Source organism: Rosa chinensis, chromosome 4 (genome assembly GCF_002994745.2).
Source record: "Rosa chinensis cultivar Old Blush chromosome 4, RchiOBHm-V2, whole genome shotgun sequence".
In the NCBI taxonomy this organism is placed as follows: Eukaryota; Viridiplantae; Streptophyta; class Magnoliopsida; order Rosales; family Rosaceae; genus Rosa; species Rosa chinensis.
Window position 1 is genome coordinate 47,888,912 of NC_037091.1, and position 123,472 is coordinate 48,012,383.

The 123,472-nt window shown below is 38.4% G+C and overlaps 15 protein-coding genes, 3 long non-coding RNA genes, 5 other non-coding genes and 2 pseudogenes across 34 annotated transcripts; 10 read left to right on the plus strand and 15 right to left on the minus strand.

The window, feature by feature from the left end:
• Positions 1-575: 575 nt before the first annotated feature.
• On the plus strand, positions 576-1,101 carry LOC112197304. The gene is made up of 2 exons (XR_002935616.2): positions 576-652; positions 904-1,101. It is a non-coding gene; the product is annotated as an uncharacterized LOC112197304 (long non-coding RNA).
• Positions 1,102-6,082: 4,981 nt separating this feature from the next.
• LOC112197303 (40S ribosomal protein S21-2) lies at positions 6,083-7,726 on the minus strand. Its single transcript, XM_024337923.2, has 4 exons — positions 7,673-7,726; positions 7,110-7,200; positions 6,880-7,012; positions 6,083-6,336 (listed from the first exon to the last, which is right to left on the minus strand). Exons 2-4 carry the CDS (start codon positions 7,157-7,159, stop codon positions 6,271-6,273), a joined length of 249 nt encoding a protein of 82 aa, XP_024193691.1. The 5' UTR covers positions 7,160-7,200; positions 7,673-7,726; the 3' UTR covers positions 6,083-6,270.
• Positions 7,727-13,883: 6,157 nt separating this feature from the next.
• LOC112198271 (peroxidase 5) lies at positions 13,884-15,528 on the minus strand. Its single transcript, XM_024339364.2, has 2 exons — positions 15,160-15,528; positions 13,884-14,769 (listed from the first exon to the last, which is right to left on the minus strand). Exons 1-2 carry the CDS (start codon positions 15,376-15,378, stop codon positions 14,002-14,004), a joined length of 987 nt encoding a protein of 328 aa, XP_024195132.1. The 5' UTR covers positions 15,379-15,528; the 3' UTR covers positions 13,884-14,001.
• A 10,947-nt stretch (positions 15,529-26,475) lies between these two features.
• Positions 26,476-27,069, plus strand: LOC112197940 (rapid alkalinization factor). Its single transcript, XM_024338918.2, has one exon. The coding sequence runs from the start codon at positions 26,514-26,516 to the stop codon at positions 26,853-26,855; it is 342 nt and encodes a 113-aa protein (XP_024194686.1). The 5' UTR covers positions 26,476-26,513; the 3' UTR covers positions 26,856-27,069.
• A 2,537-nt stretch (positions 27,070-29,606) lies between these two features.
• Positions 29,607-32,816, minus strand: LOC112196136 (heat shock factor-binding protein). Its single transcript, XM_024336440.2, has 5 exons — positions 32,676-32,816; positions 31,223-31,276; positions 30,638-30,661; positions 30,503-30,545; positions 29,607-29,983 (listed from the first exon to the last, which is right to left on the minus strand). Exons 1-5 carry the CDS (start codon positions 32,676-32,678, stop codon positions 29,838-29,840), a joined length of 270 nt encoding a protein of 89 aa, XP_024192208.1. The 5' UTR covers positions 32,679-32,816; the 3' UTR covers positions 29,607-29,837.
• A 4,766-nt stretch (positions 32,817-37,582) lies between these two features.
• On the plus strand, positions 37,583-39,459 carry LOC112197937 (annotated as a pseudogene).
• A 1,218-nt stretch (positions 39,460-40,677) lies between these two features.
• LOC112200530 (probable histone-arginine methyltransferase 1.3) lies at positions 40,678-45,911 on the plus strand. 3 transcript variants are annotated; one of them, XM_024341568.2, is made up of 15 exons: positions 40,678-41,031; positions 41,438-41,500; positions 41,707-41,824; positions 41,984-42,127; positions 42,354-42,457; positions 42,578-42,676; positions 42,764-42,833; positions 43,001-43,097; positions 43,552-43,606; positions 43,730-43,813; positions 44,662-44,843; positions 44,927-45,099; positions 45,180-45,331; positions 45,432-45,476; positions 45,558-45,911. In XM_024341568.2, the coding sequence occupies exons 1-14, from the start codon at positions 40,852-40,854 to the stop codon at positions 45,438-45,440; spliced, it is 1,530 nt and encodes a 509-aa protein (XP_024197336.1). In that variant the 5' UTR covers positions 40,678-40,851; the 3' UTR covers positions 45,441-45,476; positions 45,558-45,911. The 3 variants fall into 3 exon arrangements, with proteins under 3 accessions (XP_024197336.1, XP_024197334.1, XP_024197335.1); XM_024341566.2 differs by lacking the exon at positions 45,432-45,476; XM_024341567.2 differs by lacking the exon at positions 45,432-45,476 and having other exon boundaries at positions 40,680-41,031; positions 41,707-41,809.
• A 776-nt stretch (positions 45,912-46,687) lies between these two features.
• Positions 46,688-59,758, plus strand: LOC112198494 (isoleucine--tRNA ligase, chloroplastic/mitochondrial). The gene is made up of 22 exons (XM_024339627.2): positions 46,688-46,852; positions 47,258-47,456; positions 47,558-47,712; positions 47,787-47,888; positions 48,631-48,700; positions 48,994-49,106; positions 49,333-49,401; positions 49,764-49,871; positions 50,265-50,412; positions 51,348-51,579; positions 52,144-52,430; positions 52,530-52,666; positions 53,035-53,182; positions 53,538-53,669; positions 54,023-54,151; positions 55,478-55,605; positions 55,711-55,869; positions 56,061-56,186; positions 56,867-56,940; positions 57,790-58,039; positions 58,652-58,831; positions 59,330-59,758. Exons 1-22 carry the CDS (start codon positions 46,775-46,777, stop codon positions 59,570-59,572), a joined length of 3,267 nt encoding a protein of 1,088 aa, XP_024195395.1. The 5' UTR covers positions 46,688-46,774; the 3' UTR covers positions 59,573-59,758.
• A 2,446-nt stretch (positions 59,759-62,204) lies between these two features.
• LOC121052541 lies at positions 62,205-63,329 on the minus strand. Its single transcript, XR_005809398.1, has 2 exons — positions 62,915-63,329; positions 62,205-62,749 (listed from the first exon to the last, which is right to left on the minus strand). It is a non-coding gene; the product is annotated as an uncharacterized LOC121052541 (long non-coding RNA).
• On the minus strand, positions 63,122-63,316 carry LOC112201240. Its single transcript, XR_002936692.1, has one exon. It is a non-coding gene; the product is annotated as a U2 spliceosomal RNA (small nuclear RNA).
• Positions 63,330-66,486: 3,157 nt separating the features above from the next.
• On the minus strand, positions 66,487-66,603 carry LOC112201261. Its single transcript, XR_002936704.1, has one exon. It is a non-coding gene; the product is annotated as a U5 spliceosomal RNA (small nuclear RNA).
• Positions 66,604-70,354: 3,751 nt separating this feature from the next.
• LOC112201241 lies at positions 70,355-70,549 on the minus strand. The gene has a single exon (XR_002936693.1). It is a non-coding gene; the product is annotated as a U2 spliceosomal RNA (small nuclear RNA).
• A 1,250-nt stretch (positions 70,550-71,799) lies between these two features.
• On the minus strand, positions 71,800-71,908 carry LOC112201259 (annotated as a pseudogene).
• A 751-nt stretch (positions 71,909-72,659) lies between these two features.
• LOC112196624 (phosphopantothenoylcysteine decarboxylase subunit SIS2) lies at positions 72,660-77,095 on the minus strand. 4 transcript variants are annotated; one of them, XR_002935301.2, is made up of 2 exons: positions 76,228-77,095; positions 72,660-72,884 (listed from the first exon to the last, which is right to left on the minus strand). XR_002935301.2 is itself a non-coding variant. In XM_024337024.2 (1 exon), the coding sequence occupies exon 1, from the start codon at positions 76,878-76,880 to the stop codon at positions 76,284-76,286; it is 597 nt and encodes a 198-aa protein (XP_024192792.1). In that variant the 5' UTR covers positions 76,881-77,094; the 3' UTR covers positions 76,038-76,283. The 4 variants fall into 4 exon arrangements, 1 of the variants encoding a protein (XP_024192792.1); XR_002935302.2 differs by lacking the exon at positions 72,660-72,884 and adding an exon at positions 75,216-75,234; XR_002935300.2 differs by lacking the exon at positions 72,660-72,884 and adding an exon at positions 75,268-75,800.
• A 105-nt stretch (positions 77,096-77,200) lies between these two features.
• On the plus strand, positions 77,201-77,952 carry LOC121052477. Its single transcript, XR_005809204.1, has 3 exons — positions 77,201-77,335; positions 77,519-77,611; positions 77,721-77,952. It is a non-coding gene; the product is annotated as an uncharacterized LOC121052477 (long non-coding RNA).
• Positions 77,953-78,115: 163 nt separating this feature from the next.
• LOC112201016 lies at positions 78,116-79,922 on the minus strand. Its single transcript, XM_040517622.1, has 4 exons — positions 79,468-79,922; positions 79,239-79,313; positions 78,589-78,844; positions 78,116-78,221 (listed from the first exon to the last, which is right to left on the minus strand). The coding sequence occupies exons 1-4, from the start codon at positions 79,642-79,644 to the stop codon at positions 78,157-78,159; spliced, it is 573 nt and encodes a 190-aa protein (XP_040373556.1). The 5' UTR covers positions 79,645-79,922; the 3' UTR covers positions 78,116-78,156.
• A 74-nt stretch (positions 79,923-79,996) lies between these two features.
• Positions 79,997-83,628, plus strand: LOC112201015. 2 transcript variants are annotated; one of them, XM_024342024.2, is made up of 5 exons: positions 79,997-80,147; positions 80,278-80,705; positions 81,447-81,714; positions 82,878-82,995; positions 83,322-83,628. In XM_024342024.2, exons 2-4 carry the CDS (start codon positions 80,280-80,282, stop codon positions 82,976-82,978), a joined length of 795 nt encoding a protein of 264 aa, XP_024197792.1. In that variant the 5' UTR covers positions 79,997-80,147; positions 80,278-80,279; the 3' UTR covers positions 82,979-82,995; positions 83,322-83,628. The 2 variants fall into 2 exon arrangements, with proteins under 2 accessions (XP_024197792.1, XP_024197793.1); XM_024342025.2 differs by having other exon boundaries at positions 80,004-80,180.
• Positions 83,629-91,357: 7,729 nt separating this feature from the next.
• Positions 91,358-94,132, plus strand: LOC112198343. Of its 2 annotated transcripts, none has more exons than XM_040518575.1 (4): positions 91,358-92,549; positions 92,625-92,890; positions 93,152-93,355; positions 93,449-94,132. In XM_040518575.1, the coding sequence occupies exons 1-4, from the start codon at positions 91,427-91,429 to the stop codon at positions 93,587-93,589; spliced, it is 1,734 nt and encodes a 577-aa protein (XP_040374509.1). In that variant the 5' UTR covers positions 91,358-91,426; the 3' UTR covers positions 93,590-94,132. The 2 variants fall into 2 exon arrangements, with proteins under 2 accessions (XP_040374509.1, XP_024195214.1); XM_024339446.2 differs by having other exon boundaries at positions 93,458-94,132.
• Positions 94,133-94,206: 74 nt separating this feature from the next.
• Positions 94,207-95,775, minus strand: LOC112198344 (TOG array regulator of axonemal microtubules protein 1). Its single transcript, XM_024339447.2, has 5 exons — positions 95,422-95,775; positions 95,205-95,311; positions 94,972-95,119; positions 94,681-94,875; positions 94,207-94,592 (listed from the first exon to the last, which is right to left on the minus strand). The coding sequence occupies exons 1-5, from the start codon at positions 95,638-95,640 to the stop codon at positions 94,359-94,361; spliced, it is 903 nt and encodes a 300-aa protein (XP_024195215.1). The 5' UTR covers positions 95,641-95,775; the 3' UTR covers positions 94,207-94,358.
• Positions 95,776-96,149: 374 nt separating this feature from the next.
• LOC112200550 (pentatricopeptide repeat-containing protein At3g06920) lies at positions 96,150-100,644 on the minus strand. 2 transcript variants are annotated; one of them, XM_024341591.2, is made up of 4 exons: positions 100,557-100,644; positions 100,020-100,089; positions 97,036-99,881; positions 96,150-96,675 (listed from the first exon to the last, which is right to left on the minus strand). In XM_024341591.2, the coding sequence occupies exons 2-3, from the start codon at positions 100,036-100,038 to the stop codon at positions 97,210-97,212; spliced, it is 2,691 nt and encodes an 896-aa protein (XP_024197359.1). In that variant the 5' UTR covers positions 100,039-100,089; positions 100,557-100,644; the 3' UTR covers positions 96,150-96,675; positions 97,036-97,209. The 2 variants fall into 2 exon arrangements, with proteins under 2 accessions (XP_024197359.1, XP_024197360.1); XM_024341592.2 differs by having other exon boundaries at positions 96,150-96,940.
• Positions 100,645-100,802: 158 nt separating this feature from the next.
• Positions 100,803-106,035, plus strand: LOC112197576. Its single transcript, XM_024338310.2, has 13 exons — positions 100,803-101,199; positions 101,317-101,500; positions 101,596-101,664; positions 101,753-101,851; positions 102,162-102,241; positions 102,333-103,164; positions 103,592-104,271; positions 104,625-104,709; positions 104,829-104,880; positions 104,996-105,045; positions 105,360-105,407; positions 105,522-105,709; positions 105,807-106,035. Exons 1-12 carry the CDS (start codon positions 100,910-100,912, stop codon positions 105,696-105,698), a joined length of 2,646 nt encoding a protein of 881 aa, XP_024194078.1. The 5' UTR covers positions 100,803-100,909; the 3' UTR covers positions 105,699-105,709; positions 105,807-106,035.
• Positions 106,036-106,669: 634 nt separating this feature from the next.
• Positions 106,670-110,684, plus strand: LOC112198465 (ubiquitin-like-specific protease ESD4). 2 transcript variants are annotated; one of them, XM_040518516.1, is made up of 9 exons: positions 106,670-107,755; positions 107,905-107,981; positions 108,062-108,155; positions 108,308-108,406; positions 108,573-108,665; positions 108,749-108,868; positions 109,564-109,667; positions 109,807-109,879; positions 110,239-110,684. In XM_040518516.1, the coding sequence occupies exons 1-9, from the start codon at positions 106,979-106,981 to the stop codon at positions 110,299-110,301; spliced, it is 1,500 nt and encodes a 499-aa protein (XP_040374450.1). In that variant the 5' UTR covers positions 106,670-106,978; the 3' UTR covers positions 110,302-110,684. The 2 variants fall into 2 exon arrangements, with proteins under 2 accessions (XP_040374450.1, XP_024195364.1); XM_024339596.2 differs by having other exon boundaries at positions 106,674-107,755; positions 107,902-107,981.
• Positions 110,685-110,905: 221 nt separating this feature from the next.
• Positions 110,906-111,119, minus strand: LOC112201235. The gene has a single exon (XR_002936689.1). It is a non-coding gene; the product is annotated as a small nucleolar RNA U3 (small nucleolar RNA).
• A 1,080-nt stretch (positions 111,120-112,199) lies between these two features.
• Positions 112,200-112,302, minus strand: LOC112201268. Its single transcript, XR_002936710.1, has one exon. It is a non-coding gene; the product is annotated as a U6 spliceosomal RNA (small nuclear RNA).
• A 1,740-nt stretch (positions 112,303-114,042) lies between these two features.
• LOC112197264 (kinesin-like protein KIN-13A) lies at positions 114,043-120,170 on the minus strand. 3 transcript variants are annotated; one of them, XM_024337882.2, is made up of 14 exons: positions 119,889-120,170; positions 119,731-119,808; positions 119,373-119,630; positions 119,063-119,281; positions 118,092-118,280; positions 117,768-117,872; positions 117,604-117,681; positions 117,340-117,421; positions 116,922-117,084; positions 116,432-116,767; positions 115,910-116,128; positions 115,147-115,813; positions 114,981-115,046; positions 114,043-114,568 (listed from the first exon to the last, which is right to left on the minus strand). In XM_024337882.2, the coding sequence occupies exons 3-14, from the start codon at positions 119,571-119,573 to the stop codon at positions 114,386-114,388; spliced, it is 2,508 nt and encodes an 835-aa protein (XP_024193650.1). In that variant the 5' UTR covers positions 119,574-119,630; positions 119,731-119,808; positions 119,889-120,170; the 3' UTR covers positions 114,043-114,385. The 3 variants fall into 3 exon arrangements, with proteins under 3 accessions (XP_024193650.1, XP_024193652.1, XP_040374089.1); XM_024337884.2 differs by lacking the exon at positions 119,731-119,808 and having other exon boundaries at positions 119,857-120,170; XM_040518155.1 differs by having other exon boundaries at positions 119,731-120,170.
• Positions 120,171-123,472: the final 3,302 nt, after the last annotated feature.

The window sequence follows — 123,472 nt, forward strand, 5'->3', positions numbered from 1 at the left end:
GATAGTCATAAAAGAGCTTCATAGAGTAACCGAGTTATTTCTTTTTTGTGTTTGTTTGTTTGTTTGCTTTATATATCCTCTTATCCTCATATATACAATGATGCTTGCAGATAGCATTTAGGACCAAGGCAAAGGAACTTCACCCAGATCAAAACCAAGATAATAAAGGTTTGCATCACTAGCTGTTACCCAATTTGTTCATTGTTATTTATTTTGTCTTCGAATGATTGCTATCTAGTGGTTTTTTTATTGGATAGTAAACTTTAATTTTAGAAATACTAAAAGCCTATGGTATACAGATATACTACTCTGCAGATTAATAGATGGACTGACTGTAACCTCACTGGAGCTCTTGGTCTGCTCAGAGTTCTAATTTTACAAGGTTGAAGCTTGTACCTTCTGATGGTTTATTCTTGTTTAAATATGTTATTCTTGTTTAAATCTATTTTTCAGCTGTTATTCTTGAAGTCAGAGTTATACATTCACACTTTGCTCATTTAAGCAGGGTGCTCTGTAAAATGGGATTGACTTTCATGGTATTACACCCACAAGAACTAGTAAGGAACATGGAGGGAGGAATATGCCACTGAATCATATTGAGAATGCCTCAGAACTTGAAAATAAGAGAAGTGATAGGGTAAACTTATCAGAGGTAATATTTTTTTTTTGGGGTAATCGTTTTACTTCTTAAAAGTAGATAAGTTTAGTACTACCTAAAGTCAAGTACTTTACCACAGCTCGTTCAAACTTGTTATATGGAAAAGACATTTTGAAAAGAGAAACGATAAAGGAAAGAAAAGAACTGTAAAAGAGGATAGGAAGATATTGATAATATTGCGTCTGTTGTTTACTTTGCAAAAGACCAAATTTCATCAAATCACTAAACAAGTTTACATCTTGCAGGCCAATTGCGAGAGATTGTGCAAAGGTTCAAACTTGCCTCATGTTGGAGTTTTATGAAGTTTGACGTCGAACTTTTTCATTGTAAACATTGTACTCATGTGTAGCTAGCTAGGAATGCTTTCTTGTTTGGTACATTATCTAGTTACTTGAATGTATGGATGTTTGAGAAATGGTAATTGAATGATATAGATTAGAGTACTGTTTATGTGGTAATTATTGTCCAATACTAAGTCATACAACACAATACAAAATAATGTGTTGTATGACTGTAAACGAGTTCAAAATTAAGGCTTCTCCTACAACAGTAATTGGTTATTAGCCAATCTGATTACAATATTCACACCACAGCTAACCAAATATAGTTGTTGTGTGAACTAACAACCAACAACAAAATAAAACAGAATTTTGTTGTGTGAGATTCATAACACACAACAGAAAAGAAATCATCTTTGTTGTCTAAGTAATCAACAGACAAGGGAGATAATTTCACTTCAGTTGTGAGTTATTAATCTCAGACAACAAAGAATAAGTAATATCTGTTGTGTGTTACATATCTAAGACAACAAGGAATGAGTTATATCTGTTGTGTGTTATGAATCTCAGACAACGGCGAATTCCTTCTTCTGTTGTCTGAATGTGTCGACACATCCCAGCGCATGCCATGCCAGGCACATGCCTGCGCAGAATTCACACAACGGAAACAAGTATTCTGTTGAGCAAAGTATTGTCACACAACAGTGAAATCACCGTTGTGTGATTTTTCAATCACACAACACTCGTTTAGACCACAGTGAGGCTGGTCATCACACAACTCCAAATATCTGGCGTCTGATTAACTTATTGTAGTAGTGTGTGTTGAGTTATTGCGATGCACAACATTTGAGGTCTTAGGCATCAAGATACTGAAGACAGTGGTTCCATTCTTTGATGGTGTAGGGTTAGGAAAGTTTATTTTTTCCTTGTAGTTCCTTTAGGTTTGTAGTCTTTCGGTTAGGAGTATTTTGGCTACTTTGTGCAGTCTGTATTGTGCTTGGACTTGTACTATGAGTGGTTTCCTAAAACTCTCTAGCTTGATGTAGTGACATCGTTATTTAATCGAACATGATTCTAATCTCCTCAAAAAATAAAAATTTAAAAAATAAAAAATAAAAATAATAAAAAACCCAAATAGATACAACTAAACAAGAGAAATTGCAATTAATGAAATTTTTTATTGATGCAGTTTTAAATTCCGTCATTTATAAATTCAAACGGATTTCTCAATTTTCTTATCCAAACACACCATATAAGAATTTAGGTTTTACCGAAGAATTAAGAATATTCTTCTTTTTCTTTTTTTTTCAATTTTGGAAAAGCATGAGAAGGATTTAAATTTTCTTCTTTTTTTTTTCAAAGGAAACGTTCTCAAGAAGAAAAAGGGTTCTGTGAATTATGCTGCTAATGTTTCTTTTTCTTTTCTTTTAATGTTTGGAAATATTGGTTTCTATCACCACTGTGGTCAAAATTTTCTTACACCGAACAGAATGATACTTAGCTTTCAAAAGTGATTAAAGAGGTACCTAGATTAATAAAAATTGATCAATTTCATATCTCTGTTCATTTTTCATCACATCTCCGATAATACTAAGGGTATATACGACATTTCATTCAATTTTTAGTTAGAAATGACAATGTTATCCTCTCATTCTTTCTCTCTCTCTTTTTTTTCTCCTTCTTCCTCGTTCTTCTGCAATCTGCATATTGTATAATCTAGTCATCTACAATCTAACAACCCAAGCTTAATTCTACTTTACTTGTGATTGGCCGACTTTAGCTCAATCCTCTTCCTTTTGCATATTGCATCTATGATCCAAGCTTTTTTGTTTGTTTATGTAAAAGCAGTTGGATCAATGGTCATTAAGCAATGGAACTGTGTCAAAATACAATGGTCTCGCTACCAGCCTTTTCCTCTGCCGCGCCGCCAATGGTACCACAAAATTGTAATTGGAGTTCGAAACTTTGCATAATTGGAATCCGAAACTGAATACAAAGATACATAGATGCAAAATCAAACCTAGAAATTGAAGTGATTTTTGGTCAAAGAGTCCATCAGTGATCTACAACCCAGTCTTCTTCTTCTACAGAATTAATATCTTCCATTCAATTTCAACTTCACCATCTTAGAAAATAAACAAATAAAAAGGGAGAGAGAGAGAGAGAGACGATAGAAAAGAAGAGAATCTACAAAGTAAAACAAAAAATAATTAAAAAATAATTTTTGTGTGAAAACACTATTATAACCCCACAAAACACCTCACCTGCACCAGACATGATCGGCTTCAAATCTTCTGTCCCCATTTCCCTATCCCCTTCCCTGTCTCCCTATCAAATTTTGAGACGTGGCATTTATGTCTCCTCAGCCTAACCATCTCTTACCAGCCTACTAACCCCGTGTGTATCTCTAACCCAACTCTAACTCCTCACCCTAGTTTCTTAAAACCCACCCACGGCTTCAAATTTTCCATTCCCAGCTACCTCTCTCTGGTTTTTAGCCTGGGGTTTCTGGGTTTTCAGAAATTTTGTCTGGGTTTTCTGACAAAATTTCTTTGATTTGGGTCCTCATTTAAAGTTGTGGGTTACTCTGATTTTGGAGCTTTTTCCTTTGAGAAAGAATGTTTCTTTGAGAAAGAATGTTTCACCGGAAACAATACTTGAAGTTCTGCTTTACCTTCCATTTTGTTTAGTTATGGTTTTCATGTCTTTAAAAGACACCATGAAAGGTGACGTGAAAGTTCAGCATCAATAGATAAGTTGATGCTGTTGAATGGTTAATTGGTATATTTGGAGCTTCCTCTTCTCCCACATATATATTGATGGTGATGGACACAGTTGCTATTTACAATTTGACATTTCCAATGTCCAAAGCAGTATTCCAAACCAACCAATCTCAGCCATAAATTTCCATGAACACCAAATCACAGAACAAGATTTGAACCCACTTGTTCTTGATTTCCCCAAGTTTAACAAAGAACCCAGTTCAGATAAGCCAATTTCCGATCAAGCAAAAGTTTTGAAGTTAGCCATAACAGGTCCGGTAGTGCAGTGAACCCTGCTGCCTTTCTCCTTGACCCCTTTACTCCATAAAGTCCAAAGCTTTCAAGCTTCAGATTCAAGAAGCTTAGCTTGGCAACACTGACAGAGGTGGAGCATAGCTGTAACAGCTGGTTTTGGGTTTAGATACGAGAGATGATGAAGAAGAAAAAGATTGTGGGGAAGCTGAAGCCACGACCCAGACAAAAAGCGCGACAGCCGAAGAAGAAAAAGAAGAAGATTCCAAAATTTCTGAAAACCCAGAAACCCCAGGCTAAAAACCAAAGAGAGGTAGCTGGGGACGGAAGATTTGAAGCCGTGGGTGGGTTTTACGAAACTAGGGTGAGTTAGAGTTGGGTTAGAGATACACACGGGGTTAGCAGGCTGGTAAGAGATGGTTAGGCTGAGGAGACACAAATGCCACGTGTCAAAATTTGATAGGGAGACAGGGAAGGGGATAGGGAAATGGGGACAGAAGATTTGAAGCCGACATGATCAATTTTAATAGAGAAGTGACGGAAATAAACCGAGGTATCAAGTTGATTTGTTTTTAAAAATTCAAGTATCATTTTGATCACTTTTCAAAGTTAGGTGCCATTATGTCTAGTGTAAAAAAAATTAGCCAATGTTTGTGATAAAAACTCTTGCTTTTATTACAAACCCTAGCGTTGATCCGAAGTGATGTTGAGAATGGTAGGGCAATTTCCTTTAAAAAAAGTTACTAGAAAGAAAACAAGTGGAAGCTTTTCTGTATACGAATTCCATCGAATTGAAATGTAGGGAGGAAATGAGAGTAACTCTTTCCAATACGTCTAGGGCTTCAGCTGCAATGGACAGAGCGTGAAGAGAGAACCATCTACCCATTCATTGACAGATGAGTTTCGTGAAGCACCGCAATACCACAACTGAGGATAGTAGATCGCCAGGCTGCGTCTGTGTTTATCTCCGATGTGACGGGTGGTGGTGACTTCCAACGAAGTGAGTCCTAAGGTTGGGCGTGAAGTCACAGTGATTTGATCATCAAGTTCTGAAGGACGAGTGTGGAGGACAAGAGATGGGTTTTAGTTGTACGATCCTTAACACAAGAGCATGTGTGCTTCCAAATGTGCCACAAAACTGAACACTAGATAAGTAAGAAAAACCTTCTGATCCATGGCAAGAGCCGCATAGAGAGGATCCGGTCAAATGAAGCCAGAGGGACTCACTGTTAAGGGTAACCAAACCAAACGCATCTTGTCCGAGTATAAGTTGCAGCTTCTCTCCATACCCCTGCGGTGAAGGCCAGCTTTAGTAGCTAGAGAACCTGATATGCAATGCCAAAGAAACTGCTTCATCTTGGTCAAGTACACTCCAAATTAACTTCCACAGCAACTTGGTAAGAAGAGTGAGGATGGGGAAATGAATGGGGATGGGCGACAGACCGGCTCAGTAAGTAACCAGAATGAAGAAAGCAGCAGCCATGCTTTTCAGGAGGTCACACTAGTCTATGTGGATGAGGTGGGGTGAGTGGTATGGCATTTATGGCAGCGACTTCGTCAGGTTGGAGGAGGTCCGAAGATCATAAGTTTGGTTGTTCCAATTGATGAGACCAGCCACAAAAAACAGCAGATTTAGAAGATGAGGGAACCGTACCTGATGGTGATTTCTAATGGTAAAGAACCAGTTGTCTGGCCAAAGTGGGCACTATTTGCCATCACCGAGCAAACCATCCCGTTGCGAGGATCAAGCAACTGCACGGCTGCACCTATCCAGGAAGGAAATCCACCTCAAGTGGCCCCAAAATACAAAAAGGAAGTCTCGAGATTGTGGTGGATGACCAATCCCTATTCCCTGCCTTCGTCAAAAGAGGGAAACCAAGACCTCCATCTAATTGGACACGCAGAGGCCATTCCAGTTCTGCCAGCGTAAAGAATGGAGGAGATCCCAAAAAATATTTCAAAGCGCCAAGTTATTTGAAAACATATAGCAGGACATTGGGTAGGCGAGAAGGCTGAAGCAACAGCCATGATGAAAACTCCAAAGTCCAAACGGCTAGAGAGTGATCTACAGCCGAATCGAACTATTTGCAACGTTTACTTTAAAAGCTTTGGCAAATTATCAAAACCACAGAAACAATAAAATCTGGGAAACTTAAGCTTGCATAACTAGATACTTCGGAAGTCAATAGCAAAATGATGCCAACTAGTTGCAACCGTCATCAAAAACACATACAAAACACCATATATTGGTTCACTTCCATACTCTAAAACATAAACTCAAAATACTAGAAAAAATCAGCTCAAGTTCAGCTTGCTTCTTCTACTGTTGTTTCACTTCTGCTTTCTTCTTCTGCCAGAGTCGGTCAAGACCACTGTCAGCGTCTCCCTGAGAACAAATAGCATCATATCAGAAGCAGAAATGAATTATGTGAGAATAAAAATAGAGACAGAGAAGACCAGGAAAATCAATTCTTAAGATAAGATATGAGAACACAGACACATTGCCTTCAACAGACTAAAAGATCCAATATCAATATACCAAAAAACCAGAGAAAATATGATAATCCAGTAGTCTGACAAACTAACTCAATGACACCAAAACACCATGCAGTAGAACACTGCACAAACAGCAATCTGTGATTTATACTCATTACCTACCTTCCTCGTGTTGCCTTCTTGTTAGGTTAACAACTTTACATTGCTACTGTAGTATAACTTGGATATTAGAGGTGGTGTTTAACTTTTCTATTTATATTCCTCGTGTGTTAGGTTCAATAGTTCTGTGAATTGATGTACCATAACTTAAACATAAGAGGGTACCAAGGTACATATCAAAAGCAATTGAAACTAGACCAATGAAAACCCAAATCGAACTGATTCCCACGATTACAGCAATATACAGTACTGAAATGAGTGAAAGAAGGATAACCTGAGCACGGACGTAACCACAAAGAGCAAAAGTGGAGAACTGGCCAGTATAGATGCCATTCTCATCAAGATGCCCGATGTTGATCTGAACAGATGCATGATCCTTCGAGGTGATCAGCCTGTTAGTTGCTGAGCTGCATCCACATACCACAAAAGTTCAGCTAAAACCCTCCATCAAAATCACAAAACAGGCAACGCTAGAACATTTTCTAGTCAAGTTAGATTGCATACCATTTCCTGGGAATGTAGAGCTCAGTGATTTGACCCTCTTCGTTCTGCATCTTGATGATTGAGTTGTTTACTTCCGCAAAGGCAACAAATCCTGACCCAACAGAAACACAAACAAACCTGAGCTTCTCAAAGCTAGATAAATTTTAACAAAGCAAGCAAAACCCAAGTGCAGATGCGCAAAGCACAGACAAGTACATATAATCGTATCTCCAAGCAACACCATTAAGGCTTTTCAAAGCGCAATACATCTAAAGTAGTAATAGTAATCAATTTCTCTCTTTTTCAATACAAAATTCTACTGTGGTACACAAAACTGCTCAAATCCCAACGACAATCTCCATGTTTAAGCACAGGTTTACTAAATCATGCAAAAATTTAGAAGCGATTACGCAAATTCAGAACCAAATCAAATCCATGACCCTAAATCAACCAAATAGGAAACGAAACTAGAAGTAGATTCCTTCTAAGAAATCACAGATTGATTCATGAACGAACGAGTATCAAACAGATGATGAGCACGAGAGAGAGAGAGAGAGAGAGAGAGAGAGAGGGAGAGAGAGTACCTGGAGGCGGCTGCGAAAATGTGGAGAGCGAATAGAGGGAGATGTAGGTTTATAAAAGATCACTTGGGCCTAGGGTTTGGATTTCTTCAAGTAAAGCCCACTTGGAATGGACTACAAGTCTACAACACTGCATTTTCAAATTTATTAATTTATACTATATTGCTACAAAATAAAAATATTTGTACTAGGGATCCTGAATTAAGCAAATATTTGATTGAAACAAAAAATAATGATTCGATCTGTCAAAAAACAAAAATGACTCGATTGTTTTTGTGCTCATTATCCTTTACACTTTCTGAGTATCATACTTGAGATTTTTTATTTTTTTTTTTTAACGGAATCAAACTTTTGATCTCAATATAATTCCTAACTTAATTCTCAATTACATTTCACCACTTGCGCTAATTCCGAAAGCTATCATTGTTGTGATTTTTAGGCACTTGATTAAGGATGCATTCGGTATCACGTTTTCATGAATAAAACAGCAGCCTAATTTTAAATTTTTGGGTCTTAAACCTATTTGGTAAAATAAAAAAAGTCTACTTTTTTCATACCGCGATGGTCTAATAAAAGGCTAAAAGCTGATTTCCTAAAGCAACTGAAGGGTTGCTTATTAAAAACCATGTTTACGGGACGTGAAAATAGGCGCTCCTTGGTATGTTGTCCTTAATTGTTTTGTAATTTACATCAAATATCCTTGTCTTGTACGTTGTCTGGGTCTTCTTTTTCCTTCACCTTCTTCAATCATCGCTGCAGTTCCCTTGCATTGCACTCTGTTTCCTGTTCATAACTCAGCCCTCGCAAGTCACTCTTAATCTTAACCTTAATCTTAAATTAAATGAGGGTCATTAGACTTCTCTGGTTCCTTTAGTAGTTGAATGAGTTTGAAGAATTGGGTATGATTGGTGTTGACTGATGATGGGTCCAACGGATTAGTCATGAACAGGGCCGGTCCTGACCTTTTAGAGACCTGAGGCAAATATTCATACCAAATTAAATCCAAAAACACTAGTAGAAATTTAAAAAAAAAAAAATATATATTGTATTCTTAAATAGTTAACTTTAAAATGACATTAGTAGCAATGAAAAAACAAAAAGAAAAAAAGAAAGTTGTTTAATACGAGAAGATATCACAAAAAGAAAAGAAGAATATAAAACGAAACCGAGAACTTGGGTGGTTAAAAGGCCATAAAACAAACTTGCCACTATGCTAAAGCAACATCATGTGGTAAGAATGGCAAAGAATATTATAATTAGTTGGACTACAAATATATATGGACAAAATACTGTTTACTCCCTGTACTTATAGGGGTTCGACGTTTCAGTCCCTCACGTTTCAATTTCACTTGAAAGCTCCTTAAACTCTCCAATTTCACCCGATTAGTCATTGCCGTCAATTCTCTGTTAAATTCTCCGTCAAATTGCTGACGTGGCACCATTTTCTCACCGAAATGTCTATTTTACCCTCACTAACTCTTTTTTATTTTTTTTATTTTTTTCCTCTCTTTTCTTTTCTTTTTCTTTTTTTTCTTTTTCTTTTTACCTATTCTTCTTCCAGCTCTCTCTCCTCCTCTCCTCTGTTCTCCGTCTTCTTCTTCCACCATGCCCCTTCTCTCTCTCCAAGAACAAACCCAGTAGGTGAACTAACAATCATCTCAAATCTGCAATCGAAAATCCAATACCACACAAGAACAACAAAGCCAAACTCAACAAATCATACGGCCCAACCAGATTTTCTATTAATTAAATCGAAGATTGAAGTTGCAACAATGAATCACATTTTAAACTCGATTTAGCAATTCTAATGAGTATACCAGATGCCTCAGATCACAAATTGCCAAAGCAAAACCAATCCGACACTATAAAGAACAAAGCTTTAACGAATTTAGATTCAAGAAATTGACCAGAGAACCGGTTTCAAAAAGCTCTCAAAAATCCAATAGAAGAGTATCATCAACATCGAAATCCACACAGAGCTTAAGCTACACTGTACCACTCAATTCAACACTCTTGGTATAAACCCCAGCATCGTTAGAAACCCTCTCCAAATCAATACCATAATCCCAGCCGGTAAAGTAGTCCTTCACATACTCTACACATTCCTCGGGGATTTCTTCCATGGTGGTACACTATAGCCTAAGCTCTTCCTCAAGCTCCTTGAAATGGGGCTCGGCATGCTTATGATCAACGGCCGCAGTAAGAGGTAGGAATGGAAGAAGACGGGGAAGAAAGCTAGGGCTAGTAGCGGAAATAGAAGGAGAAATTTCCAGAAAATCATGGCTAATTATTGTGAAATTAGGGGAAATTGAATTTCTGTTTTTTAGAGATTAAGTGAATCTGAGTAAAAGGTAGATGGAGAAGAACCGGTTCAAGTCCAAATCGTCTCAATCGGAAGAGGAATTTGGAGTGAGCTCCGACATGGGTTCGAAGCTGGAGTGAAGAATGGGGTGTCCAAATCAGATCTTGGTACCGCCGGCGTCAGCGCGTGGGTCACTTGCAGACGTCGCCGGTCAACGTGAAAGCTGGTTTCTACTCGCCGGAGACCTGTGAGTGTGCTGGTGGTGGAGGTAAGCTGCGGTGGTTACTAGAAGTAAGTGGTGGAGGAGAGAGAGAAACTCAGATCGACTTTCTCTCTCCTCAAACTCTCTGTAATTGAAATCCAGAAGCTTGGTTTTGATGTTGAGCCGAGAGGGAGATGTGGGAGAGATGATAAATCTCAGTTTGATTAATAATGAAGGCCAATTTCGATGAATTGTGCGATGAAGATGAGAATTTTGTGTTCTTCACTTCTTCTAGAGACTGTCGAGGAAGAATAAGACAGAGAACAGAGGAGAGGAGGAGAGAGAGCTGGAAAAAGAATAGGTAAAAAGAAAAAGAAAGAAAAAATAAAAAGAAAAGAAAAGAGAGGAAAAAATAATAAAAATAAAAAAGAGTTAGTGAGGGTAAAATAGACATTTTGGTGAGAAAATGGTGCCACGTCAGCAATTTGACGGAGAATTTAACAGAGAATTGGCGGCAAGGACTAATCGGGTGAAATTGGAGAGTTTAAGGAGCTTTCAAGTGAAATTGAAACGTGAGGGACTGAAACGTCGAACCCCTATAAGTACAGGGAGTAAACAGTATTTCGTCCAATATATATATATATATATATATATATATATAATTTTGGAGGCCCGCCGGAGACCCGTGGCCTGAGACGGCTGCCTCAGGTGGTAGCCCTCAGGGCCGACCCTGGTCATGAAATTGGTATTTCTCTTGGTATGAATCACTATTTTTCAAAAATCATAAGCTTGAGCTTTGGAGAACTTGAGAAAATTCCATAAGAACTTTATCTTTGTTTTGGAACAAAACGGGGTCAAGTGCTTATCGCAGTTGAGTATTCATTTTGGTAATTACAGATGGCTATAACACCTCTACTCAAAGTATTGCCAAATGATTTGATCTGCTTTTTTCTTTCGAATTTTTTTTTAAAGCACGATTTACCAAACTATTGCTTGGAGACGTAGGAATTTAAAATGAATACAGTTATCTATCCTATACTTCTTCCACTACCTATGTCTCTCTTCCATAATTATCTCTTTATTTATTTATTTTTGTTTATCTATTTTGCTTATTACTATGATAACTCTTCTATTTATTTGTTTCAATTAACTCAATAAGGGTAATTAAGATAGTTTAAAAATTGATGAACCTTTTGAGGGTTGCGCTATATAGTAGTAGAGGTTAATTTCTTAGAAGAAGAATTGTAATCTAGGTCATTTGGTATTACTCTAATGGGACTATATTTAGGGTAAACAATTTATTATAATTTATAGTTTTATTTTTTTAAATGATAATTTATAGTGTTACTAATCCTCCCCTAAGATAGTAGTCTTTAGTTTTCATCATTGGCCAACTACATTGATATTGCATTTTTTTTTTTTTTTGAATAAAGGGCTGATGCGGCTGCCCCTAAGCCTTTTCTAATGAAACTGTCGAATATAAAGGAGGGACATGGAGCCTAAACCCCTTATTACAATAGGCACCTAGAAAACATCCTGAAATAATATCATGACTCTCTACTAAACAATTGTATTTAATTACGCACTAACTAGCAAAGAGCGCTCTACATGCGACTCTATTTGTTTTACAGCGGTGACACAACAGAAAGATAACTCGATCTACGACTCGATTACAGCATAGCATAACTTCCATACTCATAGCTTTCCCATCATGTTGCCACTAGAAAATACATCCAGTGACACTAAGTTTCACTCTGCCACTAGGAGGCAGCGACCATTTGACCAAACAAGGAACTCGCCGCCTACCTAGAGCAGACAAAGCACTTTGAGTGCACACACGGGCACACAACCCGATTATTACTCGCGATAATCGCAAACCAACTACGCAACATAAGCAAATAACAATTATAAAGAAAAGAAAATTTGACGCAGAGCCCATTAAGTGAACCCAGCCCCAAACTGCAGCCCAGAACTAGCCCATAGGCAGAGTCCCAGCCCAGGAATCCAAACCAGTAGATGGGTCGTAACCCACCAACCCGGCCCAAATGTGTTGCTGCATCGCACAGCCCCCAATCCTTCCTCCCCTCCACCGGCGCTGGGCCACCGTTGCCTCACCTTCGTCGTCCGTCCATCGGAGGGCCGCTCCAACCACTGCAAACCCCACCTACCCCTAACCGGAGAAGGGAAGGTCCGCATCTGGTGTTGAAACCACAGACAAACAGACCACCAAGCCACCGATCCCGACCAACCAACCTACGATCTACATCAGCCAGCCACCGAGCCCAGCTTGCCGGCCACCGACAACCACCAAACTCCGCTCCGACCCACTTCCACTCCGATCCCAAGTTGATCTTAGCCCACCGCCACGACACAGCCACGCCATTCGATCGAAGAAAAAAGAGAAAACCACCATCTCCCGATCCTAGATCTCGAGCTTGAGCCACGCCCATGAAACAGATCACCCATCCGGCCGTATCCGTCGTGCAGTGGCTAGGCCAGAGGCCATCACCAGCACAGAGGTGCAGCCGGACAGGAACAAAGGCTGACGACAGCATTCTCTCTATGCCAGCACGTGGGGCGCATTCTCCTTTTTATGGACTTGGTTCTTCTCTTTTTTATGTACTTTGATATTGCATGTTTTATCTAGTTACAGATTGAAAACTAAAGAATGTTATGGTAAAAAGTGAAATAACAAAATAAAAAATAAATTAAAAAAAAAAAAAACTACTACCTACAGTCTTCCATAAAATTTGAAAAACCTAGTTCATCGTGAATATTCAAAAATGAAATGCTTCAATTTAGTAATTTCCCAATATAAATATTAATTCTGCTGAAGATTGTCGGTTGGCCAACCTAAACTTTGTAATTTCCCATGGCGTCACCCGAAGTGGGTGATAGAGATGGATGACTTTGTTGAAGTGAATGGTATGGAGGAGGCCGGGGAAGAAGAAATTAAAGGGAGGGGTAACAAAAGAATTCCAAAGACTAAATTTGGCAACAAAATTAATACACCATTCTAATTTAAATATTTAAGGTGCCTTAGCTAGTCAGGCTTTGTGCATGTATGTGCACTTAAAGTGTCTTGTCTGTTTTAGGTAGGCGACGAGTTTTTTGCTTCGTCAAATGGTCGTTATCTCCTAGTGGCAGGGTGAAACTAAGTGTTGCCGGATTTATTCTCCTGCAGCAACATAGTAGGAAAGCTGTGCTTTTGGTAATTATGTTTCGTCTATATCAAGTTATATTTCTGTTATATCAAAGCAAATAGAGTCGCCAGTAGAGTGTTATTTGCTAGTTGGTGCCTAGTTGAATATAGTTATTTGGTAGACACTCATGATAGTATTTCAGAATGTGTTCTAGATGCTTATTGTAATCAGGGGTTCATGCTCAATGCCTCCCCTTGTATTCAACATTTTCATTAATTAAGGCTTGAGAATAACCGCACCACCAGTCCTTTATTCAAAAAAAATAAAAATAATATGTAATACATTGTTAATGCCTTTTTGAACAAGTCATATATAAACTTGAACTTAAAACTCAAATTATTTTAGTAAACATGCTCTCCAAATACAAAGTTTGCTGAAATTACTATAAGAACACTATTCCTATTAAACCTTACAAAGCTAAAAAAAAAACCTTACAAAGTTACAAACATGGTACAATCACAACAAATGCTAACTATAGCAAACACATGAACAATTCAAATCAAAATAAAATTCCCAAAATAAGGGCCAGAAGTATGCCCAAACTAGCAAAACTTAAACCAAATTATGACACGAATCCAAAAATACATAATGAGACTTCCACAGATAAGCCATATATCTGAAATTCTTAATTCACGGCCCTGCAGTTCTTCCTGATCTCTCCTTGTTTCCCAACCAACACATCAATGGAACCCATCTTCACCATCGCAGCAGCAAACTCCAAACCCCATTTCCTCGGATGGTTCCTGCGGTACTTCACCATCTTCCTAGTTAAGTCACTGCTCCAAAGCTCCTGGTCCGAAGCCAACAGCCCCTTGTGACTCACCAAATTCTTATAGTAGTTGTTATCAAGCAAAGTTGGGGTCAAAGGATCAAAAGCCACAACCGGGTCAACACCATTTTTCACATTAGGGCATTTGGATTTCAAGTACCCCCCATAAGCCTTATTTATCTCAGGGTCTTGTGCATGCGTTTTGTTAAAGGAGTATAGTCGTTTTGAGAAGGAAGAGCAGTGTGAGTCCCCAATTGAGTGAGCTCCGGAGAGTGTCACCATATCCTCTAGAGACAACCCTTTTCTTGCAAAGTTGGTCTTCAGTTGTGTTGCGTTGAAGAATGCATCAGGGAGGTTTTTGATCACTTCCGAAGCCAACGAGACCGTTCCGTCACGGCGGCCTCCGGGGGCTGAATAGTAAGTTCCCCCGGTGGTGAAAACACTGTCTCGGGCAGCGAAGGTGATTATGTCTGCACAGGAGACAGTGTTGGGGCACTGAGCTTCTATCCTGGCCTTGGCTTCGTCTATGACCTCAAAGCCTTGGACGCCTTTGTTTCCCATGCTTTCTTTTTCTGCAGCTGGCTTCCCCGGTTTAGAATCCAGCAAAATTGATGCATCGCAACCCTAATTAAGTAAAATAAAAAAAGGTTCCGAGTTTATATATATTACATGGGACTAGTATTTCCTTCAAATATTTAGCTTCATATACATGCATACACACCAAACGTTTATAGACTTTATACGATCGAACATCTTATATACAATAATGTCATCGATCATAAACCCACCTGCAGCTGATTAATTGTATGAGATCAAAGTTGTATACGTACACTATGGCTGCAATATGCCAGAATATATATTCATTTTCTTTTACACAGTGGCTATTTGTAGCTCTTTACACCTTATTTCATAAAAAAAAAATAGTGTAGTTATTCCAACTCTGATTGTAAATGAAGGAATAATCTCAGAGAATAAACTCAGAATAAGTAAAAGAATATTGTTAAACATACGTACCCTCACAAAGCAATCGTGGAAATGGAGTCTGATGAGGGCAGCAGCTATGGCAGGATCGGTTGCAGCTGCCTTCTTCAATGTATCTCTCACAATCGTCTCGGCCGAGGGGCATGATTTCCGGTAGAAACCAACCTCCAAAGGCACAGAGGCTACCGGTGACGAGACCAAAACCACCAAGAGCAGCAAACTGAAGCAGGTGATGATGAACAAGTTTGCCATTGGATCGATATATCAAACCCCAAAAACTAATAAGCAACTCGAGCTTAAATGACAGAAAGAAAGGAGTAGAGCACATATGGAAAGCCTTTGCTATAGCTACTGCAAATTTATAGCAAAGTGACCATGAGCAAAGCCACAGGAATGCCAAACCAGGCAATTGCAGTGACGCTTCGGAAATTATTAAACAAATTACAACATGCAGATTAAAAATGGAAGGCGTGTGCCCCCCACACGATTCACTCATTCCACTGTGTTATTATATCACTGAAATAGATCAACAAGTGTGAAAATGAGAATCTAATGACCTAGCATGCTGTGTCTTTTACCCACTTTTATAGATACAATGTATTTGGGATCATAAGAGGTCATTTATTCACCCCAAAAAAAATCAATGTTTAAATGTATAAAACTATATATAACAATGGCCCATATAACAACGAATTAGAATCAAACTAATGACTACAAGCCATTCGACTGAGTTTGGTAGCGTGTTACGATTTGTTATTGTATCGAGAAGTTGATTATAATCTTGCATGATTATCTAACATTTAATCATCTTAATTGTTTTGAACATCGAATGCCAATATAATCTTTTAAATGTTATACAGTGGAAATTGTCGAAAATAAAATTTCGTATCGGAACTTCACGTACGTGTAATATTTCAGACTATCTCTAGAAGTTGATATCTTTGCTTGCATTGAATTCACTACTTGATTGTTGAGAAGTTTGGAATCTAAAATCGTATCTTTGACCTATTTTAGCATTAGTTTTCCCATCAATTTAAGCCAAATTTTCTATGAAGTATGGTTACTATAAGTCTAAAACTCACATCTAAACCTAAGTTTGGGACATGAACTTGAGTAGCAAGCTATATGTGTGCATGTGGGTCTTCTATCTGGTGCGGTCACTGCGGTGTAATATAGTTTGACAGTATAACCAGTTGAATGTAGAACCACCCATTATTATCGATTTTGAGCAGAATTACTATAATTCAGCCATTGAGGTAATATTCACCGAGTTGCTAGATAGAAACATAGAATGATGAAATCTTTTCCTGTCAAAAAAAAACTGATCAAGTCTTTTAGTCTTGCATCCCAAGTAGTAAAGTCTGAGTACGTACATCACAAATAATTCAACCCCATGCATCAAGTCCATCATTTAAAAATATTATATGAATCCCAATTCAACAATTTGAAAACCATGAACACGGAAACTATCTAGAACAGACATCAAGTCGCAAGTGACAATAAATTAAGATCAAGTGGCAAGTGTTCTTGATAACTCTCTTCTTTTACATTTCGCCTTCATTAAAGTAAAGGAAACTTCATTACTTTGGTCCAGTGCCCACAGGAAATAAGCTTTGTTCAAAGTTGGCAACTATAAAAGCTTAGACGATGTTGCTTCATTTTGTTTATCTATTTTAATGAGAAAACATATAAAGCAATATAAATTTGTATATACTAGACTCCAAACACACCTTATGAGTGTGGATAATTACGTGAGAAGTTATTCCACAGAATATGGAGAAAATTGCTACACATAGTTTGTTTTTTATTTTTGATTTTTTTGTTTCTTAAATTTCATTTATTTTTCTTTTATTTATGAATTGACCATTTTGTCTTTCTCATTTGTTTTAGGGAATCAGAAATTGAGAGATAATCGATGTGTATTCTCATTGATAATAGGGGCCTCTTTATATAGAGGATTACAATGCATAGAGTTAGAATCATACAAGGAAAGATATCTCTAGATTCTTCTAATTAAACCCTATTACCACTAGGTCAAGTAACCTAGAGTTTGGGCCAAACACAAATAGAGATATTCTTAAACACTCCCCCTTGTGTTGTCCAAACGCGGTGCTTCTCTCGTTGCCTCGTTAAAAACCTTGCCGAGTAACAAAAACCCAGTGGGACAAAAATAACCTCGGTCGAAGGGGAAAAAGAGCACAACACACCCTTCACGATTCGAGGTGAACATGTAGACATCTCCCCCTGATGTCTGCGCCTCCCCCTGATGACTACGATCATGAGAGTTCAGATAATTTCCACAAGTCAATTCTTGCCACATGTTTCTCGAACGTGGATTTGGGCAATGACTTAGTAAACAAGTCTGTCTCACTATCCTCAGATTGAATCTAATTCACTTTGATCTCGAGGAGAGTCTATTGTTGCTGATTATGCTTGGTGTTATCGCTTTTGATGTAGCCTTGCCTCATTTGTTCAAAACAAGCAGCATTATCCTAAATGCTCGTAGGCTCATCTGTGGTAGACTTCAAACCACAATTGTTCGAACATGCGTAATTATGGATCTAATCCATATTCATTCACGAACCACTTCATGAAGAGCAATGATCTCTGCATTGTTCGAAGATATAGCGGCGGTCTATTCTGTAGACCTCTAAGATATCATGGTCTTTTCCCATGGTGAACACTTAACCAGTTTGGGAGTGACCTTTGTGTGGGCCAGAGAGATACCCAACGTCAGCAAAACCTTCCAAAACACATGTCGTTTTGGGATGAGGATAGTGGACGCAGGCTAGTGTTGGCGGCGTACCTGGTGTGTGATGGGTCCGAATCCATCATCTCTTTGTAGGGATAAAACATGCTCATATCAATCGTACATCTCAAATATCGAAAGATATCTTTTACACCAATCCAATGGCGTCGCGTTGGCGCAGAGCTATATCTAGCTAACAAGTTCACAACATATGAGATGTCTGGTCTTGTGCATTGGGATAAGTACAATAATGCACCTATTGTACTAAGTAAGACATTTATGCCTCTAGCACATCTTCGTCATCATCCTTTCGACGAAGAGGATCATTTTCAGGATCAAGACTATGGACGATCATGGGGGTGCTTGAAGCCTTGACCTTGTCAAAATGCCTAAGCATCTATCGACACGATGCTCAAGTTCTAAACCGAGACCTAATCGTGTTCTCCCAAAATCCTTCATCTCAAACTAGGATTTCAAGTGTTCAGCGGTTTCCCTTAACTCTTTAAGGGCTTCTAATGAAGATCATGTCCAACATGAACCGCGATAGAATCCGAAACTTGTCATAGAAATGCGTGGGCATATCCCTTTCCAATCAAGTAGTCACTTTAGTGAGCGTTTCAATCTTATTGTAAACCCGCTCCGTGGTCTAGAGCCTCTTGACTTGGGTAAATGAAGTTCACCATGAACCTTCATGTATATTCCGTATCTAGATCCCCATAGAGATATGTAGTGACCACATTTGTAAGTTGCATGTTCAGTTATTCGGAAACTACCAAACTGACAAGGTAGTGGAGTGCAATGACATCCATTACGAGAGAATATGTCTCATCGTAGTTGATTCCAGGGCGTTTTGTGAGAAGCCTTGCGCCATAAGGCGAGATTACCATCTCTTTTTCTCACTACACTTTCTAACGAAGACCCATTAGTCAACAGGTTTTATGTTATGAGGTGTTGACATCTCTAGATCGAAGACCTTCCTCTTCGTTAGAGAATCCATCTTAACCTGGATCGCATCTTTCCATTTAGGCCAAAACTCTCTACGTTGGCATTCATTCATCAACGGAGCGTGGTTCGATATCATTGGACTCAACAAACTCATGAGCAATGAAATACGCAGCTACATCATCAATTATTATGGAGTTTCTATCCCACGTCTCATGTACACTAGTGTAAGTTTCATAGAGCTCTATATTCTCAGGAATAGGTTCTGACGTTGAGGCGTCCCCCAATGATAACTATAACCCGGAAGATACTCATGAGACGGATTTTAAGTCTTGATAATTAAAGGATTGGAATGTACCAAAGTATCCTTCGAACCCACGGGCCTCTCCACGCATCCTAGCTGGGGCCATGGCCTGTAACGCCATAGTGCCACTCTCTTTGGCGTTGACATCATGCCTACCTCCGTGTAAGGTGACGTTACGTCCTCTCGTAGGGACGTCATTCCTTGCAGGCATGTTTGCAGCATATTTGTGTGATCTCGTCACTGTAATAGGGATCGAGATGAGACATAGTGGGGACAGACCACGATAATTCCTGTCGTTCCTGTTGAACATCTGTGTTCTTATCTCCCCCGAACGACGGGAAGACTGTCTCATCAAAGTGACAACCCGCAAATCTAGCGGTAAGGAGATCACCTTGCAAGGGCATTAAGTGGCGGACGATTGCTGGAGTCTCAAATCCAACGTAGTTGCCAATTTGTCTATAAGGACCCATCATGGAGCGCTGTGGTATCGCAATCGGGCACATAAATGGCTCACTCAAATGTGCGTAAGTACAAAATACGTGTACCCAGTCACTAGCTGTAACGCAGAGGTACATTGAGTGGCGGTGGGTCGTAGACGAATTAGCATAGCTTTATGCGATATTGCATTACCCCAAGCGGATGTAAGAAGATTGGTGCGCATTACCAATGTTCGGACTACCATCATAGTCATTTCCGTGAGACCAATTGGGTGTGTACATGGGAATGTGATGTCCAACATCAAGCCTATTGCAATACCCATCGAAAGTGTTTCGATGTAAACTCTCTAGCATAGTCAAATCCAATTGACTGAATAAGATGATCTGGGGAGTGAGCCCATTGTCATATGAGATGTGCTAGGAGTGTAGCATAAGCAGCATTTACAAGTGGACAATGGCACAACACGTGACCAGCGTGTTTGCGTGTCAACCAACATCAGGAGATATTTAAGCGTCCGCAAGTTGGTTGAATCAATCCACAAAATCCCCATGGACTCTATGTAAGAACATAATGAGTATTGTCATATCCTTTGCATAGGACGGTCTCAGTCCTAATTTCCCTAAGGAACGGGCTTTGTAAAACGAGCGAGAGGCTTTAGAAGCAACCAATGTGAATTTTGGTTGGGCCTGAGTGCCTTAAACGTTATTCGAAGCAAGTTGGTGATTGCAGCATCACCTAGGGCGCCATCACAATGATGGACGACATCCATGGCGTCATGGATACGGACTGCGCCAGCCCTAGGTTAGTGGTGGACGGAGGCAGTGCCCTAGGCAGCAGCGTCGATCACACTTAGTCCAGGAATCAACTTTTGATTCATGCTTCATTTCGCTCGAGAGAAAGGATGTCCATGTGAAGTCTTTGTAGACGGATCATCATATCATGACTAGGATGATCTATCCTGTCGTGACAAAGCCAATATGTGTCTAAATCCAAGAGATCTTCTCTCATAACTTTTATTGGATTAATAGCTCGAATAGTGACATAAAGTCCACTAGAGAGATACATAAACTTCTCTAAGATGCGTCTTTGTTCGCAATCATTAAAGGTATTGCAAAGGAACTCATTTCCGTTCTCTACATGCATTTTCGCATGGAATGCGTTGGCTATTCATAGGATACGATTTGCCCTAAGAGCATAGAGAGTTTCTGTGATAGCTGTAATCAAGGTGCCATTTGGCAAGTGGAACTTGGGCTATTCCATGTCCTTGAATTAATACTTATGGCCCAGCCATCGTAGTCACAAAGTCAAATGCTCAGAATCAAAATTGAGTCATAATGAAAAGAACTCGAAATTTTATTCATAAGCCAACGAAGTACATCATTGTTTCTTTGATCTAATCCAATAAAAGTAATATGGCAATCGCCTACATCTCTTGGAAAATAAAGACTTAAACAGAATTGGCGATCTATTGATCCCAGCCAGATTTGTAGTCTTCAACCCTTCACTCTAGATCATCTTCTTGATCTTCTTGTTCCACATAGTGAGCTTCTCTTGCTTCACAATATGCTTTGTAGGCGGTGACAAGTTCTTCACGAGCTCTACAAATGTGTGCCCAATGCTCAGACACTCCACATCGAGAACATACATCTCTTTGCTCGAACTCCATTGATTAAGGCGCTTTGAAAGCGTCATTTAGATGGCTTTTAGTGTTGGTGGCGCCACCAACATGGCCAGAGGCATTGCCTCCCTCTCTCTTTTCACATTTACCTCTTCGGTTCCGTGTTCGCCTATTTTGGCATTTACCTTCCCAAGTAGAGCGATTATATGGATCAGAATGTCCAGAAGTATACCTAAGATTAGGGTTTCGCTCTTGGCGCCCTCTCTTAGAGGTGCGACTACAATTGGATTCCGGAATATACTCTGTTTCCACGGATCTCGAACTATAGTTCTTCACAAAGATATTGTCACGCTTTTCAGCGACATTCATAGCTCCAATGAGCTCATGAAACCTTGTGATCCGTCTTGCATTTACATCGATTCGATAGTTCTTAGCAACCATTAATGCAGAGACGGGGAAGGTAGAGAGAGTCTTCTCAATCAACATCGCATCTGTGATCTCTTTACTACAGAATTCCATTAAGGATTTAATGCGAAGTGCTTCCGAGTTATAGTCAAGAACTGACTTGAAATCATAGAAGCGGAGGCTATGCCATCTCACTTCTAGGTCAGGAAGCAAGGAGTCACGGAGGTTGCCAAATCTTTCTTCGAGTGAGACCCACAGCCTTCTGGGGTCTTCTTCATTCATACACTCACACTGGAGCGAATCATCCATATGACGAGTTATTATGATGATGGTTTTCACCTTATTTGCCTCTAAGGCTGCTCTATTTGCTTCTAAAGATTGAGCTTGCTCAACAGTTAGCACGTCCTGGCTAGGCTCGAGAATCATATCATGGATTCCATCGGCCTTGAGATGCTGGCGGACATCACGAACCCACCTGTAATATCCAGAGCCAATTGTTCCCAATGAAGCAAAGTCCAATTTGTTCAGGTTACTCATCCTGAAAGGTAACAAGAAATTAGGGTTAGTTTCGCAGCGTAAAAGGCTACCACGAAAATATATAAAATTTCTGAGCATAGTAGCTCCCAAGAAATTAGGAATTTCCGAGCGTAGTCGCTTCCAAGAAATTCGATTCCAAGAGATATTGGATTAGATCGAAACAATGATGTAAGTGGTCGATCATAAATTCTCTACAAACTCTAAGTTTGGAGATCTCAACAAGCTCTAAGCTTGGAGTGAGCACGAACCCCCACAATTCGGCTTAATTTGGTCTCCCCTATAATGAAGAAAGGGGGGTAGAAGAAGGGAGGTTACAAGTCCCCGAAAAAGAAGAGAAATTGAATTTAAAAACTCTAAAAAACGGGAACGTTTAGTAAAAAATACCTCGAAATAGGTCGCCGGAAAAAGTTACCGGAAAATGGCACGAAAAGTCGCCTGAAATGGCCGAAAAAGTTGCCGGAAAATAGTTGACCGGAGTTGACCATTGACCGCTGATGTGGCAGTGGGTCCCTGTTTGCTGACATGGCAGTGGGCCAGGGTGCTGACGTGGCAGTGGGGTCTGCGTCAGTGGGCTTGGGTTCTGGGCCTTCTTTTCTTCTCTCTTTCTTTTCTTCTTCTGCCGGTTTTCTGCCGGATGATTTAGACTGCCGGTTCAATGGGTTTTAGACCAGTATTCAGCGTTTTTCTTCCGGTTCTTGAAACTTCAGATGAAGAGGCTTCTGCTATCAAAATTTGGTGGAAATTGGAGGTCCGGAAGATGGTGAACCGATGGAATATTTGCTGCTAGTTGTATAGAGCTTCCGGTGGCCGGTTCGGTGGTTTTCCGGCCGGTTCTTGAGGTGGGGCTGCCGGTTCCGGACTCCTGGGATTGAGTTCTTCAAGGTGTGAGGTGGAGGCAGAAAAGGCTTCAAAGTTTTGTATTCGGATTCAAGGTTTTTAGCTTCTTGAATCAGGGTTTAGCTATTTGTTTCAGGATTAGGGATTCGTGCTGATAACGTGTTTTAGGGAATCAGAAATTAAGAGATAATCGCTGTGTATTCTCATTGATAATAGGGGCCTCTTTATATAGAGGATTACAATGCATAGAGTTAGAATCATACAAGGAAAGATAATCTCTAGATTCTTCTAATTAAATCCTATTACCACTAGGTCAAGTAACCTAGAGTTTGGGCCAAACATAAATAGAGATATCCTTAAACACAGTTCAATTTTTTTTTTAATATTTGAGGAATATTTTGGTAAAAATTTTCTATTTTGGTTGAAAACTCTATTCTCTTAGTAATAGTATAGATAGTACTAATTTATCTAATACTTGTTTTTAAATAGTTTTAATATTTTTGATAATAGTTGTAAGTCACGTATGTTAGAACCAAAATACAATTTGAGTACATTGGCTTTCCTTTCAGATATGTGGAGGTTTTTGCACATCAACAAGTTGGAGAAGTCGGAAAACTTGTCTCGTAATTAATGTGGTGGCAATAGTGATGGAGTTCGTTTTTGGGTACTCTAAATTAGTGCTAGTAGGCTTTGATGATGGCATTGAAGCCTGAAGACCACCTCATAGAAACGCAAGCCCACCTGTTGTATATTTTGGATTTCTGGCAGAAACCAAACCAACTTCCAATGTGAATTGGGCCGAAGATCATATTTATAAGTAGTTGATACAATCAAGAAAATTTTTAAACCCTTTGTTCACCAGTAGTGGATGTTCAAGAAGGAGCACACCGGAAGTTAATAACTTAATATCATCAAGGAGCACATTTGTTTTTCTTCCGAAATTTACTTTACTATAATTTGTAAATTTTGATCTAAGTATTTGATAGTTAACTATTGAAAAAACTTCAATAAATGCTTTTTGAACAATGCGAAGGGCCGAATGCTACGGAGAGTATTCTGTGATTACCCCAAACACTACAAAGACAATTGAAATGAGCCTTTAATAATCAACCACCTAACACTTCGTTAAGCTCTTTTAACCAATTACCATATATTGTAAGTGTTTCTATGACAATCACCAAACAAATTTATGAACTTCATAATGAAATATAAGATCAAAATTTTGAAGCAATGTAACTGGGCAAGTAGATGACCCATTTAGAACTTCTATATCATCAAACCGGAATACGTTTATGGTTTATAAGAACTTGTAGTTCTAAGTTCTAACAAATAAGACTAAGATCATTCATCTTTACATCTAAATTTCAAGTTCGAATGTTCTCTTAGCCACTCGAGACTTCATTTTTGAAATCAAGTAGAGCCTATCAGCTGCGTATGAACATTTGATGAGTTAACATTTACAAATATTTTTATTTCTTTTTCACATTATCAAATTATCAATGCATAAGTAGGTCATTAGGTGTCAACATAATTGAGCTATATTCATATTCCAACGGTCTAACTTCTCAATCTAATTATTTTCAATGCACTCATAATCTATAGGCCGCAAAATCAATTAACAATATTCAATGCTCCAATAGAATGTTTCATTTCAAGTTTTTATTTGTTTGAAGAAAATTATTTAGTTAGTGCGCAGGCTTCACCCAACACACTGACTCATCAACAACCTCCGGGCCGGCCGGTCGAATCTAAATCTTTGTTTGCTAAATCGACCTAATTGTCTCCTATATGCTGTGTATCTCCTTTTTATAATTCCCAACTTCAATCTTTTTTTGGTGAATCTTGGATTCCCAACTTCAATCTTGGATTGCAAAAGAGTTGAGAAAAGCCACTAACTTGGTTTTCATATCAATTTAAACCAACATTTTTTTTCGGAATAAATTTTAAACTAACTTATTTACATGATTTATCATCGTTTAATTTTCTATATCACTCATTATTGATATGAATATGTAATGAATTAGATTGCATGACATTAAAAGGGTTGGCACAATGTTGTGGCAGTAATTATTAGGTGCTTCTTTAGATTGTGTGCTGGAGATTTCAGATTATTAAAGTTCGGGCTGCAAGTTAGGTGAGTCACTTTGTTTCATATTATTGAATGTGTGTATACAGTATTATTGTGGGGAATAAAGAGGAGCAGTACTGTTTTGCACTTCCTGAGCAACCATACGTACTTTTTATGCAGAAAACAGTGACACATAATGCAGCACTATTAACGGGGTAATGTGATAAGAGAATGTTTAATTGTGCTTCTCTTATATGTCACTTCATTCATCTAGACATGTCGAAATTAACTTGGTGGTGAGACTCCCCCAACTAACCCAATGCACTAACTAAAGTGGATTAGAGAAGTTTGACTAAAAATGACTAGTTTTAGAGATAATGTGCTATCATTTCTGAGGCTGAGACAAAATTACCGATTAATATCAAATTATATATTTAGACATAAGTGATTCATTTTATAAAGAATGTGTTTCAGTGGTTAAACATATTTTTAAAATCACATTCAAGTTCATTCATTTTACATAATTATTCTGAAATTTAGAGACTCAAAACGATTACTTACTATAATTATACTAAAAAATAATCTTGAATTAAGATAAAAACTTCCGTTTTATTTTTATAGCAAGTTTCATTCCGTGTTTATGCATATGTTTGTAAGAGCAACTCCAACAGCTTCCCTATAATTTCTGTATAATAGAGAAGCAAAAGTCAAAGCTTTAGCATCTTTTTCTTCTCCAACTCCAACAGATTCTCTATTCTACATCAATCTCTAAAATCTCCATATTCTTCCTTAAATTTTAGAGATTGCTGTAAATATAGGGAATTTGGTTTTCTCTTTCATCATTTTCTCTAAAATAGAGATAATTATAGGGAATCTGTTGGAGCAAAAGAGCCTTATTTTTCCCTAAAGTAGAGAAAAATCTAAATATGGGGAAGCTGTTGGAGTTGCTCTAAGAGATTACTCATCAAAGATTTTTTTTTTTTTTTTGGATTAAATTACTCATCAAAGATTGAGTTCCTTCATTTTGAAGAATGCAAAGCTTGGGAACTTTGGGGCATTATCAAAAGTCACTTCCTTCTTCATACCCATCTTCATTGTCACATTGGTTGTCCACTAACTGGATTATTCTCAAAACACATCAATCATGATGCTCTTCTTCTTCTTTCTTTAACCTCTTTCCTTTTAAATCTCTAAAAAAAGAAAAGTAATAAAACTCTTTTTTGTTTTTTAAATGAAATTAAGAAAGACAAAAAAAAAACTCCAAAAAGAATAAAAATGCACAAATAAGGTCAAAAAGCGTGATTAGTGGATGTCCATAAAGTCATTGACATTCTTACATTTCAAGCAAGGACGGTCGCATTGAGGTCAAGTGGCATCCCCCCGTAAATAAACCCCAAATCCAATGGCATTTCCACTCCAACGGTCACATATATTCCCAGACCTGCCCTCACTTCTTCCTCTCTCTCTCTCTCAGATTAGAAACCCAAACATGGCAAGCACCTCACTGCTACTCTTCGGCTTCATCTTCCTCTGTTCAATCCTGGCCGCCCATTCCACTCTCGCCGCCGCTTCCACTTCCGCCGTCGATTTCAGCTGGGGCTCCTCCGGCGGAGGGCTGATAGGTGATTTGGATGAGGAGCTGGAGCTGCAGATGGACTCCGAGATCAACCGGCGCATCTTAGCCACCTCCAGGTACATTAGCTACGGTGCGCTGAGGAGGAACACTGTCCCCTGCTCGCGACGCGGCGCCTCGTACTACAATTGCCGTCCCGGAGCTCAGGCCAACCCCTACTCGCGCGGCTGTAGCCGCATCACTCGCTGCAGGCACTAATTTTTATTGTTTTAATTTGTTTTTAATCCTTTTCTTTTTTTTTTTCAAATTGTTGCTGAAAATTTATATATTTATGGGTCTTGATGGGAAATTTGTGTGTTATATACTTGAAGAGATTTGAATAAGGATAGAAATTGTTGATGGTATATTGTAATGTTTGTCATACCAGTTCATCACTCTTATTATTATTATTATTATTATTATTATTTTTTAATTCTTGGTTTGTGGTTGTAATTTTAATATTGTTGTTTGCCGTATTTGTACTTTTGTGATTCTGATTTATTTTCCCAGATGAGTATTGTTTATGAAAATTGAGTCAGTGGTAAAACTCAGCAAAATTATTATTATTTTTTTTTTAAATGTGTAAATTCCAGAACCATGTATTTGTATTATTGGGTTGTAAAGCTTTCTCTGATATTTGAGGTAGCTGTAGCCTTGCAGGCTACAACTGTCTTGAGGTACTATTTAAAATCATAGAGAAAGTGATTGAATGATGTATTGATGTAGATGTATGATTTAAATTTTGAGAAAATGTTACGAATGGTTCCCAAACTTTAAGCTATTCTAAACTTTCATTCCTCATGTTTATAAACTATCATTAGACCAAAAATCACATCTTCTGATTCGCATTAGTACCGAACCGTTCATAATGACGTTAAATAAAATCACATGGGCTACCATGTGCCAATTTTTCAAGCGTATTATGGAAAGGATGAGGTTCCTCTTCTCCAAAGCTTCGGCTCCTTCTCAATCTCAGAATATCATGGCTTTCTCTCTTCCTGTAATCTCTTAACCTCCCTCATCCATGGGTTGATTGAGCCGCTGACCCAGACCCCAATTTTATTACCAGAGTCTTCGTGAGCAGCCATTTGCAACTCAATCATTCAATAAGTGTTCCAATATAATTTTCAGCCCTGATTGGCTAAAAATTCAAAACCTAAAACATAAAGATTTTACTAAGCTTTGATTTGGTATCTCACTAAAAAATGAAGATCAACCTAGATGCTAACTCCATCAAAGCCATAATCCCATAATAGCTCAAAGATAAATCAACAACATAAAAGAACAAAGGACCAAATCCAACTTTGGCGTTTCAATTAAAGCATATAAAAGATTGATGAAGAAGAGCAAAACCCATTGCTGGAAAACGATAGAGGAGGAACAATAATCCTGCTGCTAAATACAAGATATCTTGTATGGGGGAAGCTAGCTTTGTGTGGAAAATATCTCATCTTTCTGAGGGGAGGAATCCGATTACAAGGAGCATGCTTTTCTTTTTCTTCTTTTTCCTCTTTTTTTTTTCTTCCTTCAATCACTAAATTGTTTTTCACATCTTTGCAGCTAAGGATGATATGCCACTAATGAAGGTAGTTTATTGGATTTACAATAGGTGGACACTCATGGAAGTGATGGAACCCATTAGCTTTAGTTTATGCAAAGTTTGAATACTTTCATAACAAGCAAGAGAGTAAAGAGAACGAGGGAGAGAGAGTAAGACCAAAATACCCTTAAAAAAAAAGTACATGTGATCACATTTTACTTAACAGTGTTAAAGAATTGTAGTTAAAAATAAGAAATTGAGGTACTAAAATGATAGTTTATGAAGTTAAGGTACCATTATGATGAATGACTTAAAATTCGGGTATTGTTTATGACTTTCTCTCTTAAATTTTTGGCCTGTCATTAATTAGAAGGTAAAAGCGTTAGGCGTCCTGTCAGGGAGGTATTTAGGAGTCGTCATGTTCATAGCTTCTGCTCTCCATGGTGCTTCACACCAAGCTAGCTTTCTTTCAGAACCTTAGTGTTCTTCACACTGAGCCCTCAAACAAAGCAATGGCTGGAAACCGGACAACAAGATATTTGCAAGGTGTTCTTGTGAGAGAATAGTGCTTCCTATCACTAGTTTGAATTAATTTGGATACGCGTATTCAAATTCTCTCTTATTTGCGTAAATTTTGTATGCTAGTTTTATAATTAAATGTTTTTAAAAAACTTTTTAGAAATTATCATTACAAACAATCAATCATGTTGGAGATTGTTTACTCATCTGATTAGAGAGCGTTTATAACAATTACAATTTTATTTGTTTGTCGTGTATCAGCGTATGAATGACTAAACGATCTCCAATCTGAACGGTTTAGCAGACCAACAGTTTCGGATGTGGAAAATAACATCATCTTCGTTATTCCAAAAGCATTATGCATATGGTGGATGTCCATTCCCCTGAAAACAACAAGGCAAATAGAGGAAACCCCATGCTAACGGTCAATTCCAACGCGTTCTCATATGCTTTATCATGTATATATACAGAAGGTAATGTGAATATGGGAATCTTATTATTGCCAACTGCAATTAAAACTTTACGAGCAAGCAAACCCCCACATGCAGTAAAGGCTTAAAGCATTCTGAAAGTCGAAATCACTGATTGTGATTTGGATTTTATCCCTTTCTTTAGGGTTTTCTGTGAGTGAGCGAGAGCCAATCTATTGCATTAAGCACCTCATATGTCCTTGTCGCATTAGAATTAGCATCCATCCATAAGCTATATAAATCCACATTAAGAATTAGGACCACAGTAGTGGAATGCCACCTCAGTTTTCAAGTCATGCCCATAAATAAAATAAACTAGCTGAACTTGGGTGAAGGAAAACCCACCTAACACTAATTGATTTTGGATTGGGAGGGGTTGAAATCCCCTTCAAACCGAAATCAAAGTGAGATCCAATCCACAGTCCAGGCGTGCACTATCAATGTCAGTCATGGAAATCCGATCAATAGTAATACTGAAATATCCTAAATTTTCCCAGAAAATGAGTATCAAATTCGGCTTGTGTACAAATCCATCGAGCACTGATCTGCTTCGAGATACAGTATGTATCATATGATTTGAATTTCAAATGAAAAAGCAAAAGAAACACGGAATCAGGCACTCAACAGATAACTCTAGTGATTAAAGCAACACAGCAAGGTCCCATGGCAAAGCTACTTGGCTGAATCATCAGCTGACTTCGTATCTACCTTGGGCTTTGAAGGGGCTGAAGGGGATGGTGTGCCCTCCACTCCCATTTCGGCTCTGAGATCATTGATGCTCTGCTCTAACTCCTCGATCCTGTTGCCCATCTCATCAAGTGCATCATGGTCAAGGATACAAAGCAAACTTAAGCTGTTTCATAAGTTTATGAAGTACTTGTGTTCAAGCAACACTTCAAACACTCGCATCATATAATAAAAATAATAATAATACTAATAGTTCCAGAAAAAATTCATGTTTACAGGGGCAGCATATAGAGAAGTCAAAAGTGATAAACAAATAGATAAAGGTCAAATGAAAGTTTAATCATGCTCTCCACACCAACTGAAAGAGCAAATCTAAAAGTAAGTCTAGACATGGCAAGCACCACCAATCCCATGGCAATTCTATTAACCATGACACTCCTCAAGATTCTAAACCAAAACTCACAGACAATGATTGTAGAAAGTCAGACAATCCGGAACAAAAAATCAAGGACTATCATATGGACCATATTCAAATGACAGCAAGGACAAACTGAAAATTATTTTTCCTAATATGATGCTCATAAAATTAGCTTAATATATAAATGAAAACATATATTTGTGATTAACAAACACAATCTATGAAAGGATATTCTTCGAGACGATGGAGTCAGACATTGTCTGGAACCTGGTTTGCTGCAAAATGCAAAAAATAAGCGACACAATCCATTAAGCACACAAGTCCATTATTACAATTACAAAACCTGAAAGATGTATGACAAACTCACCATCTGCTGGAGAAGATTTTGTACCTACAAAAAGTAAAAGAAAGACTAAGCAAAGGCGGAAGCTTCAATTGTTTCAACTCTAAACGTCTGCTATCATAGATATTAGATAGGAATACACAATTTGAATAACAAAGATTACATGCATCTGTGGGTCAAACTACCTAGCATATTGCTTAATCTAATACATACTGTTAGAATAAAGAGAAATAAGTCTAGTTTTACTTGTACATTAAGGCCCGTTCAGTTGGAGTCTCAAATCTTTACGAATTTTATGAAAATTGGTATCAAACTGGTATAGGGAGAGGTCCACATATGAGGGAAGTGTTGGAATATAAAACAACAGCTCTAGCAAACAACAAAATTGATCAATACTAATCAACGGACAAGCTCTTCTTTGGCTTCTAACTTTCCTTTTTCGTCATTGATAATCAAGGCCAACATGCTTATGAACAAAATCATTTGCTACCGGTAGAATGAAATATCCTTAGATCTACATAATTATGAACCTTAACATGCTTAATAATCAATAAAACGTCAACATACAGAAACCCTAAAATTAAAAAAGAAGGTAGGACCGGAACTCACAAAAGCTGTCATATCAGCAGTGCTTTGTTTCAGGTCATCTGTATCATGTCCATCCTGCCAAAAAGAAATGGATGAGCTACTTCACTAAAATGTCATGAATGACATCACTAGTTCAGTAACAATACATACTAACATGTTGAATTGACACTAAATACATAGTTACTTCGCAGGAAAGAAAGGTTAACATGAAGAAAATACCCTCAGTTCATAAATGTGAAACGTGGTTTAACCGACTGCATTTCTTAATATCAAAAGGCAACAAAGAGTTGCAAAATCAATGGGCGGTTACTTATAGCCCACCATTGTCCCACAACGGCATAGCATACATTAAAGAAGACATCTATGTAGGAATCTCTGGAAATCTCACTGGCATACTAGCAGGCACATTCAAACATTACTAATAATTCTGAACACACAAAAAGACCTAGATCTTGTGCCCAAGCAGTCTCATTATGTAGATGTACTTTCATCTTATCTTTTATCCAACAATTTGATGAGGTTAATTCTAACTGTGTATAAAGATATCCAAATTCACGAGATTCAGGCATGTTTCAGACCATCAACCACCAGCTATTGCTTTATGTACACATCAATGCAATTGCTTTAACCACACTATAGTAAAAGTACTAGTTAAGGGTTCTCCATTTCTTAAATGACAAAGCTTCCACATGTTTTTGCACTAGACATCGATTCGAAATGCTTAACTTGACTAGAAAACTCGAAATAAACCCTACAGACTTGACAGGATATGCAGGAAAATCGACACATTCACCATGATAAGCTAATCTCACACCACCGACCCACAACATTGTGAGTCGTCCAGCTTTAACCAGATTCTCCTGAATACAGTTATTGAAGACCCGAGCTAAAGTAACTTACCAAGTTTCCCTCATGACTATTATCCCCCATTTTCTAAGTGTTCCTCTATTTTCAATCCAACAAGTCGGTGCATAGTACTCAAAAACCCAAATACTCCAGCAAGAACATCATTGAAAATCACGTTCCTAAACTAACCGCCGCAAGATTGTTTTAATTCGACACTGGAATTTTGCACCATCAATGACTCCCAACCTCGTGAGCTCATAGGGGACAACTCAAAGTACTCCAATCCCATTACAAAAAGTACAAACAGAGTAGCACAATATGATAGATTGACATGATGAACTCATAGACTGATTGAAATCTCTCAAACTCTGTAAAACTATTCTATCAAACTTCCCCTCAAGAACCAAACAGAAAAGTAAACCCTGCGCAATAAACATATGCTTATGAAAATGAAAACACACGCCATCAAATAACAGATCGGAGGCCATTTCAGTGCACTTCCAGAAGGAAAAAAAAAAAAAAAAGAGTAAAAAATTTCAAACCCTAAGGGGATCCATGTATCCAGGATCAGCATCGATGAAAATTCACAATGGGCGGGAAGTAATATCATGATTAGAGAAGAAATTACCATGATCGAAGGCTCTGCGTTGCCAAGGTTTTGGAGACTCGCGGCTGTTGAGTGCCGAGAGGAGGAGAAAGGCGTGTGGTGGTTTAGTAAATTTGGAAGCGGAGAGGGGAATGGTGAAGAGCTTTGTGTAGCAACAAAATGACCATTCTGGCCCTAATTGCTTATTGGCGCGCCTTACTTTTTTCCTTTCATGCCAAATTGCATAGATGGTCCTCTCCTCGAAAGAAATTTCATACATAGCCCCTATGGTCTGGCCATTCAAATTCATGGTGATTTTTTGACGGCCTCAATAGAGTTTCTCAAGCTAATGAAAAATAACTTTTCACTTCGTACATGATGAATATTGTATGACAAGTCAATTTGCAAATCAGCTTTAGTATAAGTAAGTACTCGCATTATTGAAGATATTATTTGGGGAGTGAGTGAAATCAACACCTCTATGTTTTATTTTTCACTAACCTAAATTTTATTTTTAGTGACTTGAATTTTCTGTTCTTATCAAAATTACAATAAAAAAATAGAAGGAATGTGAATTGTAAAATAGGGACTGTACGTGGATTTTACTCATATACTATTTTCATAATTCCAACTTCATTTAAATTAATATTGTTGACACATCGATATGATAAAAAATTAATAAAAACAACAAAACAGAAGTGCAAGATAGGCTTAGCACTTGAAATATTTAGGTCTTCTTGCAATTTTGTTTTACACAAGCATTTTGGCCAGTAGAAAGCAGAATTTGGATATGATTGTCTCTCCCAAGTTATCGGTTTTTGAGTTCTATGTTAAATGTAGTATATCGGTTGTATTGTGGAGGATATATAAGCAGCTGTGCTATTACTAGAATTGCCGGCCTTTATTCATTTGAAACTTGGAAGCCAACAACACTACTCATCAACAAAGGAGTTCTCCAACCTATTTAGACCAAAAATGTTGTTCATTCAGCACTCTTTGAATTGATAATTCTATTTTCAATTGAAAAATGATATCGCACCTAAACTATTTGAGCAAAAACATGACAAGTGAATGAATTTTATTAAAAAAAAAAAAAAATTTCTACGAACACTAAAATTCACATATCAAAACATGTTTCCATTCTGGAAAACCCCTAAATTTGCTCCATAACGTACATTTTCCTTTTGGCCCTATAATATCTCCCATCACCATTTGTTCCTTTCTGTTTTGGTAAAATCCCATGCACATTCATTTTGAACAATCCCCATCCTTTCTCCCCCAAGTTTTTCTTTCATGGCTTCCAACAGCCTCCAGCACCGAGTCACCAATGCCGACCAACCACCCTTGAACATTCCCCCCATTCCCACCAAACCAATAAGCACCACCATCACCAAACAAGCCAACAAGGCCAAGGTACATAGAGCCCTAAGGTCCCTAGCCATAGGTATTGCGGTCCCTTTCTTCTTGTCCATGACCGTCATTCTCATCTTTGGCTCGGGCATCAAGTATCGAGCCATGTCCAAACCCTTTTGGTTCCCCCCGGTTTGGATCATACACATGTCGTCATTGGGTTCCTCCATCCTCATGGGACTCGCTGCCTGGCTTGTTTGGGCGGATGGTGGGTTTCATTCGCAATCCACTTCCAATTCGTTGTTCTTCTACATTGCTCAGATTTCGTTAAGCATCATTTGGGGTCCCGTTGTTCTTGTGTTTGGGGCGGCTTGGATGGGATTGCTTCTTTGTTTGGTGCATTTCGGAACTCTAATCGCTTGTTATATGAGCTTTCGAGATGTGAATCCGTTTGCCAAAGATCTGGTAAAACCATGCTTGGCTTGGGCGGGATATCTCACCATTGTTAATAGTACGCTTGTATGTATTGGAATTTGATTGTATATGTACCATGGATTTCATGGTTGTAGCAGCTAGCAATAGAGACATGACATCAAACTAGCAAACAGATACACCTGGGGAGGTTGATAGATAGGTTTTTCGGTTTTTGTAGTCCCAAATTTTGGATAATTGCAACGGAATTCTTGAATTTCCATGGAGTTGTTGACATTGTGACTTTGTGATGTTTGGATGGAGCGTTGGAGATTATTAAAGCATTACGGTGATGAACATCACGCATGAACTTTTCAATCATTCCATAATTATTGCTTTCGCTTTACAAATTTTTTTCGTCTACAACTGCGGACAATTTAATTGCATAAGAAGAGCATTCTATCATGACCAAATTTGTCTAACTTAATTACATCCAAAGTGATTGAATCATTTATCTAGCTTAATTGCATAAGTAGACTTTCTTATTCTTAATTAAAAAAAAGGTTACATGAGAAGGAATCGAGTCCTTGACCTAATTAGTCTAACATAACTATCACTGAATAATTGACATAACTTAATGATACCCTACCATTTCACTCGTCTGGTCACCATTTAGGGTAGTCACATAAAGTGGAGATTGTCTTAAACCACACTATATATATGAACAGTAGTCTATCAAGAAGTGGAGATCGTCTCTTGTCCATCACATAGTGACAGAGATCCAGCCAGCAATGGAAACCCGCGGATCAGCACATTGACAAAATTAATAATTAAAAAGAGAAATTAAGTTTCACCATTTGGGAGATTAAACCCGTCCACCAACTTTCATAATAAAATCCATCGAGCTAACAAGAAGCTTCCATTGCAGTTCCTATCTAAGAAAAATAGGCTAGAAACAGTGCTCCGTTTGCCACGTGTAGCTAAGCCGGGTGAAGTCAAACTCCGTTTTTGTCTTCCCCCGTTCTGTTCGTATTGGCCGTTCTTTTCTTTCCTTCCACGTGAGACATGATTAGCTGTTAACTCGTAGCTAAAGTCTAAAGATGATATTAGCTGTTAACGTCACAGTCATGCACGCCATGTGCTCGCTTAAATGCCGAAGCTGCTCGCGTCAAGTGGCACCCAGCGACACATGCCTCGGTTTTTCTTCTTCGCTGGGAGTTGGATGCTATTGTGATTGCGTGGTTTGTGAAGCCTCTCATGATCTCATCTCACTGAGCTTGAAAGCTACCTGCAGTTCTAGCTTGTTTTCATTGTTTTGGTGTCTCTTAATTTCCTTGTGCTTACGTTCCTGTTGTTGTGATGGGTTGTTTATGAGTTGTGCAATAATAGAAGTGAAAGTTTTATGGTGCTTCTCAGAAACGGTTAACGTGTAAATTGTTGGGGCGGGGGGGTCACAAAATGATGGTCTCAATAATTTCGGTTGGTACGTGAGGGAAATAACTTGTCTGAACATAATTGGCATTAGATTAATTACATGTTATACAATTTTGTAATTAATTTTGCAAATTGATTTATACATCATGTTTTTTGTCGAATATTGTGAAGAGTCATTACTGTATGTATTTCATGGTTTAACCTAATATGATTGATCCACATTTTTGTTACAAACGTGATTAAAAATTATTTTAGTCTAATTCCACTGAGATAAGGATTTATTAATCCTTGATTTTCCTTATACTTATAGGAGTAAGGTTTCTTCATTACCTATTCCTACAATACTTGGCAATGGTTTATATGTCTGTTGGAAATAGGTTTTCAAATGACTTATATGACTAAATTAAAGTACTATGAATAGGGACATGGAAAATAAAAAAAATAAAAAAATGAGAACTTGTTCTTCTGCTTCTTTGTATAATGATATAAATTGAGTTCAGAGTGACATCCCAATCTGCAAGAATAAAACTCAGCAAATTTTTCTTTTTCGTGCCTCTGGTAAGCATACCCATTAAAGTGTATGCAAGTTTCTTCATATTCAGGTATTTCTCTATAATGTGATATCTATAGGACAAAATTATTGTCATCTAACTTATTAACCTTTTTCTCAACATCATCTATGTTCATTGTTTATTCACTCTAAAACTATGAACATAGATGACATTGAGAAAAAAGGTTAACAAGTTAGACGACAACAAATTTATACTTATGAACATTACATATATATATTATATGAATTTGAAGAAACTCTATAAGACTTCATCGAGCAGACTTCCAATGGGCATGAAAGAGGATGTTTTTGAACCAAGTCTATGCCAATAAGTAAATTGAAGATTGTTCAACGTCAGTCAGTCTCCAAACTTGAAAAATGAGTTGTTGAATTTTTTTTTTTTTTAGTAGAACTCACGATCTCCCACTTATGAAAGGGAAACTTATGCCACTAGATGAGTTGTTGGTTTTGATGATGGATTTTGTGTTGCCATAAAGAGTTTTTACCAATAGAATTATGAAATGCAAATATTTATTTCTTTCCATTTCAATTTAGAATATAAAGAATGCTAGCTATTATATAATCAGCGCCAAATGAAGTATTTTCGAGTGTGTGAATCCAATTCCACAAAGAATAATCCTTGATAATAAAAAAAAAATTGATTAGGTTAAACAGGTTTCTCCGTATATTTCTACATGATAAATTTGATAATACACAATCATGTGATAATTCAAGACAACAGTAAAATTTCAATTAATTTACTATTAAGCAAAATTTAAATATTTTCAACATCTAGAAATATGGTAGGATAATTACTCTGTTTGGGAGCAATAATTTTCACAAATATTTAGTCAAACGAGTTACCTTGTCCAAAAGGCAAACAAATCAAGGATTCAAATGTTAATGACACTCTCGTCCAAAAAAGGAAGGAAAAAAAATGTTAATGACGTGATTCAAATATTTATTCACTCTTTTTGTACCAAACAAACAAAAAACTATTTATTCACTCTTTGTTTTTTAAGGAAATTGGTTGGATCCCATACCGGACTTCCAGGCCATCAATCACTCAGGTGTCAGCCATCCGTGGGATCCACGCCTCTACGTACTCCTTCACCGAATGAACCGCACCCTATTAAAACCCCACAACGTGCTGACGTGCGGGAAGAACTTTAATATAAATATCACGAAAATTATTTAATAATAATAAACTTGTCGGGATACATTTCCTGATTTTCTGTATTCCCAATATCGCTCACTTTCCACAGTAGAGACTTCGAACCAGTCTCCCTTCTTCTTCTCTCCAGCTCCACCGACTCTCCCCATTCGCCCTCACTTTTCTTCCTATTTACAATTGTGTCCCTCCCTCCATCACTTTCTTAATGAGATCTTAGTATCAAAAGCCATTGTAAAGTTGTTAACAGTGAACTCTCCGCTACAGTTGAGAATGCTGGAGCGGTGCTTCGGAGTGCGGCGGGTCCGCCAGATCCAGAGGGCGGCGCGCCACGGAACGGTGACGTTTCTGTGCCTCTTCATGACCGTCGTGGTTCTCCGCGGCACAATCGGCGCCGGGAAGTTCGGGACTCCCGAGCAGGACTTCAACGACATCCGCGAGCGTTTCTACTCGCACAACCGGCGCGTGGAGCCCCACCGGGTCCTCGAGGAGGTGGAGACGACGACGACGACGGCGGCCCAGAACGACAACGCCGACTCCAACAACTACGCCACTTTCGACATATCGAAAATCCTCAAGGACGAGGAAGGCGGCGCCGACGAGAAGAGGGATCCGAACGCGCCGTATTCGCTGGGTCCGAAAATCTCGGACTGGGACGAGCAGCGGGCCCGGTGGTTGAAGCAGAACCCGAATTTCCCCCACTTCGTCGGGCCCACTAAGCCCAGAGTCTTGTTAGTAACCGGGTCGTCGCCGAAGCCGTGCGAGAATCCGGTCGGCGACCACTACCTGCTGAAATCGATCAAGAACAAAATCGACTACTGCAGGATCCACGGAATCGAGATCTTCTACAATTTTGCTCTGTTGGACGCGGAAATGGCCGGGTTTTGGGCCAAGCTGCCGTTGATCCGGAAGCTACTGCTGTCCCACCCGGAAGTCGAGTTTCTGTGGTGGATGGACAGTGACGCTATGTTCACCGACATGGCGTTTGAGGTGCCGTGGGAGAGATACAAGGACCACAATTTCGTGATGCACGGATGGAACGAAATGGTGTACGATGATAAAAACTGGATCGGGTTGAATACCGGAAGTTTCTTGCTAAGGAATTGCCAGTGGTCGCTGGATCTGTTGGATGCGTGGGCTCCGATGGGCCCGAAGGGGAAGATAAGGGACGAAGCGGGGAAGGTTTTGACCAATGCGTTGAAGGGCCGGCCGGTTTTCGAAGCCGACGATCAGTCGGCCATGGTTTATTTACTTGCTACGGGGAGAGAGAGGTGGGGGAGAAAGTGTACTTGGAAAATCATTACTACTTGCACGGTTACTGGGGCATTTTGGTGGACAGGTATGAGGAGTTTATAGAAAATTACCATCCTGGGCTCGGCGACCACCGGTGGCCGCTGGTGACGCATTTCGTGGGGTGCAAGCCGTGCGGGAAGTTCGGGGATTATCCGGTGGAGAGGTGCCTGAAGCAAATGGACAGGGCTTACAATTTTGGTGATAATCAAGTGTTGCAGATGTATGGGTTTACTCACAAGTCGTTGGCGAGTAGGAGAGTGAAGAGGATTAGGAATGAGAGTAGTACTCCGCTTGAATTGAAAGATGAGCTTGGGTTGCTTCACCCTCCTTTCAAGGCTATCAAGCTATCATCATGATCTTCTTCTTCTTCTTCTTGTTGATGTTCTGCACTTCTGGGCAACTCTTCTTTTGTTATTTTCATTTATTTATTTAAGGTAATAACACAGGTTAATTTGTAATATTTTTGCTATTTATAATTCAATTGGTGTTGTTGCTTTATGGGATTGTGTTAGTGGTCACCGTGAACTTTGGACTAAAGATTGGATTTATCTTTGGTTTCTTGGAAACAAGGATATGTAAATGTTATGAGTGGTGTATATATTTTAGATTTGGATTTAGTCATGTGTGTGCAGAAAGCTTGTTTTTTTGTATTCAACTGCTCGAGTACAAATGGAAGACAACAAGTAATGGGTTAAATATGCACCATACTCATCGTTATACTACCAACGAAATTATGAGGTTTTCTGTAAAAAGCCTCGACATACCGCAAGTGTTAGGCGGCTTCAATTTCTTACAATTTAGGGATGATTCTTTACATTTTTTGTGTGAGATTCTAAAAACTCTAATTTATAGCACTCATTTCAACATCACGTTTAGTGGCCCCTAGGTGTAATAAACATAACATGTGACATGTTTGAGATTGTTTTTTGGAGACACAAAAACGCTTTTGTATTACGATATATATATTTTTTTAATAGATTAGAGGGAAATCGAACAATTGATCTAGCCTAGTCTTATTGAATTTCCAATCCTCCCTCACTATTTCAGCTAACTCCAAGAGCGTAAATTATAAATATAAAAAATCTACAAAGAGAATACAAAATGTATCTCATGTGAGTTCTAAAATCACTTAACTTGACTAGTGCTTTCTCATGTCGAAGCACTTTTTATGAAATTTAAAAGCATTTTAGGCTTTTAAGAAGCAGTTCCAAACAAATCAATAATTGAGCAGAACAAAGAAATCAATACCCCAATAGTCCAATACTCTAATAAATTGTGCGAATAGTGTGAGAAGCCTCACTCATATCAGAGATGAGAGTCTTTTTCAGGACAGCTTTCTTTACTGTTTTCAAATCATAGGATTTAGGTTCAATAGATTCTACATCTGCCATGTGCGAATCGATCTTACTACCTCTACAAACACTGTCAACCTTTTTAATTTTTCATATATATATATATATATTTAAATTAAAGATTAAGTGGGGACTTTTAATTAGGAAATGATAGTCGTATATTCGTTAATTAATGAGATTCACGGACGATACGATTCCCGTATTGTCAATTTGGGCCAGACACAGCTAAAGCAAAGTAAAGATTCCTGGTCCAGACCAGCCTCAAGCAAGCAAGGAACCAATTCCATTGGGCCTACGCCCCCCAAATCCAACCCTCACAAATCCACCACGTCATCACTTGTACCCTGGCTGCGTTGTCAGCGTCCCTAAAACAACAAACAGTACCTCACCTCAGGGGACACGTCACCACCTTGTGTTTCACTGAAGAGGTAGTGAAGCATTAACTCACTGCACCATTGGCGCACACTATAAAAGCCCAAAGCTAAAATCGTCCCCGACGTGTCTTTTACTACCACTCTTCCTTTGGCGGCTCCCTAAATTCTCCAAGCTTCCGAAACCCTAATTGTATTTCAAAAAATTAAAACTCGGCGGTTTCTGTAAATAATTAAATAAATCGAATAAGGACTCTGGGAGTGAGGTCCGGAGGAGACGATAGTAATGGAGAATTCGAAAGCGCAGCAGTTTGCTTTGGTCTCCATCTCCGAGCTCGGTTCGTCTTCTCCTTCGTCGCCGGCCGTTGCTAGGTTTAGCGCCGCCGGGAATGGTGTTGCGGAGCTTCGATTTCAGCCGGAGTCTGAGTCGGCCGCTCCCGTCAATGTCGATCTTCAAGCTGCTAAGGTTTGGTTCTCTTTTACTTGGGAGTGTTGTTTTGATCTTATTGTAGGATTGGCTGATATGGAAGTAAGTAAAAGTAACGAACTGGAAATTGAGCTGTTTAGATTTGGAGTTTGAGTATTTGGCTTTCGTTGCTCGTTTAGTTGATGAAAAAGAAAAGCAGAGGGAAAAAAAATAATATAGCTCTGTTATGATGTAATTGATGTAGAAATTGATAGAAGAGAACAGTTGGATTCAATTATGTATGTATTCATTCTTTGGATACTTCTCGGCGATCAAATAGACTCTAATAATTACTTTATCCTTTGGATTATCGGTTGGATTATTAATGTCTTGGAGAATGTTGGATATGATGATGAACAGTTAAAAGTTAAAATATGATTTCGGTGTGTGTTTTTGTGTTCTTCAGCTGTACAAGTTGGGCCCCTTGCAGTCTGTTTGCATATCTGAAGGTTCTGATACCGGCAAAGAGGTAATAATAATACTTACTATGTGCATTTGCGTTTTAAAGATCTACTTTGCAAACTGCTTTGGTACCGAGTTTACATGTTTATTTCTTTAGTAAATTTGCAGTTTTACAAGTTGAATTGGTGTTTTTGTTTGCTATACGGTTGTTTGATTGTATGATTTGTTAAATTGCTGCCTGATGTTCTTTTGACATTAATCCTGTTGAACCAGAAATTGTATTCAAGGGGCCTCACAATCCAATTTAAAAATGAGGAGGAGAGTGGAGCCTTCCATCATGCATTTGAGCAATGGGAGACAGAGCTTGTTGTTGAAGGTTCTGTTTCAAAAGATTACTTATGATTCTGAACGGTTGTTAGTTTGTTATAATTTGTTTTGGTCACTATATGCCAAATATTAACTCTACTATGAGTCTATGACAACGTGTTTGATCCTAGTAAGTTGAATTTTACTAGTCTTCTTCTTACATTGCTGTTGTTTGCTTCTGCAGGAAAATGTTTACCAAATGGAGAGCTAACATCTTGCAAAAGCAAGTTTGATGACAAAATAGAGCCATCTTCTGCCAAAATGTACTTCCATTACTATGGACAATTGCTCCATCAACAAAACATGTTACAAGATTATGTGAGGACAGGTGAGATTACTGATCCATAATTTTCTTGCTCCTCTTCAACATTATGTTTATTGTGATTTTTTGTTGAGAAGTTGAGTTAAATATTGTAAACATAATGCAAACTTTTATCATTTCCTAGTTATAGGTGTTATGGGTTGTTCTTATAATTCTGTATGTCAGGAAAGTTTGATTTATACCAGAGTTGCTTGGCAAATATGTAAATCATGTGCTATTTATCTTTCTACAGGAACCTATTATGCAGCAGTGATTGAAAACCGTGCAGATTTCACTGGCCGTGTGGTAGTTGATGTTGGTGCCGGTAGTGGTATTCTGTCATTATTTGCTGCTCAGGTACACTTTGCTCTTCAATGAAACAAGTTCAGAACTGTGGATCTCCATCTTTCTGATTTGGTTTTGGCATATATCCTTATTTATTTTTAATTATAGTGTTTTCTTTCTACCAACATATAGGCTGGTGCAAAGCATGTTTATGCTGTGGAAGCATCTGAAATGGCAGAATATGCACGCAAACTAATTGCTGGGAACCCTTCACTGGGTCAAAGGATAACTGTGAGATCTTTATCTGTCATTTTAACTGTTAATGCCCTTATCATACATTTTTCTTATTCTCTTTTTGGATACTTTCATGCAAAATAGGTAATCAAAGGTAAAGTTGAGGAGGTTGAATTACCTGAGAAAGCAGATATACTTATCTCGGAGCCAATGGGTAAGCCTTTTGCTTCAGCCAGTTGATTGGATCCCCCCCCCCCCTAAGGGGTCTATAATGATCAGTAAATCTTAAAAACTATTCGGAATACTTAGAATTTCAAAGTTCCATGGTTCTCTCTTTCCCTTTCCTTTATTGTTCTAATTTAAATTTTTCTTTGGCTTTAGGCACATTGTTAATTAATGAAAGAATGCTGGAGACCTATGTGATTGCAAGAGATCGGTTTCTTCAGCCAAATGGAAAAATGTTTCCTGGAGTTGGAAGGTAATATGAACTTTTGATGCCTTCTATGGTTTGTTATATCTTGTAGGTCGATACTGTTCAACTTGTATTCTTGGACCCTGTGAACAAAGTTGGCACCTTATATACTAGGCTTCTAATGCTACTTTTGACTGACCGTACCCTTAATTAAGGTGGTATATATGCATATATATTTTTGTATTTTTATCAATTGTCATCCAATATCAACCTTGGAATATTCAACACCTTTCTATAACAACTAACAAGTGGTTGGCAAGCAATAAACTGTGTCGGACCATGAGCACCATAGGTATTTCTTGTGAAACTTAGTTAATAGTCATGACAATATGCCTATATATAAGATAACTATATAGGCATACATTTTTTTGTTTGCAGCCAATACTTTATGGTTTTCTACATTGACTACTTTTGTTACCCTCACTTTTTCCTCATCAATGCAAGTTGATTTCTTCTGCAGGATACACATGGCACCTTTCAGTGATGAATATTTGTTTGTTGAAATTGCAAATAAGGTGCGTCTGTCTTCACTTGTCTCATTCATTAGATTGTTTCTGTAGTCTGATAATTCGTCTCTCCATCTGTCCTTTTCTTTTGAGAAAAATGAATATTAATGTACCTGGATTCTGTATCTACAGGCTCTCTTCTGGCAGCAACAAAATTATTATGGTGTTGATTTGACGCCCTTGTATGGATCTGCATTCGAAGGATATTTTTCACAGGTCTTTTTTTCTTTTGCTTATTTATAAAGTCTTTAGATTTTATTGTACATGCATTGCTGAATGTCCACAAGCGTAGAATGTATTGGATGTACATTGCTGAATGGTTCTTTAGGCTATTGATCTGGCTTTGTAACCTTCATTGGTCTAGAGTGTCAAGTAATTAAGATTTTATTTTTATTACAAAATTTTTCTGTAGCAGTTGTTGATCCTTCTATACTATGAGATTTGAATCTTTAAGCAAAGAGGAACTTTCAATGGCATTTTGCCTCATTGTTTTCTGAGTGAAAATCAAAATCGGTTCAAGCCAACTTAAATTTGAAATGTCACCTTTGCAACTCACATTCTTCCTCATCAGGTTAAACTAGCTACATGCTCTACCATAACATGAATTTACCCCTAACTCAAACTAGTGTGTTGTTATTGATTTCGCGAGATATCAAACTTGTCCTTCTTGGCTAGTTTGTCTCAGACTTGCAGCAAATACTAAAATATATATTCAATTCCTATTAGTTTAACTTCTGTAAAAGATGGAGTCACTCTAAATTAAAAAGGGAAAGGAATCTTGGACTTATATCATCCAAGATTTTTCTTTGCTAGTGCTCTTTCAAAACCCTTAGATTTCTAGGCAGAAGTATCTCGGTGAGTTGATCATTAACACCTTCAGGTTCTAGATTCATTTTTAACATTTTCTTGGCTATTGTATGGAGCTAACTATGTATTTGGTCGGTTGAACTTAGTAATGTATTTTGTGTTTAAAATTTGATTGGCTATTGTGTGGATCTGACTATGAATTTGGTTGGTAGAACTTGGTGATGTACTAAAATTTGCCTGCTCTATTTCTTGTACAGCCTGTCGTTGATGCTTTTGATCCAAGATTATTGGTGTCTCCTTCTATGTCTCATGTGATAGACTTCAGTAAAATAAAGGAAGAGGACTTGTATGAGTTTGATATACCATTACGGTTTGTAGCTTCTGTAGGCACTAGAGTGCATGGGTTAGCATGCTGGTTCGATGTCTTGTTTGGTGGGAGGTAACCTATTTTTGTGCATTTGCAGTGGGCTTGATATTTCTCATTTTCTCTATCATAACTGTTTTCAAACTGCTGTGTCACAGCACTGTACAAAGGTGGCTTACCACCGCTCCTGGCTCACCAACAACCCATTGGTACCAGTTACGCTGCGTTCTCTCGCAGCCAATTTATGTGATGGCAGGACAAGAAATAACTGGGCGACTCCACATGATTGCCCACAATGCTCAAAGTTATACAATTTATCTCACATTATCAGGTCAGTTTTATATACTTATGTTCAATGTTGAGGATTTCTTTCCCCGGTTTTCTAACCAAGTTGTGGGTTTCCCTCTTCAGCTAAAATGTGGGGCCCCGGTGCTGAACAAGGGGGTATAATTCAGTCATCATCATGTAAACTTGATCTTAAAGAGCCCTACTATAGGATGTCGCAGCCACAACCTTATGTAATGGCCCAAGATCAACAACCACATCAGCAATTACACTCACAGGTATCATTGCCAGTGCTACCAGTCTCGTAGGGACTTTTTCGTAGTAATTGAATTAGAATTTCTTTGTCAGAAGTATAACGATTTTAATTAAATCAACCAGGATCTCTAGAAGCAAACAAAAAATAAAAAGAAGCATAAATGCCAGGTTTTGTAGTGCATTTGTCTACACTCTTTTCCCCATTGTCGTGACTATCACAGTAGACTAACCTGGTTCATGTTGTTACAGGATGTACCCATTGACTCTCAGGATTTTGAAGATCCCGACTTCATTCCACAACCATCACCAAGTTCAGGGCCTAAGATTACACTGGCAGAATTTGCCAAATACAAATCTAGTGGTCTTTGAAGAAACTTCTGATATGCCCATGTGTTTGTAACATAGAACTGCCTTAATCCTATGTTCTAGGAGTTGAAGTCAATCTGCTACTTTTCGGTTCATTAGTGTCTTCCTACTTTCTTAGTTAGGGTTTGCCCCCTGTAAATTAGTTAATTATTTGAGTGCCTGTAGCAGATTTGTGCAATGTTATTGATTTAACCAAGTCATTAATAAAACTTTCTGGCAGAAATATTTTAAAGTCAATAGGGTTTTGCCCTTACATTTTCCGTCTTCTTCCCCTGCAATGCTTCGGAATCACCGTGGCGTGGCTGTTGCACTTGTCATTTGTCAGGCTCTCGACTCTCTCTGTCTCTCCCTCTCTCATGTTGCATCTGAGTCTCCAGCAGCACAGTGGCTCTAATTGACAATGTAGATGAGAGATTTTCCTATGCAGCAGGACCAATCTACCTCGGGTCTGTTCGACCTGGAGTTGTTTTTCTTGTTCTCAACTTCTCTCATCTTCTCTTCACCTGCCACACAATTTACTCGGTGGTTGTTATTTGTTGATCTAAGCATGATCGTTTTATTGGTAATGAGTCCTAATCCATAAACACATTCTAAGCTGAAGTTTCATCGCCTATGGTAACCGTAACTCAATGAGATAAGAATGCGGCCACTGGAATCAAAATCGAGGGTGAAAGTAGCAGCACCTGGTTTTAGCTGGAAGAACGCTAGACTAGAGCACTAATTCACAATCACCGATTTCTGAGAGTGCCAAATTAATAGTCTATCATTACTAGGTTATGTGTTCAAATTTATCAAGGAAAAAAAAAAATTGAAGCGCCCAATACCATTTGATCTAGTGGCACAAGTTTTCTTTGTAAGTAGGAGGTCCTGAGAGGCTAGTTGGTGTATGTATATGAGTTGTTAATTTGATTATAAAAAAAAAAAAAAAAAAAAAAAAAGGTTTACGAAAACGGGTTGAAGCATGACCCACCTGTTTTACCGGGTCGGAAAAGGAATAACAAACAAAAGGGTGTGAGGTTTTAAACCATTTGGGTCATTTTATCCGCATAGAACGAGCATTTCCCTCTTGTTGTTAACACTGGAATGAAGAGGCTGTTCCAATGAATTTCAAATCCTTGGCTTCAAGCTCATCCAGAGAAGCCGCCACAATGGCCATGATTCAAACCACTCCATACAAGGTATTCACACATTCTTACTCCCCAGTTCACTGCTTCACTCTCCATTGGGTTTCCAACAAAGTATCAGCCAAGACTTGGAAAATTTTGAGTTCTTCTTGCTCCAGTTTCTGCTTGAGATTTTCAGCTGACTTTCAGTTTTTTAATCAGTCATCGATACTGTTATCTACATAACGAAATTGAGGAGCGTTGGTAGGCTCTTGCTTGTTGCACACCAACTGCTCGATAAAATGCCTCTCACGGATTTCATTTTCCTCTTCTGAGTTTTGCTTAAACTAAAATGCTTTGCTTCATGATTGGGTTCGAGTTCTCATACGAGTATTGGTTTGTATCTCATTTTGAGTCCAATGCGAGTGTTGATCGTAATTTTGGTGGAGAGAACTGACGGACTCTGTTGTGCATGATCAGGTTCTGTCGCAAAGAACTCGCTCAACTTTTCGGGGCACAGCTTCTGTTGGCTTGTTTTATTTCCGAGGAAGGTCTTCTGCGAAAGAATTCTCCCTCTTTAATATCACACACTATTCTACCCATTCCAGTGATGAGTTTGCTTCTTCCTCAAAGCGAAGGTCTCGGGGACCTGTTATGGCTGCAAAGAAAGCGGCTGAAGGTGTTTTTTTCTGCGTTATCATTCTTTCGGGTGATGTTACCTTTTGTCTGAAAAACTGAAGCACATCCTTTTTGTTTGGTTGTTTGTTTGTTTATGTTTAGGGGGAAAGCAGCAGGATGGAAAATACAAGCACACGGTCGATCTGCCAAAGACATCATTTGGCATGAGAGCGAATTCTTCAACACGAGAGCCTGAACTTCAGAAAATATGGGAGGACAATCAAGTGTTCAAGAGAGTTGTTAGTAAAAATACAGGGGTGGGTTTCGTACCATGTCTTGCATATCTGTTAAGTGACATGTCTTGTTGGCTGACTTTTACTTACTTGGTCAGGAAAACTTCATTCTTCATGATGGTCCTCCGTACGCCAATGGTGATCTGCACATCGGCCATGCTCTAAATAAGATTTTAAAGGATATGATTAATCGTTATAAGGTACATATGAATACCCTACTCAGCCATTCACTATGTTAACCTTACACCATTTTTGCTTAGTATGGCTTTCATGTGATTTGAATCAATCCTTTCAAACAAAGAGTTCAATAAGGTCTCCTCCTTGTTAACACAAAAGTAGAGCCCCCTCAAAATGGTTTGAGGTACTACATTTAACAACAACTATCAATTTCAGTATGAAAGAAAAAATATGAAATGGATTGTTCAATGTGCATTTTTTTTTATTGATTTGCTAGTTCCATTGGGATTGAAATTTCTGGACCTTTTCCTGAATAGTAAATTCTGTTCATCTGTCAAAGTTGTTTGCAGTTCACCAGTTGCCTCGGTATCTTTCCTAATATATCATACCGTCAGTGAAAGTTAATCTTTTGGTCATCTCTTATATTTCCAAAATGAGTTGATGTTTGCACCAGAATTTTCACTTTATTTTGAAGAACATGGGGATTGGATGTCTATTCTTATATACTGTTCAATTAAATTGTATAGACTACAACTCTAGGTGCTGGTCTGTGGAACAGAAAGTGTCAGAATTTTTTGCTCTTTTAGTATTAACTATTCAACAAATGTTTCAACAAACTGTGTTCATAATACAGTAAATGAAACAGCTTCATTTTATACTCTTCATACATGTGAGTTAAGTTATTTATTTAATTGACTGTCAAAACTTTATGCTCTTCACATTGAGAAAATAAGGTTCATCTAGTTACTCTTTTTCTGTGGGCAGCTTCTTCAGAATTATAAAGTTCATTATGTGCCTGGTTGGGATTGTCATGGCTTACCAATTGAATTGAAAGGCAAGTATTTTTTCGATCGTATTCATTGTGTCTACCATGAAAAATACTTTCAGATAGAAGATAAATTGAACAGGTATTGTATCATCATATAAAGCCTAATGTTTAGACCAATTCACATGCCCAAAATTTGACTTAAACAAATCTGAAAATCACGAACTTGTAGTGGTCTATAAAATCCTATCTTATTTCTCCTAGAGTAGCCTTAATTACTTGAGATCAAGATTAGGTAAACTAGGTTTTGCTTTCCACTTAGTTGAATCCTAAGACTAACTTGCATCATTTGAACTACATAGTCCTGCAATCCCTTGATCAAGCTGCTCGAAAGGATCTCACACCAATAAAGTTGAGAGCGAAGGCAGCTAAGTTTGCCAAGCAAACAGTTAAAAATCAGATGGAATCATTTAAGGTAAATATCTAGCATTTATTGTTTGTTTTTTGCTGTTATATCAGAATGTCTTTCTAGGTGAATTCCTTTCAGGTATAGTTGGCAAATTGTTTGTAGGTCGGGAACTCTGATGTTTAGTTTTCTACTTGTCTCTATTTTGAAAAAAAAAAAAAACAATTTAGCTGTAAATAGATGGTAATCCTCTGCTTCAATATTAATGAACATTAATTATGCCATCTCTTTGCAGCGTTATGGAATATGGGCAGACTGGAATAATCCCTACCTGACTCTTGATCCAGAATATGAAGCTGCTCAGGTAGTTATAATTTCCCTCATATGCTACTTTGTTAAGAATTTTAAAATTGACTGTTACTTCTAAAAAGTGGTCAAAATTTCTGTACTATACCACACACAAAGAAGTTTACTATTTTTATTTAAAAAAGAAAAAGAATTACCATTCATGAAGATGGCTGTTAATGTTTTGCAGATTCAAAAATTAATAAATCGAAAAGATTCCTATATTAGCTCATGTTTCTAGTTAACTATATAGATCTTATCTGTAGTTGAGTATTGATATTATCTTTGGTTGAGTATTGATATTATCTGTAGTTGAGTACTGATATTATCTGTAGTTGAGTCAGTATGCGATTGTCTTACCTGTGTCACACCATCTGCTAGATAGAAGTGTTTGGTCAGATGGTCCTTCAAGGTTTTATCTACAGAGGCAGGAAACCAGTTCACTGGAGTCCCTCATCACGAACTGCCCTTGCAGAGGCTGAGTTGGAGGTAAATCTCACTTTCAAGATGTCAAATGTCTCCTGCTTAACCAAATTTAGAAAATATTATTGCCAGGACATGTGTAAAGTATGGGAATAATGTTTGAAACTGAGGAGCTTCTGCTGAAGATTTGAAAATGATTTAGCATGCTCATTTTCTTGAAACTTTATATTGTCCTCACAAAAGCACTTTTCTAAGTATTTGGTTATAAATGTGCTCTCTTATCCAAAGGAAAAGTTCAAATCTTTCAAGATTTTTCATTTATAAATTTATAATATTTTTTATTGTTTAAATATTAGATATCTGGAAGTAGGAGTTCATAACCAAAATCTCGTGTTATTTTGTGGATGAAGCTCAAACCTGTAATGGTTCTTATTTTTTGATTGGAAATTATATGTGCAGTATCCGGAGAGTCATGTTTCAAGGAGCATCTATACCGCTTTCAAATTAGTGAGTGCACCTCCAACTTCAGGTGGCTTATTGAATGAGTATCCAGATGTTTGCTTGGCCATTTGGACAACTACTCCCTGGACTATTCCAGCAAATGCCGGTGAGACATATTTGCTGCTTTTCTCAAATTCCCTTTATTTTATTTTATTATTATTTTAAAATAAGATCCTAATTATGTTGCTGCATATAGTGTCTGCGCTTTTTTTACTCGGTATGGCAGTTCCTTTTCATAGTCATGGATCTCATGGTGATAACAGGATATTATGCTCACTTTCTTTGGACTTTCTAAACCTCTATAGAAAACATTACAGGTTTAGAAAACATTACTGTGTGAATGAGGCAATTTGATGGGTGGGGAGTTCTTCCTATATGTGTATATATACATAAACATAACTATTTTACGAAGCTGCCTTTAGTTATGCAAATCATCAAAATTTACTCTGGCCTAGACATTTTGCAACTATAGCTGTCTTGGCTGGGAGTCTTTATTAATCAGTCAGCTTTGTACTTGGTGTATTCTCTTTTTGTTCTGGATGGGAACAAGTATCGACTGTTTTCTGGTTGAGTATTAGTTGATGATCCACTTCTATAATCCTAGTGCTGTTTAGCTTTAGTGGAAGATTGGCTGAACTTTTTCTTTAGAATAGAAACAAAAATTATTAAAGAAAAAAGGAAGACACATAAAGAGAGTGGACAAGATGCCTACAGATGGCAGAACTACAGAACAGACCCTCAACCAATGGCAACAACTGGACTAGGACAAAACACAACCTCCCTACGAGATCAAGGACCCTAGAATACAGTAGCTCTCTAATTAACAGAATAGAAGAGAGGCTGTAATCTTGTAACATTTATGCATGCTCATCTTATTGGTAATTAGTATCATATTCATCTATGTTCTCCTTCTACTTTTCGTACTCTATGAGGCCAATGATTCACCATTGCTAAAGTTATATTCATTGCATTGCATGAGCAACATCTTAGATGATTTAACTATTTAAGTAATCATTTCTTCTCTGTGTATTATACTCACAGCGGTTGCAGTGAATGCCAAGCTTATATATGCCATTGTTGAAGTACAGTCAGTCTCCGAAGATGTTTCTTCATCTGCCGGAAATAGCAAGCAAACGCCTGCTAATTTTCTCAAGGAAGAAAAGAAGCCTTTCCTCATTGTTGCTTCAGATCTTGTGCCAACTCTAGAAGCAAAATGGGGCCTGAAGCTTGTTGTTAGGAAAAGGGTGTCAGGTTCATATCTTGAGAACTGCAGGTACAGATTTTAAAAGAAACCTACGTATGAGGAATGCTTATAATTATATCCAAGATAACCATCTTTTTCTTTTCACAAAGAACTAGCCTCTTGACTCACAAGCTAGTTCTTGACTCACACTCTTGTGCCAATTGGCTTCTTCTTTCTTTCTTTTTTTAATTTTTTTTTTATAATTTATTTAAAATTATTTATTTTTTATGGAATTGAAAGATGACATTTAAATTGGAAAAGTGAAGTGAGCGGCTTGTCTCACAGAAAAAGAAAGAACTGGGCAGGCTTTTTCCTTAGGATATGGATATTGTTTGGGCAGTTCTTCAAGGTGTTTCGTCTCTTGTCAACTTGTGTTATTCATTTATTTATTTTTTAATTTCATGAGATTAGTATTTCACCATTTCACCCTCTTTTGATGAAGTACTTCTCTCTCAGCATCTTAATTATCAAATGGGTTTTGAGGAGACTGAAGATTTAACCAAAACCTGGCTTTTGGCTTAATATATAGGATGAAGGTCAAGACTATCTGTCAAAGTGCTATCCACTAAGTATTGTTTCTAACTTTTGCTTCAGGTATATCCATCCAATATTTAATAGAGAATGCTCAGTTGTGATTGGAGGAGATTATATCACAACAGAGTCGGGAACTGGACTGGTCCATACAGCTCCTGGACATGGTCAGGAAGATTATGTCACTGGCCTTAAGTATGGACTGCCTATTCTTTCTCCAGTAGATGATGATGGAAAGTTCACAGAAGAAGCTGGAAAATTTTGTGGGCTTGATGTACTTGCTGATGGTAATATTGCTGTTGTGAAATACTTGGATGAGCATTTGTCACTGATCATGGAAGAATCCTACAGTAAGTTGTTTTTTCCCACCCCTTGAATGGATTATTCAGGGATGTTTCCTCTTTACAGGGTTATAGTGGGTGACAAAAATCTACATTCTCTTAATGCAGAACATAAGTATCCATATGATTGGAGAACAAAAAAGCCCACTATATTTAGGGCAACTGAGCAATGGTTTGCATCAGTGGAAGGCTTTCGTGAGGCTGTTATGGATGCAATTGGCAATGTAAAATGGATTCCACCTAAGGTATTGGTTCTAGACTGCATTATTGATTTGTTTTGCTCGACTAATATGCCCTGCTAATTGTAGTTCATGTTTTCTCACACTCCATTATTTTGCTAAAGTGTGTGATTTTGGTTGAATCCTTTTGAAGCCATTTTTTTGGTATTCCACAATGGTTTCATAGTATAGCAATTTGATTTTCAATTTTCAGTGACTGCATTACCTTAGAATATACAAAAAAGAAAAATGTTCCTTCCCTACGCGCTATTCTAAGTATATAGATTAAGTCCTCCTAGTAGCTATTGAAAACAGTTCAATTAGCGATTCTAGAATTTCTGATAAGTTATATTTTTGTATTTAACAGTAGTTTGCATGGCCATTCTTCTTTTCAGGCAGAAAACAGAATATCTGCAATGACTTCTAGCCGCTCTGATTGGTGTATATCGCGGCAGAGGACTTGGGGTGTTCCAATTCCAGTCTTTTATCACCTCCAGTCAAAGGAACCTCTAATGAATGAGGAGACTATTGATCATATCAAGTGTAAGAACGTTTACATTACACGTCGTCCTCTCTCTGTTCAGTTATTTCCTAATGGCACTGTATCTAATATTCTCTTGAGTCAATGCTTCAATGTTTTCTCCCTGCATATGCAGAGTTACTTTTCTTCAGTTCTGCTACTATTCATTTGTTGTACACATGCATGTCTTGTCTGTATGTGCATGCGCGCTCTTGTATTTGCATGTAGTGCATATAAGAAGCTATATAGATAGGCCAATGCTTCGGTATCCTTGTATGCAAGGAGTGCATAACTGAGATCATATTCTTAGACTGTTGGATGGATAATGGTTTATTGTATGTATTAAATTTTGATGCTTTCACTAATCTATTTTTGCAGCTATAATTTCTGAAAAGGGTAGCGATGCATGGTGGTACATGAAGGTAGAGGATCTTCTCCCTAATAAATATCGTGATAAAGCATCCGAATATGAAAAGGGAACTGACACAATGGATGTATGGTTCGACTCAGGTATTATAGTTATCAAAATTGTTTAAGCTTGCTAAAAGAGAAGTCATCTCATATCCATTGTAGCTTGATAGTAACATGGTAATTTCATTATCGATGATTATAGTTTCCCACAGCAGGGAGTCTTCAATCCTTATTTCTAATGACATTAATTTACCAGTTTGATGAAACATAATTGATTGTTTTTTGATATCTGCTTCATATAATGGTTGATTGATGATTCTATTGTAATAGCCTTGGCAATTGATCCTTGTTTATAAATGTATCTGGCTTTTCTGTTCTGTTACTGCTAATTGATTTCACGGTTCAATGTCGTGTGGGTTTACATGGATCTAAATAGTTACATTCTATTTCAGGCTCTTCTTGGGCTGCAGTTTTAGGAAAAAGAAAAAGCCTTAGTCTCCCTGCAGACTTGTACCTTGAAGGTATGGATCAGCATCGTGGGTGGTTCCAGAGTTCTTTGTTAACAAGTGTTGCTACAAAAGGTAATGAGCACTTGGACATGTAACATGTTCATATCTATTATCTAGTATGCTAAGCAATATTCTTTGAATCAGTTTTGTAGTTCACAATATAAAAGTTAATGGTCTTTTCACAGATTGACATTTGTATGTGTAATTAGCTTTAGGAAAAAGTACATATACCCCATATGTCTGCCACATTTTTATTGGGGACCTGTGGTTTATGGCATGACAATACCCCTTTTAATTACCACATATTCACAGGAGAACCTGTGGTCTGTTATGATACTTATACCTATATGCCCAATGTGGTTTGTTCTACCATAGAGTGTAAGAAGCTGTCAACTTGAAGGTCTTATCTGTTTTTTTTATTTATTATTTTGTCTGATCTGTTCGAGTGACAGAAAAAGGATCACAGATGTTGGTGGCATTCTTTTTTCTCCCCTACATGATATATCTAAGAAAAAAAAAAGTGGTCAATAGACTTTGATCCTTCCATTTCTTCATCTTCATCTCTAAACCCGCACGTCATCTCATCTGAACTCTGAAGCTCCAGTAGCAGTTACTAAGACACACAGAGCCAAATCTAAATCTCCTTAATATCTGCACTTCAAACCTACATATACCAGTAAACCATCGATTTAGAGCTATAGTGAACTTTTCACCACTCACCATCACTTGAATGAAGTTGTTGCCCTCGCAAGTCAGACATTTGCACCATGAGTTGATGTCTGAATTGCCTTTCCACAGGGGCTAGCATAGCTGAGATAGAGTCACAGAGATGGAAAAAGAAAAGGGTTGATTAGTAATTTTACTTTTTTGGGTCAGTGTATTCATCAAAATACCATTAAGCAAACCCACTAGGTTTAATCGTGGCAAAATAAACCCCAAGGTCATTCATGTTAAGGAATAACTACAGGGGAGGTATTCATACTCTTGCATTAAGTTCGTTTTTATCTGACACATGCTTAGCTAGCATGTTACTCATTTTTCCCAAGAACAAAATACTTCTGGGGTTTCTTTCAGCCTAATCTCGGATGCCCGATACACTTTGAGTTTTGACATTATAGCTGAAAATAATGGTACTTTGCGAATAAAACCAAGTTTGTAGGATAAATTGTGTTGCTAGGTTAGATATTTAAGAACTGTCAAGACTGCGCATTGCAGTATTTAGCCACTTACTATACAGAAGGTGAAATGAAATGGCCATGTTATGGACTTTCATTTAGCTTCTACTATGCTAGTACCATATACTTGTATGCCAGCAGGTGTTTATTAAGCAAGGAGTACTTATCTTAAACTGAATATTTGTTTAATGACTACATGCTCGGCCACTTTTCTTTGATACAGGAAAGGCTCCATATTCCAGTGTCATAACACATGGATTTGTATTGGATGAGAAGGGTTTAAAGATGAGCAAATCTCAGGGTAACGTTGTAGACCCAAGAACTGTGATTGAAGGAGGGAAGAACCAAAAGGTCAATCATTCTTGTAACTTATAAAGTGAAATTAAACTACCAATTACTACATGAACCAAGTTCCAATAGCATCTGGATACTTAAAGTCTTGTTCTCTGTTTGCAGGATGGCTATGGAGCTGATGTTCTGCGTCTCTGGGTTTCCAGCATAGATTATACAGGCGATGTTATGATAGGTGCTCAAGTTCTCCGTCAAATGTCAGATATATATAGGAAGCTACGAGGAACATTGAGATACCTTTTGGGAAATCTGCATGATTGGCATGTATGTTTGACATTCCCAATTAGTACTTTTCAGTTCAACTTCTTCAATCAATGGTGTTGTTTACTCTTCTTAAGCTTCCCATCTTTACTGCCAGGATAAAACTATTTCATACAAATATTATGACCATACCATCTTGCATTATGTCTCTCACTTTGTTGTTTTACTTATATATTACTACATCCTGTTGGCAGGCTGATAATGCTATTTCATACCACGATCTTCCCATGATTGATCAGCATGCACTGTTTCAACTTGAAAATTTTGTAAACAACAGCAGAGAGTGCTATGAAAGTTATCAGTTCTTTAAGATATTTCAGGTAAATGTTGTCCTGGTATTTTTGATTTTCTTTTTATATATATTCTGTTTGAACTCTTTAACTTATGCTCAATTTGGTGATCACATTGTAAAAGAGACCTTTTTTTTTTGTATCTCCGAGCTCTTGAGATGTATGAACTTTTTAAATATTTTTCTTTAAAAAAAAGAATAGAAAAGAAGATAGATCTCAATTTTTGTGAAATTGAGATCATTTATTCATACAATTCACAAAAAATTAGATTCCCTAGCCATTTAAACTGTGGGAGGGAGAAGGATAAATATCTGTTTTGATTCATATTTCGGGTTTGATTATGCTACATTATTTTTTATTAAGTTCATGATAAATGTGGTGTCGATGCCAAGTCATAGAGCCATTACAACAGAAAGCATATAGAAGTTTATGTATGTGGTCTATAGACCAAATATGTTCAAGAAAGGACCATAACTGTAATGGGGGTTGATCCCTTTGAAAGAAACACAGCAGATTAAACAAGTTTTATCAGTCCTAGCTCAGATATCAACCTAAGCATTGAAACAAAATTTTACAAGTTGTGGCAGTTGCTGATGAGTAATTTCTCCATGGTTGTTGCTAGTAAAGCCTGTTCTCGTGTCCACTTAGCTCTTAATTTAGCTGGCAATTTTTCTATGCAACTACCTGATTAGCTTTGTTCTCTTTTTCAGATCATACAGCGGTTTGTCATTGTTGACCTATCAAATTTCTACTTTGATATTGCCAAAGATCGTTTATACGTTGGGTAATTCTTTTCTGCTCTACCTGCAAGTTTCTAATCAAGTGCATGATTCTTGTGCCCTTATTCTATTATTCCCAGGAGACATATATGCTCTTATGACGCAAGTTCACATTTTGTGTACAGTTACTCATGTCTTGCAATTCTAGATTACATTTCCAAAAAGACATTAATTGGGTGCTCAATTTGTGAACAATATAACTACTTGTGATTTTGTGAATCATTGCTTTCTTTTAGATACAGTGAGATTTGGAATGTTTCATTCTTGGAAGTTTTCCAATCACCAACTCAAACCCATTGTTAAACTGCCACTCAGTCCATCCTTTTATCCAGGGAGATTAGAAATAGAACCATCTCATTTTATTTGTTAGACTAAGTTTGTGTGCATATTCTGAATTTGAGAAGAGTGATAAAGAGTTCCGGGTAGATAAATTCCTGAATTACTGAGCTTCTCATGCCAGATGTCTTCTCTTTTCTTGGTCAAATGCCATGCACATTTTTTAACAACCAACATCTGAACTTAGAAGCCAAATCATTTATAGTGTAAAATGGAGGGGTGAGGAGTTGACTATTTGGTGTTGGCAATTTGTGGATATATTGTTGCAATATGGTGACAGATTTAAATTAAATGGATTTACATTGGATAAAAGAATTCATGTTTTACAATGACTATAAAGGCTCATCAAGATACACGGTGTACATGATTTGACACCTTCCATTGTACATAACTCCTTCACAAATAACTTCCGCGGATTTTTAAGTGCTCATCAGGCTTCATTTCTTAACATATAGTGTTGGTTTGTGATATTGTATTTAGTTTCAGAAGCAGTGATTGAGCATAATTATCTTTTTCAGGGGCACGACAAGTTTTACTAGGAGAAGTTGTCAGACGGTTCTTGCAGAACTGCTCCTTTCTATTGTGAGAGTGATTGCTCCAATATTGCCTCATTTGGCTGAGGATGTATGGCAAAATCTTCCATTCCAGTACACTGACAAAAATGGCTCTGTTGCGGAATTTGTTTTTGAATCAAGATGGCCAGCTTCGAACGAAACATGGCTCTCTCTTTCTAAAGAGGAAACTGATTTCTGGACTAAAATTCTTGAGGTAATAGCCATTCCATCTAATAGTTTCCCTTTAGTGGAAACTGATTTCTGCCGTTCAAATGCATGCCCTTGTTTTATTACAAATGGTACTGTGAGGGGAAATCTTCATGGACATCTGAAACTACAAAATCTGGACCTGTAATATATCAGTTTGTTGCCAAAAGCATAATTGATATTATAAACTTTATGCTCTTGAATCTCACAGCCGTTCTTTTTCATTCTAGTCCAAAACTATAGTGTGAAATTTTAGATAATTAACACTGCTTGTGTAAATATGTTTCTTCTCATGCATGTTTTTGTTAGCTTGAGGTGTACTTTAGCGGAAAAGAAATTGAAGTGTGGCATTCATAGGCTAGAGAATCTGTAGCCTGAAATTAATTGAAACTTTGGTGTCTGACTTCGGGATCATTTTGTTTATTTCCTTTAGTGGCAAAATCTTAATGATCAGCATATATATACCTGTGAAACCATGCAGATAAATCTGATTCTTGTGCTAGGAGTTGTTTTTAATTAATCTTGGTAATGAAAGCACTTACGATATTGAAAAACAAATCGTCAGATCGATGACTCTAGGTATTTTACTTGTTTCTAATATATACTTGCTTTTGAGCAGCTGAGAACCGAGGTGAATAAAGTGTTAGAGATTGCTCGTACAACAAAGTTAATTGGCTCTAGCTTAGATGCCAAGGTCTACCTCCATACATCGGATTCTGGTCTGGCCTCAAGATTGGTTCAAATATCTGCAGCCAAGAACGATGCAGACACATTGAATCGGATATTCATAACTTCCCAGGTAAGTTCATATTCGACATCAGTTAATACTGACTATATTTAAGTAAGCCATATGAGTATCTGGATTTAAGGCCTAAAGTGGATTGCTTTATCTCCTTGTGGTCAAGAAAATAATCATATTTTTTCCCTGATTAAATGCTTTTATTAATCTATTTAGTAAATTTCAGGTTTCATTTATGCTGTTTACACCCTTGTCATAACTCTTTAACTGGTGGGAAAAGAGATATCAGTGGGTTGACTTTTCTAATGGTGAATAGGGTTATCTGGAGTTTCTGTATTTTGAGAACTTTCCTTTTGTATCGGTAGAGTCTGGCATTTTACCTCCTCACAGTGTGACATTGATTCATCTCAGGATTTAAATAGTCAAAGTTTGACACTGCTTCTTAAATATTTGCTTATGTAATTGTTGGGAAAATTTGAATGCAAATCATCCTCTTAAAGAAGTATGGGTGTAGGTAGTATATATTGATGCTATTTTTATTGGTTTACAATTGTGCAGGCAGAGGTTCTTCCATCCTTAGAAGATGACTGGATTGCGAATATACCACATAAAGGAGAATGTCAAGTTGACGAAAGCATTAAAGTTTGGATTGGAGTGTCTCGCGCTGAGGGTCTAAAGTGTGAAAGATGCTGGAACTATTCACCTCAGGTTGGTTCCTTTCCAGACCACAGCACTCTTTGCAGCCGCTGCTATGATGTGGTTGATATTCAACAAGCTGCAGCTGAAGCTGTTGTCGTTTGATCAGGCAGGCAGATCCATCATTGCCTCTAGTATTCTGGTATGGTATTAGTCCAAATCCATTCATTCTTGGGTTTAAGCAGAAGCAGAGTTTTTGCAGAGATAGCATAATTTGTACAGATCAGTTTGAATTTTGATGAAAATTACAACCAATTGAAGGATTTAATGTATAATTTGTACCATAGTTTACTCGTGTGTGCGCTGATTGAACCTTCCGAACTTCTCCATAGGGAGAGCAGCCAAGGCACGTCATAGATCTCCAATTGCAGATGTAAATGTTTTCTGCATTGCGAATTCATTCTTTTCATTTTACCCCCTTACTCTACACACATCATCTGTTTGTTTGAGAATGACCAAGGCATGTTGCAAATTCCAATTGAAGCTTCGCTGCCCATTTTTGTTGACCTGTTTTTTGATGAATTCATATTTTCAGTTTTGATCTTTTCCCCCTATGTTTTCAGCAAAAATGGAGGAATCCAAACCAAAATGAGATCTGTTTTAAGGAGTAGAGTTCGTTTCATGATGTGGAGGATTAGATTCTGTTCTTTTTTCTTTTCTTTTTTTTGGGTGGGGGGCGCAAGGCATTCCGTCTGGGTTGCCACAGTATTCTGTTTCACGTTTGGATTTGTCGTAGTCCATATTGACTACATGTACTCGAATGATGTTTCACTGTATGAATTAGTTCCTCTCTTGGAGAGAAGGAGGCGGAGCAAATTTAGGGCCTAGTTCAGGGTCAGGCTGTGGTTTTGTCATTCCTGCCCTAGTCTTTAGGCCATTTGTCTAGCCGACTCTTTGCGTTGTTAGGAGGGAAAGCTGTGTTTACAAGTCTGCAGCCTAAGAACCTGGGTTTACAAGTAGCTTTATAAATGTTTTGGTATAATTTATCTATCTTATGTATTGCATATTTTGGTCTGATTCTATTTTCTTGGTTTCAAATACCGTTTAATGTTATTTATAAGAAAGAGCAGTGTGAAGTTTATTACAATATACAACAAAGGCTGTCGGGTAATGTGGCACAAGGTACTTTAATTGTGTGAAGTTGCCATTAAGATTAAAGAAGAAAAAGTTAAATGTTGAAAATGTTTCAGCCCGCATTCGATAACGGTTTCTTTTCATTTTAGAAAATGAAAATATGGGGAAAATGCGTTTAGTGACCTATTTCTCAAAACGTGAAAATTTAAAAAATGAAAATATTTTTAACTTTTACACAGAGAAACCGAAAATAATAAATTGACATTTTCACTTTTTTCTTCCCTCAGTATGGAAACTATGGAGAATATCTTTTTGCACTAAACTATCAAACACATACTCAAATTTGAAAAATAGAATCCCGCTTTCTCATTTTTGTTTTTAAAAATTGTTTTTTGAAAATCATTTTAAAAACGTTACTGAACATGCCCTTTTAATATGTTATTTTCGTTTTTCCAATTCCGTATTTTGGGCCATTCAGGACTTGTACAAAGAATGACTGCTTCTTCAGAAGCAACAAGAATCTGATATGCAATTCAATTTGTGAACATTGATCTTGGCGAGCTTGCACAGTAGTTTGGTTGCAGCTTCAAGCAATTTAAATTTTCACTTTTAAAAGAAAACGTAAGTTGATTTTTTTTTCCACCATCACTTTTATATGCTTAATGCATATGTGATTCGCACTTTATTAATGAAATTTTAAGTTAATGATACATTGTAGGGTTCGTGGGAGGATGTTGATGAAACACCTGAGGGGATGGCCTAAAAATGCCCTAATGAATGACTTTTCAATCTTGATGTTATTTTCGTTTTTCTACTTCCGTATTTTGGGTCATTCAGGACTTGTACAAAGAATGACTGCTTTTTTAGAAGCAACAAGAATCTGATTTGAATTGCCATTTTGTAAACACTGATCTTGGCGAGCTTGCACACCAAGTTTGGTTGCAGCTTCACCTAATTATTACGAATAGTTTCAATATTTTCATCTATTGAAGTGATCAGCTTCACCTAATTAGTCTTATCTAAAAGTACATTGGTCCATTAACGAAACAGATCTGACTTATCTTACACATAGGAGGTTTCTGATTGAGTTGTTGAGAGCTAAAGGCACAGAAGGAAGTTTCCTGGATAAAATTTGGTAGTATGGTTTACCATCAAACTCTAATTTCCAGCTCAACAGGGAATTTAGAACGTCAAAAGCATAGAGCGGCCCATTATAATGAAGCTGCACATCCAAGTTCTGCAGGGAACTGCTAAGCAGAGTTGATGCTATATAGTGTCACTCTTGTAGTCATGTTCTTCATGTAGCTTCGCTAGAGATGGCTAACGAACACAAACAACAAAGCATCAGTAGTATTTAGGCCAGAACATAATTTTGGCAACCATTCATTTGATCGAATAGAGGCCAGATGGACAATAATGTTGATCCATTAATATGGTGTTTGAGACATTGACCATTAAAATGTTGTCAAACACCAAATCCTATAGCATCATTGTTTGCTATAGATCCAGACCCCGTGTCCTTGATCGATGACTACCATACAAGTGCCATTAATCGGCATTTTCTAGCACAGATCCCTTTCACATGCATTACTCAGTCCAGAATTCTTCTCTACAGTCAGCATTTTAAGAAATTTTTATAGGAACCAAGCTAAATATAACAATGAGTCTTAAATGCATTTGTGGAAGCAAGGTTATCTGTAACCAACACATACAAAAATTTCCGAAAGTTTTGCCTTCGCAGAAATTGAGAGAACAAAAAGTTAAAAAAAAAAACTATATAAACAGCTCCTATAAGTCAACCTGACTGTTCCATCACTGCATTTAAATCATTGCTGAGTGTTTGGTAACTAATCATTAACCATTCTTACAACCTTGCTCATTTCTACTTCTAGGCAACGCAAAACTGCTTCTGTTCACAATACCGATCCTGATATTGACGCTTGCTTAACTAGAGTTTGGCAGCATTGTCAACTTGGGCACTGTTTTGGATGGCAACGATGTCCACTACTAGCTAAGTACTGCCAACCTGCTGCTGCTTCATTGGTTTCTGGGTCATTAACCATCTCTCTATCTCAGCAAGAACAATCGGAAGAAACGAGATTTATAACTTTGAGAAGCGAGAATCCCACATGCACAAATAGATCTTGCTGCTCATGTTTGATCAGAAGATAAAATATACTAGCCAAGTGATCACACCACCTCCTCATCCTATCAAATCGATGTTTCAAGTCAACTTAATATACTAATAAACAAAAATGAGGGCAAAGACTTCACTACTACCAAGATATGAAAACTAGGGCTTAATTCCCTACATATATGCAAGTATGTAAGCAATGGTGACAACTAAATCTGCATATCCCCAAATCTACACACCAGAAGAAACCTGGTATGTTCTGATGGTGATTACGAAGAAAGGAGAGGCAAACAGAAGAACCACATTGCTTTGCGGCCTCTGACTCTTCAAATTTCACTTCAAGAATGGCACATTCTACCAGTATTTATGCTGTGCTCTGTTCCTAGTCGTGGTGAAAGAAACAATTTGTTCTCGGTGCTTGTACGGAGAATTTTGCACTGGATTTGGTAGGGTGCGCCAAGCTTTGCAGTAGTGCAATACAAAGATGACACTTGTGAGTTCCAGTAGCAAGCTACTGTAGTGAACCCACCCCTTATAAAAATTAATTTAATATCGTGTGGACCATTGGTCCACGTATCAGATATTAAACTGATAAGAACAGATACTACACTTGATCTTAGCCAAAAGGCCGAGAAAGGTATGCTTATTTCTTTCTCATGCTTCGCTTTTTATACCCACATTCACTTCCGTGCTTCCCTCGCTCTTGGATGTGGGATGACAGAGAGCTTAGTGTTGAATGCGTATGTGTTTCACTCTTTGTTAGGTTTTAGTATCTTACCCTGGAGTTTGCGACTCGTATCAACACCAACACTAGCGCCAGCTCTAAACCTATCTTATCCTGATAGTTAATAGAGAATCCATGACCATTCGCTACCTCTTTCATCTCAAAAAACAACTGGAAACATGATACTTCGGGCAATGAGAGACCCCACGCATGCTATGATACGCTGCTAGAAACATACCAGGTTTAGAGACCAAAGCAATCCTCATGGTTTGTTGAAGTATTGGTCCTGCATATTCATTGAACAGAAACAATCAATAGAGTGACTAGTAGTAAATTGAAGATTTGTTTCTCAGAGATTATATGGTGCAGCCATTGACTCACTAGTAAACATTGCGGTGGATGACCAAACAAATGTGGATCCAGATTTACTTGGAACATTAATCTCAAATAATTTTACTCAAGCTTGTACTGGGATGTTTGTTATACAAAAGTACAGTGCCATTCTTTTCCGAAATTAGTCTCTCCATCACATGAATGAAATTAGATCATGCATCATGATATACTCATTATGAGACAACTGAACAAAGACCTGAAGAACAAACTCATTAGAGACTTGGTTTCATACATATTACAGTGGAGAAACATCAAGGTACTACAAATTAACAACCCACAGTGACAGGTCCATACTAATCTTTACAGCATCAGAACTGGAAAGAACAACTATTATCTTGAGTTCTGAACACCGAATCTTGAACGGAAGAACCCGAAGACTGAAACTGCAATTGAGAGAATCCCAATAATCCCTGCGCTTGGGATTTTATCGGAGTTGCTGGTTCTTATAGCAATCTTTCCCCTCTGCTTGTTGTCCAATACAACATGAACAGCTATTTTAGAACTTCCAACAGAGAACCGAGACAGTATATCGGTTGTTACAAGAAGACCACCACCCCACTTCATCAAAGACAGACCCAAGCTAGTTTGGTCCTGCTTTATAGGGAAATTCTTCTTCTTGAGGCACAATTCCAGTTTGGCTCCACATGCTGTATCACCTTGGCATTGCACAGCTCCAGCACTTCCAGCCATCACCAAGCCCTTCCCAATAGCAATCTGATCCTCAATCTTGAGTCCGGTGGTGGCATCCTCACCCAAGTGAGTTACGGTTACTCCAGCGAATCTTTTGCCTATTTTACAATTTTTTACCTTAGTTTCACCACCAAAAATGTGTTCATGGGTCACACTGGAACTTGGTGTGATTGATTCAAGGAAATCAGAACACAGTACATATCCATCACCCCCAGCAGCTTCAGACAAATTGCGCTTACTCACATATACGATCTTCAGAATTGGATTTGGCTGTGAATATGAATTGGAGTCCGTTATCTGATTTCCACTCCCCTCAACATCAAAATCACATTCTGAATGGACTCCTCTATCCAATGCCCCAAAACTTTCGCTAATATCAACATCACTCGTTTTGCTTTTTTGGGAAGGCATTATAGACTCTTCTGCCATACTCTTGGCTTTCTCCAAAATGTCTGGTTCCTTGGTTTCCACACCACCAAGACCATTATCTTCAGTCCATTCAGCTTGAATGGATTCCCCAGTTTGACCTTTAACAATGGCTTTCGAGTCTGAATTCTGAACACCCTTTAATTCTGTGGCCGGCTCAGACTGCTTCATGAAGGAATCGGAGGAGCCTTTCCCCATCACTAACTTGTGTTCTTCTTCTACTTTTTTTTCAACCTCATAAACCTGAAACCCATGTGCAACACTATCCATAAACAGACCCAAGCTGGTTGGGTGCTGTTCCATAGTGTAACCCTTCTCCTTGAGAGGGACTTCCACTTTGGCTTCACAGCCTTGAAATTTCACACCAGCATCTCCAGTAAAAACCAAGTCCTTCCCATTAGCAATCGGATCCTCAATCTCGAGTTCAGTGGCCACATTCTCACCTAAGACAGACCTTGGTGTGATTGAGTTAAAGGAATCACTATATTCAACTTTATCTTCCTCAGCTTCAGATATATGACTATTTCCCAAACTCAGATTCTCGTTACCCTCAACATCCAATTTCACGGAACTTTCATGCACAAAGAACTCTTCTTCAACATACTTATCTTTCTCTCCACCTTCCAATACATTCAAATTCAACTCAACAGATTTCGTTTCACTGGACTCAGCAGTATCAAAACTACAATCCTCACCGCATTCCACTTGAACAGAATCTCCATTTCCACCTTCAACAAAACTTGATTCTTTAACAACCAAGGACTCATCTTCTTCTCCTTCCTCAACCTCAGAAACCTTGACTCTAGGTGGAATACCAACCTGCTCCACAAACCCATAAACCAGAGCCTTAACATGACCCAACAACCCACCACCTTCATCTTCACTCACTTCTTCAGTCTCCTCACTCACTGCATCACTCCCATCACTCTCCCATGACAAATTTGCAATGGGCCTAACCTCCTCCGAAATCGGACCACCCACCATAACTTTACCCACAACAGCTTCTTCATATTCATCTGGGTCTGACACAGAAGGCCAAAAAACCTCATATTTTTCAACAGAGCCACTCTCTTCAAGGGCTTCCTCACCCGACTCCACCGCCACAAAGGGCCTCTCTGACGCCGTTTCAAACTCTTCCCCACTCACAAACCCACTCTCGGAACCAACACTAATGTTACTACTACTAGTAATATAACCCAATTCATGACCACCGTTGATTTCAGAGTCAGAATCAGAATCTAGAGTAAGACGAGCTCGGATAGGAAGAGAACCTGAAAGTGAAGATGAACTAGAAACTGCAAGCTTCTGTTGTGGGTTCCAAGCTCCTGAGTTGTCTTGTGCTGCAGAGAGTCGAAAATAAGGCTTTGACGAGTCCATAGATTTCCAGCTTCTGTACTTCCAAAGCCAGAAAGGCAGGGCTTTGGTATTATATTAGGTATTCAGATTCACGATTATCACAATGAACAGGAGTGTAGACTTAAACTTTTACGTTCTAGTTTAAAAAAATGGCTTATTTTACGTAAACACACAAAGATTAAACGATCAGTAGTACAAACATTTTTGAACTCAAGTTTGAGGGGCACCCACAGAGGTGCGCCCTTCCAAAAATAGGCGTATGCCCTTTATAGCGCCGCGCACACGGTATTCTTTAGTAAAAGGCGAAAGAATAGTTCGCTCTGTGCTCAACGCATGGCTCCGTGGGTTGTTTTACATGAAGCTGCTTTATTTTATAGTACTCGCGCTATATATGTCTTGCTTCGCCTGCGATGTGGGATTTCTATTACTTCTTGTTACTCATAGCTTCAGTTACCAAGCTTTCCATGCATTTCAGAACCTCCATATTAGATACAAATCGGTATTGCCCACCAAAAGTTCCCACTCATTGAAGACAACAGCTTCACCTAACCTGTCTACATGTATAGATAGCTATGACAAGCGGGTCTGGAAAATTAATTTGAGGTTGATAGAGAGCCATAGAGTGTACGGGAGAAAGCTTTGTGACATTAGTAAAACTTGCGAGTATGATTCCTCATTAATGTTGAATACCAAACTTTGTTTAGCCAAAATCCCATTCAGCTAATCCAAAAGAAAGAAACTAGAGCTTACAAATTGGACCACACACACTGCCCGTTCAGACTAATGTAAAGAAACTGTGTGTTTTGTAAGCAACACGAGCTGCACAACAATGTTGCTGCAGACTTTGAGGCTGCACAATGAAACATTATGACAATTTAGGGGACCAAAGGAAAATTCCTTGCAACCATTAACATTCTACGTATCCTTGTTCTAGTGCAAGTAACAGAAGGACAATGATATCTTATTTTATTATTTTTAGTTTGAGAAAATGACCATCATATAGTCACCAAATTTACCAAATTAGAAGCATTTCCAGCAATACATCCAGACCATTACTCTCATACCATTATGAGTCCAATTGATTAAGGAGTTTTGAACGCTGATCCTAATTATGTGCCTTCTCATTAGGGTTCTTTCAAGGCTCCCCCTCTGAAATTAAGGCAATAGAGTTCAGTTTACAAGACCTGCAAGATGGCCTTTGTTAAGCCTTTCAAGCTATATATATGAAGGTATATGACAGGAAATTAGTTTCTCTCGGTTGATAGGCTTGGATGTATATTGTTCAAGTGTGAACCAAAATAATGATCAGGTGGCAAGTGTAATCCTGATTTCATCCTAGGAAATAACATGTCAAATATCAAGCAAAAGAACATCCATTTTGTATGTAAGACATCTATGAACAAGTACTCATTCATATTCCAGATCAAAAAAAAAAGTACTCATTCATACATGAAGCAAAATGGCTACCTGAGCCCAAGACCCAAAAGGCCGAAAACTATTGATGTCAGAAATCAAGGTATTGTTACTATCTTGTCCAATGGAAACACATTCGACAGCAACTCTACTGTCCAACAAGTAATGTTAATTTCTGGACAGATCAACATAAATGCCATTAGTACTGGGACTTGAATGTTAGTCTATCATTTGATTTTAGTTCAGTTTTGATATGGAAAAAGTAGAAAACAAGCCAAGGTACTATATTTCATTCTTTCTTGCCATCAACAACTACTCTATAGTCAATGACATCAAATAGTAGTCAACCTGCTGCAGGTTGTATATCAGTTGGTTCAGTACACAGATGAGTCAGAACTAATGGGAAGAAGATGACCTCACTCTGGTTATTCACTTTTTCAATATGATGAGGAAAATGCCAGAGGTTAGGAATCAGCTAGTTAATATATGGCCTCATTATTTTTGAGCTGTAGGATTCCCACATGTAAACCAAGTGTAATTTAGATATTAACCTGAATGCACCAAAAAGCTAAAAGAGTAAGCATGTTTTGGCGTCAGCAAAGAACTAGAGTAAACATGTTCTTGAAAAGAAAAACAAATGTTGTTTACATTTTGTCTAATATGGTTTGTTATACTGTATAAATGAAAATTACACCTAATGAATAGAGGTTATCATTTATGTTGGTTTCTGATCCTGGGTATTCTGTATAAATTTATGTGCTTGTTTTGGTTGCATGCTTTAGTTAAGTGTTTCTTTCAAATGTGCTATGATGTATACACACAGGAACAAGATCTCTATGTGGACGTACGCTGAAATGCTTAATGAGAATTCTGATTTAGCTGATAAAAAGGAACAAGATGAAAAATTAGAATTTTCTGGTGACTCATCAGTGCAGGAACTGTGCTCCTCAGTCTTTACAGTTGCTGCAGCAGTGCAGTAGGATATTAGTTGGTGCTATATCTGTAGGTTCTCATAAAGTGGTCTTACCAATGAGTATCCCTTTCTGCTCATCGATGAGCAGACTTATTGAACTATGTCTTCATCCTTTCTTTTTGTTGTAAACCTGATTTCGGGAGGTATATATATAGGACCATTAAAAGGGAATGGGAGTGTAGAAGAACCTATGTAGTCAAATAGGCATTCCATTCTTCTCATTTTCCTAAAGTTTGCTATATGAAGTTGTATTATATATTTGCTTGCTAAATGTATAACAGATACTGCATTAGTGAACCAAAATTTGAACTGTATTTGGTAGGATGCACCAAGGCCGTACTGCCTGTGCAGCAGTGCAACCCATGGGTTAGTGGCATGTAAAAACACCAACACTAACCCAAGTCGTAGCAGTGAAAATAAATAGTAGTCTACCTCATCTAGCTTCATAATCCAAAGGAGATCGAGTTTTGACACTGAGAAATGAGAAAACTGTTGTGAGATTAAAAATCTGTTTCATTTGGAGGTAAGAATGTCTACTTAACCAAACAATCATCATACAATCAATCTTTGAACACCAACTTGATAAACTGGATATATCAACCCACAAGAGGGCAAAGCCATTTTTACCAAGACCGGAAATCTAGAACCGCATGCATATATATCTATATATGTATTGCCATACATGGTAACTGAATCTATAACTAAAATAGCATATACACAGTTTTCTTCCCGCCAGAACACAGGCCAAAAGGCTGGTCTGCTGCTGATGAATTTGGGTGAAAGAATAGGCAATAGCGCGCAGATGATATCATCCACTTGAATGCCTTTTTTCTTAGATTTCCTGATTTCCGTGCAGTATCAACATATTCCACCAGTCTTTTTGCTAGTTGCTTCCTTTCTCGAGCAGAAGAAACAATAAATATATTTTCTTGGTTTGTAACATCATATACCTGAGGGAAAAAGCAGTCCAGAAAAATGCATTCTGGTAATTTGGCATCTGCAGGCCAAAATAGCCGAGTTGCCAACATTTTCCATTAGATCATCAGCCTGAAGATCATTGTCGGAGATCTGTTTTAGGTACTTCTGAAATGAATATAATAATCAACCTCCTGTGTCTAAACCAACCAGTTTTCAAGATTTTTTTGGTACCAGAATCAACATAAAAGAGGTATCCAGTCACTTGAACATAACATGCCTCTTAGCAGAAAGCTTTACACGTCACCTATCCCCTAAAATTAGATGTCACATCTAGTAGAATTCCTATATTTTACATGTCACATTTATCCTTAATATCCCCTAAAATTAGATGCATAGCTTGAAGAACATCGTGAATCAAGATGCAAGTAGCATATAAAGCACTTACAGACCAAAAAGCGTACTCTACACTTACCAGACAACTCAAACATGTATACTTATCACATTGCCAATGCTGTGGATACTATTCCAATGGCAGACGTAGATTTCTGTCCATCCCCTATTTACAAACCAGGTCCCGATAGCTGATTTATAACAGTATCAAGAACCTGGAAAACATTTGTTTTGGAGTTGGTAGTCATTATCAGTACAGCTTACATAAATTGATTTTTAAGAAAGAGATAAAAAGGATGATCCGCTTTGGGTAGAGCACACACCGACCCACAGTAGTGACCCAAAGAAGACATTAAACACATCACAGTGCAGGCCTGGAAATTTGAACTGGATTTGGTAGGGTGCGCCAAGCTTTGCAGTAGTGCAACGCAAAGATGACACGTGTGGGCTCCAATAGCAAGCTACCGTAGTGAACCCACCCCTTCAAAAAATTAATTTAATATCGTGTGAACCATTGGTCCACGTATCAGATATTAAACTGATAAGAACAGATACTACACTTGATCTTAGCCAAAAGGCCGAGAAAGGTATGCGTTGTTTGGTCTAGCTCTTCGTATTTTATAGGTTCATTCACTTCCGTGCTTGTTTCATCGAGGAATGTGGGACTCTCATCTTCACGAACGGTAAGGCTGCTTCCAGGGTCTTTACCAATGAACTCGTGCCTCGTATTAACACCAACACATCCAAAATACTACATTAAACTCAACTAGTAGTCTTCCCCATCTTATCCTTATAATTAAAAGTTTAAAATCCGAGCTTATGAGCCATCTCTGCCATCTGCAAAGAACAACTCAAAAGGACATCTGTGACAATGAGAATGAGAAGCCAATGAAGGACATTTATAACAACTCAAGAGAAAAAATTATATACATGGAGTTCTGCATTGTATGATAGAAGAGGACATTGACATAATCCAAGACATTAGCACCAAGACTAATCCAAGACATTAAAGTCAACTAATTGTCTACCACTTTTCAGACTCATAATGAAAAGAAAGTCCTGGCTTTAAAGGCCATCTCTCTCATTTGCAAAAGCAACTCAAAAGAGATTTGTGACAACCAGAAGCCACATCTATGAAGGCATGAACATATGAAAGACATAGAGTAACTTGCAGTGCAGTTTTCTATGACACAGGAATGTTACATCTCTTGTTTGCAGAAAAGCAGCAATTCTCTCTCTCTCTCTCTCTTTTAAGTGGTAGGTCTGCCAGGTCGAATTTCTTACATAATTTTCCATATCTATTTCTGGTAGACACATAAATCTAATTCAAGGGACCAACGAGAAAGGAAAATCTAAAATCTGCAGCAACAATCACCACTGTATCAAATATGATCTCAATTCGTAACAAATTTCTATCAGTTTTGGGTTGCATCACAATCTTCAAATCAAAATCTGCTTCACTTACCCCATTTATAGGTTTGCGACTAATCTTCCCTTGTGTGAATCAGTTTTACAGGGGCAGGGTGTTTTTGACAGTATGAAACTCACTGTCATTAACTAGAGCTGTAGGCAGCTAACTATGACTTCATAGTAGTGGAGTGTGTTATGCAAGGACATATCTGTATTGTGGTAATGCACGAGTTCCATTGCTTAGAATTATTCCCATTCTTCACTCTTTCTTTCCTTTTTGAACAAACCACCACATCCAGTTTCATGAATACCTCGTTTGAAACAAAAATCAGAATTACAGCAGGTTAGACTGGATTTGAGAGTTTGAAAAACATCACAACATTTCATAGTGAAACAAACATTTGGAAACTAACATTTGAGGGGCACCCCACAGAGGTGCAACCCTTCCAAAAATAGGCGTATGCCACTTAGAGTGCCGCGCACACGGTATTCTTTAGTAAAAGGCGAAAGAATAGTTCGCTCTGTGCTCAACACATGGCTCCGTAAGTCAAACAGTCCTGAGATGCTCCATGTTATAGCCATCAGACTGAACATCTCTTGCTCACTTTTGATGTGGGCTCACAGCGCCCATCACTTGTTACTCATAGTTTGAGGTCAGCTTATATTAAAACATACCAGAATTTCAGAATATCCATATGAGATCCAAGTGGACTTGATAAAAGAATCCAGCAAAAACACTAAGCATCTTGCTAATTGATCAGTAATTTCCTCTAGTCAGTCAAGCTCAATCACGGGTATTATTAATGGTCGTTAGCCATATCAAACTTACTAGCCAAGCTAAACTCCCATTTTGAGCTGAAAAAGACGCCATTTAGAATTTGCAAACCATTGACGCCTTCCCCCAATTACAATGAAACTGCACATCTGAGTTTTTTGCTTTTGTGTGGTTGATGTAATTCAATAAGCCATAGTTCTCGCAAGGAACTGCAGAGCTGCACAGCGATATTACCGCAGACTTGATGTTCTAAAGTTTTAATTCTGTGTTCTTCATGTAATTGTCCCTCAACTTCACTAGAGATGGCTAATAGGCCAAACATCTTTTGGTACAGTAATCAAACATCTTCTAGCATTTCTTTTTTAAAAAGTTCAGTCACCTGAATATACCAGTTTCAACACCTGAAAGCAGTCTCTTACAAGATAGATGCATAGCTTGCTTGAAGAATATTCTGAAACTCAACAAACTAGTCTGAAACAACTGTTTTGCAACAGTAACTCAACTTGCATAAACACTCACAGAAACTTACCTCTTCAATGACTAACCCTATGGCTTCTGTCAGAGTAAATATAAGAAAATTTACTTCTCAGACTTTCAGAAGAACAAAAGAGGTTCCCGTGCCCATTCAATTCAGTCAAATTTTGAATGCTTGATCAGTACAAAGTTGAAGCGGAATTTTGAACTTAATTCTGTAGGGCGCACCAGACTACCCTACCAAATTATAGTTTGGCTTCGACGAACCTGAAACAGATAAACAAAAATATCATAAAGCCACACAAAAGCTGGTGAACAGGCAACTCATCCAGAACTTTAGTTCAACCATCTCTCTCTCATTGTTTACTAAAGCCAAACATTATTAAGAAGATACCGTACCAGAGATTGAATCAGTAAATGGAGTCTTGAAACAAATTTGACCTTTTCCTTGGGACGATAAGAACAAACTGTTACTAAATACTTAGAAAGCACCAAAACACATTTCAACTTCTCCTTTAAGAGATAAGAACTCATTTGTTACTAAATACTTAAGACTGGGGTCTGGTAATAAAGTTGCAAGAAGATATCAAGCTTGATCAGAATTCATATCTCATTGATCACTAAACCACTCGTTTAGATGTGATAGGATTGTGTTAGGTTAGGCAGAAGACATGATGAAAGTTAGATTTACTTCCAACTCAGCCTCCGCAAGGCAGTTGTGATGAGGGACTCCAGTTTACTGGTTTCCAGCCTCAGTAAATGAAACCTTGAATAACCATCTGACCCAAGAACGAGACAATTGCCCCAGCACATAAAAGATCAATAACAGAAACATGAGCAGGTATTAGAACAATTTTCTATTATATCTAGCTAGCTAAAACTACAGTTCAAGAACCAGAATCAAACATAATCTAATATATATATAAAGTGCGCATAGTAGTACTTGCAAAATTGAACGCTGTCTTTAATCACATTTTTTCCAAAATATAAGAGGGCTAGAGAGTCAAAATCAGGACCCCAACAAATTGAAAGATGCTTGACAGTAACTTATACAGCTCAACCTGAAAGGAGCAAACAAGTTTGAACTCAAATTTGGCAGGGATTAAGCACCCTGTGCACGGTAGGGGTAGGGTCGATCCAAGCAACAATAAAGCTAAAAACCTCAGTCCTGGACAATGGTGCCAAAAGCTTTAACAACCATGCAATCGCAGTGTTACAACTTTTGACGCCGTTGCCGGGGATTGAAGTTTTTAAGAGTGCATAGCAAGGATGACAGGCCAGACTGCTTTGGCTAGTCAAGTTCTTACACTCTTATTCAGCCACTCACTTCCACCGTTCCTTAAGCAGCCGTGTGGGATAATTCACGCATTACAAATAGTAAAAGGGGCTGCTACGGCCTACAAGGGATGAATGTTGAAGGCTCTTTACCAATGAATCCTATTAACACCAACACCAAAATTAACACCAATACCAACATTAAATTTACTAGTTGTCTACTCCATATTAGACTCTCAAACAAAAGAAAATCCAGGCAATTGGCCATCTCTGCATCCGCAAAAACAACTCATAGAAGGAGATTTGTGATAATGAGAGAACCACTTATGACACACATAGAAGACACAAAGTGGAGTTTTTGGTATAGGCATCTCAGTTACAGAACAAGTAATAATTTTCAAGGTGTCTCAAAAGCCATTATCACAATTTCATTTAACTTCAATTCTTACATCGTTTTGGAGAGCAGGAATCAGCCAATACTAAGCCATACCTCACTCCATATCTGGTTTAAGATTCTAAGAGAAAAGAAAGCTAAAAAGCAGCAACAAAGTTAGTCATCCATATAATTACCATCTACGCTCAAATTCACGTCTTTACTCAAACACTTGGTAGTGCATCAACTACAATCTCAACTCATGAAAAACCTCAATCACTAAAGGGCCCGTAGCTTCCCTTCCAGACTTGGGTCTTGCAATTCTACTTGCGATTATTCGATACCAAAATAAAACATCTTCTACCTGTTCCTTCTTTAAAAAGGCTCTGTCAAGGGCCTCCAGCAACTCAGCTTTTACTTTCAGTTAAGTTGACATATACACTTGAATGAATCTTCGATGTACAGAACTCAAATTACAAGGACGCATATGTAAGTAGAAGGAAATTAATACAAGTAAGATAACAACTCATATGATTCAAACTGTACGTTTCATTACAGGTCTCATGTATAGGCTCACTTTAATGTTCTCTCTTCTTTCTTTCATTTGTGGATCAGTTTTACATGAAGAGATTTTTGCTCATATCATGATCAGCTTCACCTTGTCAGTCTAATTCATTTCTAACATTCATCAATGGACTAATTTTACACATAGGACTAGGTCTGAATATTGATTTGGATGTCAATAGCTACAGCCATAAAGGCACAGAAGGAAGTTTCCGGGATATTAGAAGTTGTTAGCCATCAAACTTTGGAAGCTGCACATTCAAGTTCTGCTGTGCGGTTCAGGAAGTAGTTTGGTCTCACAAGGAACTGCAGAGCTGCACAACAATGCTACAGCAGACTTGATGTCATAAATTGTTACCGATCGATGTTCTTCATGTGAACGTCAATCAGCTTTGGTGGTGATGACTAATAAGCACAAACAACAAAATCTCTTTAGGGACCAACACAAAATTCCTTGAAACATTGATATCGTGTTTGAGGCATTGACCATGAAAATACCATCAGACACAAAATTCCAAATTAGAAGCATTGCTCGACATAGATTCAGCCATTCAGAGATTTCATTGATCGATTACCAATCAAGCAGTTTCTAGCACTGTCCCTATGCATAACTTGAAGTCCACAATTGTTCTAATTATGCAATCAGTATTTGAAGTAATTTTTGGATGCGTGAGTTATATAACAATGGATCAGTCACACGTTGTGAAAGGAAGGTTGTATATAACGGACACATACAACAAATTTTCCAGAGTCTTTGCCAAATGTTCATTGATTTTACTAGGGTAAGTAGATGCTCAGGTTTATTAACCAAGGTTGTATCTTTCTCACTATGCAGCCACTGCTCCATAAGCAGTGACATTATATGTCAACCACCCTAGTAGTCCTAGCCCTCCTGTTGCTGCTGGAGGTACTCAGCAGCTCGTTGCCTCACGTGCAGGTATCCACTGCATGTGATTCAGTTGTACACCCACCTGGAAGTTGGTTTAGGGATGCAAATTAAGATAGAAAAATTGAAAAGAGAATTGTATGCACAACATGTAAGCCACCCGAATTTGGCATCACTGCACTCAATTCATTGCTGAAAGTGGTTTCTTTCAAGTAATTAATGAAACACTAACCATTCTATTAGTTCATGACCTTGAAAATAATAAGTTTCAGCAGTTTCTTTTACTTGTCACCTAAGTTCATACTATACTAGATGAGAGCAGTTTCTTGTAATTGGACATCAATAATTACCAGAATAACATATAGCATATAGCATACAGCAAACAAAGCAGTTTCTAAAGAAAGGGTCCTCGACAATGAAAGGAAATAGAACAGCAATTTACTCAAATCAAAGTCTCTTATTACCTAATTAACAATTATCAAAGCTCTAGTACCGCTTCAATGGCAACATACCTTTTCACAGAAAGCTAGATTGCATGAGACCGAGGTAACAATCACCATCGATCTCACTACAACTCAGGTTCATCACCACCCTCCTCCTCATCATTATAAACATCTTCGTCATCGTCTGGCTTCACATCAACAATATAATCATTCAAGTCAGGGTCTTCATAATCCTCATCGTCCTCATCATCATCATCATCATCATCATCTTCCTTATCCACATCTTCCTCATCCTTTTCGAGTTTTTTCTTTTGCTTGGCATCACTATCCTGTTCCATCTTCTCAATCCGATTCCAGTCGATCTCTTCCTTCTTCTTTCTGTCCCACTCAACGCTGTCCCTGCTTAACCCCCTCACATTCGAACCTCTAGTCAGTTCTCCAGGAAACATACTCGGCACTAGGTACTGCGAGAAAGAATGGATTTCTCTGTTACCCTTTCGCTGCTTGTCTTTGTCAGTCTGTTCAAGATAATACCCTGTTTTGTTCAGCCACTCCAAACTTTCTTTGATCAACAACATCTCTTCCTTGTTTTTCTTCTGATCGGAGATGGACAAAACATCTGTGGCATCAGGTAGGTTAATATCAGGGAACAGCACAAAGGGTTCTTCTTTACCATGACATTGATAGCCTCCGAAACCACCTCCACGCCCTCTAAACGCCATATCAGGGGCTTGTGACGGTCGGAGATTCCGGCAAATTGGGTAACGGATTGCTGGCTTCGAATCGTGGCCGGCGACGTAACTTAGGGCTAGAGATCGAGTACGCGCGATTGTGTAAACAGGGAACCACTTCTTGTTTTTACGGCGCCATTCACTTTTGTGCTTTTTCCAAAAACATGGTTGTGGGTGGGGTATTGAGGTTTTCACAAAACAAATAGAAAAGGTTTTTTATCCATGATTTCACAACTTATTAACAAATTAATCCGGATCCTCTCCTTTCTCAAAAAAAAAAAAAAAAAAAAAAATCCGGATCCTCTCCTTAGCTGGGGGTGTGGTCCTTATTTATCCTTGACTTTAGATATGGACCGTCCATGTGATTTGTTGGCTATAGGTACATTAATCCTGCAAGAAGTACTGTGTTCTACATAATGTTGCAACTCTCTCTGTTTTTTTTCAAGGTCAGTTATGATTGTTATCCAAATTTTTCTTTTGAATAATGAATCCTTATATTTCTTGTTATACAGTCGATAAGTACATTATGATTCTGATTGAAAGAAATAGGCTTTTTCGAACTTGAAAGCCAAGTGGTATTACTCACTTCTGCAATTGAAGTCCTTGAATCGCATCTGAATTGTTTGCAGGTTGCCAGAAAAATCTCTCGATTATCTACCAGAATGTTATTTGGCTTCTTTCCCATAAGAGGACTGACTTCATAGAGACTTCAATGGTGCATGGTATGATAGTTAGCGTTCCCATTCTTTCAAGCTATTGAATAATTATGGTTTATTCTTTCATGTTGATGTAATATCTAAGTTCTTGGTTTTGTCAACTACATGTATGTAGGTTATTCAACTATGGCATTGGCATTCATCTCCTTCAAGCTGGAGACCCCAAACCTAGTAAATCTTTTAGTGGCTTACAATTTGTATTACATGATTCTGATCATACATGGGTTGTAGATTTCTAAAAATTAATGATGCTAGCATGAACTGAAATAGAATTCTCAGTCATATATGGTTTGGGGTTATATTGATGTTCGCTGGTTGGTAGTGAGAAGACTCGTAGTATCTGAAAATCTTGATTCGTATCACTTGATTTCGCATATTTCTCGCTTCATTTAAACATATTCATCTTTGTTAACCAAACCATACTCACCTATGAAATCTGCAACACAGTAATCTTAACGTAGAAATTCTACCCCGCAGCATCGCGGGAGATATTCCTAGTAGCCACATGATAATAAATCAAACTTGTTACATTGCTCCGTTGCATTAAGCAGTCAAGCGGCACTTTCACCTTTGCCAGGTATGACATGCTTGTCGTGTAATCCAGCATAAAAGTTGTCTGTTTCAAGCAAATGAACTGATGAATATCAATCTGAACACGTAATAATCACATATGCAATTATTACAATAGTAAATTTAACACATAATAATCACATCACTGACAGGTATTAATCATATTGCTGAGCTCTCGTCATCGAGTTTAGTTAAAATCTGACAATTTCGTCTAAACTTCAGTTAGAGGGGAAATAGGTAGGCAGGATAAATTTACTGAATGTGCATATTATGGATTTTCGACTTGGTGATGGCGCTCACTTATGACAGAAACCCATGACCCCCATCACAGGGAGTCAGGGACTCATGACATTTTGTCTCTTATAATACATAATCAAAGCAAAATGCCTTATATGCCATAGATGTATAGTTACCTAGGTGATGATATAGTCGCATACGCTTGTCTCCATCATCGGAGAAAACATAGAATTCTTCCAACCACAAGCCCTCAGTTAAGTCATGCAGCCTAACACATGCTTGGTAGAATTTGACCACACCGGCAGCATCAATTGCCTCCAATATTAGAGCATAGAAACAATGACAAGAATTTAAATCCAAAAGCTGCAGCTTCATACAGCTTCTATCTACTCTCAAAAACTTGATCACTCTCACAAACTGCAGTTGGGATTTCTGTACGAAAATATTTAAAGCAAACAACACATTAGATAGATTTAACATTAGTAGTTATGCTTTAATGTACATCCAGAACCACTCCATACGCAACAAAATATGCATTGCATTAATCTACTCGTATTCGGTAGAATGGAATCAAGCATGGTTTGCTCCCATGTGGCATGGGGTTCGAGCCCTAGGTATCTACGTAGCTATCTGCTAGAGTTTTCTGGATCTACTTGTACATGATGGGCAGTACAACTGGGAGAAACAGGTTTAAAAGTATAAAAACCCAGAGCGTTAATAAGAATGAAATGAAGAAGGATAAAAAGAGATGTGTGCATTTCGACTCAAGGTTGCTCTTTTGTTTCTTGTTAGTATTTCCAAATAATTGATGTATGGGAATGGATACCTTTTGCTTGTTGAACTCTTGCACGGCAAAACGTGCAGGCGCCAGTACTCCCAACTCCATATGATAAATCAATCCCTATTCGAACATCAAAGAGAGTGAGTAGGATTCTCAAAAAACAAAAAGAGTGCGAAAAAGGATACTGATACAATATATAGAATCTAGCATCAGAGTATCTGAAAAAAAAAATTCCAATCCTAATATATGTGGCTATATCTGATCAGTGATCTACCTTTGTCTTAATCGGGTCTGTTAAGGGCATAGGAACATGATTTTCATGGAGCCGAAAAGGAAAAGGACGAGGAGCAGTAGGGGGTTTATTATGTTTGATACCTTCATATGTCCCAATCACAAGTCTTTCATATTTACAAGTCTTGGGCAGCTTTCCGAGCACAGAACGAATAGCCATAAGATTTGTTTGTCTTGTCTGTAAGATAAATTGCGCATTACGGAATCAATGATAATTGAAACAAACGATTACCAACACACCAAACTCCTATGGAGTATCGCATTCAACGGCAACAGCTACCAATTGTAATCGTTACCCTGCCTAACAGAAAGAATCTATAGGTCTGAGAACCCGGCCCCGACCAAAAAGGATCCAAACCCGCCGACTCCGGCGGATCTAACCTGCAGAGCCCCGCAATTGCAAGTAAAGAAGAGGATTGAATTAATTTTTTCTTACCTTTGGGACCAGAGACAGACGGCAGAGTACTGAAACCCAAAAGAAGAAGTGAAGTACACCAACCGTGTTTTCCGGAACTGAAATTCTAACCACTTAAGCAGACTTTAGTGGGGACTCTAGTCTATTAACTCTATACTAACAGAACTAAACGAATCCAGACAAACTCGGCGGCCGCCTAACTCACTGAACAGGAAGGAGTCAGAAAGCTGTATCTCCAACAGAATCTAGTAAGCCAGATCTGATATCCCGATTTCTACATAGTAAGTTTAGTTATTTTTGACAAGTTCTTGGTGTCTGTTTTGTATAACAACACCAAGTAATTTGTACAAGCAGTTAGATTATACTGTTTTGACGCAGAGATGATGGGTCTTGGGCCTGTGCTTGGAAAGCTGAGGAATAACTTAATTGCGGTTAACAGAATTAGATCAATGGCAGACAAGGTTAGTGGAATTGGAGCCTCAAACAATCATTCGATGCCCCCTGATTTTGGAATTAGGCACCAAGAACACAAACCCTTATTCCCGCCTTTCATTCGAAGCCTCATGCAGAAAGGATCATTAACAAACGCAGAATTAACTCGCATTCAAACCTTTCTGGGGGAATTAAACTATCAAGGCTCGTGGACACCTGACGAACAATTAACCTACCAAGAATTGTCGAATCGGCTGGTGCTGCTTAATGTAACGTTTAACGCACGCGAATCAATCCTTTGGAGACTGAGGGATGATGATCCCAAGATTACAGCTACTGCTGGTTTTGCGGTGGCAGAATTCAACAAGCAGAAGGTTTTTTTCAACTCAATCAATTTCATTCTAGTTTCTCTGTTCTGTTTTATCATCAGTAATTTAATCAGTGCACTAATGCTTGCTACTTACATGTATCACATGCATGGTGGTTATCTCAGTGAATGCTGATGATGCAGGGGAGAAGCTTTAGCATACTATCACAGTAGGAAACAGAATACTAGCAATGAAAAACACTTGTATATATTAATAAGCTGTGGAATTGAAGATGAAACTTAGCAGATAAGTGAGTTCTAGATTAACAATCCGAACACGTACAACTTTTTCTGTAATTTCTGAATACTACTATAACAACTGCTACAAAGACTCTTAACAAGCTAGCTATTTACTGGCTATTTTATACTAGCTCCAACACCCAACATACATATACTTGCCCTACAATACCTGGACAAATTTTTAATGATATCAAGAAAAACCACTGAGGGGAGAGGATGTGATCCCCCAATTATATACTTGCTCTGTAGATTCTTTAAAACGATTAGGACTTGCTGCATGTTATTGTCTTCTACGAAACTAATTAGAACAGGAAGAAAGGATAAAAGTAGAAACTAGAGGACAACAGTTTAGATGCTCATGCATCACAAGCCTCATTCCTTTCTTGAATGTTTTAATAAAACTTGTTCCTTTTTCAATTGCTGCATAAAACACTTTTTATTCTTTCTTTTTTTCTTCGATTAGTGGCTGATTGTTCAAACTTCAATTAATGTTTTGTTCCTCTTTCAGAATGCCCAGCTGCGATTCATTAGAGCAGTAAAGGGATTTCGCAGTTATAGTCGTCTTTGGTTTGATTACTTTCTAACTTTGGAGGCAGTTGATGATCATCTGGGCAGAACTTACCAAGCAGTAGTTAAAGAAAATCTCGTGTATCCCCATAAACCCTTTAAGGTCCTATTATTTGGTCTTGTTGCTGATAACGGCAATGGGAATTTGTTAAATCTAATTGATAACAGATGGAGTGGGCCTTATGGTGAATGTCTATATGATGATCGAGGTAAGCAATCTATACCATGTTGCTTTTAATATTATCAATACCCTATTTCTGATTTATTTTTTTATGGTAGTGTATTGTATATGTAAATTGGATCATAAATGTAAATGCTCCACTACGGTTAACTTACCACAAAAGAATTCAGTTACCCTCACTAGAGAAAAATGAGATCTAACAATCAAAGGCACCTATATTTTGGGTCATCCTTGTGGCATCATTCATGAGAAATATTAAAAAAATTCGATAATTGTTTAGTATCTGATCGCTATCATTTAATTATGGGGGACAGTCTTTTTCTGTCTCCATAGTTTCACCATTTTGGAGGATGAAATGGTTTCCAATATTGTTGATTTTAAGTATTTATCTCTAGTTTTAAAGTCTAAACTGAAACTTTATGGGTTGAAGTTTTTTGATCGAATAACAAAATTTCGATGTATTTGTACATTCTTTGTCATGTTGTTATAAAATTACTAAAATAGTTATTATTTACAAAATACTAAAACATTTAAAAAATCTATTTTACTGATGAATCATCACATGGAAAAATTTGGCAGTCTGGTTCCTGATTGAGTTGCACAATCTCACAGTTTTGTTTTTTGGTCAGTAGGATTGTACCCATTTCAGTAGGATTCTACAATCCATATTGGACAATATATTATAGTATAATTCAAAAAAATGGGAATCGTATTATTTCAATGTAAAAAATTGAAAATCAAGGACCAATATCTAAAGTCCCTTGATTATTTGTAGAGTGAACCATAGAAGAATGATGTAAAGATGAACAGTTTTGATTCTTTTAATCTATTGTTTGGTCACCATGGTGAAGATAATTTCCTTTTTTTTCTAAAGTAAGGTTAACGCTAGTAGAGAAGGTCTGTGTCTGTGTGTAATGAGGTTGAAATGGTAAAAGACCAATAAATAGAATTAGAAATACGCAAGTGACACTATTTTTTTCTACTTCTAATTGATTATTACATCTCATTTCTGTCCTTTTATGATTTTATCTTTTATGTTCTTCTTTTTGTTCAAATAAAAATGTCATTTGCTACATACGGAGCATGCGTCAAAGCAGTAGTATTTACATATGTATATTTATACTGTCATGGTACTCTTAATGCACCAAGGGGTGGATGGAGAATTAATATCTAGTCATCTTTACTGTATAGGTTTTACATTCAGAGTTGGGGATTACAAGTTAAAGCCTCCAATGAAAATAAAAAGATGTTCTCTTGAGGGTGATTTACTAAGCTCCTTGCACATGTTGTAAATCCAAAACGGAGCTGGGTAAGCATTAGATTTTATTATGTTCATTATATGTCTGAAATAATCTTTTTTTGGATTTAGTGTTTACTCTTCCAATTTTTAACTGTTGTAACTATTCTTGTTCATTATGTTTTTTTTTTTCCCTTTTCCTTTCAGCTGTGAAATTCTTGTCCACAGCCCATGTACTTGTTTCTCCTTCAATGCAAGGTGTTTCTTTTCTTCAAAAAAAATAAAAGTAAAATAAAATAAGAGGCACTTATAATTTTCTGTTCTTACATAATCCTATAGAGACCAAGATATGTTGCTTAATATATATATTATATATAACAAGTGCTTTTTTGCCCTAGGTCTATACATCTCACTGATCTCAAAAGTTAAGCCATAAACCACCACAGGTGGTCGAGTTGGTAAGAGCCTCCAGGTGTGAAACCCCCACATCCGGATTCGAATCCCGCCGACGCTTATTAGAGTTGAATCCCAACATATTCTTGGTGGCCAAGGGGGAGGAAGCGTTATGACAAGATTCCCTGAGCACGGATTAGTCTCTGGGCCTAGGAAGCCTCTGAAGACACTGTGTGATTGACAACTCAAAAAAAAAAAAAAAAAGTTAAGCCATAACACAAACTAGAGTGTGTCCCAAGAAACTAGAATTAATGAACAATCACAGATATTTCTTTCGGATCCTGGACTCCGGACATTTGATGACATTTATCCCTATGCTTGGCCATTTATCCTTTTTCTTAGAAGGATGAAGTACACGTGTAATTGAAAATTTACCATAATGGCCATCTCCTTATAAGTTCAATGAGCGCGCGCAAGAGAGTGCAATTACAGCTAGATAATATGTTAGATCCTTCTATCATTGCTTGTAATTTCAAAAAATCTGCTTATGTTAATCAACCCAAGAGTGGATTTGGATGGATGGAGACTACAGGATTGTATCTCCAGCATGCTCACTTTGAGTTGAAATATAGATTAGCAGCCATAGAAAATGTCCTCACTTTTTCCTGCCTGCCTCCAAGGCCAACCCAAACTTCCAGAATTTGCCAAATCATCGTGAATAATCACATCAACAAGATTTTCAAGCACAGAAACCTGGCATCACCATCCTTGTTGTCCCTTACACAGAACAGCCATCCTGAAAAGAACCTTACGGGTAAAAATATCAGGGTTTTTGAGAATTACAAGCGACTCTCGAGCAACAGATTCAAGAATTCGAAGAAGAGTGACATATGATTTGAAAGTCATCCCTGACCTGGAAATCAATAGTAAGTTAGTAATCCCTGTCACAAATTTTCATCAAAAATTAGTAGTTGGAAATTCACCATAAGACCAAAATAAGTAAAGCTGTAATGAAACTAGTATAAGGTGCCCACTCAAAGAAAACTCAGTTGTATGGTTTACTACTGATTCACTAGGCAAATATCTAGACAGTATAATGGGCAGGTGTCAAGTTGTACCTTGCTCAGGCATTTTACCAACCTATCACAACCTGATATCACTTGCCAAGACACTGTAACGAGTGCACCAGATAAGTTACAAATCAACCTAAGCTACCACTAAAATGACAGTTGGCTAATAAAATCAACTAAAGATTTGGGCGTTATAAATTTTCAGTCTAATTAATTGTGAAGCTTGGATAAGCCAAATAAGTATCTTGATTTCACCCAAAAAACTAGAAATGACTAAACTACACAGAATGGTTCAACTGCAGTCACCTACCTGAAATGGTGTTTCCACGATTTTTATTAGATTTGCCAACTGCTGCAGGACCTGATCACTCACCACCTTATGCTTAAAAGACGACCTTCGAAGAAGACGGAGAACTACAGGGAGCATATGAATGTTGGTCTTTGGAGTAGCTCTAGCGTTAAGGGGAAATAGATGTCCATGGCGCCTTCCATTGTTTGCTGAATGTCACCAGTTATAGTATCCAGTAAACCAGGTATAAAAGATGCCACAACACACACAAATGCATCTAAACACTCACACGCGGTGCACATGAAGGAAATGAGAAGAACCTATCAAGCAGATCACACGTGTCAGTCACGTGTCAGTCATCCATTCATTCTGTTAAGGATTAGCCAACAGAATTAGTATAAAGACTATTCTTGTTACTGTTAGTTTTAGCTAAGCATTTTTCTCTGTAACAAACACTTGGTGAGATAATCAAGATTGTTTAGCTCTCTCTCTTTTTCCTTCGTCTTCCTCCTTTCTCTGGTTCTAGGTTTTTCAATCGCATCATCACTACTCTATAATTTCCAACATGGTGATTCTAATACAACCGCGTTCCCGCTGACCATGGATGATTTGGTCACTCACCGTTCGATTGAAATCGGACGGTTGACAGGTAAGTGATGAGATTTGGGATGAGATCTGCCAACCGTCCTATTTCAATCGGACGATGAGTAACCAAATCATCCATGGTCAGCGGGAACGGGAACGGGAACGGGACTGGATTCTAATACAGCTGCGTTCCCTTGGTCAGTGGCTGACCAAGGATGATTTGGTCACTCACCGTTCGATTGAAATAGGACGGTTGACAGGTAAGTGATGAGATTTGGGATGAGATCTGTCAACCGTCCGATTGAAATCGGACGGTGAGTGACCAAATCATCCCTGGTCAGTAGATGACCAGGGGAACGGGACTGGATTCTAATATAGCCGCGTTCCCCTGGTTAGTAGCTGACCAAGGATGATTTGGTCACTCACCGTTTGATTGAAATCGGATGGTTGACAGGTAAGTAATGAGATTTGGGATGAGATCTGTCAACCGTCCGATTTCAATAAGACGGTGAGTGACCAAATCATCCATGGTCAGTAGATGACCAGGGGAACGGGACTGTATTCTAATAAAGAATGCAAGCATATATGTATTTGATATGCAGACACTTTCACTCGAACAAAAATACATGAACATATATGACATAACAGTGAATCCTTTTGCGATCAATTGCATAAGCAACAAGTTTTTTTTGTTTGGTCGGAACAGATGCAACAAGTTTACTGCAATAAGAAACCCATCCCACATCGACTCATCGAGGCTAACTGGTTCACACTACCATTGGGATCAATTTTGAATGAAGTGTATTTCTGTAATTATGTATGAAACCTGTGGGGTATTTAGGGTTTGGAACTTCTCCAAAATACTAACATTGGTCATTGCGGTCGGCGCCGTCACTGTCAGAAAAGATCAGAGTAAAGATGGTGAGGTTGGGTCTACGTCTACGTCTGCTCAACAGTGGTGAAAAGGTGAGCAGCAGAGCAGACATTAATTATTTAACAAATTACATATAGTTATTGACAAAATATGACTTAACAAGTACATATTTGATTGAATTAAACATATAAGGACTAAATCTTACAAATAAGGACAATATGCTTTCTATTTGTGATATGTCATGAGTTAATTTACTTTTTTACCCTTAACTACTTATTTTGACTTCTAATCCCTTTATGTTATTTTTTTTTTCGGAGAATAATTCATTTATGTTACTTTTTTTTTTCTTCTGAGAATAATCTGTTTATGTTACTTTTTTTTTTTCTCTTATGAGAGTAATCCCTTTATATTACTTTTTTTTTCTTTGAGAATAATCCGTTTATGTTACTTTTTTTTTTTTTTTGCACTCATCTAATCCTGTTACTGCACTCATACTCGTTCAGTTCTGCTACTGCACTTGTACTCGTGTTCTGCTACTACACTCGTCATTGTCTAATCCTGCTATTGCACTCGCTGCACTCATGCTCGTCCAATTCTGCTGCTGCACTCGCTGAACTCATACTCGTCCAGTTCTGCTACTGCACTTGTCCAATCCTGCTACTGCACTCACTGAACTCATATTCGTCTAGTTCTGCTACTGCACTCGTCATCGCCTAATCCTGTTACTGCACTGGTCCAATCTTGCTACTGCACTCATTGCATTCATACTCATCTAGTTCTGCTACTGTCTTTATACTCGTGTTCTGCTACTGCACTCATCATCGCCTAATCTTGATACTGTACTCGTTCAATCCTGCTACTGCACTAATACTCGTCCAATCTTGCTACTGCCTGATACGCCAAAAGTAAGCGGGCAATTTAACCCTGAAAATGTCATCGTTAGTATATGGTAAATAGATATCGTTATAATCGGGGATTGAGGGTACACCTGTAATTGTAAAAACAAGTAAAGAATTAAAATAAATATAAAGTATAAATTTATAAAAATATATACAAATAACTAAATAAAATGGGGCTTTAAGAATTAGAGTTTTGAAAATTAAAATAAACAAAAGAAAGAAAATATAAAAACACATAAACAAGGGTGGAACGCAAGGAACAAAGATCAAATCCACAATCACATAAATGAAATCCAATCACAATTCCTATAGTTGATTTTCTATGTCATGAGAAAGAAGTTGACCATGTGAAACGTTAGAAAGCAAACGATTTCCCATTTTTTATTTTCCTTGAATAATTAATCTAAGTGAAAGCACCTAAATCAATCCTATTGAACATGCAATCATAGTCTAGAAAGCTAGCTAATCAAGAACACATTCAACGCATTAAGAACAAAGAAATGATGTCAACCAAAGTGCACAACCTAGTATGAGAAAGTGCACAACCAAAGTGCAATCCTCCTTAATTGATTTCGATTTTTGTCCAAAGCCTTTACTACTTAATTCTAGCTCCAATTACATGCATATATCCTAAGTTGGCCACCAAAGAACACAAACATGCAAAAGTTTTCTGTAATCCAAAATCAATCAAGCAATCTCACATAAGCAACATATAAATCAATATATAAAAATCACAATTTTATTTCAAAACATATAAACGGGCTTTAAAATTTGCCCTTAACGTCATGTTAACTAGAAGTCATAACTCTACAAATCAAACAAAGGAAAAAAAAAGAAAGTATGAAATACACCGTCAATGATGAATGACAAAGCCTTGAGACGAAGAACTTGAAAATCATTGAAAGCAAGCAATCTTCTAGGGACAACACAAAGGTGGATGGCGGTTAGGATCTTGATGTATTGCATGACTTCTTCTCCTCCTTGGTTGAGACGCAGAGCTTCTGAAGACTAGAGAATGGAGAGAATTTTTCTAATGTTTATTTTCTAATGGAGAGAGGTGTGTTGTGTTGTGGTGTTGGTGTCTAAAACGTCTAGAGAGGAGGGTATATACAGGGGAAGGCAAGGCTTCATGAATTTAATTTCTAAGAAATTTTCTGGTTGCATCACACAGCTCCAACCAATGAATTAATGTCACGTCAACTCTGTCATGTCACTCAACCAATCAAAAAGCTCCAAAATAAGTCCATAATCTTTCCAAATATATTATTGTTGATTTCCCAAGATTTTATCTGATTTTTCTCTTAATTTTCGGCCAAAATAATCTTGAGTGAAAATAGGAATGAATCTGGACTTGTTTTGGACCTTTTCTCCCTTAAATCTCTCCATGGCATTATCATTAATATCCTCCCCTTGATTTTCTCTTGATTTTCACATTAAAATTGCAGATTTTATTCTCTAATTTCAGTCAACATATCTTGAGGGAATTAAGGAACGAATCTGGACTTGTTTTGAGTCTTTTCTTGTTGCACAATCCCATGAAACTCTCCCTTGATTTTCTCAACATAATCTCCTTGATTTTCTCCTTGCAAAAATCAGATTTAATCTCCCATAATATCTCCCACGTCATCTTCAAGCCATGTGGTCTCCTAATGCCTTCAGGTTTCCTAGCCTCATTAGGATTCCTGCGTTGACTAGGATTCCTAGTTGGACCAAGAAAACTCCATTTCTTCATTTCAGCTCATTTCCTTCTCATTTATTCCAATATACCTAGAAAATAGAAACTAAATTAAAAATGATTAAGTAAAGGAAATAACTAAGCAAAATACGAGGAGTTAAATATTAAAACGTCGCATTAAAATGCTCCTATCACTGCCCTCGTACTCATGTTCTGCTACTGCACTCGTTAAAAGGTAAAAACAAGAACTTAAGGAAGAATTTCTGAATCCTAAAGGCGGCAAAACACATTTTTGGTAATCCTTGAAAGCAATACTACATTACATTACACACAGTGATTGATTCTGAGCATTGTAACCACAAACTAAACTGAAAGCTCAACAAGAAAAAACAGAAGACATACTTTAATCTCTGGCGACCAGTGATCCAAAGCTGTCAAGGTGCAAGGAACAGCCAAAGCACACAGCTTTCCAAAATTCGCATAATCAATCTACAAAACAACCTATCACCAAGTCATCAAAAAAAAAGGGCAAAATACTATTCACACCCTGTACTTTGGGCGTGTCGACAGTTTAGTCCCTAACATTTTAATTTCAACAAGTAACTCCCCATGCATTCGAATTTCAACAATTTGGTCTAAAATGACCATTTTACCCCTCACTTTCTCTTTTTATTTTATTTTATTTTTTAATTCTTTTCTTTTTTCCTTTTTTTTTTGTTGTTATTTTTTCTGCTTCTCTCTCTCTCTCTCTCTCTCTCTCGGCTCAGCAATGCGATCCAAAACCCACCGCAGCCTCTCCCACCTCATCTGCATCTTTCCTTAGGACACCGCCCTCGTTGGACCCTACCTCTTCGACCTCGCCACCTCGCTAGGTGCCTCAGCGATGGAGCCGGCAGCAGTGCCTCATTTTTTTCCTCTTTCTTTCCCTTTGGCCGCACTATTTTATCTCTCTCTCTTCTCGACCTCTCTTCTCTCCTCTTTCCTCTTTTACGGCCGGAAACACCACATCCGGCCACCACCTCACGTCGCCATCACTATCAACCAAATCAAGATGGAAATCCGATCCAAGCCCAAGCTCCTCGCTGCTAAAACATGATCGGCAGCCTCCGCGTGAGGTCCTCCAGCCCACTACGCCACCTCTATTACCTTTCTCTGCTTTCATGCCTCCATCTCGCCTCACCGTCACCGTCACTCGACTCAGCAACCATCAATCAGCCAAACCCCAAAGTCGTTACACCAGCCGACACCGAGCGACGTCGCGCACACACCGTCGCCGAAACCCGAGCTGAGATTGATTCAAGGTTCTCCGGCCACGTCTGAGCTTAAGGATCTTCGGCCAAAACCTTAGGTCCTAGTTTGTTGTTTGCCCGTGAGGTCAAAACTCGAAACTTGATTTTTTTTTCTTTCCTTTTTTCTTTTTGGCAAGGGTTGTTGATGATATTCATCATGAAATTGAATTTCAGAGATAATTCTAGGGTTTCATAGTGATTGATAGTCGGATTGTTTTTTAGATTGGTTTCATTTGGTTGCAGATAAGGGATTGTTGAAGATTATGGAGGAAGAGTCATGGAGACTACGATGGCGGTGAGGATGACGGCCATGGTGGAGTAGAGTATGGCGTGCCAGTGGGTGCAGTAGGAGGAAGAAGAAGAAGACGCCAGTGTTGGTTCAGTGAAGGTTCTGGTGTGGTTGTTGAGAGAGAGAGAGAAGAAAAAAATAACAAAAAAAGAAAAAAAGAGAGGAATTGAAAAAAAGAAAGGGAAAGTGTGGGGTAAAATGGTCATTTTAGACCAAATTGTGTGAGATTTGAATGTCTGGGGAGTTATTTGTTAAAATTAGGATGTTAGAGACTGAACTGTCGACGCACCCAAAGTACCGGGGGAGGGGGGGGGGCAATAATTTCTTAAAAAAAAAAAAAAAAAACAATCACCAACCCAATCACTCTCCTTGACACTGCCGTCTACTTCAAGTATCAGCTCCTCGACGAGGATCTCGACGCCCTCATCTTCGTCACCAATGATGAGGACCTCAACCATATGATGATCGAGTACGACCGCCTCTATCGCGCCTCCGCTAAGCCCGCCCGTTTCAAGCTCCAACGAGTCCAAGTCCGAGAGCCGGTGGTTCATAAACACCTTGGCCCTTTCAGATCCAGTCCCCAGAAGGCTCCTCTCCCACCGCTCTGGTCTTTGCCTCCTCCACCAACCCCGATTTCCTCTTCGGATTTGACAAGGGATACGTCGCTGCCGTTCCCGCTGCGAAATTGCTTGATTCCGTCATGCCTCCGACGATTCCTGATTCGCTTGTGAAGAACATTATGGCCGCCGGACCGGAATTGGTCTCAGAGCTGGACGCAATCTCAGTTGGAGAATTTGCTCGGCGGTTATTTGAACAGGGGCTAGCGTTTATTCTTAACCAATGGCAATGCGCGTAAATTTTGATAAAAACTGAGTATTTTGGTCATTTTATATTAAAATTTGTAGTCAAACTTGCATCATTTTCTATCATTTGATTTTTGGGCGTGAACTCGTGTCCTTATTTGTATAAATCTAATTGAAAACGGGTTTTCTCTATTTATATTTTTGGTCTGTTAGTTGTGTGTAATTTTCTAAATAATTAATAGGAGCAACCCCACGATATTTATTATTAATGGGCTCGGACCATCCATTCAAATAAAATCAAGAGCGAAAGTTCGAAGCTTTCACTGTTTCATCTCCAATGGCGGGTGCGCGTCTTTGCGCCACCTTCCCCAATCTCGCACACCCAATCTTACCCGCCACCACCTCGCCCAAAATTCCTGTATCAGCCTCCGTTTCCGTACCGTCAAAAATCACTCGCCGGAAGAACTATTTGCGCCCCAAAATTCTCAAAACCCTAAACCCTAAACCCGACCCGCAAACCGCACAGCCCGTAGTTCCCGTCGAATCTCCAGTAACCCCATCCCAAGATAACCATGAGCTCGAGCATAGCTCCGACCGAGGCGACGTCGTTTTGGGAGGAGGAGGAGGAGCTGAAGTCGAAGAATTAAGAGTGTCTGAGACGACGGCGGAGCTCAGTGGCATTTCTGGTAAATTTTCTGCGAGGACTGTGCTAAAATATGGGGGCTATTTTATTGGGCTTTTTGTGCTACAGACTGTTGTTTCTGTTTTGTTATTGGGAGATAGTGATCCTGATGAAAATAGCAAGTCTAGGAGTTCAGTATTAGGCAAATCCAATATGAAGACGAGTTCTGGGTCTGAATTGGGCAATGTGGTTCGGTTTGATGAGTCCCGATTGGGAGAGAAAATTGAAGAGATTAGGGCAATGGCAAGGAAAGCGCGAAAGATTGAGAAGAATGAGTCCAAGGGAAGTATTGGAAATGAGGATGATGCATTTTCGAAATCTAAAATTAAGATTGGGATTGAAAAGGAGGTTGGGAATCGGTTGGTTAACTTGCAGAAGAAGTTGGGTTCCAAAAGGGAGAAGTTGCCGGGTTCGTTTGTGAATTATCTGGAAATGTTTGGGAAGTTTGAAGACGGGGTGAGGAAGAATAATGAGAATGTGAAGGAGGGGGATGGGGCGTTGATGTTTAAGAAGAAGCTGAAGTTTAAGACTCCTACTGCTGAGGTGAATAGGAATCCGAAGGGTTTTGGAGGTGTCAAAGAGGAAGGTGGTTCTAGTAAGAATAAGACAGGTTCAGGTGGTGTAGATGAAATTGGGAGAAATGCAAGTGTTGGTACTGATGGTATGGAATTGCTGGAAGCTGATGCTAAGGAGAAACCGCGAGAGACTTTGGAGAAAGGAACAGGGAGATTAGATGAAGGACAGGACAGAGAAGCTGGAAATATGGTACCGCAGAATGGTAAAGCTGTTTAATTGCATAAAATGCACAATCTGTTCTTAGTTTGGCTTGATTATTAATTTTGTTAAATTTTAGGTACTGTCCACAGGACTATACAAGGGAGGTCATCTGCTGAAGATGTAGAGTCAATCAAACCAAGAGGCTTTGGGAAGAAAAACCCTGAAAGCTTGAAGAAAGAAATTCAGGGAAGGACAGTAGAATCAGATGGTCCTACTGTGCAGAGTGTGAGTAGCGGTTCAACACAGAAAAAAGCCAAAAAACAAGCACTGGCTAACAAAGTCAGTAGTAAGCAGTCAGACAATGAGACTGATCCATGGTGGTTGCATCTTCCTTATGTTCTAGTATGTAGTCAACTTCTATATCTTAGTCTTTACTATACTTTTTCCTACAAAGATTAATTTTAGAATTTGTCTTCACAATTATGGCTTATCCTGTTAGTAATTGGACTTTGTTACATTTAACCGAGACATCATGGCCAGCCATTTCACTTCACTTAGTCATTACTAACTCAAAATTTTCATTAATGCATCCAGTTCTTGCTTATTTTTCGTAATCTTTTTGTCTCCAGCTAACCATCAGAATATCGTGTATCCCCATGTCAGGTTATTTTTATGCGTAGAGGTTCTGATGGGCAAGGAGGGCTTTTTAGCATAGAGCTCAATTCTCAGTCCCAAAACGAGAGTGATGCTTCCTATAGTGTTGCTTTTGAGGACCGTGGTGATGCCAATAACTTCTGTTTCCTATTGGAGTCTTGTTTTGAAGATCAAGATGATTTCAGGGCCACTGCTGCTCCCTTACCAAATAAAGTAAGAACTTCTGAACATATATGCCCAAGACTTGAGCATGCTTTGTCACACTTATTAAGAATCATCAGTGTCAAGATGAGTAAGGGACATTAATTTTTGCAGGAACTTCATAAAGCAGTAAAATCAGATGACATGAAGGTAATTGTTGTGAAGAAGGGGCAGCTTCAGCTGTATGCTGGGCAACCTTTTGCTGAAGTTGAAATGGCTTTGCGCTCTTTAGTTTTACAAAACTGAAGTGCTTGCAAAATGGATTTTGTTCATCCTTCAAGTTCTTCCTCCAATCGGGATGGCTTTTGATTTTAGAGTTCTTGGCATTTTTGATGTTAAAATGCTCTTGGTCTGAGTTTTCCTAATATCAAGTGAAGGTTGATCAGAGTAAACCATGAATGCCTCGTTTCCTGTCGTTGTGGGAATACGAAGAATATATGGTGAACCCCAGTTGCAGCAAAGATATAGTGAAGGGTGCAGTTGTGATAGAGATGTTTCCATAGATGTTTACCTTCCTAGCATTTCTTTTATTTTATTAGTAAAATAGGAAATATTTCAAACATAGAACTAGTGTGTTCATATAGTTGGGAATAGAGCTTACATAGATGAGTTGGAATTTCACATTACATTATTCTAGTCTTTAAGAGATGAAGAAACACTTTGGGGGTGGAGCCACAGTTTTGTAGAGCCATGGCTATTTTGTTCAAAGAAATGCTAGAATTCTCTTTGTACTTTTATGATTTTTTTGATTTACTTGATGATGTCAAGTAGCCTTTTTTATTGGTGAAATGAATTGCAGAATGCAAACATAGAAAACTTTTGATTGTATTTGTTGATGGCACACTAAAACAGTACACTCAAACTTCACAAGACAAACAAATTCATTAAAAAGAAAGAAATCCATCCACTTAAAATGTGTGAAAACAGCTTCTATATGAAACTGGTAATAGCACTCCTCTACTATTATAGCTGGCTACTACCACCAGAACAACCACTTAACACTGCAATCTCGAAGTTACTGAGAAGAAGTAAACTTGACCATGGCATGAGCATGAATTGGTGTCAAATTAGATTCGCAAAAGCTGAGCCATATCTCCTGCTTCTCCTCTTCATTCTCAGTATAGGCATTGTACACCGAAGTCACAATACTCCTTGCAGCTTCTCTTGCCTCAGGCAGCCTATCATTCAGCGAATCCGCAGCCATTTTAACCAGAGCAACCAGTCCATAATCTTTCATTCCTTCCAGCCCCTGAAATCAGTACAACAATCCCATTTATTTTGGAAGAAAGATATGCTTCAAGTGACAATAACCAATTTCGATCTCATAATATTATTACCATCTTAGAGACACAAGTTGAGATGGAAATGGCAGCTTTGGCTCTGACTTTGAGGTGGGCATGGGTGACATAGGCTTTAAGCCTATGAAGCAGAGGCAGAGGAGTCAAGGACTTCACCATTGCGCTTAGCGCCTTGTCTGCTTCTTCACAAACAAACCTCTTGTCTTGGGAGGCTTTCAGCAGCAATTGCAGCAGCTGCAGAAACCCATCAAGCAAATCCAAGCATTAATCAGAAAACAATACTAGAAATGATCGAAATTGAGAAAGAGAAAAATGGCTGTGGGTACGAACCAATTGGTCAAATGCATCAGAGGTGGTGGAGTCAAGCAAACTGTCACCAAAGGCATTGAAGAAATCGGCCGAAGCCATGATGGAGGTCTTGATCAGAGCACTCCTCGGATTCTTCATAGACTTAACAAGTACCACCATCACTTTCTCTCTGCATATAATCATCATATACATGTCAACAAAACCATCAATCTCAAATGGAGAATAGACTAGGAGCCAAAGAAAGAAAGACTTACAGAGTAGGCACCAAAAGAGCAGAGTGAAAGAGAGCAAAACGCCTAGCATTGTTCAGAGACTCACACACTTTGGTCCAATCCTTTGAGTCCAGTCCTTCAATCAAGCTCTGGTATTTCAAAAATTCAAAAATTTATTGTAACATCAATTGGGTATGCTCTAAATATTGGAAATGAGTCGAGAGAAAAATGAAAAAAGTACCCCAAACTTTGAACTCACCTGAATCTTGGAATCAGGGTCTGAAATGGGTTTGAGATTCTCAGAGGAGATATAGTCAATGGTGGCTTCAGAGGTTGCCGCCGGAAGTGGAGCCTTGTTTTCATCATTTACGCCCAAATCAGATTGAGTTTGAATCGGAAGAGCAACTTTGGTTGGCTTCTTGGGTCTTTCTGGTGTGACTGGGAGAGCATTGTCGATGGGTCTGAGTGCCATTGCCATGAGATCAGAGACGAACAGAGAGAGGGAGTCCGAATGAGAGAGATGGGAAAATGTTTGGGTTTGGTGTGGGTTTGACTGATAGAGAATAATATTAGAGATTAAGAAAGTGAATTTATGTTGTTGCTGTTAACCTTCACCGTTCAAAAGATTTGAATTTTGAAAAAGAGGGAGAGAGATCCGTTGGACCTTCTCTTCCCTTTTGTAACGGTTACATAAGCCAAGCGGACGCGTCACGCGTGGCATTATGGCTTTCACTGTGGTGGCTTTACCATGTTTAATGGTAAAATCTAATTTTGACGTCAATGAATTGCTCTAAAGTTTTGAACTTTTAATTTAGCTCCTAAAATCTGTGTCAATCTTGACTTTATGTTCTGATATTGCGTCTCAAGAAGAAAATTGGTGGATCTTGATGTGTTGGAAGTCGATTTTCTGTAAGGAGAAATATCCCTGATTATGTTCATTGTTGTAACTCGGTATGTGTCGAATTGAAGATTCTAAGAACATCCAACTTTCGAGAGAAAAACAGGTCCAAGAACACGATGGTTATAGCGTAGCAGCCACAGAAAACTTAGGTTCAAATACAAGATGTGATGATGCTGAAGATTATTGTTCCATGGTAGTAGCCTAGTAGGACAAAGGAAACTGGCTATGCTAACGAGTATAAAAACAAAGATTAGCATACATCACTTATCTATGCTAAAAGATTACAAAAAAATTGGTGAAGAAGATGGCCGGCCCTTCAAGTATATGCCTATAAGATATAAAAACAAAATTGTCCTGTGATGGTTGGGGGGGATGTTCTACATTTACATTTGCTGCAGAGTACTTCATGGTTGCTACCGGCAATTCTCGAGTGAATATCCGGAATTATTAGCAAGGCTCTGTAATCAAGCACCACTGGTTCTCGAAACAAACTCATGTCCATGGAATCATTAATGGTTGATGCTGTTAGGTGCATAGCTGCAACTGCAGTTATTATAGTCAATTCGAACTTAGATTCCTTGACACCCGGCAACTGAAAACCCGAAAGTCTACCTGCATCCATAAGTGTTTGGTCAATACATGTATCTGAGGATCTCGGGAAAGCCATTTATCAATAGAACTCACGGTACAACATCCATACTAGAGACCGCATTGTTTTTTCTCGAGATTTATAAAGTTGAATATAAAAAATCTGCCAAACAAACATCAGCAGGAAAAACCAGGAAACTATAATGTGCGCTTCTGCCAAAAGACATCATAGAGCATAGCGAAAATACAGTAGACACACCAGCATCCTAAAATTCTGACGGTTAGAAGCCTGAAACATTCAAATAACATAATGACATCCCCGAAGCAAGTTATAGTGCAGTTAAATGATTTTGATAACACCATTTTAAATCCAAAAGGAATTACCTCTGCAGGGAGTCACTGCAATCTGTTAAGGAATTGATGGGATGAAGACTTTTCAGACAAAATATCTCTCATTCCCTAATATTTGCTCATCAGCATGAAGGCATGAGAAGACCCTTTTTACCACTAAGTGAGGCACAACTACTATCCCTCCAGTAAATTGTACAATATCCAGTGTTACCATGATCTTGATGCATGCTGAGACTTTGCAGTTTCCCTCAGTACAGCACCCACTATTGCTGCCTGTTCAAGGCATTCAGCCTTGTGCAGTGCGTCCAATAAAACAACACATGTCTTGGTATTAATACTACAGCCTTTCCGCCGAGTTTCCTCAAAAAGTGCATATGCTTCCATTGCCTTATCTCCACTGCTTAAACCTTCTATCATAGCATTATAACAAGCAGAATCTGGAATACCACCACTAGCCTTAAACCTTTCAAAAAGCCCAGCAGCATCCCTTACGTTCCCAGCTTTTGCAAGTCCAGAGATCATGGTACAGTAGGTGACTGTGTTGGGATTCAATCCCTGTTTCTTCATTTCTTGCCAGTATACAAAAGCCTTGTTGAATTTTCTAACTCGACAAAGACCATGTATGAGAATATTATAAGTAAAACTGTTGGGTGTACAGTTCAAATCCTTCATGGATTGAAAGCATAAAATGGCTTCATCAATTTCGCCAGCTTTCACAAGTGCATCGAGCAAGGAATTATACGTGTACACGTTAGGTGTCAAACCTTTTTGCATCAACTCTTCCATGATTAGATATGCTTCATCAATTCTCCCCACCTTCCCAAATCCATCGACAAGACTACTATAAACAACTACATTCAATTCTACTCCTTTCGACTTTGCTTCTTCAAAAAGCATGTACGCTTCATCAAGTCTATCAATCTTGGCAAGCCCATCAATCAAAGAACCATAGGTTACAACAGTGGGTTGCTGACCCTTAGTTTTCATTTCCTCCAGCAGCTGATATGCTTTATTCACCTTTCCACATTTGCAGAATCCATCAATGACGGCATTGTAAGCTCGAGTGTCCAATTCACAACCCTGTTCTTTCATTGCATGAAATAATTTATAGGTTTCATGTGCAAAACCTGCTTTGACAAGGCCATGAATTAAGATTGAATAGCTCCTCACATCAGGGATGAATCCTTGAGCCTTAATCTCCTCAAACAAAGACCTACCTTTGTCTGTTTCACCAGCTTTGAAAACACAATCCATGTAGGTATTAAGGAGCATCAGGTCAGGAGAGCAACCCCTGCGCACCATTTCTTTGTATATTTTGTGACCATCCTCCTTCCTGCCACACTTGAAGAAGTTCCTGATGAGAGATGTGTATGCTATAGCATTTGGAATCTGATCAGAATCTAGCATTTTTTCATGAAGTCTATAGGCATCATTCACTCTTCCACGTCTTCCCAAGCCATCTATAAGAGAACAGAATGTGACTGCATCTGGCATGCAAACTTTATGATCCATTCCTTCATATATAGAACATGCTTCATCAAGTTTCTGTGCTTTACAGAGTCGATCAATCATTATGTTTACAGTCATCACATTAGGATATAAGCCAGCTTCTCTCATATCATCCTGAACCCGCAGAGCAGCCTCAACATTACCTGCCTTGCAAAGCATGTTTATTAAAATGTTATATGTTGAAATATTGGGTGCTGCATCTGTCTTCATCTCATTAAAAACCCTCAACGCTTCTTCAGATCTCCCCTTCTTCCCCAGGCAAGTGAGAACACAATTATATGCAATTACACTCGGAATGCACCCCTTTCTTTTTTGCCTCTCAAATAAGCTGTATGCTTCATCGAACTTTCCAGCAGAACCATAGCCCATGATCATGGTGTTATAAGCATACACACAAGGTACTTTCCTGTTGGCATCCATCTCCTCAAACACCTTAACTGCTTCGTCTAGTTTCTCAGCTTTGCAGAGAACACCTATCATGCTAGTATATGTCACATCATCAGGCATCAAGCCGTTCATTCTCATTTCATGAAAGAATTTCCAGGCCATATCCACCTTACCCATCTTGCCAAAGCAGTCTATACACACATTATAAAGAACAATATCTGCATCACAAAAGTTGCTCTTCATCTCATCCAACAAGGAGAGGGCAGCGTCAACTCGACCTTCCTTGGCAAATACACGAATAAGAGTTGTAAATAAATGCACGGTGACTTCATAACCTAGCTCCTGCATTTGATGAAAGAGAGTCAGCATTCGATCAGGTTCAGGAATTGTCGACAGAGCTCCAATCAGAGTTGAATAGGCTGAAAATGCTGGGCGGAATTTGAACTTCCTCATGGTTTGCAGTAGATTAAAAGCTTCTCCCAGTTTCTGTGACCTGACACAGCTCACAACTAACTCAACACATGCATTATTTGATGGACTAATTCCTGCAATACTCATTTCTTCCAGAACTTGTTCCAAGCTATTAAAATTCCTACTCCTGGCCATGACCAGGAGAAGTGAATTGTACACTTCTGGACAGTGTGCTTGCTCAGTTTGTTTCTCACACCACCGAAAATAATTAATTGCTTGACCGACATCTTTCAGCCTCCTTAAGACTCCAATAACTAAGTCGGACTGAGGTTTTTCGTCAAGCGCAGATAGAGCATTCTCAAGGGCAGGTCCCCAAGGACCACCCTCCAGGACTTGGCACACACCATCCACCACTTGTCTCACACCCTCCACTTTCCTCGGGTTATCACAATTAACCCCACCGTCAGAGGAATCAACTTTCCCATCAAGTCCAGAAGAAGGCCCATTTGGCGAGGATGAAAACCTCTTAGAAAAATTGTAAATGCTACAGAATCCGTCTAAATGACGTATTCCTACATTAAAAAAAAATGTCATAAATGTCATCAGAATTAGTAAGTCGAAGATCATGAAAACACAAAGAAACTTGAGAGCATTTTATTATGATCTAGGTAATACACAGAACAGAAAGCGTCTCTACATGTCAAAGTTACCTTGTTTTCTTAGGAGCATCTTCACTAATTCATGCCCAATCTGATACTATGCCCTTTTTTCTTTCCAAATCTACATTGAGAATCAGAATAAATCAGCCAAGTCACAGAAAAGCTACTGAAGTAACACACAGCAAGCCACTCCCTTTAAGTTGTTAATTGTTATACATTTAGACACAAGCAGTCAACACAAAAACCAAAAGAAAGGCAAACCATGAATAGAACATAAACCATAAATGTCCAGAGGAAGAAGATAACACACAAAACAAAACCGCTGCAATGGCAAATGCACCATTTCTAAAATCAAACACAAAATTCAGATTGGTGGCCATTTCTAATTCATACCCAATTAACCTTCACTCAATTCCTCATCATCTTTGACAAGAAATTATAAGAAAATGTCAAAAAATTCATACTTGAGCGACTGAGCTAAGAGTTTTGATTGCACAAAAACAAATTTCTAATCTTTTCGACTCATAAAACTATACCCTAGCTAGATAATTGTTCGAAATATATTTACAAATTAAAAACTTCACATACCAGACAATCCTGACGCGAAGGGCAATGGTGGGTTTAGGGTTTTAACCAGTCTGCCTCAGTTTTTAGTTAGCAGTTCCAAAGAAGAAAGACGATGACTTTGAAACGCTGTCGTATTACCCACACGAATTAAAAGAAATCGGGTCGGGTCGGGTCGGATCGGGTCGGTCCGGGTATTACCCAAGCCCCGCATCCACTTTCCCCCAAGGCGGTTCCCGTACCAACTGGTCCTGAAGTAACAGAATTTTTCAACATTAATGGCTCTGATCTCCACCATCACTCTCAGTAGTGACTCATGAAAATCTTGATCGAAACAAGAGAAGAAGAGGAAGAAGAAGAAGAGAGCGAGGGCAAAAATGGAAGCTAACTACGCTAACAACCACCACCACAACCAAGCGACGCGGTGCTTCGGGCCGCAGATGAAAATGACGATTCAGCCCTCGCAGCAGCAGCAGCAGCAGCAGCACTCCGACAACGACCGCAGCAGCGGCGAGCTCCGCGCCCTCGACTGCAACCTCACCTCCCTCTGCGACCACATCCAGACCGAAGGCTTCAACTCCGGCGCCTTCTCCGACGTCCTCGTCCTCGCCATGGGCTCCACCTACCACCTCCACCGCCTCATCCTCTCCCGCAGCCCCTACTTCAGGTATTATTTCCCGAAATGCCCTTGCCATCACCAATTCTGCTCTGGCTTACTTTGATTTAGTATCAGAATCTTTGTTTGATTATTCGGAGGAATTTTGTTTTTGTGTAATACTGATAGGAATATGCTTCATGGACCTTGGAAAGAAGCCAACGCTCCCATTGTGACGTTACATGTAGATGATAAGAATATTAATGCAGAGGCAATTGCAACGGCCTTGGCGTACTTGTATGGCCACCACCCCAAGCTTAGTGATACCAATGCCTTTCGCGTTCTTGCTGCTGCTTCTTTTCTTGATCTTCAGGTATCACATTCTTGTTATGAGTGTTCTTCCTGATGAGTAACGGCTTGGCTTTGCGTGTGATTGGATTGCTTGTTGATGTAATACTTTGGATGCAGGATTTATGTGCTATATGCACTGACTTCATTATATCGGAACTATGGACTTCAAACTTCTTAGCCTATCAGGTTTGAGATTCGTGTGCTGCCTCTTTGTAATCGAGCTACATGTCATCTATTTCCGTTACATTAACAGTTTCTCTGCTATTGCTTTCAGGTGTTTGCGGAGGGGCAAGATTATGGCATACATGGAGAACGGGTAAGAAATGCTTGCTGGGGCTACCTTTGTCAAAGCGGTGCCATGGAGTTGAAAGAGGTAAAAGATTCCTGCATAGTTGTGCCTTTTCGGTTTTAGTAGTTTACCTGCGCCTTTTCTTCCCTTTTTCCTGTCCTCTTCGGTTATGTTACGATGATATGAGCAAAGATGAGAGAGAGAATGGCAATTAAGGATACTGGGAAACTAATTTTTCATATCATAAGCATATTTGTAGTTGCCCTCAATCTTTTAGAGATATGGTTTATGTTCTTTCAATTTTCTCTTTCGGTGATGCATGTTGTTAGTGATTGTTGATTTCCTATGATTAAGGTATAAATGCTCTTCATTTTGTATTTCCTATCATGGGCAGGTGCTTCCGAGACTTTCTTCTCAAACGTTGCTTGCATTACTCACCTCTGACGAGCTCTGGATACCCAGTGAAGAGAAACGGTAGGGAGCATTGATGGCCTCTAACTGGGTTTTATTGTTCACAGATTGAGTCCCTATTAAAATTTATTTATATTTTCTTTTTCATGAAAAGGTTTGAGCTGGCATTGTGCACATTCCTTTCAAAGGGTGCTCAATGCAAACAGGAAGATTATGATCATGGAAGTTCCAGTTCGGAGACAGGGACGGATGCACATTCTGATTCCTCTAAATTAAATGGAAAGAATCTGACTGATAGCTTCACTAATAAAAGGTTGGAGTCTGAATTGGGGCGCTTAACTCTAAAAGATGATTTAGAGGGACATAATACAGCTCGTAACCTTCTGATAGAGCTTGCAGACTGTGTAGTTGACTTCCAAACAGGAGGTTCAAATGCCAAACAGCAAGTGCAGCAAGTTGCTTACCCTCAGTCAAATTTTGAGCCAGGATACAACTGCAGCATGGGAGGTCCTTCATCATTTAATACATTTTCAGACATAGATGCAATTAGAACTTCATGTTATGCGGAAATGCCTATTGGTGTTGGAGTAAGTAGATTGGGGGAAAATGGAGGGGCTATGGAGGGGCCATCTGATGAAGGGTCATGCTACCATTTAAATAACAATAGTTGGCTTGGTAGGGACCAGTCAAGGCAATGCTCGTCAATGAACTCTTCAAGTAGTGAGCTAATGCCAAATGATTGGGGAAGATGTGGCATGCCTCCTCTTTCCTGGGGTGGCAGGGTTGTAGGCAGAAGACAGCTTAAAGGTTATGGTAAAGGAGAACTTGGGGTTGGTGGGGAGGAATATGATGCATTTGTAAATATATTTGAAGGAGGATCTCTTCTATACTGCAACATGTCTTTTGAAGCACTTTTGAATGTAAGAAAGCAACTTGAGGAAATGGGGTTTCCTTGCAAAGCTGTAAATGATGGTCTTTGGCTGCAGGTCTCTTTCTGCTCACTGTGTTTACTTTTGTTTTCTTATTGCTATAGAAAGAATATGCTGATGAAAAGAGGTCATACTTTCTTTTGTTTACTTTGCACAAGACACGACATGGTGTCATCTATTTCATAAAGCAGTTTGTAGTTTCGCATTCCCAATATTCCTCACCTCCTATCCATATAAACTATTCTAGTAGGCCATTCAAAACTCTCTTATAAACCATAGTGTTGAGAAATTGCTTCAGTCTAATAGATAATGTTTAACGGGACTGCAGAGCAGCTGTAAGGGCTCTCTGGCCATCTCCACCACATTCAAACATCTTGTTTTCCAGGGTTTTGAATGCTTTTCACGTGATGGGATTACTTACTTGTCCGGTGATATAATACCTATTACTTCTTTAATTCCTTATATTTGGTATGTTATCGTATAGATGCTTTTGAGCCAGAGAGTTCAAGAAATTGGTGCTGATACATGCAAAAGTTGCTGTCTAACAAGCATAGCATGCAGTTGCAGACAGCAATTTTCTTTCTCACATGGAGGTACCACCGGATACTACATGCAAGAGCATAATCAGAGTAACTCTTCTGGAGTATACATCACTGAGTCTGCTCCAGGTGAAGGAAATGGCCTCTTCAGGCCTGTACGTGTGCATGTCAGGGGTCCTATTGATGGGCTTGCTGGTATTGGACGTGGAACCACATTTGTCCCAGCAGCCGCTTGGCCTCCAACTCGGTTCGTCTTTTCTCGTGTGCCATTTGGTATGGGCAACAGAAATTGCCAGCAGTCTCTTGCTAATGATGATTCAGAGGCTAGAGCTGACCACACTGCAGAGCTGTCAGGAGATGGATTGACAGCTTTGGTTGGGCTAAGCCAAGGAGGTAACAATGCAGCTAATGCTCATGTAGAGCAAACAGAGAGGGGCTATGAGATGGATATGCAAAGCCGAATGCCTGGAACTTCCATGTCAATGCCAAGTTCTAGTGGTGCACCTGTGCAGATGGTAGAGTCATCTGACCAAGCACTTGGGATTGAGTGGGATAATGCAAACAGTTCCTCCATATCATTGGATATGAAAACACCTTTAAGTCACTTCCCTCCATTCCGCTTTGGGTATGTGCTCCTTTCTCTCTGCGTTACAGTTTCTGCGGATACAATAATCTTGCATCTAGGTCCACCGGTGCTTCCAGAATTTTCACTCTTGAAAAATAGGAATATAAATTCTTTTGAGGTATTTAGGATGCTTTCATATGATCTCCTAGCTCAGAGAGCTCTGTTGATACTCATTATAGGATTGGATTGCGTGTGTAGTACTGTTCGTCTCTGCCCATGTCCTAATCGCATTATAAGATGGACCTAATGACTGGTCATCATGTTATGTTATCGATCCTACTATTCACAAATCAAGCCATCTTTATTCCTCCCCTCTACCTTGTCACTTCACTTCTTGCTCCCATGTTCTACAGGGTGCAATTTGAGGATGTACACAGACTCAGCGATGGCCAAGTCAAGCACTCTTCAGAAGTCTTTTATGCTGGTTCTTTATGGAAGGTGTGTGAACATAAAATTTGTCTTCCAATAAGATGATTTAGATCTAATATATTATGACGCTTTTCAAGTCTTGCTTTCAATGTTCTGAGACTGATTGGATTTGTTGTTCAAATTTATAGGTTAGTGTTCAGGCTTTTAATGATGAGGACCCTCAAGGACGCCGAACACTTGGTACTGTTCTAAGCAGTGATATACATCAGAAACATTATTGCTCACCTGTCTAAATTTTATATGAATAAACTTGCTTGAGTAAGCTGATTGAAGTCCATATGATATATTGTTTCAGGATTATTTCTCCACCGACGTAAAGCTGAGATTACCGACCCGTATAGAAAGGTTAGCCTAATTTTGATTGTTTGAGCGTTAGATTCGTTAGTTAGAGAGATGAGTGCTTCTTCCTATCTTCACATGTCAATAATGATAAATCTTTCTGTGCATTACTGGCAAAGAAGTAGATTCTTTTCTTCTGACATTACAATCATGATCAATCTATTTCTTTCTGTATATCACTGGCAAAGAAATAGGACTATGAGGAGCCACCAAGGAAATAGCTGGCTATTATAAAGTGTCAACCTATTGTATATGTTTATTTGACATTCAACATTCCATAATAAAGTTGTTAATTGGGGTTTTATGGTGTGCCAAAACAGGTGCAGATGTATGTCGATTCTCGTGAAAAGGTTACTGCCCGCTACCAGGTAGTATCCCAAAGTGAACAAAATGATTGTCAGTCTAATACCTGTTCTTGTTACACCGGACTGTAGTATATACTGAATCTGTTCTTCTTTTTGCCTTTGTAACATATAATGCAGCTAATATGTCCATCAAAGAGGGAAGTCATGGTGTTTGGAAGCTACAAGCAAACAGGCACCCTTTTACCAAAAGCTCCGAAGGGCTGGGGCTGGCGAACAGCTCTGTTATTTGATGAACTTGCAGATCTTCTTCAAAATGGGGCCTTAAGAGTGGCTGCAGTGGTGCAACTTGTATGAAATTAAACTAGGTATTTCATTTGAAAAATTATCTGGAATGTGATACAAGTATAAACTATCTCCTTGCAAAGTGAGTTTACTGATACCATTTTCATTTTTATGTTTCAGATATAAATCCCAGCTGAATAACTTGGCTTCACTAAACAGGGAGATAGATTTACGGCCTTGAATAGTTTTGTTGGGTTTGCTATTATGCTGTATATGCATAGTTATCATCAATATTCAATAGTAGTTGTTTTGTAAAGTAACATCATATAGAAGGAAAGGAACATTACCTTTGTATTAGTTTAATAATGTTTGAGTAAACAAGTTATGTATGTATTTGGTTGACACATGATATGCTTGAGTAGCATCATTCACCTCCAAACAATGGTTCTAACAATCTAACTGGGTGATGGGGGGTGGTGAACAGGAGACTAGCGCCTAAGGTTAGGCGTTCCTCTTTATTTAATTATATTATAGAACCAAAAACTATACTTGAATTGGGAAACATAAGCAGGCAAAATTGAATGATATATAAAGTACTATAGTCGTATAATTGGTTGAAGAGATAAAAAGTTAAGCAAATCAACAACAAATACTTACAAAGAAAAAGTATTTGATAAAAAAAAAAAAAAATTAGATCTCAAGTCTCAACTCGCCGAGTCTGCCAGCCGCCTAATCCACCATGTGGTTCTTTTGGGTTTTAAACTAATCAAGGCGGATGGTTAGAATATTTTTAGAACACCATATGATATAACCAAAACAAATATACGAAACTAATCTCACATTTATTGTGTCTAAAATGTGTGATTAGCTTTGCTTAATCGCAGACCAGCAGTTTATCAGTGCATAACTACTTAATGAAATAGAGCTGGAGGTTTGGATTTGGAGGTTTACTAGATTTACCAAAGAAAAAAAAAGATTATATATACTTGCAAATTACGATAAGGACCAAAACTCCAAGTCCAAGCATAAAGACTAGGATGGCAAAGTTCAAAGCAGAGAGGTCAAAATTGTAATGTCAAGCACTTCTGCCTGCGTTGTCTCGACTATCGACAGAAGTTACTGGCTTTTCCTATCTACCCCTAAAATTCTCTCGAGTCTTTTGACAATTCTCTCAATTCGAACCATTTCTCTGTGTTTTCCGTTTGGAGCATACATACGCAAAACCTTAGGGTTTGGTTTTCCCCCAATTTAGGGTTTAACTTCCAATCACTGATATCCAAATCCCACCCTGAACATGGTCCTCTTCAGATGAGACCCAAATTTTCTAGGGTTTTGGAGTTCCGGGTCTGTCAATGGGAGCCTTAGCCAGGAATCGTAAGCGTATAGACGAGTGTCTGAGCTCGAATTCTCCCTTTTCCCCCTATTCTCACATTTCCAAGCGACCCAGATTATTCTCCTCCTCTTCTTCTCAGACGACGACGACCCGACCCGTATTCTCTTCTAACCGCGCCGTCGCCAGGGTCTCCCGCTACCCAGCCGCGCAGCTCCCGTTGCGTCGAATTCACGCGCCTGTTAAGCCCGAAAAGTTCAGCTCCTCCTCCTCCTGCTCCGGCCGAGGGGACCAGTCGGGTGACGTCACCGTCATGGGCAATTTGTTGCGGCGTTACGCCAATGCGAAGAATGAAGCTCTTGCCACGTGTAAGAGTAAGAAAAGGGAGGAGGAGGAGGAGGAGGTGATTCAATTGGATGATGATGATCAGAATCGGGTTTCGGAGGATTCGAGCATCGAGGAGGTGGTGGATTTAGGGGAGGATGAGCCGGATGTGCAGGAATTGGAGACCAAGAGGGTGCCATGTGAAGCTCAGGCCACGCAGCCGTCGGCTTCTTCGGTGGCTTCGGACTTCACCACATTGACAGTGAATAATTCCTGTTTGAAAGTGGAGAGTTCGGAGCAGATGAGGGAGCTGCTGGCCCTGAATCCCGAGGATTTGCCGAGTTACAAGAAGTTGATTGAGGAGTTGGATAGGAAGACTACTCCCAAATTGAAACAATTGGGTTTCGAAATCCAGGTGAATGAGAGTAAGCGGGCCCTGTTTGAGTCTTTGCGGCCAAAGAAGAAACCAGTAGAGGTGAATTTCTATTTTTTTTTATCTTGTATTCAGTGTGATTTTTGTGGTTTAAAGCTTACCACTAATTCTAAGTTATCAGTAGATATGGGTTTTTGAAAATGTACTTAAAAGTCTAATTTTGATAATGTGTGATCATTCCCGACTAGGAGGCTCCTCGCGAACCTTTTATCCCGCTCAAAGAAGAGGAGAAGGCTGTGGTTGAGCGAGCATTTTCTTATGCGAATCGGTATGGATCAATGCAGATGTGGTTTCTTGTTACAAGTGGTGTATTTGAAACTATAATAGTGTCTGTCTCACTTCATGCAGGAGGAAGGTCCTTGTAACTCATGAGAACTCAAACATACAAATTACTGGTGAACTTTTGCAGTGCCTTAAACCATGTGCATGGTTGAATGATGAGGTGATTGTTTAGGTTACAGTCTTACAATTTGTTATTGATAATGACAGAAAGGTTTATTTCTTTGTTAGATTTTGTTTTTGATAGTGTTGGGGACTTTGTTGGCAAGCTAATTTGGTTATGTAATTTAATGGTGTGCACTCTCTGGCTTCTAGGTCATAAACGTCTACCTTGAGTTGCTGAAGGAGAGGGAAAAGAGAGATCCAAAGAAGTTTCTGAAATGTCATTTTTTCAACACATTTTTCTACAAAAAGGTTTGTGATTTGCACTCTGCCTTTTCATCTTATCTGTTTATAATTAGTTTTTGTAATTCATTTGTTCTTCGATTCATTCACCTGTTTATATATCAAATTAGTTCTCGTAGTAGTGATTGGATATTGACTTGTACTGAATAAATTTTTACTGGATTGTCTGATGCAGTTAATAGGTGGAAGAAGTGGCTATGATTATAAAGCTGTCAGAAGATGGACTACCCAAAAAAAGCTGGGATACAGCCTCATTGACTGCGACAAAGTACTTTCATATCAGACCCTCTTCCTTGCTCATATGTTCAACTTGAGTGAAGTTCCATTTATGTCTGAAGTGGCTTTTTGCAGATATTCGTCCCAATCCACAAAGAAATACACTGGTGCTTGGCTGTGATTAATAAGAGAGATCAGAAGTTCCAGTATCTTGACTCGCTCGGAGGACGCGATACCAAAGTGATGCAACTATTGGTATGCATTGAAGCATTTGTCTGGCTTTTGATATGTTTATCGAGTCCTTGACAACCTTCTTTTTGGTGTGTGGGTTTGTGGGTGTGGGTGTGAGGGGTTCATTGTTGTTTATCTGTCGTGATTTTTTCTGCTACCAAGACTGCAATATCTGTTTGATTAGACTGAGTTTGTGAATGTCAAAAAACAAACCTTTATGTCAACTTCCTGCCTGTTGACTTCCTGAAACATATGAATCTATACATAGGACAATGAAACTGATGAAAGCATAACATCTTTGTCTACGTGCTGTCTAGTAAAAGTAGATTAATTGATTGGCAGGTGACAGGTGAAATACTTGTGTAGACACAATACACTTCATTTCTTACAAAAACAAGTATAAGCTTTTCAGGATTTGCTCTATGTATGAAAAACATGATGACCATCCCTTCGACTCTACTTTTTTGATAGTCTTGTCAAGATCATATTTAAAGGCTTTAGTGGATAGAATTTCTTCCATTTTGCTCAGTTTGACAGTTTGTTAAGGCTCATTTAGTAAGGTTATGATCTGCCTATACCTGTACATGAGAACCCTTTATGTCTCCTCGTTTTTAGTTTTTTGGATTCTAGTAAGTAGTACTTTGTTATGGATGTTCAAATGGTATGAAAGTTTAGATCATGACATAATGAGATTGATGTGGATTGTTTATGCTTGGCAGGCTAAATACTACGCTGATGAAGTGAAGGAAAAGAGTGGGAAAGACGTTGATGTGAGTTCTTGGGAATTTGAATGTGTCGAAGACCTTCCTGAGCAGGAGAATGGGTAATCATCCTTTGGTTTTTTTGTTTTTATAAGTATTACGTCATTTTGAAACTTCATGCCAGAAAGGTTTTTCTTTGTGAACTTGATTTTTAAGCAAAGAGACTTCTGCTAAATGAAATATTTTTCATGATTTTAACAGGTTTGATTGTGGCGTATTCATGATCAAGTATGCTGACTTTTACAGTAGGGGATTGGATCTCTGTTTCCACCAGGTAAGGCACATAAAGATGCTCCTGTTGTCTGGCACCTTACATATTTATATGCTTCTGTCTCCCACGTAAAACATCTACCTTGTTCTGGTAGTATTCATATATTTTCCCGCAGCTGCTCTCAAACATTAGTATTGAAATATGATCATACTTGTAAAAATACTGTTTTTGTAAGAAATATGATCAGACATTAGTAGTACAAAGATCATACTTGTAAAAATACTGATTTTGTTTTCCTTAACTTGTATTGAAAAGCAGTATTAGCTATGAATGGAATTGTCGTGTATGATTCTTATGAACCCTGTATGAGGCAACACAATTCTCATTTAGTATGATTCATCTTTGTATTCTTGTCCTTGCAGAAACACATGCCATATTTTCGATTGAGGACAGCCAAGGAGGTTCTACAATTGAGAGCTGACTGATTTGTCAAGGAGGTTTATCGCAAAACAGATTAATGACCAATGCCTGCATCCTCTTGACAATGTTGATGCCGCTCACCGTGAGAGCTTCAGCTTTTGTTTGCATGATTTTGAGATTTGTCCTTGTGGAGGTGATTCCTGTCAGGACATTGTTAGTAGAGTACAGAGCAAATTGCATATAGCCTAGGTATACAAGTGCGCGAGCCATGATTTGTCAGTGTCCAGAGTTGCAAGTATTTTGAAGGGTCCTTGTATCTTGTCACTTGATTAGTGTTGGATTTGATCTAACAATGTAACACAAGGTTTTTGAGGGAATATTCGTTCTATGAAAAAGGTGTGTTAATATATTAAGTTTCCAACTTTTGTGTTGGAGGATATCTGCAACACTTCTAACAATTGCAACACATTTTTGTTGTCAATCTGTGATAGATTCCGTTGGTTCTTTAAATTGAGTTACTTATCACGAGGAAAAGAGGCAAAGGCAAGGAATATGCCAACCCTGAAACTTCAGGCTTAAATAAGTGAACTCTCCCAGAAGCAGAGGCACAATAGCTTTAGGATCTGACAACGTGCCCAAATAAAAAAATTGTATAAAACATAAAAAGGGAACCTGTCAGACAGCCAAGCGACCACCCCAGACTTGGATAAACCAAGCTGAGAACGATCATCTACAGCCATGGTGACCCGAAGATCACCAGCCGTTAATCACGCTCTGGTCGCATGGCTATGCTTCATCCACCAGGCTTAGATTCCTGTCTCCTTAGAAGTCAAGGACACAGAGGTACGATCCTATAGAACAGATCCTGTTCAAGTAAGGTCGTGACCAATGTACACGGGGCTGCATATTTAAACACCTTGCTGTTTCGCTTCTGTCCAATGTGGGAGGCTGCACATTAATTCACAAGTCTTGAGCAAAGTCACCAGTCTCAATCGTAATTCTTCTGCTTTTGTATGTCAATGACCAGATTAACGTTACCATAGTCGATACCAGAAATAATCTTTTTATATCTGGATTTTCATTTTGGTTTGCCTAAATTCAAGCCATGCTAAACAGTAATATGATCAGTCCGAATGTTTTTTCATATATCGGCTACCATAGCTTCTGGTTCATAATGAGAGAAGCATATAACTTGTTTAGCTTCAGGTCAAGCCAATGTAAATCCTAATTGAGTTCCTAGTGTTGTAAAGTAATAGATCAAAATTGGCTAGAGTGATTCAAGCTCTAGGGATACAGTTAACATTATAAGATTACATTGCTTTGATTAGACTACGACATGCAATTTATACATGTCAATATAATTAGAAGAAAAAAGAAGAAAAGAAATGGATTCAAAATTTCAAATATTTCTTTGCATCATCGCGTGCATATATATAAATATATCAAACACATGCTATCTAATTCTGTAGTACTACTGGTAGTAATATTATCAGTAGTTTTCCCTAAGTTCATGGTAAAACTGCTTCAAGCTTATGAAGATCGATTTCATGATGGCTTTGATTTGGTCTGATTTCATGTAGATTATTTGTAAGGTTGATTTCATATTGAAGCAATATGTAACAGCATTCTGTACTGGTGCAATGTTGATGTATCAAAAACAGTGAGCTATATATCATTGTTCTAAGACCTCATGAGCTGGGGCCAATGGCCAGTTTATGAGGCAGTCTTTGGTTTGGGGAAATGAAGCCAATATGGCCGATCAGTATTGTTAGCAGTGTACTTAATCTGGTATTGAAGCGTGATCGATGCACAGCTTCTTGCCTTTGTTTCTCTGAATCCAAGATTGATTACATGTAAACATTCAATGGACAATTAGTCCAGTGAACCAATAGAGGCTAATTCTGAAAGAACTTATTTCTGTGAAGATTACTTATGCAGCAGAAGATGACACAAAAATTGCAAAAAAAATTTGGACCATTTCTCGATTTATGCGTGTCATCCTTGCGCAGGGGCCATGCTAATCTTCTCTGTATCGTTCCAATTTTATCGGATGTCCCCGAAGGGACAAACGTAGATGGGAGTCAATTCAATATAAAGTATCCGTATAGGCAGAGGTTTTCGATGTGGTATTATTTCCGTAAAGTGGGCTTTGATATTTAAGAGTTTGGGCCTAAAAGGACCACAGTTTTCAATCTGTTATAGAATTGAAAGTAGAAAGAGCACAAGGAAGTCATAACTCATGAGCCACATTCCCCTACTTCACCTGCAGACAATCAATTCAAAGTCAAGTTAATCAACATTCTTGGTATGCAATTTGTTGCAGAATTCTTACAGTATTCGTAATGAAAGAGGGATAGAGTCCCAATAATCTATCAACTGCGGTAAAGGTTATTATGACCTGTTTATACTCGGATATTTACATATGCTTCTTCCTCAACATGAAATTAATCGTCACAACTGGGGTGTATACATTTAGCCACTAGCTAGCTGTCAATGTATGTTAGTGACTAGTTTGTTTTCCAAAAGGGTTTGAATGGATTTGGGCAGCAGGGTCATAGTTTAAAGCCTAATTGGTAAATATAATGATGTCTTTTATTATGGTAACTAGCTGTTGCTGAAATGCTTTGTCACCAAGATCACATCAGTTTGTCGACAGCTTTCTTCGAACTTAAGAACAATAATGGAGATTTGTAGTCTACTCTGAATATCTGTCTGATTAGAGAAGTAGGACTAAAATCTTGTTCAAGATTAAGCCTCAAGTACTAATTGAGGCGCAGAATCAGATTTTGAAGATTGCCTGCACACTAGAACTTCTGAAGTATGAACCGAAGTGAGTAGGTAAAAGTCTTCATAAAAGTGCATTGAATCCCAAGTTTAGACCACTTCTGGGAGATAAACTTGAATTATATCAACTAATTGTGGTATACACGCATTAGGTGAAGCGTAATGTATACAACTAATTGTGGTGTCCACCGCGCTACAGTGCTACACTAATTGTTGGTTCATCGATTCTTTAGAGGTAAAGGGAACACCTATTAGTCCTACTAAAGTGCCTCACTGGTGATACAAAGTCCTACTAGCCTCCAAAATCTGAGACAACAACTCAGCGACTCCCATTTCATATGAGAAAAGCTATACGAGTATGGGTAGCTATGTTTTCAACTTCAGGGTAGCTCATTATTGAAAAGATGAAGTCTAGTCAATTGGGTTAGTTATTGCTTTAATGAAGAACACAAGTATGACATGACTTGCCAACACAAATTTAAATAAATTAGATGCCCTAGTAATCCAAGACAAAATGTCCAACTCGTATCTTATAAAAGAGTTAGGTGTCTAGTAAGAGAATTTACATGGTGCAAGGAAAAGGGGAGGCAACCCCTGACAAAATTTGAGATGGTGTTTAGACGTTAGTAGATCCGCAATTGGTTGGAGTACTTGTATTGCTTTACATGATAAATGTGGAATGCAGCCCCAAGGTCATATGCAGCCTTCACCGTTCCATACTTCCGTTAACGTCGCAATATGGAAGTAGTGGAGAGAATGAGAAGTTCAAATTCATATCACTGTTTTCAACAGAATAGTTTGGTACTAAGCCCCCAACTAATATAATGTAATAAGCACAAAATTAATTCACTTGAGCGTAAATGATACTTCAATCGACCTGTGATTTCAGTTGCTTAACCTGTGATGTAACTTGCCTTTCATCGGCCTATTTTGTGGACTTCACATGAAACCATCATCCTCGGAATTATGAGTATAGCATGGCACTGAAGGGGCATTGCAAAAACGAAAATGAAAGATAATCATGATGAGAGCAATGAACATTCTATTTCATTTTTTTTTTCCTTTACTAAAAATACATTGTTGGAAATTTCAAATCCCAGTCACTATTACACAACAGCCAAAAGCCACAACCCATGAAAACCCAGCAAGAACACATCGACTTATCCAAGGAATTACAATGAGATACAAGCATTGGCAAAAGACATGAATTTCCCCATTCTTGTCCTTCAAGCCAGAAGTCTGGATTGTGAACAGCCAGGAAGGAGCCTGTGACCACTCAAATCTTCTCCCGTAGCTCATTCCTTAACGTAACTACAAGTTTAGGTGCCACCATTAGAGCAGCGAAACACAGTGCCTGCCTCTGCTTTAACGAGGTACTCTTTTCCGACTTAGAATTTCTTGTTCTTTTAGTCTATGCTGGAACCTTGCGAGGCGCGCTTGGAGACTAACCAGACTAGCTGCCTTGCGAGAAAGCACAAAGCTCAACTGAGTCACATAGTTGTCTATGAGGCTCCCTGGTCGGTCCACTTCTGCCAGCAGTTTCATTTCCTGGTCACGAAGACAACAGCGGATGAGCATGTGTACCAAAAAATACAGCATCACCACAACAAGGCAGGCCAACAAGACAAACATCACACAGCACAGAAACAGAATTCAGAGAAACAAAACTTTATAGGACGCATTTACAAAATGCCAACAATTTAGCTCTTCTATAAAGTAAAACAAAATGCCAACACTTTAGCTCTTCTATAAAGTAAAACCATAGGACTCAAATCAAGGACCTCCACCTCATAAGAGAAGTTCTAGGCTAAAAGGTGAGTCCATGCAGTTTGTTTAATTTACCCCGCAAAAGGAATTGGGACTTATTCATTCAAAGTTCATAAACATCCAAAAGCATCAAAATAACTTAGAACAGAAGGAAGTCAAGATAACAGAATAAAAGATGAAATTTTTGACTTACTTCACGAACTATTTCCATTGTATCCTCGATTTCTTTTCTGTGGGCAGCAATTAGGGCCTCTTCTTCCTAAAACAATCCAAAGAGCTCAAGAAATTAACAAGGCATGCACAGAAACTTATACAATAACAACACAATTACAATAGATGAAGCCAAATAGATTACCAACCTCAAGAATTGCATTGATATTCCCATCAGGAACTTCAGGCTCAGACTGTCTAGATCCAACATTGCTTGTGTTAGAATTACCAGTATTAGGCTGCTTAGAGCTGGTGGTGGACAGATCAGAACCACCTCCTTTCTTCAGCCAGTTGCCCAACTTTTCTGATTTTTCATCCTTAATTAATTTCCGGCGAGGTGGTGATACCTTTTGCACTTTTTCTTCTACATCAACTGAATTTTGAGAATGATAGGACAACTTCTGACTGTAAGAATCACTATAGGAATTATTCATTTCAAATCTCTCCCTATCTAGTGAACTAGAAGTCATCCCTTTTTCTTCTCGAATAGTGATGGGATTACTCAATGAATTTGCAGGATGCTTCTCAAAATCAGGAGTAGGGATATATGAGATACTTTCTTTCTCTGCAGCTCTTCTGCCTGTATCAGTTGGTTTAATTTCTTGGCGTTGCTCATGGACATATGAAAAACTGTCTTTTTCCATAGTTCTTCTACCCGTATCAGTTATTTTAACTTCTTGGCGTTGCTCATGGATATCCTCTACACCAGCAGAAGCCAGAGTGGACGACGATGATGAAACATCCTTATTAGTTGGAGGTAATGAATTTACAGGTTGATCCTTTCGAGAATTGCCACCTTTTGAAAGACTTTTGACCCTGCTCATTGAAAAGTCATCTTTTAGTTTGAAACAAAAAGGACAAGTGTTAGTTAGTAAAGTAATTAGATTTGTTTCACAATAGCATAAATCATACCGATCCGCATATCTCAAAGTATTGAGTGTATGCTCGCATGACCCTGCATTTGGAGATATACAAGATATCATTACTGTCCTTGAATTTCCGACGAAAGAGTCACGGAGCACTTCTGTGAGTTTGCTTCCTCGAAAAGGTATATGGATCTGGTCATTGTCCAGAGCACGAATGCACTCCTTTAGAGCCAAAAGGCTCTTGTTGATTTCTGCTCCCTCAATTCTGCAATTTATTCAAGAAATTGCAATCATCAGTATGGCGATACCAATATAAGTAAAAAAGCATACTCATGATGAAAAAGGTACAGCTGAAAAACGTTTCGTTTGATTTTCATATGTAAGATCCACAATAAGTGCCTTCTGATTGAGAAGGTTTTATTGAATCGTCGTGGTTCTAGTATGAACTGGATGTTCAATAACCAAAGGTAATAGCAGAAAAGTCAAAAACAATACAAACTTGGAATACAGTTATAAAAGAGGAGGATTAACAAATGCCAAAATCTTTGTGAAACAGAAGAGGATTTACCTTGTTTGTCGGTCATTATCAGTAGTGTCAGCACCTCTTTCACTACCAGCAAGATCAATAAAAGAGATCTTTCCCACAACCTTCCCACTTCTGGGTTCATTTACATCTATGTTGATCCGCCCCCTGGAATCTTTTACCTCAGTGTGCTTTTTTACCACAAGTTGTAAAATAGCATGTGACCTAGAAGACTCCTCATTAGCACCAGTTGACCCTGTACTTCTAGTAGCATTCCCCCTCTCAATATATTCTTTAACAATTTGTACATCTGACACTTCAAACTCTTGCAGTCCAACAATGCAAACTTGTTGCCGTCCATCTTCTCTCATACAAAGTTTCCTTTAACAAACAAATGAAATAATATACTTCAGAACAAAACTACAGGCAATAGCAGTCGACAGGAATAAAAAAGTCATCTAATTATGGTAGAAAAGAAACTGGCTTTATAACAGCAAACATAGAATAAAAGAATTCATGAAATCAAGAGATATACTTCCTCTCGCTGAGAAGATCATAGAGCTTTCCACCATAGATCTCAAAATAGCTAAGCCATAATTTGAATCTCTGGTTACGGTAAACTGGCTGGTGCAACAATCTGACAAGATCTTCTGCAGCTCTGATAGGTAACGGTTGCATCGTGAATGTCTTGCCACTACCTGATTCAAATCTTATTAGAATTATGATAATCCAATGGATGTTTAGCCATTATCAAAAATGAGATACATGGCAACAGGTAAAACAACAAATATATTGGATTAAGTAAGATCATATATAAATTATTATTCAATGACAATGCATTTTGATGACTTCCAGATACTTGTAGGTGAAAAGAATGAAATTTTAACGAGGATAAACTGATCACAAATTCACAACATAGAGTATTATATGTAAAGATCATATACAGCACCTACCTGTCTGACCATAAGCAAAACATGTAGCCTTTGTTCGCTCAAAAATGAGGGGAATAATTGGTTCTACAGTAGCCCAATATACCTGTTCCAAAAAGCATTTCAAGTGATCAAACCTCTTTTATCCAACTAATAAACAATCAAATGGAAACAAGCACACAAAGATCAGGCCCTGAGTCTACACATGAAAATCAAAGGAATAGTAAACCAAGATGTACAGACTTCCCTGTGCACAAAATATCCAATCTCTACCTAAAAAAATCTTACCTCATCATTGCGAACATGCTCATCCAGAACCGCATCAAAACAAAATTCATGCTTCTCCACATATGCAGTCAAGTCTACCTATGACACAACAAAGATAAACTTCAATTTCCACAATGCAATTCAGCTAAAAAGTTATAGTAGCATCTGCTGAGCTAAGAACAAACCTTCACTTTAGGTTCATGAACTGTCAGATAAGACTTGTCATACACAGTGACAATATCATCCTCCTTCCGAGAAAGTTCCTTCTTGTTTAAAGGTCTTTTGCGTACCTAATATGACAATCAGAACAAAACTACTTCAGAATTTTCATAAAGAGTAATATGCATTGATATTCTATCACAGGCTCCCAAAACACACAAAAGGAGCCGATGCCAAAAGTGAGATATGAGTCACAAACATTCATACAAAGAGAAGTGACCAAGTCATCAAACAACATAATATAACCACAATTATACCAGACGAAAAACATCTACCGCAATCCCACATACCACAACTTTAATTTTAGCCACATTGTTTTCCCTTGTGCTCTCCTTTTCATTCTGGGCTAATGGAACTGATGCATCTTGATCAGGTAGCACACTTTGCTGTCCGCCACTCGTCAAATTCAATTCATCTTCAAATGCTTTCATACCACCAGGCATAAAGGGTGATGGCTCAAAAGGTTCGGACATTACATGCTGAACATGAAAACAATACAGCACTTCATTAACAAAGAGAGAAAACAAAAAAGGATATGAAACATATCCTACAAAGATATAAGGTAGTCTGAAATTTCTTATGGCTCAAATATGTTAGAAGTTGAGAAAAAACAAGTTGTACAAAAGAAAGTCATTTTAGAAGTCTATTCACAACCAATTACCTATAGAAGTTTTAACCAGCAGTCCAACAGAAACCACCTCAATAGAATAAATTTCCAGAAAACCTCTCAAAGAATATCAACCTATCCTAAATGTTGCCTACTCATCCAGAAAAAAACTTTCTTACATGACTTAATCTGTTTCTTCTGCATTTCTATTTCTTAATGAAAAGTCTTAAACTAAGTTCGCAATCCAACAGACATCTACCTAACAAGTGAACGAATTTCCAGGGCACCTCTCAACTAGGTTATGTTCTTCCATAAACTAATTTATATCTTATGACTTAACACTTAACAAACTGCTTACCACCTAAAAAGTCTGTTTAACTTGAATCCCGCATCCGGTTTGACATAAATATATAGAAGCTACACTTGGATTCGAACTTAATCCCCAAGTGAAGGTTAATCAGACCAAGTTATTTTAAAAATAATGGTAACATAGATAAGAATCCCCAAGCACATCTAGTGAGACACCAAATAAAATGGAACCTTGTAGCCGAACTTGAGAAAGAAAAAAGTAATGACGGCAACATATTAAAATTCATGTAGAACTTTCGAGCTAAGATTAGCACAGAACATTATGAATGATGTGAACAACCATACCTCAGAAAGAAGCTCTGTGTCATCCATAGCATGAAGATCCAACAGCCCAGCTCCGAAATCCCCCCTGAACTCCGGAGAGTAAAAACCCTCCGATGCAGCCCCTGCTGATGTTTGGGCAGTAGGTGTGTATGGCTCCGAACCGGACTCCCCATTGAAATTAAGGTTGCGCATTAATTTGAAGAGCCTCTGTTTCTCTTCAGCAGATTGCGCTCCATAACCCTATAACAACAACAAATGCTTACTCCTCGCGCATTTAAATTCCACATGTAAAAAAAATAATAGAACAACCTACTGGCAATGAATACCATACCTGCATGAGAAGGTTAGGAAGGAGCCGGTTATCGATGGCCGTCGAAGCCAACGGTGAGGCCAGATGCTGGAGGCCGGCGGACTGGAGCCACCGGGCCATGACCGCATCGCCGGCATCGTTGGTGGGTCCCGCATTGCCGGCAGGGTGGTCATACAGAGCAGTTGCCGCGGCGGCATTGCTCTGCTGCATCTGGCCACCCATGTGGCGCTGCGACCTTCTTTGAGGAGCCAATTTTCAAGATCTAATTTTCAACCACCGCTTCAATCACAGAAAAATGAAAGAGAAAATATATTCAATCACCAAAACCCCCCCAAAAAATTCAAAGAAAACTGATCTGCGTTGGTGTATATATACTCACGAGGTTTGGAAAACTTGAATTGAAAGCAGAACATAGAAAGAAAACCCCAACCGAAATGGGATTCAGAAACCCAGAAATCTGCAATTTCCAATCCAACCCGATAATCAAAATCTGCAATTTACGCACCCAACAATGTAGAAAACCAATCAATTGCTCACATTTGCGATCAAAACTCCAAGATCAAACCCAGTAACGAAACCAAGATCGCGCCTTTGGAACCGATCGAACCGAAATAAACATTGGGACCAGATCTGAGGGGGAATTTTGGAAAAGCAAAACCCTAATTTGGATTGCAAAAGAGAATGGGTTTGTTGCAATTTACGGTTCTGAGAAAATGGGGTTGGAGATTATGGCTTAAGGGCAGAGAGGAGAGAGAGAGAGAGAGAGAGAGAAGAGAGAGAAAGGGAAGTCCCTGCTTGCTTGGATTATAAAATAATCTTTGTGCGAGAGAGAGAGAGATGTGTCGTTATAATTGGGTATTTGGTAGATTGTAAATTTTGAAAAATTTACTAAACGGCTATTTTCATGATTTGATTTAGCAGAAAGGACGGATATGCCCTCGGTTTGGTTTCTAATTTTCGGATGCGTCGTTTCGGTCGGGAAAGGAGGGTGAAGAGTCGTCGACGACAGACGGGGGTGGAATTTGGTGTGGTCTGACGGAAATGTCCTTTTGGGTTTTGGTTAAAGGTCATTTTTCAAGGCTGCGTTTGGTGTTTGCTTGCATAAAGCCAAACAAACTGCTGTACTGCAATTTGTTTTTCTCACGTAAAGGGAAGTTATTCATTTTCATACCAAAAACAACAACAAAAATGAAGTTATCCGCAGTTTTGTTAGTATAAACTAGGCCAAAACCCACACACAAAAGTGTGTGTGGGTTTAATTTTTAAAAGAAAAAAAAAAACAAAATAATCATTGAAGAAACGTGGGGAGTTTTGAAATTTGTATTTTTTTTTTTCCTCCTCTTTTACTGTGGAAGTGGGAAAGTTATAGAGAGAGATTTTATGGGGAAATAAATTAAAATTTAATTCTATTATTTTGTTTATTACGATTATGACCTTCATTTATTAAAAAATATATTTAGATAGTCTATGATTTAAGGATTAAGTCGTCTTTTCACGCTCACTTTAGCTAACAAAGCTTATTTTCTTAATAATAATATAGATATATAACTTATCACATGTCCTTTTCTAGTCTAAAGATCAAGCCCTCACCTATTTCATACAAACCAAAACTTGATGAAGAAAACACCATTTAGTCGCTAATTCTCATTAATCAATACAATCAATTTAACACTGTAGTCATCGTCTCCAATAATTAAAAACAACTTTTCATTTAAGAAACACATGCTGCGACACATAGCTAATGAGGAAGAAAAAAGGCTTTTGCACACCCATCGAAATCTCTTCTACCAAACAATCAAGTCAGTTCGAGGAAAGTCATGCACGGGCCTAAGGACAACAAAACGCCAACAAAGGTATATCATACATCACAACTAAAAACCCTACAAAAATAGGGTTTTCTTCAAAACATAAAAATCAAACAAAAATAAATATTTTTCATTATTTAAAATTAATACTAATGAATAATCTAAAGGTTGAACTCACTTCTTTTATATGCGTAGGATTCAAAAATCTTAGACACAACACTAAACACAAACAAAATCTACCTATTGCATTATCTTTCACTAGCCTACATCCCTAACTTCTGTTAATCGCCTCTAGCTATCGAACCACCATAACCACCTAGTAGGGTGCACTGTTGAGCATCCTGATGTAGGCTTAACTTTTTAATTGTCTCCTTTCTTCCATCCATGTAGCTCGAAAATTCCATGAAAAAAAAAACATGAGGGCAGTATCTTATTTATTGTTATAAATTCTGATGAAAAAGAAAGAAAGAAAAACTGCATTAACTAGAATCTTTGAATCTTTCTCTTCTATTCCCAAAAAAAATAAAAAAATCTTTCTTCAAATTTACATGTGGGACATTGGGATTACTGACGTCCGGCTCTGAAAATTATGAGGCCGCGAGTAGAATAATCACCTAAATGTGCTAAATTTCCTAATACGTCCCTTACACAACTGCACTGCTGCCTGCAACAGAATCAGTCGTCATGCGACCCTTCTTCTTAACTTTACCCCTTCTGCACTCCCAGTTAAAACTGGAAATGACCCTTCAAACTCTGTAATTTCTCTACATTCATCTAGGTTTTGGGTAGGGATCAAATAAATTCCAGAAGGTCATACCTGGCATTTCCAAATACCATAAATTCACTGTGTTAGTAATTAGGCAGGTTATTTCAAGAGTTCCAGACAGAAAGGGAGCCATGTGGTGGCAGAACGTAATTAGGATGTTTAATTAAGGGTGTGTTTGTACGTGTAAGCATGCTTAAACAATACCATAAGCCTAAAATGAGGAATAAATAAATTGAAAGAAAGACGAAGCTTGTTCTGTTCTCGGTGGAACTTTGTCAGATGTCTCTATTGATAATTCCTAAAAGACGTTCATCTTCGAACTTTTTTGCATCTATTTTTTTTTCGACAAACTTTTTTGCATCTATTGGATTCTTAGCTCATTGGATGTTTTGGAAAGATGCAAACTTTCATATATGCTAATTGGTTGAACAAGATATAAATAGTGGGATAGGAATCTAGGATAAGGATCTGTGGCTGGTGATTGGTATTAGAGATGATATTCTTAAAGCCGAATCTTAGAAATGAAATAACATATGGTGAACATAAAATTATATGATTCATTTTTCCGCATGTAAATCTTAATTATTTCTATGTTTGGTTTATTAGTTAGATTAGACTGGCCAGATCGAGTTGGTAAGAGCCTCCAGGTGTGGAACCCCCACACCCGAGTTTGAATCTCGCCGACGCTTATTGAAGTTAAATTTCAATATATTCTTGGTGGCCAGGGGGGAGGAAGCGTTATGACAAGATCTCCCGAGCATAAATTAGTCTCTGAGCCTAGAAAGTTTTTAAGGACACCGTATGATTGACAAATCAACAAGACTGGCGACAAAATTAGCTACTACATTTTGAAAAAAAAAAAAATACTCAAAATATAAAAAATTTGGAAACATCAAATTTGTATCACTGACATTGGCGTAGTTAGTTATTGCATTGTAGTTGCCCATGTGTTTTTTTTTTTTAATAGAGATATATTTCAATATTAATCAATCTATAGAACAGGCCAGAGTCTAACAGAACTTACATAAGAAAATCTGGAAAAACCAGATACCCTATCTAAGCCAAGCTAAAACTCATTAAAGTTTAAGGATGCTCGCTTGAAGCAAGCCTAACCAAGCAAGAACAACCTCACTTCCTAAGGAAAAAATCATTCATCTAACCTAAGCTGCCAACACGCCATTATGGTACAACGAAAAACTAGAAACATCTCATAAAGCTTATAGAAGCTACTCCTACTCAAACATAGGCTTGCATCCAAATGTCAATGACATAGACTTAAACAAGAGCCAACTCCATCCCCTTAGGGTTGGAGTTAGCACCATCTTTTGCATCTAACAACCTCGGCAACAGGTTGGTCTTTTTGCTTTTTCCACCAGTCTTCTTTTCAGTATCAGGCTTCGCATTCTTCCCTTTCCCTGCCATACCATACGACAGCTTATTCAGGCTTCCCACAAGGCGGCCTCTCTTCCTCTTCAGTGGCTCACCGATGGTCATTGGTGGCTCCATCAGACCCATGGTTACTGCATCCAAGTTCTTTCTTCCAATAGCTA

Bases quoted from the DNA above. Each gene is read 5' to 3' on its own strand.
- LOC112196624 (XM_024337024.2), bottom strand. From the start codon at position 76,880: ATGGCGTTTAGAGGGCGTGGAGGTGGTTTCGGAGGCTATCAATGTCAT.
- LOC112198343 (XM_040518575.1), top strand. From the start codon at position 91,427: ATGGCGGGTGCGCGTCTTTGCGCCACCTTCCCCAATCTCGCACACCCA. The intron at 92,550-92,624 runs GTAAAGCTGTTT...GTTAAATTTTAG, and splicing joins AAATATGGTACCGCAGAATG to GTACTGTCCACAGGACTATA. The intron at 93,356-93,448 runs GTAAGAACTTCT...AAGGGACATTAA, and splicing joins CTGCTCCCTTACCAAATAAA to TTTTTGCAGGAACTTCATAA.
- LOC112198494 (XM_024339627.2), top strand. From the start codon at position 46,775: ATGAATTTCAAATCCTTGGCTTCAAGCTCATCCAGAGAAGCCGCCACA. The intron at 48,701-48,993 runs GCAAGTATTTTT...TGAACTACATAG, and splicing joins CTTACCAATTGAATTGAAAG to TCCTGCAATCCCTTGATCAA. The intron at 52,667-53,034 runs GTATTGGTTCTA...TCTTCTTTTCAG, and splicing joins TAAAATGGATTCCACCTAAG to GCAGAAAACAGAATATCTGC.
- LOC112196136 (XM_024336440.2), bottom strand. The intron at 30,662-31,222 runs GTGAGTTCCGGT...TACTTTTTGTAG, and splicing joins CTGCTGATATGACAGCTTTT to GTACAAAATCTTCTCCAGCA. The intron at 30,546-30,637 runs GTGAGTTTGTCA...TGCATTTTGCAG, and splicing joins AAAATCTTCTCCAGCAGATG to CAAACCAGGTTCCAGACAAT.
- LOC112197940 (XM_024338918.2), top strand. From the start codon at position 26,514: ATGGCAAGCACCTCACTGCTACTCTTCGGCTTCATCTTCCTCTGTTCA.
- LOC112198344 (XM_024339447.2), bottom strand. From the start codon at position 95,640: ATGGCAATGGCACTCAGACCCATCGACAATGCTCTCCCAGTCACACCA. The intron at 94,876-94,971 runs GTTCGTACCCAC...GGGTTTCTGCAG, and splicing joins CTGATGCATTTGACCAATTG to CTGCTGCAATTGCTGCTGAA. The intron at 94,593-94,680 runs GTAATAATATTA...TACTGATTTCAG, and splicing joins CAACTTGTGTCTCTAAGATG to GGGCTGGAAGGAATGAAAGA.
- LOC112201016 (XM_040517622.1), bottom strand. From the start codon at position 79,644: ATGGCTATTCGTTCTGTGCTCGGAAAGCTGCCCAAGACTTGTAAATAT. The intron at 78,845-79,238 runs GTATCCATTCCC...ATTTTCGTACAG, and splicing joins AAGAGTTCAACAAGCAAAAG to AAATCCCAACTGCAGTTTGT. The intron at 78,222-78,588 runs GTAACTATACAT...TGCTTGAAACAG, and splicing joins GCGACTATATCATCACCTAG to ACAACTTTTATGCTGGATTA.
- LOC112198271 (XM_024339364.2), bottom strand. From the start codon at position 15,378: ATGGCAAACTTGTTCATCATCACCTGCTTCAGTTTGCTGCTCTTGGTG. The intron at 14,770-15,159 runs GTACGTATGTTT...TTACTTAATTAG, and splicing joins TCCACGATTGCTTTGTGAGG to GGTTGCGATGCATCAATTTT.
- LOC112198465 (XM_024339596.2), top strand. From the start codon at position 106,979: ATGGGAGCCTTAGCCAGGAATCGTAAGCGTATAGACGAGTGTCTGAGC. The intron at 108,407-108,572 runs GTTTGTGATTTG...TGTCTGATGCAG, and splicing joins ACACATTTTTCTACAAAAAG to TTAATAGGTGGAAGAAGTGG. The intron at 108,869-109,563 runs GTATGCATTGAA...TATGCTTGGCAG, and splicing joins CCAAAGTGATGCAACTATTG to GCTAAATACTACGCTGATGA.
- LOC112201015 (XM_024342024.2), top strand. From the start codon at position 80,280: ATGATGGGTCTTGGGCCTGTGCTTGGAAAGCTGAGGAATAACTTAATT. The intron at 80,706-81,446 runs GTTTTTTTCAAC...TTCCTCTTTCAG, and splicing joins CAGAATTCAACAAGCAGAAG to AATGCCCAGCTGCGATTCAT. The intron at 81,715-82,877 runs GTAAGCAATCTA...TTTACTGTATAG, and splicing joins ATGTCTATATGATGATCGAG to GTTTTACATTCAGAGTTGGG.
- LOC112197264 (XM_024337882.2), bottom strand. From the start codon at position 119,573: ATGGGTGGCCAGATGCAGCAGAGCAATGCCGCCGCGGCAACTGCTCTG. The intron at 116,768-116,921 runs GTATATCTCTTG...TGTTTGTTAAAG, and splicing joins GATCTTCTCAGCGAGAGGAA to GAAACTTTGTATGAGAGAAG. The intron at 115,814-115,909 runs GTATGATTTATG...TTCAATGAGCAG, and splicing joins ACTTTGAGATATGCGGATCG to GGTCAAAAGTCTTTCAAAAG.
- LOC112197576 (XM_024338310.2), top strand. From the start codon at position 100,910: ATGGAAGCTAACTACGCTAACAACCACCACCACAACCAAGCGACGCGG. The intron at 101,665-101,752 runs GTTTGAGATTCG...TATTGCTTTCAG, and splicing joins CAAACTTCTTAGCCTATCAG to GTGTTTGCGGAGGGGCAAGA. The intron at 101,852-102,161 runs GTAAAAGATTCC...TATCATGGGCAG, and splicing joins GTGCCATGGAGTTGAAAGAG to GTGCTTCCGAGACTTTCTTC.
- LOC112197303 (XM_024337923.2), bottom strand. From the start codon at position 7,159: ATGCAGAACGAAGAGGGTCAAATCACTGAGCTCTACATTCCCAGGAAA. The intron at 7,013-7,109 runs GTATGCAATCTA...ATGTGGATGCAG, and splicing joins CTCTACATTCCCAGGAAATG to CTCAGCAACTAACAGGCTGA. The intron at 6,337-6,879 runs GTTATCCTTCTT...ATTTGTTCTCAG, and splicing joins GTGGTTACGTCCGTGCTCAG to GGAGACGCTGACAGTGGTCT.
- LOC112200530 (XM_024341566.2), top strand. From the start codon at position 40,852: ATGGAGAATTCGAAAGCGCAGCAGTTTGCTTTGGTCTCCATCTCCGAG. The intron at 41,825-41,983 runs ATTACTTATGAT...TTGCTTCTGCAG, and splicing joins TGAAGGTTCTGTTTCAAAAG to GAAAATGTTTACCAAATGGA. The intron at 42,128-42,353 runs GTGAGATTACTG...ATCTTTCTACAG, and splicing joins ACAAGATTATGTGAGGACAG to GAACCTATTATGCAGCAGTG.